A 144,179-nucleotide genomic window follows, 5' to 3' on the forward strand; every position below is an offset into this window, starting at 1 on the left:
TGATTTCTTGATTTATGACCTAGTATATGATTTATCCGAATAATTTTTCCATGTGTATTTGAAAAGAATGTGTGTTCTACAGTTGTTGGACTATATTTTATTGTACTATATTTTATGTAACAATGAGGTCAATTTTGTTAATTGCCTTATTCAAATATTAAATAAGCTTATTGATCCTTTTATGCTTGTTTTATCAATTATTTAAAAATTTTGTTTTTTCTGGAACCCTTCAAATATTAGCTTTGTATATTCTGAGGTTGTATTATTAGGCAAACAATTTCATTTTTATTTGATTTTTAAATTAAATTAAATCTTATTTCAAGAATATTTAACCTGAGATCTGTCCTCTTAACAAATGTTTAAGTGTGCAATATATTATTAATGACCATATGTCCAGCAGATCTCTAGGGCATATTCATCCTGCTTAGCTGAAATTTTATGCCCATTTATTAGTAACTCCCCATTTCCTCCTTCCTTCAGCCCCTGTCAACCATCACTTCACTCTTTGCTTCCATGAGTTTTTAGATACATCATCTAAGAGAGATCATGCAATATGTGTTTTTCTGTGGTTAGGTTATTTCATTTGCAAAATGTCCTCAAGATCCATCTATGTTGTTGCATATTGCAGAACTTTATTCTTTTTAAGGCTGAATTATATGTATATATACACTCTATGTATATACCATATTTTCTTTATTCATTCATCAGTTAATGGACATTTAGTTTATTTCCACATCTTGGCTATTGTGAATAGTGTTGTGTAGGACGGTAGTGTGCTAACATTTCTTCAAGGTCCTAATTTTAATTTTTGTGTATAATTTCCCAGCAGTGGGACTGTTGGATCATACTGTAATTCTGTTTTTAATTTTTTTGAGGAACTTCCATACTGTCTTCTGTAACAGCTGCAACATTTTGCATTCTTGCCAACAATGTACAGAGTTCTAAATTCTTCATATCCTTGCCAACACTTGTCTCTTGTTTTTCTGATAACAGCCATCCTGACAGGTATGAGGTATTATCTCATTTTGGTTTTGATTTTCGTTTCTTTGATGATTTGTAACATTCAGCACATTTTCATATGCCTGTTGATCATTTATATATATTTTTTGAGAAATGTCTATTCAAGTCCTTAGGCTACTTTATTAGTTATTAGTTTCTTTGCTATTGATTTGTAGGATATATTAGATATATGGTTTGCAAATATGTTCTCCCATCTCATTATGTTGCCTTCTCACTCTATTGATACCTTTGCAGTGATTCCTTTACTGCTGAAACTATTTGAAAATAATCTCAAAATAAGTTTCCTTTTTCTACCTGAATCTCTAAGTGATTATACCTTTGTAATAATCTCTCTTCATCTGTCTTTTACCTTTCTTTCTTCTTACCTCCTCTTCCCTAATCTGTTTCATATCTCTGGGGAAAGATTACACAGGAGATATTAGTGAACTATATTTGTGTCTTGATGGTCAACTATAGTTCAGAACCATGGAGAGCAGCCCATATGGTTCAAACTTCTAATAGTCACGATATGATCATAGGATTGTTGGTCGGGGCACCTGGGTGGCTCAGCGGTTGAGTGTCTGCCTTCATCTCAGGTCATGATCCTGGAGTCCTGGGATCAAGTCCTGCTTCAGGCTTTCTGTGGGGAGGCTGCTTCTCCCTCTGCCTATGTCTCTGCCTCTCTCTGTATCTCTCATGAATAAAGTCTTAAAAAAACAGAAGAAGAAAAAAGAAGAATTGTTAACCTTCTTCCAAACAAATTTGTGCAGGGCTAGGAACACTTCCATACCTCTTGATAAATGCCACTAAATTGCTTTTTTAGAAGTGAGACATTAATGTACAGAGCTGCCAAATAAAACTTCCATGATTTATCCTTCTTTCATTTATTTTACATGGGTGATGAAATGAGTGCCTACTTGTGTACTTGCTCTCACAAAACTAAAAATTTAGATGGGGAAACAAATAAGAAAACAAATGATTATATTACAATGAGATAGAGACTATATTAAAGTATGCTATGAGACATGTAGAAGTACTTATTTTGCTAGACTTGAAAGTTAGAATTCTATCTCACAAGAAGGTGTAATTTGAGCAGAATGTGTTTGAAGGGAAAGAGACTGGCTGGAGGACAAAGGTGAGGTCAAAATATATCCCAGTATGTCGTGCCAAGGATTTGGACTATGAGGAGTCACTGAAAATTTTTATGGAAGTGAAAAATGTTTATATATGCACTTTAGAGAGTTCACTCTAGAGAAAGTGGAATTGAAGCTAGGCAGGACTAGAGGCTGAAAGAGCAATTAATGGGCTATTGGAAAACTGAGGTGAGGTATAATGAAACAGGAAAGTGAGGCAGTAACTGAGAATGGAAAGAAGTGGGACTGATTTGAGAGATATGTAAGAAAAGATAGGAGGAAAGACTTATAACTACAACAAAAAGCAAGTATATTTCTCATAGAAAGGTTTTATAGAAATTGTATATGAAAAACATTTTTGCTTTTTAAAAAAGATTTATATATTTACTTTAGAGAGGGATTGGGAGGGGCAGAGGGAGAGGGAGTGAGAAAACCAAGTGGACTCCACACTCAGCATGGAGCCTGACTTGGGGCTTAATCCCACAATCCATGTAATAATGAATGACCTGAGCCAAAAGTCCAATGCTCAACTGACTGCACTACCCAGGTGCCCAAAACATATATGCTTGCTTGCTTGCTCGCTTTATTTATTTATTTATTTATTTATTTAATTTATTCATTCATTCATTCATTCATTCATTCATTCATGAGAGACACAGAAAGGAGAGGCAGAGACACAGGCAGAGGGAGAAGCAGGCTCCATGCAGGAGCCCGATGTGGGACTCCATCCCAGAACTCCAGGATCATGCCCAGAGCCGAAGGCAGACGCTCAACCACTGAGCCACCCAGACGTCCCAAATATATTTGCTTTTTATCTTAAAGATTTTTATTTATTTATTTGAGAGAGAGAGAGAGCGCACGCGAGAGAGCATGAACTGGGGGAGAGGCAGATGGAGAGGGAGAGGCATATTCCCCAGTGAACAGGAAGCCTGATGCAGGGCTCTATCCCAGGACTCTGGGATCATGACCTGAGCTGAAGGCAGACGCTTAACCCAGTGAGCCACCCAGGCGCCCCATATTTACTTTTTGTTATATTTATGATAAATCTTTCTTCCTGATTGTTATTTTCTGATTATTACATTTTTTTGTTAAATAGTAGTTTTAAATTGTGAAGTAGTAAAATTTACCGATATTCTTCTTTTGCGATTCCTTATATTCTTAAATTTAGAATTAATTTACAGATTTGGGAAGAACTGTCATCTTCACAGTGTTGAGTCCATAAAAAAGTCTATCTATTTACTTAAGTATTCTTTCAAATTATTTAGTTTTTCAAAACAATTAGTTTTTCAATAAAGTTTTATAGTTTTCTTCACAAAATACTTCCATGTTTTAAAAATTATATGTATGTCATACATATTCCAATAATTTATATTCCAATAAGTTCAAATAATTAATTACTGTTGAAAAAAATGTATCTTTTTATATGTCTATTTTCTAGGTATCTGTTACTAATATGTAAAAGCACAATTGATACTTTGATCTTTTGCCTAGCAAACTTGTATAACTTTTTCTGTTGTAAATAATTTTCATATAATAAAATAAAATAAATTTTCTTTCTAAATACTATCATCTGCCAAATGACTTATTTTATTTTTCTTTCTGACCCATAAGCCATAAATTTCTTTCTCCTTAACCATGCTAACTAGGACTCAGTATTATCCTGAATAGGGGGAATAATAGAGTGCATTCTTAACTAAAGAAGCCAATTTTTCAAGAGGACTTACAATATTAAATGTTAATTTACCAAATAGAGAGCTTCAAAATATATGAAGTAAAAATGGATAGAACTCAAATGAGGAAGAGACCAATCCACTATTAGTCAGGGATTTCTATAGTTTTCTCTCAATTAATACATGTATACCAAAAAATCCACTTTAAGTCTAAAGATACAGAAAGAAATATCCTTCTATGAGGATAGATGTAAGGATATAAGAATAGGTATAAGGATAGTGTTGTGGGTTCAAATGCATCCATGAAAGAGATGTGTTGAATTCTTAACCTCCATATTTATAAATGTGACTTTATTTGGAAATAGGATCTTTGCAGCTGTAATCAGGTTAGATGAGGTCATATTGGATTACAGTGGGCCCTAAATCCAATGACTGGTGGGTGTCTTTATGAGGAGAGAGAGGTTTGAAGACACAGAGACAAGGGAAGCAATCCAAGTGATAACAGAGTTAGAGACCGGAGTTGCCACAGGCCAAGGAATGCCAAGGATCATCAATATCCAACATAACCTAGAAAAGGAAGAGGAAGAGGATTCTTTTTTAGAGCCTTCCAAGGGATTATGGCCCTGCGGACACCTTGATTTTGGACTTCTAGACTCCAAAGCTATGAGAAAATAATTTTTTTTTTTGTTGTTTTAAGTCACTCAGTTTGTGATAATTTTTGTTACAGCAGCCCTAAGAATAAACATAACAGATAAATATAACAGATAGATATAGGAAGACAAGGCAAAGATATAGAAGACTTGAAGAACATGACCAATGTTACCTAATTAACATTTAGAGAACATCCTCCTAACAAGAATAGAATACATAATTTTTTCAAGTGTGCACAGAATATTTACCAAGACAGACCATATGCTGAGCATTAAACCAGCTCTCAGTAATTTAAAATTATTCAACCATACAAAGACATTAAATTATGAATCAAGAATAGAAACAGATCTGAAAAATTCCAAATATTTGAAAAATAACAAATTTTCATTGATTGAGATAACCTTGTAATTCAGGAGTATGGATTTGAATGTGATATCTTTTTTTTAAATCTTCTAATTAGGTTATTCTTATTCATTGCTATCGATTTTATGAATTTAGAAGTTAAATACTTCTATTAATTCTCATGTTTTTTTCCCCAGTGAATTTGTCTGGGTTTTCTGAATATATAACAACCTGTTTTTTTCCTTTCCAATATTTATACTACTTATTTGTATTTCCTTTGCCCCAAATTTTCAGAACAATATTAAATATTAATAATTAACAGTGCTTTGTTCCTGATTTATACCAGAAAGCCCCTGTCGTTTATCAACTTCTCAAAGAGATCTGTGATCCTAAAAGTTGAGAACCATTCTTTAGAACCACGAGTTATTAATATTCATACAATCTTTAATCTATAGGAGATGATTCTTGAGATCACAAGGTTAAGTGACTAGTGTTCTAAGATCCTACAACTAGATGGTGGAAGAAACATGAAGGGAATTTCTTTCCATTTACAGTTTTGTTGTTAACCATATTTTGCAACACAAATTGTAATGCTTTTCCTCACCTCTGATCTTTTTTAAATTGCAAATTATTGCAATTGCATTTTTTGAAGTAACAAGTTTATTCAGCTATAATTCACATAACATATAATTCATCCACTTAAATTATACAATGCAGTGGCTTTTTGGCACATTCACAGAGTTATCATCACCATTACTTTAGAATATTTTTACCACCCCTAAAAGAAGCCTGGTAGTCCTTAGCCATAACCTTCCAACTCTTCCACTCCTCCTCCCCACTTCCCTCAGCCCTAACCTATTTTCTATTTTTATAGATGTACCTATTCTGGATATTTTATATAAATGGAAAGATATGTGGTCTTTTAGGACTGGCTTCTTCCACTTAGCATGTTTTCAACACTCATCCGTGTTGTAACATGCATTGATAATATTAATAATATTCTGTTTTATAGTGTATACTTAATTGTTCATCTATCAGTTGATGAACATTTGGACTGTTTCCACTTTTTGGCTATTGAGAATAATACCATTATGAAGGTTCACATACAAGTTTTTTTATGATTTTATTTATTTATTCATGAGAGACACAAACAGAGACATAGACAGAGAGAGAATCAGTCTCCTTGCAGGGAGCCCGATGTGGGACTCAATCCCCAGATGAGGATCACACCCTGAACTGAATGCAGACGCTCAACCCCTGAGCCACCCAGGTATCCCTTTACATACAAGCTTTTGTGTGGACATACATTTTCATTTCTTCGAGGAGTAAAAGTGCTGCATCATATGGTAACTCTATGTTTAACAGTTGAGAAACTCTATGTTTAATGAACTGTTTTCCAGACCACTGCACCACTTTAACCTTCCCATCAGTAGGAGAGAAAGGCTTAAATTTCTCCATATCCTTGTCTCACTTGTTATTCTTTGTTTTCTGATAATAGCCATCCTAGTGGATGTGAACTGGTGTTTTATTATGGCTTTTTCATTTCCCTGATGGCTAATGATGCTGAACATCTTTTCATGTGCTTGTTGCCTATTTATTATCTTTCTTTGGAGAATCATATATTCATATCTTTTGCCCATTTTTTAAACTTTGAGATTATTTAAACGTTTATTGACAGCTCAAGCTTCCTTTTTGTTAAATGACTTTCTGTCACTTGTGTCTATTTTTCCATTGTATTGTTTCCTTTTTTTCTTATTAACCATAATTCTTTTGTGTAGATATGTATCTTTTCACATTTGTAGCTTGTATTTTTTCTATCTTTGTGGTCTTTTGATGAAAAGAATATCTTAAATTCAATTATCAGTCTTTTCTGTTAGGATATGCACTTTCAGACTCTTGTTTAAGAAATCTGTCCCTCTGGAACACCTGGGTGGCTCAGTGGTTGGATGTCTGCCTTTGGCTCAGGAGGTGATCTCGGAGACCCAGGATGAAATCCCACATCAGGCTCCCTGCATGGAGCCTGCTTCTTCCTCTGCCTGTGTCTCTGCCTCTCTCTGTGTCTCTCATGAATGAGTAACTAAAATCTTGAAAGAAAGAAAGAAAGAAAGAAAGAAAGAAAGAAAGAAAGAAGAAAGAAAGAAAGAAGGAAGGAAGGAAAGAAGGAAGGAAGAAAGAAAGAAAGAAAGAAAGAAAGAAAGAAAGAAAGAAAGAAAGAAGAAATCTGTCCCTCCTTGGAGCACTTGGGTGACTCAGTTGGTTAAGCATTCAACTCTTGATTTTGGCTGAGGTTGTGATCTCGGGGTCATGATCTTGAGGACATGAGATTGAACCTCACATGGGTCACCATGCTCCACATGGAGTCTGTTTGAGATTCTCTCTCTCTCTTTCTCCCTCTCCTTCTGCCCTTTCTCCTGCTCTCTAATAAAATCTTTAAAAAAAAAAGATGCATGAAAGGGAGGCAGTATAGTGTACTGGTGTATAGCGTATTAAGATGGACTCAAAAGGCAGATCATTTAAGTTAAATTCGCAGCTCTTCTACTTAGGGCTCTGAGACAATTTAATTAACCTCTTTTGCCTCAGTTTCCTCATTTATAAAATGAAGTGATATTAACAGTACCTACTACATAGGGTTGTTGGGGGAATAAAGAGTTGGCATATATAAAATGCTTAAAACCATAGCAGGCATGTAATAAGCATCAAATAAGTGTTTGCTGTCATTATTTGCATCTTTATTTTACCCGATCTGATTTTTTGAATGAGTTGGATTTTTGTTCCAAAGAGATAACCTATTCTTAAAGCACCATTTATTGAATAATTCATTCTTTCTGCATTGCTTTGTTCATGTTTCAAGTTGGTCTAACTTGCAGCTCTGTATTCTATTCCATTGGCCTACTCATCTTTGCCTATCTTTTAATAACTGTATTATAACCTTAGTATGTCTGGCTTGCTGGTAGAATAAATCCCTTGTTATTTCACTTCCAAATTATCTAACTGTTCTTTGATCTTTGCTCTTAAATGTGAATTTTAGGATTAGTTTGTCAAATTCCATAAAGTCTTTGTGGGTATTTGATTGAAATTGTATTGAACCTATAGATTAATTTTGGTAGAATTGACATCTTTATGGTACCTCTGTCACTACCAATGACAGCAGAAATTAAAATTCTCCAAAAACGTGTTTTCTTACATCATACACTTTCAGATAGGATTCTTGCAACTATATGTCTAGCTGACCAAAACCAAGTCAAATGATGATGCCTAAAAATATGAGTTCTGCCTTCTACTTGTAGGAGAACAAATGAAGAGATGAGCTGTCACATATATATGATGAAGGTACCTATATATTTAGTCCATTAAATCATTTCCAAATGAGTACAATATTTTTTTAAACAATCTTATTTATTTATTTGGGAGAGGGAGCGAGAGAGCAGGAACATGAATAAGGGGAGGGGCAGAAGGAGAGGGAGAAGCAGACTCCCCACTGAGCAGGGAGACCATTGTGGGGTTCCAACTCAGGACTCTGGGATTATGATCTGAGCTGAAGTGAGACACTTAACTGACTGAGCCTTCCAGGCACTCCTAAAATGAGTACAATTTTATTTCTTCCTTTTTTTTTTTTTAAAGATTCATTTATTTATTTGAGAGAGTAAAGGAGTGCAAGGAAGGGCAGAGGCAGAGGGAGACAGAAACTTTGGCAGACTCTTCACTGGGCTCCGAGCCCGATGTGGGGCTCCATCTCATGACCCTGAGATCATGACCTGAGCCAAACCAAGAGCTGGAAGCTTAACTGACTATACCACTCAGGGGCCCCTTGTTTCTTCCTTTTGAAATCCTATAAGTTTTACTTATTTTTTTCTTCTTTAGCTGCCTTTGTAGAAAGCTAGAGAAGTAGTGAATAGAAAAAGTGATAATGGACATCTTTGTTTTATCCTGATTTTAAAGTAAATGATTCTTATATTTCAGCATTGAGTAAAGTGTAGATTTTTGCTACATTTTTATCGAGTTTTTGGAAGTATTTATATATAATTTAAAAGCAAACAGTAAAAAAAAAAGCAAGCATTAATATTATCTCTTATTTTAGAAACATAAAGGAGAAATTGAGAGAAATATTTATAAAAGATTTTTATCTACAGATTTAATTACAGAAGACTTATATGGAGCTTGAATACCTATAATAAGTAGAAAATAGAATTATGGGCTTTGGAGTACAAAATTGCAGTTATGATTCATCCTTACAATAATTGGGAAATGGATGTCATGTTAGTTTTAGAATATTAATAAATTATCTTAAAACATCCAGTGCAGTAAACAAAAAATGTGCGCCAGTTATGTGGATTATATATATTTAAGCTTCCCCCCCCCACCAAGGTTTTAAAGTAACATAATGTAAAATCTTTGAGCTTAAAAAAACTTTTAATATATGAATTTGCTGGGCATCTGACCTCCAATACTCTGATATACAGCTAGGTATTGAGAACTATGTACTCAGTAATTAGAGTGGTTTTTACTGGGTTTTAAAGCCAATACTCAATAGCACCACCTACTGTTGACACAGTGAAATTTAATAATAGTGGAAATCTCAGAATCCTTGCATTGAGACAAATACAAGAAATCTTCTAATCCCAACTTTACAAGCTAACAAATAGAGAATGTGAGGCTCAGAAAAGGTGAGGGATCTGTCAAAAGCCACAGATTTCTTGCTAAAACCATGTATACTGTTGCAAACTAAAATTTCTGTAGGTGCTTTCAAAGGAAGGAAACGTAGAAAAGCAATTTATCTAATAATCAAATATCTAGGGTTAAATTGTGCTGGTTCTGTTCCTGGCTCCACTGCTGGCTCCACTGCTATCTTTGGGCAAATTAATTAGCTGGTCTATGCTTCAGTTTCAATATCTGAAAATTGGTGATGCGTGTACCTCTCAGGGTTTGTGTGAGAAGCAGAAGTAGTAGAGAATGTAAAGCATAGTGCTTGGCAGATAGTGACCAATAATGGTGATACTATTTCTATCCACAAGTGGTAGCACTACTTTTGAACCAAGGCCTCTCTGACATCAGTGTCTGTGTTCTTTAAACTTGACTTAGCAGCCATCAGAAGAGACTGGTGATTCAATCCATACAAAATAAAATAAACAGTGAATGTTAGATTAAACAGTGTATCAAAATACAAGCCCATTGGCTGAGCAGAAGTTTTAGGAAATTCTTTGATTTGGGGAGAGAAGGAAGCTGGTTCTCATATTTAATATTGGAAAAGAGGTCCTGAGTTGCTTGTGTTATTACTATTTTGTCCAGCAAGTAGCCTCTCTTTTGGTGATAGACTTTCTCCTCTTGACCTTGAGGGTATCTAGCTTGGACAATCAGCATCTCATTTTTCCTGGACACAGTGAATAATCCAGAGGACCTGTGATGAAAAAGGGCCAGTGTCCAGACAAATCAGATAAATGAGAAATGTGTGGTATCTCAGACCCCATACATATTGCAGGATACCTCATTCTTTTTTTTTTTTAATTTTTATTTACTTATGATAGTCACACAGAGAGAGAGAGAGAGAGAGAAGCAGAGACATAGACAGAGGGAGAAGCAGGCTCCATGCACCGGGAGCCCGATGTGGGATTCAATCCTGGGTCTCCAGGATCGCCCCCTGGGCCAAAGGCAGGCGCTAAACTGCTGCACCACCCAGGGATCCCAGGATACCTCATTCTTAATAAAGTGTGGTAGACACCCTAGACTTTTAATTTTTATTTTTTAAAAAGGTTTACTTATTTGAGAGAGAGAATAAGCATGAGCAGGAGGGGCAGAGGGAGAGATATTCTCAAGCAGACTCTGCACTGAGGGTGCAGCCCAAAGTGGGGCTCCATCTCACAAGCCTGAGATCACCACCTGAGCTAAAACAGAGTCAAATGCTTCACCAACTGTGTTACCCAGGTGCCCCACACTTTTGACTTTTTAAATAATATTCCATTTCCTCTTCTTCATTTAGCAACAGAAGCCTATGTTTTGCAGCCTCTGTTGGAGATAGGTGTGCTTGTGAGGCTCACTAAGGCCGGGGGATGTGAAATTATTGAATGCCATTAATACAATTTGATCCTAAACCATTAATCATGTGTTTTTCCATTCTCTTTTCCCCACTCTTGCAGCCTGGAAAGCAGATGTGGCAATGACTCAGCATTAACCTTTAGATGAGGATGACACCTTAGAAGATAAACACCTTAGAAGACCAAGAGAGACTAGGAAATAGATTTTTACAGTGAATTACTCACTGGAACACCATGTGTGGATATGGTGTTAGACTGTAAAGTCAATGCATAAGACAAAAATCCATTCAGGGTCAGCCGTAAAAAGGAATGAAGTACTGATACATGCTACAGTGTGGACCAACCTTCAAAACGTTACGCTAAGTGAAGGAAAAGTGACAAAAAAGTCACTTGTATGATTCCATTTTTATGTAATGTTCAGAATAGGTAAATCTATAGAGACAGAAAAAGTAGATTAGTGATTGGCAGGGGCTGGAAGAGGTAAAGGGGTAGAGAGTAACTGCAGATGTGTACCAAGCTTTTTTTTTTAGGGTGATGAAAATGTCCTGATATTAGAAGCAGTGGTTGTGCCACGCCACCAAAATGTAAAGGGTGAATTTTATAGACTGTGAATATTTCAAAAAATTCATTTAAGCTTAATTGCCCTTGAAAGTCCTTCTCAGAGGGGCTAATACAACTAGTTTTAGCTCTAGTGTAAAAATGTTGCCTTTTTAACTCTTATTTTGAGCTCTGTTCCCCCCAAAATATAACTTGAGTCATATTTGTATGGGATTCTCACCTAAAGGGATTGAGATCGAAGGTATTCAAAAGGGAACGTGGGGATCCCTGGGTGGCGCAGCGGTTTGGCGCCTGCCTTTGGCCCAGGGCGCGATCCTGGAGACCCGGGATCGAATCCCACGTCGGGCTCCCGGTGCATGGAGCCTGCTTCTGTCTCTGCCTCTCTTTCTCTCTGTGACTATCATAAATAAATAAAAATTAAAAAAAAACATTTAAAAAAACAAAAGGGAACGTGTATGTCTGCGGATACACGAGGGATTTCCAAGAGGTGCTCAGGCACCAATACTTTTAAGGGGGTGAATTCCCGGATCCTCAACTTGCACGTTATCTTTTCTAAACTGATTTGTGGCTAAGCTGTCACGATATCCTTTTATACTTTCCTTCCTCCCACCTCTCAATTTACAGGAGGAAGGCATACCTCTTGCCTGTCATAAATCCTTACCACAGTAAAAACCTCAAGGTGCCAAACAATCCGACAGATTCGAGATACTGGTGTTGGGGAAGCCTCCTGTATGAAGTCAAGGTAGCATAAAACCACGATGTGGCGTTGTATTTCTCCTTGCTATTTCTGGCAAATAATTCGGAAGGAATCCAAGCCAATTCCGTGACACGAGAATAGAATCCCTTTCATTCACTTCTACTTATGAGGAACAAGCTAGAAAAAGGAAGCTAAGAGAGGGAGCCAGTTTAGGACTCCCATTTGGTAAGGAATTACTGGCTCCCCACACCTCCATCGCTGCGAAGGAAACCTCGTAGCATCGTGAAAACACGGATGCGGCTGCAGGGGAGACTCCGGTATTTGCAAGCAAACTCAGCCTGCGACCAACAAAGACGCAGGAGCTCAAGAGTCCTCCCTCACACTCGTGTAAATTGCAGCACCCACGGGAGCACACTTCTGCTCGCTGGTTGATTGCACGATCGCAGTAGTCCGTTTCTGTTGTTTTTAAAATTTACTCATGAGAGAGACACAACAAGAGAGGCAGAGACCTGGGCGGAGGGAGAAGCAGGCTCCCCGCGGGAAGCCCGATGCGGGACTCGATCCCAGGACGCTGGGATCACGACCTGAGCCAAAGGCAGACGCCCGACCGCTGAGCCACGCAGGCGCCCCGTGGTAGTGCATTTCCAAAAGCGTATTTAAGCGACACCAGGACTGTTCAGGCCGGCGCCACGGGAACCTCTCTTCCCTGAGCAGGTACCCTTTGCTGCTCTACCCCGAGCGCCAACAACCACGTGACTTGCCGGTTTCTAGGGAGAGCCTGGGGGGCGGGGCAAACAGACCCCGCCCACTGTGACGTCGCGGATCCCGAACGCCGACCCGCCCGCGTGCCCCGGCACCTCTCTCGGCTTTGCCAATGGCGGGCGTGAGAACCAGGCCTCAAGTCGCGCGTCTCCCGCTTGGCCCCGCCCACCGCGCTTGTAGCCCCGCCCCACCCGGCAGAGGCCCACCCATCGCACCATTTCCGGCGCCGGCCTCCCGACCGGCCTCCGTCGCTCTCCACTTCCCTCTCCTCGGCGCCCCTCCCCCGCCCCCATCTCCTCCTTTAATACCGTCACGTGAGGGGCGAGCGCGGGGCCTGCCGGGACGGGCACTGCCGGTGGGTCAGGGTTCGGCCTCAACATGGCGGTTCCGGCCGGGCAGTGACCAAGGTTTTGCCGTCGGGAAGCCTAAGTGGCGTTTGTCGGCGGCTCCACCTATCCAGGTGGAATGCGAAGACGCCGGGGCGAGCCCTGAGGAGCGGCGGTGCCGGGGAGGGGTCGGTGGCGTGTGCCCGGGAGCCGAGGCAGCGGCGTCTGTTCCTTCCATTGGTCTCCAGGCTTCAGTGCGGAGCCCCGCCCGGCCGGGCTAGGCCGGCGGGCGGCGGCAGGAGCTGCTGCAGCGGCAGGATCGGCCTCAGACAGTGGGCCGGAGGGCGGGCGCCGCCGCAGCTCGGGCCGCGGCGATGGCCCAGTGTGTACAATCGGTGCAGGAGCTAATCCCGGACTCCTTCGTCCCCTGTGTCGCCGCTCTGTGCAGCGACGAAGCCGAGCGGCTCACTCGTCTCAATCACCTGAGCTTCGCGGAGTTGCTTAAGCCCTTCTCTCGCCTCACTTCGGAGGGTATGTGGTCTCCTCCCTTTTTCGCTGTGCTCCGTGAAAGCCGGGCCGGGAGAAGGAAGTTGGGAGCGGGCCGGGAAGAGGAGGGCGATGTTTACACCTTGGAGCCCGTCGAGTGGCGTCCGGGGCTGGGGCCGCGCGGTGTCCCCCGCGGCGGCTGGGGGAGGGGCCACGAGGGCGGTTGTCAAGACGGCGCGGTCCTAACCTCCAGTCTCCCTAGGCTCTTTCCTGCTGACCCGGACGAGCCGGGCTGCTGGGTAATTAGTGTCAAGAAAAACATGACCCCTGAGAAGCGCGTTGAGACGGTTTCAGCGGCCACAGGGAGGGAATTAGGAAGTTAAGTTGCTAGGGCAGGGAAGGGTAGGAAGATGCTGCCTCTTAGACCGATGAGGTCTTCCTGGAGAAGACCGACCACCTCTCTGGGTGTTAAAACTGGACTTCAAAGTTCTCTTGAATATTACATTCTTCTGGTAATGGGGCTTCTTCCTAATCTTCTGTTGTTTTGTTTTGTTTCTTTTTTCTTTGAAAATGTGAACATTTTCTTTCTTTTTTTTTTTTAAAGATTTATTTGTTCATGAGAAACACACAGAGGGGGGCGGGCAGAGGGAGAAGCAGGCTCCATGCACGTGAGCCCAACGTGGGACTCGATCCCTGGTCTCCAGGATCACACCCTGGGCTGAAGGCAGCGCCAAACCGCTGAGCCACCCAGGCTGCCCGAAAATGAGAACATTTTCATAAATATATAATGTGTAACCTCTCCCGAAAAAAAGTTAGAAAAATAATAATTTGTAATGGCCTTTTGCCCGAGGGACGAGGAAGTAAGGACAAGTTGTAATCAATCTAGATAGTTGGAGTTGAATAGATTTATAGGAATAGTAAAGCCTTGGAAATTTAGTTTTTCGGATAAAAGTTTAGCCAGCGGGAGAAATGAGTCCTTTATTTAAGAGCTACCTGTTTTCTCCACCTTTAGATTCTTTATTAGGGAAAAATAAGCATGAACTCCTGGGTATTTAACCAGTGTATCTGCCTTTGTAAACAGCATAGCAAAGTATAGGTCAGGTTCTTTTGTTAAGGTGTGTGTAAAGCGAAGGGTTCTGTAACCAGACTGCCTCAAGCCAACGGTTGTGATGTTTATTTGATTATGATGATTTCTCCACAAAAAGCGCTGTGGCATGAATTTATGTATTTACATGCCACGGGTGTGTATTCTTTGGGAGAATAGCTCCATAAGTTCACTTTATTATTTAAAGGAGGGTGGGAACTGTCCAAAAAAAACACAAAGTTTAGGAACTTTTGGATTTCTTCAGCTTGTACTCTTTGTGTTCTACTAAAGCAACAAGAACAAAGTACCCTATATTCTTAAATTCTTTAAAAAGTGTAGAATCTGTTTGACTTTGATGTGTATGCCCTTTCCTGCTTTGTTAATAAAGAATAATAATGCTAATATCCGATACCTGCTGTATTTAGCTTTTCTCTTAGTTCTCATTGAATCCTATGGGGTAGATAAAATTTGAGGACTTTTGAGCATAGAGATGTTAACTTGTCCACAGTATTTTTTTTTTTTTTTTGTCCACAGTATTTCGTGTGAGAAAGATTTAAAAACAGTGTGATTCAAGGTGTCCTTAACTCCTCTCCTGGCAATAGGATTGTTTATTCATACTAGAGAGCAGTGCTGTCCAGTAGAAATATGTGAGTCACATATATAATTTTAAATTATTTAGTAGTCACATTATAAAACAAAGTTAAAAAAACCCAGTGAAATTAGTTTTAATATTTCCAAAATGTTACATTTCAACATATCAACAATATAAAACATCTTAGTATTTTACATTCTTTTTCTATTGCCACGTCTTTGAACTTTGGTGTGCATCTAGACATTTAGACGATTTATGTTTTAGTTTGGACTAGACGTTTTAGTTGCCCAATAGCTACATCTGGCTGGTATTGAATAGTGCAGTGAATAGGAGCTCACTTCAATATTCTGATTTCATTCTGTAAAAGGCAAAAGGTTAAGGGAAGGAATATAATTCCAAGGTTAAGTAGAGAGTTGGTGGAGAGAAAGAGTGCCAGCATTTCCTGTTGACGAGTGGAGTGAGGTTAGAATGGCATGGGCAAAAGGTATAAGTTATGACTGAGTGGTTGGGGAACAGTGAGGAAATTATCCCTATCAGAGTACAGGATAATAAGGGAAGATGCCTAGATAAGGAAGGGTCTTGAATTCTAGGAAAGGAATTTTGGATTTCTTATCTAATGGTTAAGTATATGGCACTCATAGATTCTTGAACAAGGGTATCAAATTAGGGAGATTAGAATTATGTGGTCTATAAGTAGGAGTTGATAACCATTTCAAAGTTTAAGATGTTTAGGGTATAGACTTTGGCGGTGGCATTAGAAATTTGGTGAAAAGGACTTAATTTGCCTGTGTTCAATTTTTTTCTGGTCAGTAAATTTGGGGGTTCTTTGCCATGCAGAAAATGCTACTTTTTTTTTTGTTTCAAGTGTGAGGATTCCTCTTAGCTGCTTATCTTTAGGCAATGAGGCATGAGAATATAACTTCAAACGCATACTTTAAGAATACAACTAACCAAAACAGCTAAAATTTCCTTAGGAGGAGAAAGAAATGTTAAAAAAAATGATAGGACTCCATTTGTGGCCTATGAGTATTTGAGATCAAAACTGTTGAATATTTCCAGGGGACTTTTTTTTTTTTTTAAGGTTTCAGTAGGAAAACTGATGGTTTAAAGCTGTACTGAGGGAGGGTTGATAAAACAAATTTGAATACCATGCATATATAGGACTTTAAAAATAGAGTTTAAACTTACGTATTAGGCAGTAGAGAGCCATTCTAGATTCCTTGGATATATTTTTTAAAACTCAGCAAGTACTGCTTTTTATTAAGTAATGGTGATTATATATATTCTTCTGATCATTATGCTAGATATATGTTTGAAACTTAACATATATTTATCATTTCAACACAAAGTTTGTAATCTTAATACTGCTTGAGAAATTTCCACTGGCCATCTATTACGGAGAATAGTGGTCACATAATTACTTAACCAAACCTCACTGTTTTTGCTTTCATAGTGATAGTTCTTCAGTAATTCTAAACAGGGTTTCAGTGCATCATTTAGACATTTATAAGACTTAAATAATTTCACTTAAACACCAACTTTTGAAAGTACTTGGTTTTTACTTTCAAAAGGTATATATTATTATTTTTAAATGGATTAAATTTATTTAAGGGTTTAAAAAGAATAGAATAATTTTTATATAAATCTTGAATATTTTCTGAAGGACTTTTGAAGGGTACTAACTGCATCTAGTTTTCTTTCTTTCTTTCTTTCTTTCTTTCTTTCTTTCTTTCTTTCTTTCTTTTCTTTCTTTTCTTTTCTTTTCTTTCTTTTCTTTTCTTTTCTTTTCTTTCTTTCAGATTTTATTTACTCATGAGAGACAGAGCGCCCGAGAGCGCGTGCGGCAGAGACACAGGCAGAGGGAGAAGCAGACTCCATACAGGGAGCCCAATTAGGGACTCAATCCTGGAATTGCAGGATCACGCCCTGAGCTGAAGGCAGAGCTCAACCCCTGAGCCACTCCAAGGCGTCCCTGCGTCTAGTTTTCTTAAGTTTCTTTTAAGAGGTTGGAAGTACTTCATCAAAAAAAATTTCATTCTTAACTTTCAGTCTTAACTACTGTGGTAATGTAACCAGGTAATTAGCCTGCAAGTTTTTCAAGTACCAAACTTTGGATAAATTCAAGCCTTCAAAATTTAGATAACATGCTTGTGTCATTTTTGTACAAGTTACGACTTTTTTCCAGCAGTTGAGGTTTGATTTATACATTAAAGTTTCTCGTGCTGGGTAAAAACATAAAAGATATTATTTCATTTTTAAATATATATTCCAAAGAATACCTGATGTGTGATCAGATATGTTTGCTTCAAATAGATGTGTTAGTGAGAATTACAGTGTTGTTAGCACATTAAAGGCTCTGGGAAGACCTGTATAAAGAGACCTTTTAAAAACTTAATCTAGGGGCACCTGGGTGGCTCATCAGTTGAGCTTCTGTCTGCCTTTGGCTCAGGATGTGATCCCGGGGTCCAGGGGTTGAGTCTCACATCGGGCTTCCTGCATGGAGCCTGCTTCTCCCTCTGCCTGGGTCTCTGCCTCTCTCTCTCTCTCTCTCTCTCTCTCTCTGTGTCTCTCATGAATAAATAAATAAAATCTTAAAAAAAAAAACCTTAATCATATATTTCTCAAATTTATTTGAACCTGGAATTGATTTTTCTGAAACAACTCTTAACTAGCTTGAGAAAAGAGTATTCCATGGAACTGTACATAGTAGGATGTTACTTCATAATACAGTATTCAAGAAATTCTGTGGTAACCTATAAAGATAAGACAGTGACAGAGCTGAATTTCATTTTGAAATTGAGATGTTATGTGGTAAAGTTAAGTTTTTGTGGTGTACTCTTAATTCTTAATGAAGCCAAGCTTTTGAATTTTTTTGTGTGTGCTTTTTAAAGAGCATTTCTCTTAATCATTCTTAGCTTTTATCTTTCTCTTTATTAGGTTAATTTTGTGATATTCTCATGTTTTACTTATCTATTGTTGCATAACAAATTATTCAAAAATTTAGTACCTTGGGGGGAAAAAAGCATTTATTATATCTCAGTTTCTCAGGAATCTGGCTTAGCTGGGTGGTTCTAGCCCAGGATCTCTCTTGAGGTTGCAGTGGAGCTGTCAGGAAACTATAGTATAGTCATCAGGGGCTGGAGGATCTGCTTCCAAGCTCAGTTGTGATTGTTGGCAAGTCCCATTTCCACAGTAGATGTTGTCCTGAGATCTCTCTTCTGTGCCATGTAGGCCTCTCCACAGGCTCTCTGAGTATCCCCATGGTACAACAGTTAGATTGACTCAGAGGGAGTGATAAGAGAACCCAAGATAAGAGCTGTACTCATAATGTTTTTCAGTAGTAATATACCCTTGCCTTTGTTTTTTTTTTAAGATTTTATTTGACAGCGTGCATATGCACAAGTGAGGGAAACAGTAAGCAGAGAGAGAGGGTGAATCAGGCTCCCCACTGAACAAGGAGCCCAATGTGGGGCTCAGTCTCAGGACTCTGGGATCATGACCTGAGCCGAAAGCAGACGCTTAACAGACTGAGCCACCCAGGCACCCCTATACCCTTGCTTTTGCTGTGTTCTGTTGGTCACATATACCAATTCTAGGATGTGGGAAGGGACTACACAAGAGTATAACACAAAAAATGGGATCATTGGGGAACCATTTCAGAAGCTGGCTGCCACATCTGTTAATTCATTTCCAGATTTATTAGGATTACCTAATAAATGATAAATTCACTCTGAACATAGGGCAAAGCTAGAATGTCTTTTTTTTTTTTTTTTCAAGTAAACTTTACCCTCAACATGTGGCTTGAACTCACATTTCTCCCCCTACCCCAGACCAAAAGTCATGTGCTCTGTGGACTGAGCCAGCTAGGCACCCGTAAAATGTCTTTTGTGTGTGTGTGTGTTAACTCTTAGGGAATACCAAAAGATAATTAGCCTATTTAAAATTTTGAGAGACATTTAATACATACATGACTACTTCTGTTATTTGACAATTATGGACCAAGTTTAGGGAGAATATTTGTACAATATGTTCTTAAAATATCAGAAATGTAACATAGTATTTTCATTTTCTCTATTTCATAGCTAGAGGAGCTGAGAAGTTTAATTAGGGGAAGAGGCTTGTGTTTATTTAAATTAGAAAAACAATTCAGGGAAGACAATTTCTTAATATCCAGTTCCTCACTACACAGAACCAACTAATCTTCTTGTCTTATTTACATTGTATTTTTTCCTTTCCTTTAAAAAAAGAATCAGGGCACCTGGGTGGCTCAATGGTTGAGCGTTTGCCTTCGACTCAGGTCGTGATCCGGGAGTCCTGGGATTGAATCCTGCATCAGGATCCCTGTGGGGAGCCTACTTCTCCCTCTGCCTGTGTCTTTGCCTTTCTCTCTGTGTCTTTCATGAATATTAAAAAAAAAAAAAAAGAATCCAACATTAAACAATTGAAGTCCCCTTCCCCACATTTCTTCCATCTTTCATCTTGGACAATCACTGTAATGGAATTTGCATATATAGTTGCTATACGTGTATTCTTACAACACAAGTGCACATATTTATTTATACTATATGTACTATATATTTTTTTATATGTACTATTTTTAAAAGATTATTGTCTTATGTTTGTTAAAAATTTAGACGTCAACAGAGAAGACACCTAGGAAATTTAGGAAGTTGTTTGATGTAACTAATTAAAATATAAACAGGCCTGAACTTAAAAGCTTGATATAAAGATTCTCTCCTGAGAAAAAAGTGTCAATTTTTTATGGGTAGGTACCCAGAGCCAATTTTCCAAAGTTTCCTCATTTGTATGTGATACCTGCCACTGTCATGAGTTCTTGAGTGCCTAACTGTATAATTATGTATGTGGCAGGTGTGGTACTCAGTGCTTTTACACTTACTGTCTCATCTAACAATAGCTCATCTAAAGTCTTAAAAAAATAAATAGCCCTATTAAGGAGACATGACTTACATGCTAGAGATGAGGAAATTGAAGCATAGAAAAGTTAAAAAGTTGTTTAGAATGACCCAGGTACCATATGGTGGGTTATGATTTAAAGTAAAATTTAACTCTAAAAGTTGAGTCCTTAATATAACGGACTGCTTTTATACTGTTATGAAAACTAATATCTTGTCCGATTATATTTATGTGAAAATATGCTCACATTTCCTACTGTGCACTGTGGACACTGTCTTCTTGATATGGTGTCCTGCAGACCAATTCTTCAGGGAGAAGTTTTGAACCACTAGTTAAAAATCCTACATAGGCTGAGGCAAGGCTTATAGCAGGGTGGAGTCAGGAGGTATTGAGGTTGTAGAAGGGATCTGGGCTTTTTTATTTTTAAGTAGATTTTAGTTTTTTAGAGTAGTTTTAGGTTCATGGGGAAATTGAGCAGAGAATACAGTTTCCATGTTCCAGGGCATACACAACCTCCCCACTATCATCCTCCTGCACCAGGGTGGGCACTATTTTTTTGACGGTAGAGTAGGGCTAAGAATGCAGGCAGTACATTAAGAGAAGCAGAGGAGGCCCATGCACAGCACTTAATTGCCCTTTCTTCCCCTTTACTGTTCAGCGTTGATACCACAGATCTCACAGGTCACATTGCCCTGAACTGGCCTGAGGGGGAGGGGAGAATAGGGATTTGGTATGGATAGTTATTGGTCCCTGACAACTCCAAACATAGGGGAAAGGAAAGGACCTACAGATAGGAAAGTTGTGAGCAGTAGCATTGTGGGAGGTTAGACGGTCTAGCTAGCCGTTTTGGTATATAAGGAAATATTCTAAGTTGGTTGTATTTCTGGAAGACTTCCATTTGGAATTTCTGGTTTCTGATTGGAGCATTCTTTTTTGTGAAGTATTAACCCAATTGTTTATTGTTGTAATATTTGAGTGGTTATGCATTGTGTAGAATTTCAAGCCTTTTTCCTTTTTTTTTTTTTTTAAAGTTCATATGAGAGATCCTAATAATCAGCTTCATGTAATCAAAAATCTGAAGATAGCAGTAAGCAACATTATCACCCAACCACCTCAGCCTGGAGCCATTCGGAAGCTTTTGAATGATGTTGTTTCTGGCAGTCAGCCTGCAGAAGGATTAGTAGCTAATGTGATTACAGCAGGAGATTATGACCTCAACATCAGTGGTATGTAATAAGTTTTATTATTATTATTAAAGTCAAGCGTTCTTCTGTTAGAAAAAGCAGTTCTGTATCTTGGAAATCATTCAGCAAACACTTAAATGCCTACTGGGTGCTAGAGGTTGGGCATACAGTTTTGGAAAAGAATAGTCCTTTTACAGAGGTTACGGTCAAGTAGGCAGCCAACTATAAATTACATGATTTTATTTTATTTTATTTTTTTTTATAATAAGATGCTTATATAGTTTTAATTGTAAAGTTAATAGAAGGTTCCACGAGGGCAGGAACTTTTGCTCTTTCTTTTCTTTGTAGTACTTAATGTCTAAAACATAGGCATAATAAATATTTCTTGAATGAAAGACAAAAACAACGTATTCATTTGTGACATAAGTAAAATAAAAAGCATTAAGTTTTAGTTTTTATCCTGCTTAGTGTGAAGTTGAAGAAGTTTTTATGAGTAAATATTTCATCTTTTTAAAGTGCTTATTAATCTGATTTCAATGGTAAATGTTTTCTTAATTAGATTGGTAGGTGAAATATATCAGTATGTAAAATGAGTAGTGTTTGATGTGACTCTTCTAGTATGAAAAAGACTTACTAGAAACATGGAATAGACTTTTAGAGGGCAAAGATTAAAAGTACATCATCTAATCAGGATATTTCAGCAACCTAATAAAATAATCTTTTTAGGTTGGCATAATTTATAATCTAATTATTTTAACACCTAATTGCATTTTTAAAGATTTTCTTAAACATTCAGAGAGTTTAAGTGATATATCTTAGGTCACAAAGTTAGTTGATTGCACTTGTGTAGTTAGAAATGTTTGTAGAACTATTTTGTTTAGATATCTTCCTGTGTTATTCTATGTTATTTTAATTGCCACAGAAATTAATTGCATTATTTAAGTTTAGAATATGATGGTTATCTTTAATACATTAAAAGAATCTGAATTTCAGGTTACATATTTTGAGCAGTTTCTGGCATAATATGTTTTAACACACGATAAAATTGGGATATTTCTGGGAGTAAGTATTGGAATTTGAACTATTGTTTCCCTGTCATCAGTGGGAAATTCATGTTGACATGTGAAGGACAATATATGCCAGATTGTCCAAGTTTTTATAGTACCATAGTCATTAGTTAATTGGATAACTTGAATAAGTCACTTATTCAGACTTGGTTTCATTTTTTTGATAACAAGAGAATTTATTTAGATTCTTTGTTAAGACCTTTCCTAGAACTTTAATCCTGTAATTCTGTTTCATAGGGTCTTTAACACTTTTGTTGTTCATGCAACAAATATTTACTGATTTCCTACTATGTGCCTTGTATCACAATAAAAGAGATAAAGAAGACATATGAGTTTATAATCTGGTGGGGAGATAAACATGTAAGTCAGTAATCATGATATATTCTAATTTATAATACCTTATAATCACAATACATTCTAACAGGGATGTGGCATATCTGATAATGCCAGAGTGCTAAGGGGGCACAGAGTGTGGTTAACTATCATATTTAAAAACAAAAAATACCTTTTTTTATTCTTCCTAACCTCTAAAGCTTACAATACCTTTTACTTTTAAAAAGTTTATCCAAATGATATGTGTACATAGATAAAATACTGAAAAGACTTACAAGGAAAAAACAAAATGATGTGTTTCCTATGTGTCTCTGCCCTTCCAGTTATTTTCATGGGTTCCTCTGGTATTTAGTGTGTGTGTGTGTGTGTGTGTGTGTGTGTGTGTGTTTTTAAGATTATTTATTTTAGAGAGTGTGTGAGAGCAGAGGAAGGGGCAGAGGGGGAGGGAGAGAGAGAGAGAATCTTAAGCAGATTCCACACTCAGCAAGGAGACCAGTGTGGGGCTCAGTGCAGGGCTCGAATACAACCCTGAGATCATGACTTGAGCCCAAATCAAAACTTAGACACTTAACCAACTGAGCCACCCAAGTGTCCCTGTGTTTAGTGTTTTTAAGTCATATTTCTATATGGCTATCTATGGCTTAAACAATTTTAAATTTTACTTATTGATTTCTCATTATAATTGATGAAGATTTAGATTAATCATTCCTACTGCTCCTTTCCCCATCTTCCTAATGTAGTTTTCATATTTTGGTTGATATTCACTTGACAATATTAAGATTCTAAATTGAAGATTATTTTCTTCTTCACTGCAGAGGCATATATTGGGCTCAGTTTGTTTTCATACATATTTTTTTTTTTTTTTGGACTTGGTAATTGCCTTTTTTTTTTCTTCAAAGTAAGCTCTAGGTCCAACATGGGACTTGAACTTAAGTGCAAAAAAATTCATTTTATGAAATTCTATTCTATTAATAAAAATTCATTTAGTAAAATTCAGGAATCATGAGATTTAAGAGTGATTTTATCCATTTTTAAAGATAATAATTCTCTCTGTCTAGAAATACACTTCTAAGGTTTATCATTAATGTGAGTCAGCATAGTTTTTACCCATTCTGTTTTAAGAAATACATATTAGGTATTTACCTTATAAGTCTCACTTAACAGTGCCATGTTTCTTCATCACATTGGTCCATTAAAGCTAGTGTTCCTTGGTATGATAATTAGACACATTGGGGATGCTTGGGTGGCTCAGTGTCTGCCTGGCTCAGGGTATGATCCAGGTGTTCCTGAATGGAGTCCAGCATTGGGCTCATCACAGGGAGCCTGCTTCTACCTCTGCCTATGTCTCTGCCTCTCTCTCATGAATAAATAAATAAAATATTTTTTTTTAATAAAAAAAGGAAAGACACATTGATGGAATTGAAAGAATTCTCTTTATATACAGGTATTTACTGTAGTAGTCTCAGTTTTGCACATTGTTTTCACTCTACTCCTTACATACTATCTTTTTCTTCTCAGCTGTTGCTGTTTTATATTCATCCCAATGACATGTCTAATTTTTAAAAACTGAGGTGGTCTGGTATTGCTTGCTCAACTTTTGTTATCTATCCTATTATCTGTTGTGTTTACTCTTGATTTATAGCATTATCTGCTAAATCCAGGCATTATTTTCTTTGAATAGTATGATTTTGGGGTATCTTTTAGAAAATAAGGAAGAACATGCTTTGTCTCCCTTTTATTGTATAGTATGCTTTTTCTGATTTGTATTAATTGCTCTTACTCTAAAATATCGTGATAGAGTGTAGTCCTGTATATAAACAGTATTTTAGAGGCTTGTTTATCCTTCCTTCCTTCTTTCTTAAGATTTTATTTATTTTTTTGAGACAGTGCTTGCGCAGCCATGCACATGCACTCTCCTGAGAGCAGGAGCAGGGGGAGCTGCAGCCTGAGGCAGAGACAGGGGGAGAGGGAGAAGCAGGCTCCCTGGTGAGTAGGGAGTAGGGAGCGCAAAGCAGAGCTGTATCCCAAGGTCCTGTCAGGATCATGACCTGAACTGAAGGCTGATGCTTAACTTACTGAGTCACCTAGGTACCCCTGTTTATTCTTTAATATTTTCCTTTAAGTTTTCAGTTGTGAACAAAAAAGCATAAAGAACACTTTAAAAGGGTGACAATTAACTTAAAACATGGCTAGTACAAGGTAGGAACTTATAGTTCTGGTTTTTCTGCTATCTTGAATATTTTGCTATTTTTCATCATCTTAGTAATTATTTATCAATTATGCCAAGCTACAAGAAAGTAGAAGAATGGTGACATTGTGTAGAAGGATGTTGCAGTAGTGAAATAAGTCATTGTTATTTTATCCTACTTTAGGTTTTAATTTCCCATTGCCCAAAATATTGAATTTTCTTTTAAGAAGGTATAAAAAAAAGACAACACAGTATTTTGAGACAAGAACCTAGACCGTTCTCTTTTTTTTAAATTTATTTTTTATTTTTTAAAAAAGATTTTATTTATTCATGAGAGACACAGAGAGAGAGAGAGAGGCAAAGACATAGGCAGAAGGAGAAGCAGGCTTCTTGCAGGGAGCCTGATGTGGGACTCGATCCCGGGACTCCAGGATCACCACCTGAGCCAAAGGCAGAAGCTTAACCACTGAGCCACCCAGGCACCCCATCTTTTTTTTTTTTTTTAAGATTTTTATATATTTATTCATGAGAGAGACAGAGAGAAAGAGAGGCAGAGATGTAGGCAGAGGGAGAAACAGGCTCCATACAGGAAGCCCAATGTGGGACTCGATCCTCAGACTCCAGGATTGCACCCTGAGCCAAAGGCTTAACTGCTTAACTGCTGAGCCGCCACCCTGGGGTCCTAACTATTCTCTTTTGTTAAAGGACATGGGACAGTATTCTTTCATACTAAATGACGTTTGTATGACAAAATTTACTTGATACAGTTTGAACGTGGACAGATGTTAAAGGCAGGTAGGCAAGTAGATGTGTGTGTGTGTGAAGGGGAGTATAAGGGATTAGATGACGTAGAGGTGAAAAATTCATTGGGTTTATTGATCATTCTGTTTGTTATTTAAAAGTTTGAAAATGAAGGTGTTTTGTAGTGATGGAGCAAATGAAATGACCTTTTTCTCTTCAGCAAAATTATGAACCATCAAAGTTTCCGAGACTATGCAAGTACAAGAAGGAATAGAAGTAATGATAAAACTAGAACTTACAGATTTATTTGAATCTGGAATCAGTGTTTACATGATGGATGTGTTCCAGGTTAATGAATGACCATTGAACAGTTAGTTGTATTCAAAGGATATTGCCTAATTGAGGCATGTGTGTGTTTAAAATGAGGAAAACTGGGAAAACAAATTTGAATTTGCTATGTTTAAACTCTTACTAAAATTTCTAATAATGTTTTTTTATTGTACCTTTATAATTCTGTAAATAAAAAGACAATAAAATATCAAGGATCAATTAGATTCATATGGTAAATGACAATGAGTATTTTTTTCTTGATAGACTGAGGGTTAAAAGGAGTATAGTTTAAAAGAGGACAATTTACTTAAAAAAAAAATCTTCCACTGTGATGCCAGAGAAATATAAAATTAAAAATTGGGCATAAATAAACATCTGTTCAGAATATTTTGATTATTGCTGATTTTTCTCAAAAGACTTGAATGGAAATAGTCTCTTCAAAAATAGTTCTTAAGCATGTTGTTGAAATAGAAGTTAGTATTTCTTAATTATTTGTATTATTTTAAGTTTTTTAATGATTTGAAAAATGTTAATAAATTTTACATAATAGTTCCAGTTTTAGTTTGTTATAGCTTTCCTGTTCTAAGATCTTCTGAATTAAGCCATGTTTTCTGATAACCTTAGTGTTTGGTGTCAAATATTTTTGACCTTGAGTCTGTACTTTATTGAATTAAGTAATTATACAGCTTTTAATTATTTCATTTCTTTCTTTTGAAAGTTTTCATTCTGAAAATATGTTTTAGTATATCCTGGACAGTTTAAAGTTATATAGTCATAAATACCAATGTTATTTGGAATTTGTTAATATTGGTGCTTTTCGTTTAGTCTGAATAGGGATTTTGCTGGCAATTTCAGCTTCTATGAATGATTAGTAAGGGAAAAAATGTAACCTACAGACAACGTTTATATGTTTTTATTTAGGATAATCCAGTCTTTTTCTCTTACAGATACAGGGTTACTAAGTATTTCTGGTTTTAATATGACAAGGATCAGAGTTGCTTTAGGTCTCTAGTTTTATAACAAACGTTAGATGCGTATTGGGCACACTAATAAATAATTGTGTCTCAAATTACTGGCACTAAGAAGGGAAGAAAGAAGAGACAGAGAAAAAGCTGCATTTTGTGAGTGTGGATGGAGGATGGAACATTGTTTTTTAGCTCTTAGCTTCCTTCTTTACCCTTCCTTACCAAGACAAAGTACATTCTGCATAGAAAAACTTTACCTGGTAGGATAACATGGTTGCTATTTCAATTTCAAACTAAACATGTGGAGATGGAAAAGGAGTTTGAGCAAAATGGTGATTTCATTTCAAAATAAGTCAATGAAAAACGAAACTAACCAAAATAAGTCCAAGATAATTTTTTTAAGGGGAGAGAATTGTCACTGTTAAAGAAGTCTTTTGTTAACAAAAATTTCTATTATTTTCCCATTTTGGCAAAAGTATCATTTGAAAAAGCAAAAAAAGGAAAGATGCTATTGATTTATTGGCATGTAGAAAAACTGAAAGAGGACTTCTTAATTAGCCCCTCAAGGAAATATGTGGCTAAAGAGAAAACTTACCATATCAACCTCAATGTGACCTATCTGAAGGATAAAACCCACTTCTACTATATATATATTTGAAATTTTTTCCTTCAGTCTTTTATATCCTTAGTTAAGTACCTGGTATCTTCTTGCACCAGTTTTAGAAAGTATTATTTCAACCATTGTATATATATATATGTATACTTTGGTTTTTTTTCTTCTCCTCCTTCCCCTTCACCTCCCTTCCTTTCCCCTTCCGTTTCATCCCCTCCCCTTCTCTTTCTCCCTTTCCTTCCTCTCCTTTCCCCTTCCTTCCCTCCCCTCCCTTCCATTTAATCCTCTCCCTTTCCAATTTTTGCCACTTTTCTTACAGATTATAATATTTCTGGGAATGTTTTTTCTCATAGCAATAAACATGAAAAGGTTAGTGATAGCCCTCCTAAACAGTATATGGGTTATTCTCTTAAGATATTTGTTGGAATTGAAATTTTATATCTGTGTATATATATGTATGACACCAGATAAGATATTACTGTTTGGTAAGAGGAATGGCTTTTTTCCCCCCCCTTTTCCATTTGGTTAATGTAGTATTATAATGTGAACAAAGTGTTTTTGCTGTTTTCAGTGATTAAGATGAAAGGTTTCATAATCATCATAAATAACTAGGAATGGGGGCCACTTGGGTGGCTCAGTGTTGCCTTCAGCTCAGGTCGTGATCTCAGTGTTCTGGGATTGAGACCTGCATCGGGTTCCCTGTAGGGAGCCTGGTTCTTCCTATGCCTATGTGTCTGCCTCTCTCTGTCTCTCATGAATAAATAAATAAAATCTTAAAAAAATAAAAGAAGTGTCTTTTATTTATTTTTTTTTTTAAGATTTTTTAATTTATTCACTTGAGAGAGAGAGAGAGAGAGAGAGAGAACAAATAGGAAGAGTCAGAGGGAGAAGCAGACATGCTGAGCTGGGAGCCCAAAGTGAGGCTCGACCCCAGGATCCTGGGATTATGACCTGAGATGAAGGCAGACACACTCAACCATCTGAGCCACCCAGGAGCCTCGGATTGTCTTTTAGTAAAATTGATCTGGATAATTTTCTTAAACCTTGTGAAATGACCAGTCGAATGACTTAACCTTTAAAGTAAGTTGTTTTTTTTTAAATGAGTAGTTGTAAAATGCTTAGCATCAAGCAAGAGAGGTTTGACATTTTAAGTATTATATTATATACATTTATTAAAAAGTGAAGATAAACCTCTTTATATTTGATTATAAGGTAAGTATACTTTGAAATTTCATTTAAAAAGGTTTTGTTATTGTCATATTCAAGTAATCAAATTATAAAGTAGAGGTTGTCAACCTTACCACTATTGACATTCTCAACCAAATCATTTTATTTTGTGGAGAGCTTTCTTGTTCTTTTCATTTTAGGATGTTTTGCACTGTTCCTTATATATTTACCTAGAAGCCAGTAGCATCTGTTCCCAACCCTAGTTGTAACAACAGAGTATCTCCAGATGTTTCCTAGAGGTCAGAATCACTCTTGGTTGAGAAACCATTGCTTTGAAATGATATTTATGAAGAAGAGCCACTTGTGACAACATGATTAGTGGCAGAGGCACAAAACTTTAGTTCTAGAATGTTTTTACTCCTATAGGTAATGTTTAAAGGATTAATAAGTAGATTCTGAGATTATTGTATAGGTTTGGGAATAAGTCAGTTTTATTTTTACAAATACATATATATGGCGTATATAATAAATCTTGAAAAAGTGAAAAGTTCTTGTCTTATATCTTTAAGTACAAGTGAAAAATGCTTATTTGCTGCTGAGAGTTATTTTTCACACCTTTTAGGAGTATGGACTTGAAATATTGTCTGTTATAAATTGATTTTATTGAGGAATTTTAACAATTTTATATATTGTTCATTTTAGCTACTACTCCATGGTTTGAGTCTTATAGAGAGACCTTTCTTCAGTCGATGCCAGCATCAGATCATGAATTTCTGAACCACTATTTAGCATGTATCCTTTGACCTTTCTGTTTGCTTAAAATGATATGTCTTAGAAGCTGTTAATCTCAGAAATAGTTCTGTGAGGGCAAATTTTTTTTTTTTAAGATTTTATTTATTTATCCATGAGAGATACAGAGAGAGAGAGAGAGAGAGAGGCAGAGACACAGGCAGTGAGAAGCAGGCTCCATGCAGGAAGCCCGATGTGGGACTCGATCCTGGGACCCCAGGATCATGCCCATGGCCGAAGGCCGGCGTTAAACTGCTGGGCCACCCAGGGATCCCTGAGGGCAAAATTGTTGAGAGGACATGGAGAATGGAGAAATTATTTTTAATTGATGATGCTTCAAGTTTTTATTGTTTTTGTTAAATAGCATCCCAGATACAAGACTGGTTGTGATAAATTATTTTTTTTGTACAAAGTAAGAATACTGAGGTCTTGCGTATTTTTTTTTTCTCTCCAGCTCAAGTATTCCACATTTAGTAAGTTTCTAAGCCATTTTACAGAGTAAATTGTCAGTGTTAACTGCTTTTGCTGATTGCCTCAAAATTAATTGCATGTGCAAAAGCTCATATTTAAAATTAGTTTTCCATTTTTTTAGTAACCTGTTTTATAGCTGTTAACCTCTTCTGACCATTAAGGCTTTTTAGTTTGCTTTTTTTTTTTTTTTTAAGATTTTATTTATTTATTCATGTGAGACACACAGTGAGAGAGAGCGGGGCAGAGACACAGGCAGAGGGAGAAGCAGGCTCCATGCAGGGAGCCTGACGTGGGACTCGATCCTGGGTCTCCAGGACCATGCCCTGGACTGAAGGTAGCGCTAAACCGCTGAGCCACCGGGGCTGCCCAGCTTTTTAGTTTTCTTAATGAAGTTGCAGAGAGAAGTTAAGAGGTAGGATAGAATATGAAACTGCAGTGAGATGGAATGGAGAGAAGTAAGATTCATCAGAGTTGTTCAGTATGTTGATGTATAATTTTGATATTGTGTCTTTTTATGTTCATGGATTTCCTTATATATGTAAATGACCTAAAATGTTAACAAAAAAACCCTTAAGATTTAAAATCTTGAATTATTTGGAAATGTTGGAGGAATTATTTTGATTTTGCAGCAAAATATATGAAATCAGATTTTTTTTAGCTTGAAAAAAATCTCCTTAAAAGTCTATTTTAATAGGATAATATTTATCATTTAGTATTAAGTGATAATTACCTTAATATGGTTTACAAGGTATGTTGGTAGCATCATCTAGTGAAGCTGAACCTGTGGAACAATTTTCAAAGTTATCACAAGAACAGCATCGAATTCAGCACAACAGTGACTATTCTTATCCCAAGTGGTTTATACCAAATACACTTAAATATTACGTACTTTTACATGATGTAAGTGCAGGAGATGAACAGAGGTAAGCTTTATTTTTTTAATTTTAAGTTTTTCCCTGTTAAATGATAAAACATTAGTTTGGACATGGCTTGTTTAAATTTTAGATGTATTTTTTTATCTAAGAAAGTGGAAGTTTATTAATAAAACATTCAACAACTGTCATTTTATGTTAGATTTCACATGCTTATTCACACTTCTCTTTCAGTCTATATTTCCATTACTTCAATCTTTGTACAAAAGTGCCTGCCATTTTACACCTGTAGGTCTTAGCAGTCATTTCTTACTTTATTTTTATTTTTTTAATTTATTTATTCATGATAGAGAGAGAGAGACAGAGAGACAGAGACACACAGGCAGAGGGAGAAGCGGCTCCATGCAGGGAGCCCGACGTGGGACTCGATCCCGGGACTCCAGGATCGCGCCCTGGGCCAAAGGCAGGCGCTAAACCGCTGAGCCACCCAGGGATCCCCCATTTCTTACTTTAAATTATTTCTAATTTTTTTTCTCCTTCCCAGGTTTCCTCTTACTTTTCACTTCTTGACTGTTTTTTATTTTTTTATTTTTATTTTATTTTTTTTCAAAGATTTTATTTATTTATTCATGAGAGACAGAGAGAGAGGCAGAGACACAGGCAGAGGGAGAAGCAGGCTCCATGCAGGGAGCCCTTTGTGGGACTTGAAACCGGGTCTCCAGGCCCTGGGCTGAAGGCGGCGCCAAACCACCGAGCCACCCGGGCTGCCCTTTGACTGTGTTTTAAAGGCATTTCTCTCTTCACTCTTCACCCTCTTGTCACTTTATATTTTTAGCCTTGATATTGTCACAGTCTCAAAAACATCCATACATTTCTTTCTTATGTGCTCTTCAATAGTCATTATTAGTGAGTTGCCATAGTCCTTTTATCTTTGGAACAAATGATTAACTTATCTTTAACATAAAGTAAGTCTTGTAAAATAAGATAACAAGAAATGTTTTATTTTTATGGTTTTGGAATTTAGACTTTTGATTCAAGATGTGAGTCAAATTAACCTTTTGTTTCAAACTGTTTTTGTGATATCCCAACGTCATTTAGAATATACAAATAATCATTTCTTGCCCCTGTTCTGAGCGCATACCATTATCTTTTAAATAAATGTCCTTTCTTTTTATTTATTTATTTTTATTATTTTTTTTGAAGAATTTTAAAAAAAAGATTTTATTTATTTATTCATGAGAGACACAGAGCGGGGGGCAGGGGGAGAAAGACAGAGACACAGGCAGAGGGAGAAGCAGGCTCCATGCAGGGAGCCCAATGTGGGACTTGATCCCGAGACTCCAGGATCATGCCCTGGGCTGAAGGCAGGTGCTAAACCGCTGAGCCACCAGGGATCCCCTGAAGAATTTATTTTCTTAAATAAATCTCTACCCAGGGTGGGGCTTGAATTTACCACCCTGAGATCGATTCACTTGCTCTACCAACTGAACCAGGCAGTCATGCCATAAAGTTTCCTTTGTAACCAAAAAATTTTTCTGAGGAATAATTACTATTTAGGGTTTTTTTTTTTTTGAAATCATAAACAGTCTGTAGTGCATGGATAAAGTTTACTATGTAAGTAGAAATAATTTAAACTGGCTATTAAAATTAGTTTCTATCAGTTGAATATGGTATATGTCTTCTAGTTGAATAATTGTAACTGGGATATTTAAGTAATTTAGGTGTTAGATTAGTTATTTATATGTTTAGCAGTATCATTGTTAAAGTGAGTAGTTTATTGTATTTAAGTGTGTATACATAAATCATAAATACATATATGCTTGTAGCTGTTTGAACAAGTTTATAACTTCTGTTTATCTTGTCTTAATTTTATAGTATATAAATATGATTTAATAGTTTGTCATGTTTGTTACTTGTGTACTACTATATTTTACATTTGAATATAAGATTTTCTGGATTTTTCTGGTTTTTTTTGGCACTAGATGGCTAATTGACTAAAAAGATGCTGTTTAAATTAGGTTAGCTCTCTGTATTAAAATTTCATTTTCCATCAGAATGTACTGTTTGCTCTGAGGCTGTCTTATCACTTGAATGATCTTTTCACCCACCAACTAGCATAGTTAGAGCATGGAAATAAAAATGCTTTTTGTTGCATCTAAGATGTAACTCATGGATCCGGCTATTATAAATTTTGCAAGAAAAAAAGTGGATTTTATGTAATAAATATCTTGGCTACTCTTCTTTTTCTCCTTTTCTTCCTTTGTCTTAGAAGACAAGTAAGGGAAGGGTAAACCGTGGCAGTGAAAGATGTTTTGTTAAATACTTTTCTGTTTTCACACTCATGTTTTTTGATAAATGTGTGTTATCTAAGATGGAATTTCTTTTTTTAAAAAAATTTTATTTATTCATGAGAGACAGAGAGAGAGAGAGGCAGAGATACAGGTAGAGGGAGAAGCAGGCTCCATGCAGGGAGCCCGACGTGGGACTCGATCCAGCGACTGCAGGATCACGCCCCGGGCCGAAGGCAGGCGCTAAACCGCTGAGCCACTCAGGCGTCCCTAAGATGGAATTTCCAAAAGTTTATTTCCCAAAGCCTGGTTCTCATAGTTGAAAGAGTTTCTGATCTATAAGTTTGAAGCCATTCTTTGGAAGTTCACAGTGCACATTATTAGCAAACGGGAGTCTTAGACATGGTCTTCTGGCTTTGTTTACTGTGGTTCTCCAACTAGTTTGACCACCAGAACCCTTTCTTGGGATAATGGAGTGTCTTGCAAAGTTTTATTCTGTGAAGCACGTTTTAGAAACTCTTCTTTAAGGTGATATCCAAGCTAGCAAAATTACAGTTTGTTTTATTTTATTTTATTTTATTTTTTTTACTATTTTATCTCTGATTTTCTGTTCTGCCTTTTTGGGGGATTATTTTTGCATTTATTTTACTATCTATTATTGCTTAAGGTATGCCTCTCCATTTACTACAAACTTTGTTTCAATTTTTTTATTTTAGAGCTGAATCAATTTATGAAGAAATGAAACAGAAATATGGAACTCAGGGTTGCTTATTTACTTAAAATTAATTCTCGAACATCTAATCGAGCATCAGATGAACAGATACCAGATCCTTGGAGTCAGTATCTCCAGAAAAATAGTATTCAAAACCAGGTATATGTAAAAAACAACAATGAAGCAAACCACAAATGCTGTATTTCAGTTTTACGACATAATGGCATAACTGTAGTAGAATTTTTTATGTCTTCGTTTAACTGGTAGAATTGTTAATATTTGTGGAATCTGGCTAGTTCTGATCCATTGGCATGTGAGCTCTTAATTCAGTGGTTTTAAACACTGTTATAACTAACACATGATCCCTACGCATACTCCTTTCAGGTATATAATATCAGTGTTAATTTTAATTAATCTTTTCTGAAAAGAGGAAAAGTGACTTACATAAGAATTGAATTAGATTGGCTAGACATGTAGAGAATAGAATTTTTTACTTGTACATTTAATTCCTTATGAATGCTTACAGTCAATTCTTTATTATCCACATGCTCTGGGGTTGCCTTCCTTCATTTTCAACATGCTGTTCTTATGGCCACCTTTTGGAGCTCATACTTTTTAGGTGGGTGGGCTTTTTTCCCTAACTTTCCTTTAATTTCTTTTCCTTCTGAATTTTGAGGAAGTGTTACTTCTTCCTAATTTGCTCCTTTCTTAATCTAGAATTCTAGACTAATGTTAATTGTTGTCTGTTGGTTGAAGTGGGTAGGTAGGTATAAGGGTTCATGGTCTGTCAAACTTTTTAGGTAGAATTGTATGCCACTTGATGGTAGTCAGATGCCACTTTCCCATGCTTCGTTCAGATAATCAAGAGTTGACTGCTTTCTGTGTAGAAGGGGGAGTTGTAAGTAAATGGAAAATGTATCTATTTTGTACCTTTAAACTACATTGTGTACTATGTGATAATTTAAAAAAAATATCAGTTTATAAAGTTTATGTAATTTTTGGTATCCTAATGTCAGTATTGTTTAATAATCTGTGATTTGCCTTATTTTTCTCTCATATGGAATTTTTGATCCAGATATAGGGCTATACTGATATTTACTCACTTTAAGAGAATGCTGGAGAAAACAGAAAGAAAAAAAAAGAACGAATTGGATATGACGGAATTTTATTTTAAAAAATGGTCTTTCAGGGTCACACTCAGAATAGGAACAATATTGGAAAGAGGAATTTAGAGTCTAGACATCTTAAGGAAGGGAAGCATAAGTCAGATTGTCCAACTTGAGAACTTTTTTTCTTTTTTTTAGATTTTTAAAAAAATATTTATTTATTTACTCATGAGAGAGAGAGGCAGAGACAGAGGCAGAGAGAGAAGCAGGCTCCACTCAGGAGGTCTGAAGTGGGACTCAATCCCAGGATCACACCCTGAGCCAAAAGCAGATGCCCAGCCACTGAGCCACTCAGGCGTCCCCAATTTGAGAACTTTTAAACAGAAGACAGAGGTATCAGAAATTCTATAGCTAGAAGCCCAGGATTGGAAGATAGTTTTTAAAGCTTAGCAAATCTAACCCTCTGATGTAATCCTTTAATTTTCTTTACCAGTGAACAACCTCATCTGGTAGTCACTCTCTTCTCAAGTGAACTGTACCATGTCTGAGCAACTGGAGAATCAACCAAAAATTTTCTCCCTTTGCTTGTACTCGTTTGTCCTTTGGGACTAATCAGTTTTTCATTAAGTCAACTTTCAAAATATAGAAGGATAGTTCTCATGTCCCCTTTTTATTTTTTCCAGGCTAAATATACCTAGTTTTTTCAACTCTTTCTTGCATGGTGGTTTCAGACTGTTTCTTGTCCTAATCACTTTTATCTTAGTAAGTTCTCGTTTATATACTTTCCTGAAAGACACTCAGAATAATACCTCAAATTTACTACTGACAGAGTCTGGATATTTTTAAGTTTTTTTGTTGACTGAGAAACCAGTGCCGTTGTACAAATAAACATCACATTGGATATTTCTCCAATACACTATGATGTACGCGAATTTACTCCAACCTATTAATATTGTATCCATGACCTAGGAGATTCCATACCATCCATCTTCTTTTCTCCTTCCTGGCTAGTAATCCTCTCTCTTGGCATTTATTTCTCTCTTTGATATCTCTACAGGTATTCTCATTTGGTCATATACTTAACACATGTAAAAGGAAAACTGAGATAGAGATCATTTGAATTCGGAAGAATTAGGGTAGTAGATTGAATGTGAAAGTAGAATGTGAAGGTAGAAATATAGTAGGTGGGGTTTGGAATTACAAGATACATGGAAAAAGTTAACAATTTAGAGGACTGGACAGAGTCTCGCTAAAGCAAATAAATGAGGCTTACAGTTAACAGAAAAACCACAGTTGTTGATGGATTTGGTGGTATCTTAAACATGATTAATTAATATAATTGCTAATGCTTTTTTATTTTATTTTGATAGGAGTCATATGAAGATGGCCCTTGTACTATAACTTCAAATAAGAATTCTGATAGTAACTTGCTTTCATTGGATGGATTAGATAACGAAGTCAAAGGTCTTGATATACTTTCTCTAAGTTCTCTTTTGATTGAAAATATGTACTGTTCTCAAAGCATGCTAATCCTTACAGATAAAAGATGGGAGAAATTTTCATAATAAAAAAAAGAAAAGGACAAAATAGCTGTTCCTTTGAAGAATTTTTTTAAATCATTTGAATTTGATGTTTTTTGACATTTGAAAACTTGTTTTATAAGAGTAATATATTTCTTTTGAAAAATTTGTAGAAAGCAAGGGGGAAGATACTGTGTGCAGCATTTGTTCTTCCCAAAGGTGATATGATTTTGAGAGCTTTATTTCTGTATTTTAAATTACAGTTTTGATAGTGATAGCTCTAAAATTTTTTTTGTTAAAAATTTTCTTATTAGCTGTGTTACTTAAAATGATTCTTTATGTTAACAATGTATTTTTCTTTTATTATATGAATTTTTAAATTTCTATTATGTGTAACAAGTATTAACCCAAGTCCTGTAATTTTAGGAGGGAAAATGTTAATGTTATTGTATCTTAGAGTTATATACAGAAATATAAAGGGTTCCAAGATGTTCTTTTTTTTTTCTTTAGCAGTATGGTAGTAATATCACAATTTTCTGTTGCATTCTGAGAGTAAAAGAAAGATCTGTTTTTCAGTAGATGGCTTACCAAATAACTTTAGAGCTCACCCACTTCAGTTGGATTCATCCAGTGACCCTTCTAACAGCATTGATGACCCAGATCATGTAAAATCTGCCTCATCATTACATGAAACAAAGAAAGCAAATACTGGAATTATTCATGGTGCATGTTTAACGCTTACTGATCATGATAGAATTCGACAGTTTATACAAGAGTTCACATTTCGGGGCCTTTTGCCACATATAGAGAAAACAATTCGGCAATTAAATGATCAGGTAAGATGTAATTGTTCGGGTTAGTATTTTTAAACTTTCAGCGAAGAGTAAACTTGGGATTATAGTAGTGTAAATTAAAGTATTTGGATTTTTTTTTTTAAGATAGACTAATATTAGGATTTATTGGTGTCACTGTTGGTGATGAAATTGTTAAATCCTAAAAGATACTTATTTACACTAGGGATATTGCCAGCATATGAACAATTTTCTTTAAATCAATGTTGTTAAAATGAATATTTGCTCACTACTAAAGCTTTTTAATTTTTATTTAGAATTTTTTCTTTTGTATGTAAAAGTAAAATATTAAATTCTCATTTTTGTAACAATCTTTTTTGGTAGCTAATATCAAGAAAAGGTTTAAGTCGATCTCTATTTTCTGCAACTAAAAAATGGTTTAGTGGCAGTAAAGTTCCAGAAAAAAGCATTAACGAGCTGAAAAATACATCTGGATTGCTGTGAGTAAAACATTACTGTTTTTGTTTTTCCTGTGTTTAACTCTGACTGTTCGACTTTGTGGTTTCCAGCAAAAAATGATAATCTTTTTAGTTTTTTAGTTTCATATTGGTTAAAACTTAGGTGGATAAGAACAGTGACTATAAGTTAATTTAAAAAAAAGTTTTTTAGACCATAAAGTAATTGGATATCTAAAAATAAATAAGAATTGGGAACGTTCCTTGCTTTGGATCTCTTTCCCTGTTTGCAAAAAGATGAAATTAGATTAAGTATTCATTACTAACTCATCTGAATTAAAATATTGTGATCTAGCAATTATGAATCCCGGCATACATTTAGATAGTTTTGTTTAATATAGTCTTGTTGTAAGGGAAAATAAAATTCATTTTGGGTTTTTATGTTTTTTGTGGTTATATATAAAATGAGTCACCTAGAATTAATCATTTGCTTCTTAATTTGACCACAGAGAAAATGCTTGCCTGCTGTTGAGATGTTCTTAGTATAAAGCTGTAAACTATATAACCTAATTGTTTTCAAATATTTCTGAGAAATAACAGCCTCTTGTTAGAAATAGAATTCTTGTAAGACCAGATTAATTTTCCTAATGTTTTAGATAGTTTAGCAGCTTGTTAGACATATTATAATATTTAGTGGTTTAGAGGTCTAACTTACAAATTACTTTTTTAACTTATTTTATATTTACAGGTATCCACCGGAAGCACCAGAACTTCAAATCCGAAAAATGGCTGACTTGTGCTTTTTGGTGCAGCATTATGATTTGGCTTATAGTTGCTATCATACTGCAAAGAAAGATTTTCTTAATGATCAAGCAATGCTTTATGCAGCAGGTGCCTTGGTTAGTGTTCTATAATATTATAGTTTCATACTTCTGTTATCATAAATGATTTAGAGATTTCTCTTTATGAAATGGCAAGTAAAATACTTAGGGATAAAGTTGTACTTAAAGAGGATATAATGCTTTATACGTTTTGAATTAGTTTATACAGAATTGATGGATTTTCCTCAACCTAGTATATGTAAGCATGTCATATATGAGAGTTGATGTTTTAGCTTTGGCTAGCACCTTTTAATTTTTGTATATGTCTTCAAAATTTAATTTGAATTTCAGTTATTACATTGAGTGTAACATTTTTTTAGCAGATGCTTTTGGACCTATTGAAAAATCTTTTAAAATTGCTTAAATGTTTTTTTTCTGATATATGACTATATATCAGTTAAGAATGTGTACATTGGTGTGAGACAGACTCATCTGAGGCAAGTATTGAACATCTCTAAGCCTCAGTTTTTTTGCCTGTTAAATGTAAATCCTAATGGCATAGGGTTAGATAAAGTATAAGGCATGTGATGTGTATAGCACACTGCTTTGTATATAAAGAGCTGTAAGCATCAGCTATGTTAGTTTTTAGAATTGATTGGTAAACCTTGGTATCTCAAAGAATCTTCTTTTTTTTAGAGAGCTCAAAAGCGAGTAGGGGGGAAGGGCACAGGGAGAGAAGCCCGACATGGGGCTACATGTCATGATCCTGAGATTGTGACCTGAGCTGATATCAGGAGTTGGATGCTAAAACTGACAGAACTACCCAGTCGCCCCCAGAAAGAATTTTCTTCACTTGTTTGCCTTATAACATTTTAAGTTTTTTAAGAGTTGTCATGCATATATGCATAATCTTTCTGTGTGTAGAAAAGAGTAAACACTGTTCCTTTCAACATCTTCACTTTAAAAATATATAAGCTTGTAAACAAAAGTGTGAACAAAAATGCTTAAGAATAAATATTTCATTGGAAATTACCACATTTGTTAAATAATTGCCATTTATTTTGCATTTGTTTTAGTATTATGTATAAAACTAAAATAGGTAACTTAAAAATGTAAAGCTAAAATGGCAAAATTACATTTTTCTTTTTATTTCTGCAATATTTTTAATGAAAAATGTCTTCCAACTTTTGAAAACCTTGTTTAGGAGCTAAAATCATTATGAGTTGAAGTGCTTGAAAACTTACATGAATTGTCCTTGGCTAGACATTCTGTAATCTTTTATTGTAGTCTTTCAGAATGATGATTGTGTGAATATGAAATCATAAATACTTAATGTTATTTAATAAATACTTTACAACATAGATGTGAATTTATAAAATTATACATTATGTACGTAATTGAATGTTTGTATATAGGTAGAATCTTACAGAGGTATGGCAAAAGATTTCTGTAGGTTTATGGTATGTAAGCTTTTTCATTTTTATCTACAATCTGATAAATACCATATTTAAACCAATTAGGTGGAGGTGTTAGTAGCAACTATATGAGAGAAAATAGTTTCACACTGGAGAATAAAGTCATATTACTATAACATAATATACAAATACTTGAAAATCCTTGTCTGTAAAAGCTGCTTTAAAAATACCAGGCCTTGGAGAAAAATAAGGTTGGGACAGTTCTTAAATTAGGGTTGGGACGTGTATCTTTGAAACTAGACTACAAATAAAAAATATGTTTGTACCATGAGAGGTGATCTGTGTAATCTAGTGAGGCCACACCAGCATGGCTAGAAGCTACCTCAAGGAATAAAAAACATACAGAAAACCAGTATGTAAATAATAGCTGGGAATAGAAGGTGGGGGAAAGTAGCTCCTAACCAGTGGAGGTGCCATGAGGTAGAACATGGAGGGAAGTACAGCTGCCTTGAGCCAAGAGCTGTTCAAAGTGTACTTCTCTGGAGAGAGGGTCCATGTGCACCAAAGTGTAGGTGGTCATTTTCTATTTTCTTAAAATGCAGATGAAAAAAGCTCCTGCCTATGCAACAGGTGAGCTTAGGGCATGTTTCTTTCCTGCTGAAGGTTATAATCTTGTATTTGCTATTTTTGATCCCCTTGCCTAAGAAAAATTATAAATGAATACAAATTCTTTTTGTACTGATAACCACTTTCCTATTTACCATTCACAGATCAGCTAATTTAATAAGGTCAGAACAGACCATACTGCCTTTTTAGTGGAAAATTGAAGACATTTATAGTAACTTAAAAGTTAAAATATATATCATAGCAAAACCAGTAACAGCCTTTTTTTTTTTTTTTTTAAGAGGAAGAGAGTGCATGTGAATGGGGGGAGAGGCAGAGAGAAAGAGAGGGAGTGAGAATCTTAAGCAGGCTCCTCGCTGAGTGCAGAGCTCGATGTCACAATCCTGAGATCATGACCTGAACTGAAATCAGGAGTTTGGACACTTAAACAACTGAGCCGTATAGGCGCCCCAATAATAGGAATTCTTAAAGAAATACTGTTTTTTTTTTGTTTGTTTATTTGTTTTTTGTAGTTTAATCTGTCTTAACTACTTTAACTAACTGAAGGGTAAGGAGATCACTCCGGTTCTTGATGAAAATCATGTAAAAAGAATTAGTCCATATCAAAGACTATAACACATGATTTAATGGTTGATTTTTGAACATCATATGGTAACTTGGGGTGATCATTTTGAATGTTCTCACCATATCTGTAGAAATTATGTCAGTTTTGTTTGAATGTATATTGATTTAATATTTCTTGCAGAATTAAATTAGAAAGTAACTTAGAATTTGGGGTCATATTTTTCTTACAGGATTTTTTCTTAGGTATCCTTTTATTAATGTATTGATATGTAATATATATAGTTTGTATAAGGATGTGTTTTTACAATACACTATGCTATACTATACAATCTATATATTCATTAGATAATTGCTTATATGTATAGTATAGAAATGTGCATTTATTATATTTTTAAAAATTAAAGTAGTTAAAACTTGCTTCAGAGCTGTAGTATATTTTGTCTCATGGATATAAAGTATTTTCATTCAGTTTATTCATTAAATTTTGAGCAAATACTGCTGGACACCAAGGATAGAAATGCATTCTGAGACAGATGGAGTTTATATTGTCATGGAACCTATAATCTGTCAGGTTAAAGGTTTTAGTCGTTCTCCCAATTTTTAGATAATTATTTGTATTCTTTTCTATTTTAAAAAGTGTTGCAGAGAAATACTTTTCATCCTAAAAGTGGATTGGCATTAACAGTTTATCCCCCAATTTATGAAAATTTCTTTCATTTCTAGTTAAATTTTTATTGAAACTTGGTCCATAAGAGGACATAGTAGTGTATTTTACTAAGAAAGTCAGAACCCCGTATTTGAGTCTTCGTTTCTCATTTCATTAGCACTATTGTATGTTATTTGCATTATTAACTAAAAACATAGGTACTCACAATAGAATAGCTTTTTAAAAAAAATAATTTTTAAATTTTTACTTTAAGATTTCATTTATTTATTTAAATGATTATATTTATTTATTAGAGAGCATGTAAGCAGGGAGGGCAGAGGAATAGGGAGAAAGAATCTGAAGCTGTCTCTTCACTGATCAAGGACCCCAACATGGGACTCTATCCCATGACCAGGAGATCATGACCTGAGCTGAAACCAAGAGTCAGATGCTTAACCACTGAGCCACTCAGGCGCCTCCAGAATGGCTTTTATTTTTTATTTTTTTTAAAGATTTTATTTATTTATTCATAGACACAGAGAGAGAGAGAGAGAGGCAGAGACACAGGCAGAGGGAGAAGCAGGCTCCATGCAGGGAGCCCGATGTGGGACTCGATCCCGGGTCTCCAGGATCACACCCCAGGCTGCAGGTGACGCCAAACCACTGTGCCACCGGGGCTGCCCTAGAATGGCTTTTAAATGTGAAATAAAAAGACCTAGAAAAGTAACAGAAATATAGCTCTAAGAAATGGTCTTTTGTATGGTATAGGATATAAACTAGAGTGTGTAAATAGTTGAAAATATATATAGCGTCAGTTGTTGTGAGTTCTGTTGTAATGTTCTGATGCCAGTAATTTTTTTTTTTTGATGCCAGTAATTAGAAAGAGATGTACTTTACCTTTTTTTTCTCTATATGGTCCTGTTTACTCATGAGAAATAGGGAAGAACAGGGAGGAGGTAGTAGAATCTTAAGCTAGGTGTACTTGGTAGTTAGTTGTATATACCATAATTCAAAGTGTTTAACAGGTCTTTTTGAAAATCTTATTTAAATACTGAATGACAGACTTTTTGACTAGAGAATTTAAAAACTAAAAGCATATGAATAAGTTTTTCAAGTCTGCATTAATCCATGAAATTCATAGGTGTGCATACTGAATGACAGAGTATTTGACTAGAGAATTTAAAAACCAAAGGCATATAAATAAATTTTTTAAGTCTGCATTAATCCATGAAATTCATAGGTGTGCATATATAAAAAGCTCCAGCAAACTTCAGTCCAATTTTTAGGCTTCCAAATCTAAACTATAAGAATATTTCTCCTTTTGAAGTATAGTATAAATAATGTCTTTTTCTTTAGGAAATGGCAGCAGTGTCAGCTTTTCTTCAGCCAGGAGCACCCAGGCCATACCCTGCGCATTACATGGATACAGCAATCCAGACATACAGGGATATCTGCAAGTAGGTGACTACAATGTTTATGTTCTATCCATTTAGAGGTAAATTTAGTGCTTATATTGTTAATTAGGTATAAATGGTTCTTTGTTTTTCATGCTTTAAATTTAAATTAGCTCCCAAATTAAGTTAATATACTCAGACACAAGATGAGGTGATTTTTTTTTTTTTTAAACTAGTGTTTTATTATGTCCTTTCTTTTCCTATTTTGTTTGGATGTGTGGTTAGGAATTTGTTATATGTAATGTTGAGGTTTATGTTATAGAAAGGGTGATTTCATGGTGCAGACATTTCTAACCTAAACTACTGTTACGCCAAGGGTTAGCCACTTTGAACTTTTCTTGTTAAATAGGCAGAATGCAGAGTGTTATATAAAAGCCCAGATAAGTCTGGCAATCCAATTTTGTCCTCCTGTCTGCAACAGACTGTCAGCTTTTTCTAAGTCTACACTTACTGTGTGCAAAAAAATTTACCTTGGAGTCTTTGTACTAAGTTACCATAATTGATAAGATTTATCATCAATTTAATATATCTTTTTGGATAAATGAGAAATACTACATTAATTATACATATGCATTTTAAGAAGCTTCCTGGTCTCAGAAATCCTAAAATGTAAAAGAATTTTCTTAAAATATAGGAAATGCAATATTAGTTTTACAATGCCCTCGTAGAATGCCATGTTCCACTTTTTTTTTAAAAAAAATATTTATTTTAGAGAGCGTGCATGCATGCTGGAGTGAGTGGGGGAGGTGTAGTGGGAGAGAGGGAAGAAAAATCCTAAAGCAGACTCCCCACTGAGTGTGGAACCCAATGTGGGGCTTGATCCCAGAACCTTGAGATCGTGACCTGGGCTGAAATCACGAGTGGGCTGCTTAACTGACTGAGCCAGGCACCCTCCACTCACTTTTTTCTTTTTAAAGATTTAGCTATGCTCCACTTTTTAACTGGCCAGATCCTATTTATCCTTAAAAGATTTTCTTAAATTTCTTTTATGATGTCATCCCTTTCCTTTCTCTACCCAAATTATGGTGAATATCAATTGTTCCCTGTTTGTTACCTGTTTGATATCAGTTTTTTGTTTTTAGTAAGGATTGTATCATGGGAATACTTGAATTTATAGCACTCCCAGTGCCTGACATAAATGGATTTTAAAAAATTTTATTTTTAAAAAGGTAAGATTTTTTTTGGATACCTGGGTGGCTCAGTGGTTGAGCATCTGCTTTTGGCTCAGGTTGTGGGCAGGGAGCCTGCTTCTCCCTCTGCCTTTGTCTCTGCCTCTCTCTCTTTGTCTCTCATGAATAAATAAAATCTTTTAAAAAAATATATGGATATTTTTGTTAAAAATTCAAAATATGTTTTTTGTACTAAATAGTAATGAAATATTTTTATTATTTAAATTCCAGTGTAATTAGCAGGGCATGTTATATTAATTTGATATAGTGATTCAGCAGATCCATTTATTACTCAATACTCAAGATAAGTGTACTCTTAATTCCCTTCACCTATTTCACCTCTACCCACCAAGTCCCATCTGGTAACTGTTCTCTGTAAAGAGTCTGTTTTTTCGTTTGTCTCTCTTTTTTTCTTTTGTAAGTTTGTTTTGTTTCTTAAATTCCACATATGAGTAAAATCATATGTGGAATGATTTTCCCGACTGGCTTATTTCTCCACATATGAGTAAAATCATATGTGGAATGATTTTCCCGACTGGCTTATTTCATTAGCATTATACTCTAGATCCATTAATATTGCTGCAAATGGCAAGATTTTACTCTTTTTTATGACTGAATGATATTGTGCGTGTGTGTGTATCTTCTTGGAAAGAAGTTTCTATGGAAACTTGGGCTGCTTCCATAATTTGGCTATTGTAACTAATGCTGCAATAAACAGGGGTGCATATATCTCTTCATATTAGTGTTTTTGTAATCTTTGGATAAATAAATATCCAGTAGTGTGTACTGGATCATAGGGTAGTTCTATTTTTAATTTTTTGAGGAACCTCCATACTGTTTTCTACAGCGGCTACATTCTCAACAGTGTATGAGGGTTTCTTTTTCTCCACATCCTAGTCAACACTTGTTTCTTGTGTTTTTGATTTTAGCTATTCTGACAGGTGTGAGGTGATAACTGCATTGTGGTTTTGATTTGTATTTCCTCGATGATGAGTGATGTTGACCATGTTTTCATGGGTCTCTTTGCCATCTGTCTGCAGAGAAATAAATGTCTGTTCATGTCTTCTGCCCATTTATTAATTGAATTTTTTTTGTTTGTTTTCTTTGGATTTTTTTTGTGTTGAGTTGTAGATGTTCTTTATATATTTTGGATACAAATCCTTTATAAGATATGTCATTTGCGAATATCTTCTCCCATTCAGTAGGTTTTCTTTTAGTTTTGTTGGTTATTTCTTTTGCTGTGTAGAAGCTTTTATTTTGATGTAGTCTTAATAGTTTATTTTTGCTTTTGTTTCCCTTGTCTCAGGAGACCTCTAGAAAAGATGTTGGCACAGCCAATGTCAGAGAAATTATTGCCTATGCTCTCTTCCATGATTTTTATGGTTTCAAGTCTCACATTTAGGTCCTTAATCCATTTTGAACTTATTCTCGTGTGTGATATAAAAAAAAAAAATGTCCCATTCTTTTGCATGTAGCTGTCAAATTGTCCCAGTACTATTTGTTGAAGAGACTTTTTGCCCCATTGCATAGTCTTGCCTCCTTTGTCAAGTTTATTTCTGGGCCTTCTGTTCCATTGATCCTTGTGTCTGTGTTTGTGGCAGTACCATACTATTTTGATTACTACAGCGTTGTAATATAACTTGAACTCTGGAATAATGATGCTTCCAATTTTCTTTTTCAAGATTTGCTTTGGTAATTTAGGATCTTTTGTGGTTCTATATAAATTTTAGGATTATTTGTTCTAGTTCTGTAAAAAATGCTATGGGTGTTTTGATAGGGATTGCATTAAATCTGTAGATTGTTTTGGGCAGTGTAGACATTTTAACAGCATTTGTTCTTTTAATCCACAGACATGTGTTTTATAGTTTTTAGAATACAGATCTTTCACCTCTTTGGTTAAGTTTATTCCTAAACATTTTATTATTTTTAGTGCAATTGTAAATGGGATTGTTTTCTTATTTTTCTTTCTGCTATTTCATTATTAGTGTATAGAAATACAATGGATTTCTGTACATTGATTTTCTATCCGGCAAATTTAGTGAATTTATCTATCAGTTCAGGTATCTGTAGATAGAGAAATAGAAAACTTAAAAGACTAAAAAACCTAAAAAACTTGTGAATAGTGAAAGTTTTACTTTTTCTTTGCCTGTTTGGGTGCCTTTCATTTCTTTTGTTGTTTGATTTCTGTGGCTAATGGCTAAGACTTCCAGTGCTGTGTTGACTAAAAGTGGTGAGAGTGGGGCGAGGCCTCCTTGTGGTCGTCCTGATCTTAGGAGAAAAACTCTCAGTTTTTGAGTATGATGTTTGCTTGGGTTTTTCATATACAGCCTTTCTTATATTGAGATATGTTCCCCCTAAACCTACTTTGTTGAGGGCTTTTATTATGAATGGATGTTGTATTCTGTCACATGCTTTTTCTGCATCTATTGAAATGATTACATGGTTTTTATCCTTTCTTTTGTTGATGTGATGTGTCACATTGATCAATGTGTGAATATTGAACCCAAATGGTTTTTTAAAATGTTACTTGAATAAACTAATAAAATCTTGGACTTGGTAGCACTTTAACTTAATAACTGACCACATGGAAAATTGGTGAGGAGAAATCAAACAGAAATAAGTAAATCAATAGTGTTAAGATTCAAGGGTATTTATAAAATTTACTTAAGAAAACTCTTTAAGAAGTGAGCATATTTGTGCATATATATTAGTAGGTGTTACTAATTAGGAGGTAGTCTTTTGTGTTCATTAAAAATAATCTTTGACATTCATAAATAACCTAAGAGAGAACATAATTTGTTAGTATTTGTTCACTACAGTAATTTTTTAAAGTAATGCGTTGTCTTTTTAAAACTCACTGTTTGGAATGACCTTCACATTAGTTATCTTTGTGGGGCACCTGGGTGGCTCAGTGATTGAGCGTCTGCCTTTGGCTCAGGTCGTGATCCCGGAGTCCAGGGATTGAGTCCTGTATCAGGCTGCCCACAGGGAGGCTGCTTCTCCATCTGCCTGTGTGTCTGCCACTCTCTGTGTGTCTCATGAATAAGTAAATAAAATCTTAAAAAAATAAGTTAGGAATCTTTGTCAATTTAAAGCCAAGTGTAATTTTGAAACAAGGATTAGAAAAAGAAAAAATAAATCTTGGCTATTTCCCAGCAATAAGATTCCATCTTGTAATTTCATAGTAAAAATATTTTTATTTATTTTTATTATTTTAATAATGAATAACCCAATTTTAGATTATTGATGGTAGTAATCCATTAAGAAAAATCAATTGTGCATTTTTACAAAATACACAGGAATTTTGTGTATTTGCTCAGGAATCCATCAGGCATTCCTCATGCTATCTCCAGTTGAAATATCACGATGGTACTACTAGATGAAAAGCCCCTGAATATTCCTAGAAGTAGCCAGCAAATTGAAACACATCTGACTACAGTTTGCAGTGAGGAAAGAGAAAGAAATATGAAATGTTTATATTCTTTTCTATTCATAGTAAATTTTACTGTTAACCAGTGGCCGGTTCAGATGTACCAGTTAGGTACTAGCATTTTGTGTATAGAAAATGTGACTTTGCATTGTATTTTTACCATGAAATTATATGATGGTAAAAAGTTTTGAATGGTTAGGAGAATTCTTTGAAGTTTTCTCTTTAACCTTTTTTTGGTAAGTGGGAAACAAGAGCATGGATTTCTTTTTTACTCAAAAACTAGATTGGGATTTTTGTTGAACACATAGTAATACATTAAGTATTATTACTGTGATGTATTAAGATATTGTAGTGCTAATTATATTTTTTCTTGTCTTTCTTTCTTCAGGAATATGGTATTGGCTGAGAGATGTGTATTGCTAAGTGCTGAAATCTTAAAAAGCCAAAGCAAATATTCAGAGGCTGCAGCTCTGCTAATACGGTTGACTAGTGAGGTACTGAAAATGTATAGTAATTACTTTAGTAATAGTTCATAAATTTAAAAAGGTGTTTCTTTTTTTCTTGACGAGGGTGTGCAAGACATAAAAGTAGAGAGGATTTTCTTTTTGGGAATTTATAATATTGCTGCTTTATTTCTTGAATTAATTTTAAATGTATTTTAGAGATACATTTTTATTTATAGATTTTTAAGTCTACGTTATTACTAACCACAAATATGTATTGTACATCTTTAATGAATTAGATTCTGACTTATGCATAACAGTATATATTTAGATTCTTTTTTTTTTTTTTTAATTTTTTACCTTGAGTTTAGTGATATCCAATGTTACATTAGTGTTAGGTGTTCAACATAGTGATTCAGCTTCTCTATACATTAGGCTCTTCTCACCACAGGTGTAATTAACCATATGTCACATACAACACTATTACAGTGTTGTTGACTGTGTTCCTTATGCTGTCTTTTATTCCTGTGAAGTACTTATTCCACAACCAGAGACGTGTATCTCCCACTCTCCCTCACTCATTTTGCCCATTTCCCTGTTCTCTTCCCTGTGGCAACCTTCAGTTTGTTCTCTGTATTTATAGGTCTGATTCTGCCTTTTGTTTATTCGTTTTAAGTTTCCACATATGAATGAAGTCATATGGTATTTGTCTTTTTCAGTCTGACTTGTTTCACTTAGCATAATACCCTCTAGGACCATCTAGAAGTTATTACAAATGGCAAGAGTTCATTCTTTTTTATGGCTGTATAATGTTCTATTGTATGTATATAAACCACATCTTCCTTATCCATTTGTCTATCCTGGGACTTCTGTTGCTTTCATATGTTGGCTATTGTAAATAATGCTGCAGTAAACACAAGGGTCTGTATAGTTTTTTGAACCCGTGATTTCATTTTTGGGGGATAAATACAGAGTAGTGGAGTTACTGGATCATATGACATTCCACAGTGGCCATAACAATTTGCATTCCTAGGAGTGCATGAGAATTCCTTTTCCTCCACATCCTCACCAATATATGTTATTTCTTTACTTTTGATTTTAGCCATTTTAACAGTTCAAAGTGGTATCTCATTGTGGTTTTGATTTGCATTTTCCTGATAATGAGCAGTGTTGATCATCTTTTCATCAGTTTGTTGGCCATCTGTGTGTCTTCCTTGGAGAAATGTTTATTTAGGTCATCTACCCACTTTTTAACAGTATTATTTATGTTGTAGTGTTGAGTTGTTTAAGTTCTTTATATATTTTGGATATTAATCTCTTATTGGATATATCATTTGCAGATATCTTCTCCCAAACAGTATGTTGCCTTTTTGTTCTGTTGATGGTTTCTTTCACTGTGCAAAAGCTTTTTAAAGATATTTTTATTTATTTGAGAGAGAGAAAAAGAGCATGAATGGAGAGGAGAAGGGAGTGGGAAAAGCAGACTCCCACCTTGAGCAGGGAGCCTGTCACAGGGCTCAATCCCAGGACCCTGAAATCATGACCTGACTCGAAGGCAGATGCTTAACCAACTGAGCCACCCAGGTGCCCCTGTGCAAAAACTTTTTATTTTGATGTAGTCCTAATAGTTTAGTTTTGTTTTTGTTTCCCTTGCCTTTGGAGATGCATCTAGAAAAACATTGCTACAGTCAATGTCAGAGAAATTATTATATTCCCTTGTAGGATTTTTATGATTTCAGGTCTCAAATTTAGATCTTTAGCTTATTTTGAATTTATTTTTGTGTATGCTTTAAGAAAGTGATCCATTCTCATTATTTTGCAATTAATTGTCCAGTTTTCCCAGTACCATTTATTGAAGAGACTTTTCCCTGTTGTATATTCTTGCCTCCTTTGTCAGAGATCCATTGATCATATAAGGATCAACTTATTTTGGGGCTGTCTACTCTGCTCCATTTGTCTAAGTGTCTCATTCATGTGCCAGTGCCACACTGTTTTGAATTTTATAGCTTTGTAGTATATATCTTGTAATCTATATTTATGATATCTCTAGCTTTGTTCTTTTTTTCCTCAAGATTGCTTTGAGATCTTTTGTGGTTCCATACAAATTTTCATATTATTCTGTTTCTGTGAAAAATACAGTTGGTATTTTGGGGAAGAATTGTTTTTCTTTTCTTTCTTTCTTTTTTTTTTTAGAATTGTTTTTAATCTGTAGATTGCTGTGGGAAGTATGGTAATTTTAATAATAGTAATTCTTCCAGTTCACGATCATGAAATACCGTTACATTTATATGTGTCATCTTCAGTTTCTTTCATCATCGTCTTATAGTTTTCAGAGTACAGGTCTGTCACTTCCTTGATTAAGTTAATTCCTAGGTGTTTTATTCTCGGTGCAATTGTAAATGGAATTTTTTTTTATTTTTTTATTCATAATAATACTTAAACCAACATGCATGTGCATCTTTCTAATAGAAAATTGGTAACACAATGAGTAATCACTGAGGAATTTTTAATGTTTCACTAGTATGAATGTGTAAAAACAATCACTGTAAGCATTGAAAATAATCTATATTATGAATATTCCAGAAGATGAAAAGCAATCCATTTATAGTTGCTATTGAAAGTTTATAGTAAATACTATTTTGCATCACTAATAAGTATGTAATATATTATCTTTCCCATCTCCAAACTGGCCAACATTATTTGCATATTTGCCTTAATCTCAAAGAATAAATGTCTTTGTGTCACTACCAGGCATCTGCTGCAGGTGGTATAGGGTTAGATGTTTCTGACCATGTAAGCTCAAAGGTCTGTAGTTAAGGAGAAGGGATTGGTGGCTAGGGCTCAATTTCAAAGCTACTTTTATAGCCTGTAACTTAACTGTCTTCCTACTTTGTATCTGATTGGTAATAAATGCATCTAATAGGTAAAATTTGATAGATAATATGTTAATATTAAACAAAAATAAAAGTATGTATTTATATTTTTTTATTTGTTTAAAGATTTATTTATTTTAGAGAGAGAGGGAGAGAGAGTATCTCAAGCAGATTCCTCATGTTGCAGAGCCCACCATGGGGCCTGATCTCACAGCCCTAAAATCATAACCTGAATTGAAATAAAAAGTTGGACCCTTAATTTACTGAGCTACCCAGATGCCCCAAAGAGTGTTCATAGATGGAACGTTCCAGAAGATTCTCCTTCTCCTTCTTTTTGGTAAATTTAAATTCAAATTAGTTAACATACAGCGTGATATTGGTTTCAGCAATAGAATGTAGTGGTTCATCACTAACACAACACCCAGTGCTTATCCCAACAAATACCCTTCTTACTGCCCATCACCCATTTAGCCTGTCTCCCTGCCCACATTCCCCTCCAGCAACCTTTAGTTCTCTATAGTTAAGAATCTCTTATGGTTTGCTTCCCTCTCTATTTTTATCTTATTTTTCCTTCCCTTTCTTGAAGTTCATATTTTATTTCTTATGTTCCACATGAGTGAAATCATATGATATTTGTCTTTCTCTGATTTATTTTATTTGGCATAATACACTGTAGTGTTCTATTCATGCTGTTGCAAATGGCAAGATTTCCATTCTTGATTGCTGAGTAATATTTCATTATTTATATATACCACAGCAGATATTATTAATTTGAATTGACTCCAGTCTTGTAAAGAGTGGTAGTGATTTTTTTTATATGTATGGCTAAAGACAGATTTTTTTAAATGAATGCTCAAGAACAAAATAAAATCAAACACTTCCTTTGCCTTTTAAATGTTGATATACCCTGTGGTTTTAATCCTCGGACCATTGTACTTTTGCTCTATACATTTTTTTGGTGATGGTTCTTAGTGATGATTTTCACTCTTAAGTCTTTCTTCAACACTGACCTCTTTTTGAGCTTTAGATTTGTAATGCCAGCTGCCTTTTAGACTTATCTACTTAGTATGTTTCCAAAGCACCTTGTGTCAGTATATCTGTATACCAAACTCATAAACTTGGTTATCTTGTTGATCATGATTTAAAATTATGTTATAACTACATAGTTCCTTATCTGCTCAAGGCAGAAACTGAGAGATGTGCCTGTATTCTCCTATCAGTAATCCAGTTTTTAAAAAAATTTCTTAAATACGTTTTCTTTCTGTATCTCCAGATCATTTACTTCTTTCCCTCCACCCCACCCCTCTTTAAATTCCTCTTTCTACTGCCCTGGTTCACGTCTATAATGTCCTTCTGGACTGTGGCCCTTTTCCTCTTTGTTCCCTTGTCTCCTCATCCTTATATCAGTCCTGTGCTTCAGATAGTCTTCTACAATACCCCAGGTTGTCATAAATGTCTTTGTACTCCCCTCTCATATAGTGCTGTAAGACCTGACTTGTTATATTATATTGGAAATTATATTTAAGTTCTTGAGGGTAGAGAACTGTGTTGTCTTCTACATATTTATCCTTAGTGCCTGATACTGGCCTTGGCACATGGTATATCATTTACAGATGTTTGTTGAACTGAACCATTAATTATTCTAAAAAGGTTTTGGTAAGATATAACTAATTAGGTTAAAGGATGATATTAACAAGGTCGAATAATTGATATTGCATGGACACTGACTAGTATGAACAGTTGCTAGACATAAACTATTTGGTAGAGCTGAATATAGATTCTGGAGTGTGTTGATGTTTTGTATTGTAATATCTTAATTTGGGTTTGAATATGTTGCTGTTTTTCAATGTAGGGATTATTAGTGAATGTAAAGGGAATTTATGGTTTAGGAGCTTGAATAAAAAACTGTTTGGAGCAAATTCTTGTCTGGATCGCAACCTTGTTATTTTCTGTCATTGTTCTTTTTCTCTTCCAAGTTTGTTTTCACCTTTTCAAACCTGGATGACTTGTTTTGTCATGAAATTTGAAGATCTTTATCATTGTCATTGTTTTAGGGTGAGGCGTGGGGTGAGTGGTGGTACATTTCCCCAGAAATTGTCATTCACAAGTGGGTTTTTTGGTGCTATACCTTTCAGATAATTGAGATAACTTGGAAGTAAAGACTGCTAGGCATAGTGTGTATAAAGTCATACTAAATTTTAACTGCTAATTATATTTATTATATGCATTTTATCAATTAAAATGGCGTATAATATGTGAAAAGTGCACTTGTCTTGAGGATAGGGAACAGTTAAATACTCTTGAAATTAATGAATTAGGTTTCCCAGATTTTTGCTAGCACTGTTTTGGAAAACACAACTGTGAGGCCTGGGGAGAAAGAGTTGTACTTTGGCTTTATTTTTTGGAATGCAAATTTAATGGGCAAGTGGATCTTATTCTTATTATGCCCTGGGATTCTCAGGATGACAGAGCAAAACCAGGTAACAATAAAACATGCCAGTTACCACCACATAGGATGGTATGTCTGAATTTGGTGCTAAAGATGTGATGCTTTCCCCCTACTGTGTCTCTGTTTCTGTACTGAACATTTACTCTGGTCTTAATAACCTCTTTGTCTGTTACTGCATTTAAATACAGTAAATCAGTTTTTTACTATCAGGGATAGTAATAGCAGTTTTTACAAGTTTCTCTACCTTTGGAGGAACTGTTCCTGTAGTAAACTGATCAGCTCATGGCACCTTTCCTACTATAGCTACACGAGGAAAAAATCTGAAAGTTATCCTTGAGATTTGATTCATTTAAGTCTGTGTAACCAGTGCTACATTAGTTGTGTTTTTTATGGAAATGTTTATTGAAGCCTCTGCCTCAGTTAGACGATTTTCCTCCCACTATTTATCTTCATATTTTAATTCATTTGCAGTTTTTAAAAAAAACTATCTCTTGGACTATGGGCACAGTTCATAGGCTGGAATTCCTATTGAAATAGTATCACAGATTTTTTTTTTCTTAGTTTCTTACAGAGCATATGTAATACATTTGTCATATAGGTATGAAGTACTAAAAATTTTATTCAGCTCCTTCAAAGCATCTGCTTTCTAGATAAAACTGTCGCTTTGTGAAATTCTTTCATTTTTCTTTCATCAACACTGAAGGCAGTTGTCATTCTTTTCAGGCTATTTTTTTTCTTTTAAAGATTTTATTTATTTATTCATGAAAGACACAGAGGAGAGAGAGGCAGAGACGCAGGCAGAGGAAGAAGCAGGCTCCATGCAGGGAGCCTGATGTGGGACTTGATTCCAGGATTCCAGGATCACACCTTGGGCCAAAGGCAGGCACTAAACCGCTGAGCCACCCAGGGATTCCCTTAGGCTATTTTTTGGTATAAAGCAATATCTTTTCTACTTTAGGTGTCATTGTAAGAGACACAGAAGAACAAAGTTGCTGTGAGTCATGGGAATAGGGCATTCAGCTCAGCAGATTGATTCTTTCTCAGACAACTGCCATACTGGATGCAAGAGTCAGATTTTGCTTCCACTAAATTAATATATGCCGTGGACTTCCTGGTCTCTTCTAAATTGGTCAGCCCTTGAGAATTAAATTTGACAATGCTGAGGGTTTACTGTGCTGGTCTCAATTGGATTATACATTAGAATCATTTACACACCACCAAAAATATCTAGGGCATTTTCTTTATCTTAATCAGAATATCCAGGATTGCTGCCCTTCCAAGTTTTCCAGTTTAATGAAGCCTCATAGACAATTAAAAAAATAAGTATGTATTTATGCTGTATGTCTGTATGTGACTGCATGGGTTTGTGTGCACATACTGGGAATAAACTTACAGCACTTAAAGAAAAAAGACTGAAATACTATTGAGAAGCCTAAATAAAATTTGAAAACAGAAGAAGTAATTAGAGGGACTTGCCTGTTCCAGATATTAAAATGTGTTATAAGGCTACAGAAATTGTAACTGTTTATAGTGGTAAGAATAGACAGAGTAATGGAATAGAATGATAATTTAAATACGACATGTGATTAGGTGTCATTTAAAATTAGTGAGGAATGTTAGGTTATTCACTTAAATGGTATTATGACATCTAGCTTTTTGGGGTTTGGATTCTTACCTTACTTGCTACATAGCTTGATTAAGTTTATGATATGAAAAAATGAAACCGACTCCTAACAGAATATATAAGAAAGTATTTTTTTCTTTTAAATCTAAGAATGATAGCTTTTTTTCTTGTTTGTTGCTGTATCTTGAAGTCATAGAGGCAAAAGATAGTATGCTTGACTACTGAAGAAAAACTCATGTCAAAACTGGGAAATACTATTTACAAATGTATGATGACAAGGCCTAATATTGAATAAGTGTGCAAAGGGCTCTTACAAACCACATAATCATAAAAACCCATTCACAAAAGAGTATAAATGAGCAATTCACAGAAAAAATACAAAGACCCTTAAACATATGAAAAGATTACCAGCCTTACCATTAAAATGTATGTTGGGGAGCAGTGTCATTGTTTTTTTTTTTTTTATTAAAGAGATAAAAACCTTTAAAAATAATATTTGGCTGGGTGAGTGGAAAACATACATTCTCATTCTGTTGATGAGATTATATATTGGTACTACTTTTTTGGTAGCAGTTTGGCTCTATCGATTAGAATTTGAATGATATACATACATAGCTTTCATTAACTCAGCGGTTCTACTTTCAGAAATGTGTCTTAAGAATACATATAATTACTCAATGGTTTTATAAAGATGTTCATCAAAGCACTTTTGTAGAAATAAAAGTAATAAACAATATTAAATCAGTCAATTGGAGACTATTAATAAATTATGGTATATTTATATAATAGGATACAATGTAGCTTTTTTTAAAGATTTTTTATTTAAAAAAATAAATAGTTTATAGACACAGAGAGAGAGAGAAGGAGAGGCAGAGACACAGACAGAGGGAGAAGCAGGCTCCATGCCGGGAGCCCGACGCGGGACTCAATCCTGGGACTCCAGGATTGCGCCCTGGGTCAAAGGCAGGCTCCAAACCGCAGAGCCACCAGGGATCCCCAAAATGTAGCTTTAAAAGAAATAAGAGATGTAGATGTAAAAACCTTTTAAAAGAAATAAGAGATGTAGATATCTTGGAAGGATGTCCATGATACTATATTAAGTCCAAAAAATGAGATGAAGAATTCTCTGTATAATACCATTTATGTATGAAGAAGTATGTGTATTTTTAGAAAACTGTATGTATTTAACATAAAAACACAAATATAACACAAAAATGACAATACCAACACCTGGTAATTGTGGTTAACTCTGGCAAGTCAGATGAGGCATGGGATGGCGAAGAAAGATTCTCACTTTTTTTCCCCCAAATATTTATTCTTGAAGGAAAAAAAAGTATTTTCTAAAGAAGAAAGCTTTTTCCTGAAAATTAAGAATGCACTTCCTAGTTCCCCTAAGTAATTCTGATGTAAACCCTTGGATGAGAACTGTGTGTCAATTGTACATTCCTGACGTTCCCACTTAATAGCTTTTGGATCTTACTTGGACAAAAACATGTATCATTTAGTTTCTGTTATAAGGGGGTTAAGATAGGTAATATCTGCAATTTACTGAATGCTTTCTAGATTGTTTCCTCAGATCTGTTTCCACTCTAATTTTGTAATTGCTGCGGACATAGTTATAATAGTCAATGATCTATCTGTGAGCACTTTTTTGATGTAACTATAATTTGTTGACATTACTGCATTTAAAGTAAATGTTTTCTGTTTTCAACTTTCCCTGGGGAAAATAATGGCAGCAGAACACATGGAAGGGCATGGTAAGTTCAGCTTAAGAATAGCTGAAAACCTAGAGAAAGTTTTGGTGAAAATGTTGTTGATACTTGATCAGCAACCTTCACTACTTTCTCTGTTATTTGTAAAGTGATGATGGCTCTTTGATTTGAAAGGTTGTCCTTATGGGTGAGGATGTAAAATGTGGTATCTGGTTTTTGTAGACAGTTGTAAGAGTCCATTGAAGTGGAAACTAATTTGAGTTGTACCATTTACTAATAACACCAGTAGCCGCTGATGATCTTTGAAGGGGAAACCTTCTAAACTTTTTAATGAAAAGCAGTCATTGTGGCATTCTTGAAATAAGCAAAATTAGGAATTACTCTTGTATAGAGTAAATTTAATAGAGGATAGTAGTAGATTAGATTATTTCATAATCTACACACATTCTCCTTTGTCTTTCTTTTTTTCTTGGATGGATGGAAATATGCTTTCAGATATCACAGATCAATTTCCTGAAGATTAGATTAGTGTGAATTTTGTTTTCTGTGCTCTCTTTTCTAGTTTATCTTTAATCACTATACCTGTATTCTCAGTTGATATACTTTTTTTGCCATTTGAAAAGGGATTGCATTTCTTCAGAGATCTATTACATACTGCATATCATTACCAGACATTTGGCTTTATGAAAAGTAAAAGAAAATATTTCATATAGGGGATTTTTTGAAGGATTTTAAGAAAAATTTGTGCTTATTGGAAGAAAGAATCATCAAGATTGGATTGCCCCTTGATCTCTGCCCTCAGATACACTTAAGTTAAATAGTGAATATGCTATATATTATTTTTAGAAAGTAAATGCTTTTTTACCAGTTATCTTTTTACTTTTAATTTTGTGAAGATAACCTTATTTTCCTTTAAACATTCAATAGGATTCTGATCTTCGAAGTGCACTTCTTTTGGAACAGGCAGCACATTGCTTTATAAATATGAAGAGTCCCATGGTTAGAAAATATGCATTTCATATGATATTGGCAGGCCATCGATTTAGTAAAGCTGGGCAGGTGAGTACATTTTCTTAAAAAAAAAAATGATAAGAACAAATAATTTATTTTAGTTTTTGTTATAATTTGTTATTTATTTTATAAATGTATATTATTTGTCAATTTTTTATTATTCGAAATTAATCCTAAAAATGGGAGTAAATTTTGTTCTGAGATAATGTGTTATATTGGTAAGGGCATGAGATGGGGATTTAGATAAATGCTTACAACTTAGATTAAGTTACTTCTCTGAGCCACACTTTTTGTATTTATTTTGGAATTTTGCCCAAATTTTTGTGAGGTTAAACCAAAATCATATACATAAGGGTGGGATGTACAGAATGCATTCAAGCAATTTTAATTATCCTTCTGGTGGTTGGACTCGCTCTACTTCAGCTCTGGTCTTCTGTTATCTCTCAAAGTGCCTTATAATGATATTTACTAAATATTTAATGAGTAGAAATCATCTCTTTCTTGTTCCTGCTGCCAGGGAAAGATCTTTATCTTTTTATTGCAATTTCTCCAGCCCCATTTGCCACCTTAAGCATTAGTTGGAAGGAGTTTTGCTGGAGACAGAGTGGTAGCAGCTTAAGTGGTGATTTACTATAAATATAGATAAGTGTGGATTGAAGAATCATCTCTGTATTACTGGGACTATACTAGGAGCCTAGCATGTACCCATAAAACCATGATCTTATCTCTTAAGGAGCTTTTTATATGGTAGAGGACTATGAGGATTTAAAAAAATTTGGTTAATATGAATTTTTAGGAACATACTTATATTTTTAAAGTCTGTGCTAACCAAACACGTCAGTGTTTTAAATCATCTGTTATGGGATGCCTGAGTGGCTCAGTGGTTGAGCATCTGCCTTTGACTCAAAGTGTGATTTTGGGTTCCTGGGATTGAGTCCCATATTGGGCCCCTGGCAGGGAGCCTGCTTCTCCCTCTGCCTATGTCTCTGCTTTTCTGTTGGTGTCTCTCATCAATAAATAAAATCTTTTAAAAAAAATTAATAAGTCATCTGTTATTGCAAAGGCATAAAGAAACAAGTGTTCAAAAGTTATTCTCAATTTTGTGTAAAAATGCCATGATTTTAAAGAAACAAATATTTCAAGTTTGGGTTCATTCCTCTTTTTTTGGAAACTGACAAATTATAGAAAATAGGTGAACTTGCTTTATATTAGATGCAAAACTAAAAATATTTATAAAAATAAACATTTTTTTATAATAACTGATACACTCCATCAACGAGAATTTCTCAGGTTCTAAAGTGGAACAAAATTTAAAACTATCATTTTTTTTTTAAAGATTTTATTTGTTTGTGAGAGCCAGAGAGAGGCAGAGACTTAGGCAGAGGGAGAAGCAGGCTCTCTGCAGGAAGCTTAAAGCAGAACTTGATCCCAGGACACTGGGATCATGACCTGAGCCAATGGCAGACTCTCAACTACTGAGCCACCCAGGCGCCTCTAAAACTATCATTTTCCACAGCCATTCTTCCAAAGTAAATGTAAATGCATTTGTAAATGCATCTGAAACATGTTATCCCATTGTTTATCTTTATTTAAAAGTATTTTATTCAAAAATTTACAAAATGTAATAAGCATGTGGTTCTCTTTGCTTGGGAAGCAAATTAAATACCCCATTAGGAATGATCCATTGCCTCTAATTAAAAATAAGTCCTCCTTTTTCCGTATCTTTGTCTACTTTTGTGAATGGTTTCATTTATGAACATGATGATGTTATTGGAACTGGAAACAGTTGCTTATATTTCATCTTCTGAAATTATAGGGCATATTGCTTCTAGGAAATGGGCACAAATTAAAAATTCTACATTTGTAGTAGGTTGACATATATTTACTTTTTGGCTTATTAATTATCTTTAACTAGTTATCTAATGGAGTTTATGATTCTGAGGTACCCAGTTTTGTGTTTTGTGACTACTCTGTATATACCCTGCATCCAGGAACTCTCTTTCTCAGATACTGTAGAAACTGAAAACATACCTAGAAGTGTCTTTCTATTGACAAAACAAATATATATCCTCCTGTAGTTGGTGAAGAACAGTATCTTTCTTTGAAGGTGGGACGCAGAACACAATTGTGACTGAGGCAAAGTTGTTTTTGAGAAGTACCACCTTTTCATGACATTTCCATTAAAATATGTGTTGGCAGGGACGAGAGGACAGTAGAGATCATGTGTGTGTATATAGGAATGCTATTTCTCAGTCCTCTCTGAGCGTTCATGCTGGATTGCTTATCTTGGGCCCAGCATTTTTTTATAGTTCCTTTTTTTAATCATTGGTTTTCCATTAACAATTATCAGCAAGTAAAAGGCATTAAAAAAAAAAAAGAACTGGTATTAACAAAGATTAAAATTAGTAAAAAAATTTAAGAAAGTGCTAGGGAGGGTATATGTGTTTGTGTCCAGTATACCCCTGGACAGTGTTTCAATTTTCACTTTAAAAGGCAGACTTTAAATCTTGTTACCTTTTAAATCTCTTTAGGTGCTTTTCCAAGAAATCCTAACAAATGCACTTGAACTTTACATTTTGACACATTGTTTCTCTGTATCTCTCTGTATCTCTTAGTTTTTAAGACTCAGTGTTTGTGTTCCTTTTTACTAAATGTAGTATGGAGATTAGGGGTGTTTTTTCAAGAAACATTAATTATTTTGAAACACTGTCAAGCTTCCAAAAAAGTTACAGATACAGTTCAGAAACTTCACCTAAGCAATTTGATAGTTCTCCACCTGGTGCCTCATTACCCCTAAATACTTCAGGACATATTTGCTATTTCCTAGAAATGACTTTTTCTCCTGTATAACCATAATGCAACAATCAAATTAAGAATTTAGTGCTAATACAGTACCACTAGCTAATTTTCAGACCCTATGTAGGTTTTAACAATTGTACCATAAATATCCTTTGTATTATAAAGATCCTGTTCAGAAGGATCCTTTGACTTTATGACCTTGATACTTTTGAAGATTACAGGCCAATTACTTTATAGAGTGTCCCGCAATTCAGGTTTGATGTTTCCTTATGATGAGATTCAAATTGGGTATCTTCTTTGTAGGAATATCACAGAAGAGAGACTGAGTTCTAAAATTGCATGATATTAAGTGGCAGGTGATTTTGCTTTACTTGAATTATTTACCAAGAAAACATTTCTTTTAAAAAACAAGCAGTCCTGGATATACATAGTACAAAGTATGTAATCCACCCTGGAGAGGGAGTAATAGATACAAGCGTATACTCTGAAGCAAAAGGTTTAGTGGAGTGAATCCTCTTCCCTGGTACCAAATACCAGTTTTAAGATAGAGGTTTAGTTCAGAGGGTAGCAGTGATAGGTAAGTAACACCAGTATCTGTTTATGGGTATGGCAGTATGCAGCAGTGGGCAATAGAAAAGAATATACCATGCTCTTACTACCAAACAAAGCAGTGGTTTAAAAATGTGTATATGTATGTAAATATGTATACATACATACAGGATATTTTCATTCAACCCAATGCAGTGGTATAGAAATGACTGTACAAAATTAGTAAGATAGCTCTCAGTTATAAAACAACAACCTAATTCATGGCTCTGTATGTTACTGCTCTGAAAACTCCAGGTGATTTTTCATAAAATCATGATTATTTCTGACTTCTTAGACTTCCTGCCCTTGGACAAAGCAGTTACTTGCCTGCTTTAGGACCTCTTGGTTTTTAGTAATAATTGCAAGGGGGTCTTCATAAATGTTAGTTTCATTTTCTCATCATTCCAGTCTCGGTTAGAAGAAGCACCAATTACCAGGTATGTGTTTATGTGTTTATTTTTTCTAGTCCAAGAGAAATTTGGATATTAATACTTTATTTTCTTACAGAAAAAGCATGCTTTACGCTGTTATTGTCAAGCCATGCAAGTTTACAAGGGAAAAGGCTGGTCTCTTGCAGAGGATCACATTAACTTCACCATTGGGCGCCAGTCGTATACCCTTAGACAACTGGACAATGCGGTGTCTGCTTTTAGGCATATTTTAATCAATGAAAGTAAACAATCTGCTGCTCAGCAAGGGGCCTTCCTCAGAGAGTATCTTTATGTTTACAAGGTGAATACTTATTTTCAGTAGTAGATACTAAAATTATATTTAAGTCATTAGTAAGAAGCATAATCAATATTGTCTAGCAAGAATTTAATAAATGGTTTGCTTAGAATTTATGTCATTGTCTAGCATAATAAAGTGTGGTAGGCTATGCTCTTTGGTCATAGATCTGAGTTGCATTGCCCTTCTATATTTCTTTAAAAGAAAATTTTAATATTCCAGTAAACATTTAATTTGTGGCTATTCTTGGAACTTAAAAAAAATGTCATAAGCTTTCTGGACTGCTTCTTCATTATTACTAATTTTTAATCATAACTGATTTTATAATATATTGGCTATTCATACCACACTTTGAAAAATATACATTCTTTTCCTTTCTGGGTCTGTGGTAAGTAGACATATTATTATGGTCTAATCCAGAAAAATTAATAGGAAGGAGAAATACTTCACTGAGACAAGAGGATAGAAAATATAAAACATTGTTTTACAGGAAAATTTATTTTTAAATTTTTTAAAATTTAAAATCTTTTCGGATTTTAAAATTTTTTCCTCAAGAGCTATGAATAATGAATATTTTATCTATCCTGCAGAAAATACCCATTTATGCTTTATTAATTTGAGATTATATGGGTTAGAAGTTTGGCAGCTGGGATGCTATAATGGGTCACAGGAAGTGAAGTGCATACCAAAATAATATTTGGAAGTTTTAACATCCAAAGAGAGCTAAACTAGCTGAGTAATTTTAGGAAGATTCTCTTTGCCAGAATAAATTTTATCTAAATTTTATGACTGATACATTAAGTAAGACTAGTAATTCCTTATCTTAATATTCTTGTTTAAAATGTTTTTAATATCTTATATATTAAAAAAATGAGGCAAATATGAAGAAAGTGGAATTTTCTCAAAAAATCTTTTTTCTCTTGTGTTTCTCCTAGAATGTAAGTCAGCTATCACCAGATGGTCCTTTACCACAGCTACCTTTACCATATATTAACAGTTCAGCAACACGGGTTTTCTTTGGCCACGACAGACGACCAGCAGATGGTATGTAAAATTTTGTTTGGCCTTGTTATCTAGTGACTATTTTTTAAGTTTTTTTTTTTTTTTAAATCTTATTTAAGAAATGATGTTGTAATTGTTAAATAATATTTGAAAGTAAATAACCCTGTATTATATTACTTATCATCCTGCTACCTGAAGATAACCACTACTTAAGTGATTTTCCTCCAGCTCTAAAAGCTAAAAATAACAGCAAAATAGCTATAATTATAATGGGTTTTCTTATATAGTATAAAGAATGTTCATATTATTACATAATCTTATTAAACATTTTTAATGGCTGTGAGATACTCTATTCAGTATATAAAGTAAACTAACATTTACTTATTAAATAATTGGACTATTTCCTTCTTTTCCTTACATGAAATTATGTTGTGACGGACATTTTTGTGGACAAAACTTGTTTTCTTATTTTTTTATTATGGACATTTCAAATATACTTAGAAGCAGAGAACAGTTGCCAATACTCTGCTGTTCTTATTGTAAGACATTTTAAGATATAGGCTTATTTTCTTAGGATTGAACCTTAGAATGGTAGTACTGGGCCAAAAAGTATAAATACGTTAAAGTAAACTTTGTAATTCTAAGCATTCTTATATTTGAGCTAAATATGTTTCTCCTTGAGATTTAATTTAGTATTTTTTTAAAAAATATTTACCAATGAGTGCTTACGTGGTGCTGTTGGTTAAGTGTCTGAGTCTTGGTTTTGGTTTGGGTTGTGGTCTCAGCGTCATGGGATCAGGCCCTGCTTTGAGCTCTACACTCAGTGTGGAGTTGGCTTGAGACTCTGCCCTTCCTCACCCCTTTCCTCTCTAAAACAAATAAATATTTTAAAAAAAATATATTTATCAAGATGTTTATGGCAACATTGGTTTTAATAGCAAAAAAAGTGAAATGAACAGCCCTGGTGGCGCAGCGGTTTAGCGCCTCCTGCAGCCCAGGGTGTGATCCTGAAGGCTCGGGATCGAGTCCCACGTTGGGCTCCTTGCATGGAGCCTGCTTCTCCCTCTGCCTGTGTCTCTGCCTATCTCTCTCTGTGTGTTTCTCATGAATAAATAAATAAATACATCTTTTTTTTTAAAAAAAAATAAAGTGAAATGATAGATGTGTTGATAAATTTTGGCATATTTATACAATGGGCTCATACTGTAGGAAATAAATGAAATTGTTCTACATGTTTCAATATGGATAATACACCATCATGGTGAGTAAAAAAGTTACAGAATGATCAAACATAATTCCATTTATATAAATTTCAAGCATACAAATCAATTCTGTGCATTGTTTTTGTATACTCATGTGGTAAGGTAAAAAACAAATATAGTTGAGAACACTGTATTTCAGCTTTGGAATAGCTCTGGAAAGAAGTGCTAGTGGAGGTGGAGAGTCCTAGGATTTGAGAGGGTTACTCAGAGGACAGTAACTCTATTTGTAACATTTATTGTATAAAAAATATTTGGGATCTTATAACAAATGGTGATATTTGTTAAATTTCAATATATAAATATTTGTTATTTTCCTGTGTTTCTGTGTGTTTGAAGTATTTCATTTAAATTGTGGAATATTAGGAAAAATACATTCTTTTAGAGTCTAGAAGAAAAGAACATCAGTATTATAGGTCAAATTCCAGGTAGGCTAGGGTTAATGAGAGGATATTTTTCTTCAGATAAATAGGCAAGAGTATGTATATATATTTATTTGGATACCTTAGGTTTTTATTTGAAATATGTTATCATTTGAAATGTGATATGAAGGTTTATTCGAAATGTGTTAATAAACGTATGTTTGTGACTTTTATTTTTTTAGGTGAAAAGCAAGCAGCTACTCATGTAAGTCTTGATCAGGAATATGATTCTGAATCCTCTCAGCAGTGGCGAGAACTTGAAGAACAGGTTGTAGCTGTTGTTAACAGAGGAGTAATTCCATCCAATTTCTACCCCACACAATACTGTTTGAACAGTTATTCAGATAACTCAAGATTTCCACTGGCAGTTGTAGAAGGTGATATACTTGAATTTTTATTCATGGATTTTTGTTTGTCTTATTTATAGCAGATAAAAGATAATTTTCTATGTGCCAAAAATCACTGGAAGCTAAGCATGAAAAAATAGGAAGCATAACTTCGCTGCATTTATAAAATCAGGCACAATGGGCTCTAATACTGGTATATACATACATTGTGCTATTGGAAGTTAGAATGACATTCGTTAGTACAGAGAAGTTGGGGGGAAATCTAGACGATTTCATTTTAAAACTGAATCCTGAATAAGTGGACACATTTACAAGGTGGTAGAGGATAGTCTAGGCAGAGATGCAGAGCTATGAAAGTAAGGTGTATTCAGAGAATTGAAGCATGGGGTGATAGGTGGGATTTATTAAAGTTATTAATTTAGGCCTTTCTTTTGTAGAACCAATAACAGTGGAAGTGGCTTTTAGAAATCCTTTGAAGGTTCCACTTTTGCTGACTGATTTGTCATTGCTGTGGAAGTTTCAATCTAAAGATAGTAGTGGAAAGGATAATGAAGAAGTTAAAGAACTAGTAAGTTATTAAAAGGTATTTGTAATAAGCATGTTTTAGTAATCGCCTAACAGATGCATAACATTTCAATTTTTTGTTTAATGAGCTACACTTATCTTTTATGTTTATTTTTCCCAGTTATAAAAAGTATGACATATGCTTATTGTTGAAAATTAAGAATACAGAGAACATAGGGAATAAAGATAAAACTGTCTTCTTAGTATTTAGAAATAGTGACTTTAACACTTTTCTGTATGTCTTTTCAATCATTTTCACTTGCATGCTTTCTCTCATGTATGGGATTCTTTCATATTATGTATGTTGGGTTTTTTTTTTCATTCTGTGTTGATTCATATGCATATTTTAATATTAAAATGTCTCAGTGTTTCATTTCTGTATAATGTTCCCTCATGGATGACCTATAAGCTCTCCTAATATCTCTCCCCTGATAGTTGTTTTAGAAGTTCGCATTTGTTTACTATTATATTAATACAGTGGTGAAAATTTAGATGTATAGTTTTTTTATCCTTATCATTTTTGTAGTAGAGATTCCTGGGCATGAAGTTAAAGCATTTTCAGGGAATATGTTATTTTAGTACTCTCTTGGTTTCCAAAAAAGGTTATACCAGTAAGCTTTTACCAATAATATATGGGATTGCATATCTTATTTTTGCAGCATTAAGTATTCTTATTTATAAAAAAAAATCTTTAGGTTTGATTGGTAAGAAAAATGCAATTTTACTTTATTTTTTTCTATCTCATTCTTTAATTTCTGGTAAAGTTGAAGTTTTTCTATTTTTTATGGATTGTCTTTATATATACAGTATTTCTTTTCTTTATTTATGTCTGTGATAAGCTCTTTAAGATAGTTATTTTTGAAGCAGGAATGACTTGAACAAATAATTTTCATTACCAAGCTGATTGTAACAGAAATAACTAGGACAGTACATTTTTTACTCATTTATTAGGTTATTCACTATAGTATATAACTTTAACCTCTTTATACTACCTTGTTATATGCTTTAATAACGTGGTAAATATTATTTTGGAACTGGCAAATATCCCAACATTTTGGCACTGATTAGTGGAGAGAGAACTTAAAAGAAGATATATGTCAACTTTATTATAAGTTATTTCTCTTGAAGTGTTTTGATTTCTAAAGATTGTCTTATTTAAAGTCTTAAGTCCATTAAAGACATTTTGTGATTATTTACACTCATTGTGAATAGTTTGAAAGATTGAGATTTTGTAGTAGGCTCTATTCTGACTGGAATTTTAGCAACCTCATGAATTTTTCTAATGTTTTTGGGTGCCTGGAGTACAAATTAGAAGTACACACACTGCTTTCTCTTGGAAAAATTTTTTTAAAGATCCATTAGCTTTTTAACTGTATTAGTCTGTTTAATATATTAGATTTTAAAGGAGGTTTATTAAAGTTAACTGAAAATTTTCATTGTGTATAATTTACACTTTTTCCTGTAAATTTCATACTCTTGGGACTTCTTCATATGCTTCTGCTGATGGACTAAGATGCTGAACTGGAATTCAGGGAAATGTAATTTTTATTGTGTGAAATAACTAACTTCATTGTAAAAGTAAAACAGTGTTTATGAGGACCAGCTTTACTCTCAAGTGTGAGTCAGTTAATTCTACTTTGTTATATGACCAGAGATTAAATAGTCTCTTATAGAAGTCCTTGATTTGGAGGACATAGGCCTTCTTTTGGTCTTTCCTACTGCCCTTACTGTCCGCCAGTCTTTTATGCATCATACTTAAGTGCCATTACTTTGTGTAACTGGCTGATTTGGAAAAAGAGGCTAGTCAGAGTAGAAGATGGAGAAATTTTGCTCTTATTGCAAGATTAAACTAAATGGCCGTTTTGGCCGGTGTTGACAATTAGTAGCTGAACTTTATCTCTTGACTATCTTGATGGCTGCAACTTTTGAGTAGATCACTTATCCTCCTCTCTTGAATTGGACTGAATTAAATGAAAAAATGTATGTATCATGCATTCTGCTGCTGCATGGCTTTACTCCATGTGTGAAAGTAAAACACTTTGCATTTTGTTTAGCACATAGTAAGAACCTTATATGCTAACTATAATTATTGCTATTATTCTAAGTGTTGACATATAGGAATGTTAATATTCTGATACTTTATTCATTAGAATGTTTATTTTACAAAATCATTTATTTTTCAGGTAACAGGTGAACCTGAGATGATTGGAACTGAAGTTATTTCAGAATTTTTAATTAATGGTGAAGAATCTAAAGTGGTAACTATTACTTTTTTTGTCTTAAGCCTTTCAAAATGTAAGATGCAAACAAATTTTAAAATCAAGTTTATTCAGTTTGTTTTATATTCTAGCTTTCTTAAAAGCTAAAATTTGGAAGACTAGGAAATAGGAATTGCACAAGAGGAAGTTGCTGGAAAGAGTAGATTTGCAGCAGTCTTTGGTTTGTTAATTTCCAGAGAAGCCTGGTGAAAAGTTTTTGTTTTTTTGAAGGGAGTCAGTGTGGTAATTTCATATGACCTTTGCTTGTCCAGAATATTTTGTTTTTTGTTGACTTTGAAGTGTTAATGAAGATCCAGGCCTGTAAACATGTAGAATTTACAAATTTTCTTTTGAAGAAAATGCTTTCCAATGTAAGAAATTAATTATTCAAAAGTTTAGGTCATGAGTTTATATTTTTGCAATATTAGAAATTTAGGTATTGCACTATTTAAGATTATAATGAAAACAGATAATAAGAGTGACTTAAATATCTCCACAGGCAAGACTAAAGCTCTTTCCCCATCACATGGGGGAGCTGCATATTCTGGGAGTTGTTTATAATCTTGGCACTATTCAGGGCTACATGACAGTAGATGGCATTGGTGCTCTTCCTGGATGTCACACAGGTAAAATTATAACATTGCTCAACAGATACAGAACTAGTAATTAAAAGTCTGTAGAATAAAATGAATGAAAATGAGATGTTTTTAAAATAGGTTTAATGTACCTTAACAAAGGTATTTGGATAATTTTAAACTCTTCCATTGCTTCAAAAATCAACTTTATTCCCCTCTAATGTATTTTGTATCTCAAAATAAGTAAATCCTAACAAGAAATTAAGCATCATACAATAGGTGTGGTTAAACATAAAAATAAAATATACTTAATTCTTTGATTAACCATGCTGCTCAGTAATTGTCTAGAAATTTTCTAGAAATAATCTGAAAGTTACAGTACTTAGGTTAAATTGATATCATTTAACATACCAAATTATTTTAGGGCATTGATTGTTTTTTGTTTCAGGAAAACATTCCTTGAGTATGTCAGTCCGAGGGAGACAGGATTTAGAAATTCAAGGTCCTCGGCTTAACAATACAAAAGAAGAGAAAACATCTATTAAATATGGTCCTGATCGACGTTTAGATCCCATTATCACAGCGGAAATGCCACTATTGGAGGTATTTCACTTTTTAAAACTTCATGGATTAATGAATTGTCTATAAGGTCAGATTACATTTTCAATAAATGAATTTTACTTTGAAGTTAGTGATATTACATTGAACCATACTTTTTAATTATTCAACTAGAGTTAAATATATCTAATTCACAAAGATAAATCATAGCCAGGTTATAAAATATAAACCTCAAAATATTAATGGAAATTGAGAAAATATATTTAAAGAACACTTTGTTTATTAAAATCAGTGGCTCTTTTTTGATAAGGTACAAAAATAATATGGGAATTAATGCTTATAAAAAGTTTAAGCAAAATACATAAATATATGAATAAAAACCAATATTCCCTTCAGTTCTCTGTTTCCTACCCTACCCAACTTTCATGCCATCTAAGTTAAAGCTTTTTTAGGTTACAGAAGATAGAAACTGATGGCTAGGTAGCATAAGTCAAAAGAAAAAATGTTTATTATTTAGTTGAAGGATATTGGAACATCTTTAGAAACTAAAGTATTATTGAACAATAAGTCTCAAAGTAGAATAAGGACTTGGCACGTCCAAGAAATTTAGCAGCAAATGTTTGTAAGCCTTTAGAAAGCATTGCTTTCGATATGACCTTAATCTAACAACTTTTCCAATCTTTGTGCCACTTTATTACAAGTTTCAAGTTTGTGGGAGAGAAATTTGGCCTACCTTGGACCAGTGGCAGCGTCATGTAGTGTCACAAACACTGGCAGAAGGTCTTTTCCTCCTGCTTTCTCAAGTTTTCCTACTTAAAAGAGTTAGAAGCTTAGCCATTTACCTTCTAAAAGTGCTAGTGATACTAAATCGGTGTTTCTCTTTTCAGACCTTTCATTGTACACTCATATGTAGTTTTAGTAATTATAAATGGAATCATACTGTACGTTTTACTCTTACTTGCTTAGTCTTTGTTTTCATTCAGTTAAAATTCCTTTTTTTACAGCTGTATATGGCATTCCTTATGTATATATATCATAATGTATTTTAATCATTTATCTATTGATGAATGTAGTTCTGGTTTTTCATCATTACTGACAGTTCCTCAGTAAATCACATTATGTATATATGTTATCCATATTCTAGTTTATATGAAAGTGGAATTGGGGCCAAAGGGCATATAAATAAAACAATTTCGCAATATTCTACAAAATTACCTTCAGCAAGTCTGTAGCAATTTGCACTTTTCCTTGAGAATGCTTCACATCCATTGCTTTCACATCTATGTCATACTGGATATTACCACTTTTTTTTTTTTTTTTAACTTTTGTGAATCAGATTGGTGAAAAATGACATTCTTTTATTTACATTTCTCTGATGTCTGATAAGATTGATCAGTCTTCATATGTTTTTTTGATCATATGATTTCTCCTTCCATATGTCCATATGATACCTGTTGATATCCTTTGAATTGGCTATCGTTTCCCTTTTCTCACTGGATGATTTTTATGGTCCGTCATCTTATGCTTGTAGTGGGGAAGGAGTAGGTATATTCATGAAAAGATGGTGTGTGTGTGTGTGTTGAGGGGAAGGTACTGCTGAGCTACATGTATTTTGCCCAGGTTTTACACTTGCTTCATTGTTTCATTTAAAGAGTTGTGTAGGGCAAATAGACTTACAGATTAACTTCAGTGCTAGTCTCTGATTGATAAATATTTTACACATATTTTAACTTTGATTTGGTGTCTCTCACCATGTTAAGGTTTTTAACATACATGAAGTCCTATCTGATTGTCCTTTGTTGTTTCTGAGTTTTATAATTACTTACAGAGACTTCTGTAGTCAGAACTTTTACAGTTTTATTTTTTAATGTTTATATTCTTTTTTAAATCCAAAGGAATAATACTCTATTGAATGTCAAGGGGTAGGGAATGAAACTTTGTTTCTAGTCCTAATTATTTTAAATTGAATATTAGAAACTTATTATATCATCTTTCTAATATACTAATATCCCAAAAAGTATGCATACCTGTTTTTTTTTGTCTTTTGGATGTTTTATTTTGTTTTGTTTGGATGATACTTATTCTGCTTGATAATAATTCCTCATGTTTCTGGGTCAATACTAGATTCTAGCTTTATTATTTTTCTTAATCTGGCAAACTGAATATTTCTCATAGTCTTTAATTTTTTTCTTTTTTCTTACACTTGTGTCACTTTTATCCAAGATTGTCAAGTTCCCATAGTAATGTATTGGGTTTTTATTAGGATTTGCTTTGCTACACCTAGTCATTCTAAGGCTAAAGATTGAAATGCGTTGAAATCCAAATTTTATTTTTAGGTCTATTCATCATTTTAGATTAGAAGTCACTAATTAATATACAGTTTGCTTGGAATTCTATATGTAAGAGTTTGCTAGAGCTTTACTTTCAAAAGGGAAGATTCTGACTACTATGGTTAAATTGAGATCAGTCTCTAGGGGATACTAAAATACTCTATTTTTAATGATTTTACTAGCTTATAATTTTCATTGTATCATATTATTAAGATGGTCTTCATTATTAAGATTGGTAAAAGTACAAGTGGCTTTTAAGTGCACAATTTCTCAGATGACAAATTATGTATAGAACCTTACTTTTAGACTTCTTTCTAAGCCCTATTTCTAATTACCTTGGGAAGTTTCTTCTCTTATGAAATGAGGAAAGTTGAACCAGATGGTGTTTGACTTTAAATCTGTTTAACCCAATAGTCTTCAAATTTATATTTTATTTTGTTTTTGATATTGCTAGTTCTGTACTTTTCTTCTTGTATACTGTAGTGGGTTTTTAAAAAACTTTGTTACAGATGTAGTTCTCCTTGAAGAGAGTATTTTAACAGAGGACCTCTTATTCTACATAATGACAATTGGTGTTTGGCTGATTAAACAAAAAAGGTTGTAAAGTAAATAACAAAAAAATAAAATAGACCCATACTCTAAATATTTTATCTTAAGAAAACATACAAATGTACATTTATTCGCTATTTTGGGGTTGGGGAAGTGGATTTAGGTCAGAGGCCTTTTCTATGAGTTCCTCGTTATTGGTACAGGTTTCCTAATAGGAATTTTGTTTGTCTTTCATGCATTCAGCCACATCTATAAGTTACCATTTTACATTTCCAATTTCAGTTTCATTAGAGTGAGAATTTAAAGACAGTTAAGTGGTTTAAGCACAGTATATGTCTAGATTAGAGTTTATTTAAAGTTGAAAACAATACTTTCGGGCAAAGTTGGAAGCAGTTTACATAATGACTTAAACAAGTTTGAGAATAGTGACTCTTCAGGAGAGGGAAAGAAGGTACTGTAGAAAGCCTCAAAGTCACTTAATGTTCACTACCTTAAACATTACTCAGTATTTTCTACTAAGATATTAGAGAAATTGGTTAATCCAACAAACCACAGGATGAAGTCAAATAAAAAGACTTTTTATTATATGTGGATCAATAGTGGTAGACATTAATATTGGGAAGAGATTTCATGGAATATTCCTATTTCTACTATCTTATGTCAGAAGTACTTTGTATATTTTGAATTAAGGGAGTAGTGAAAGAAGTTACCAGTCTAGTATCTGATGAAATAATCCCTTGTAATATGTATTAACCAAAACAAGAGTGAGGATGAAAATTAAGCCCATTGAAAAGAGATAAGAATTAAAATGTCATGTGTATACTACCACACTGAAAGTAGACTATGAGCTGTGAACTATAGCCACTTACTAGAAATTGGGGATCAGAAATATTTTGTTCTCAAGTTGTATTCAAGAAAGTGGTGTTACTCCAAAACTTCCATCATTTATTTTTTACTTTGTGTTAGGAAAAATTTTAATACAGAAAAGTAGAGAGAAGAGCAGGCCTCTTTGAGTCTCCACTGTGTAGGCATTATGTTGTGTAGATGTACCATAGTTTATTCAACAAGACTTGCGTGATAGACATTTGATTTGTGTCTAATCATTTTATGTTACAGATAAAACCACAGTGAATAGCCTTATGCATACTACTTTCTACTCACATGTATATCTTTAGGAGAAATTAGTGGAAGGGAGAGTCCTGGGTCTTGGTCTTATTGGCCATTTAAATTTAAAGCTGTCACAAAAAGGACTTTAAGCAATTGTGTACTTGAAGTAAAGGTTAGATATATTGATTATTTTTAAAGAGCAAATATTTAGTAAAATTTTTATTCTGAAGATATGTTACGTAGTATCAGTGCATCACTATTCTGCTAATTCCAGCACCCTTCCCATTTTACCAGTGCCTGAGCTGTCTTGGTGGTAATCAGGTGTCCATGTATTTTAGTGTGTCTTTCCAGTACTCTTTCAACTGTTTTTGACATATCTCAAAATTTACATTCCTTCACAAGTTTTAACTTACTTGACTAAGTTTATTTGACACTGGCTAATCAGTACATAGTCGGTGTCTTTAATACAATACTATGCCCAGTTTTGTCTTGTTTTCTCCCCCTATCTTAACCTGTGTTTTGGATTTCTACGTTAATTCTTTATTTTTTCATACCCATTGTTAAAGCTTCTGATGTCCACAAAATTTATCTGCTTCCTTAAGACTATGGCCATAGTGAAGTTCCATTCAAACTTAGATTATTAAGAAACGTAGGTATTTCCACTGGATTTTAATCACTCCTATGGTACTGCCAAGCCATAACTTTATTAGAATATTTTTTTCTCATGCTTTTACCTTCATATCCCTCCTTTCTTAGATGCTATTAGTGTACTGACATTTATACTTAACCATCTTTTCAATGCAAATAACTTACTAGACGATTTTGTTACCCCATATTTCTGCCTCTCTAGTATACCTTCACATTCCCTTATCGGGAATCCTAAGGCCAGATGTGTGTTGAAAATCACTTTTATATCCTTAATTTTTAGAAATTGTGTGTGTATGTATGCATGTGTTTATATCTGAAGTGTTATATAACCCCATTGGGTTTGTGGTAACATCTGGAAATCAAGCACATTTAATATTGTGTGAGTGAACCACATGAATATCACGCTGAATAGGAAAGGGTTTAAAAAGCCTCTGTTAGATTGGGTTTTGCTCTCATGTGAGTTACTAAAAGTTTGAGGTTGTTCAGGGCTTTTTGGGTTTTAAAATTATAGATAGGGAATCATGGATCTGTATATCCTTCCCTTTTAAGACCTATGGTGTAGGGATCCCTGGGTGGCGCAGCGGTTTGGCAGCCTGCCTTTGGCCCGGGGCGCGATCCTGGACACCCGGGATCGAATCCCACGTCGGGCTCCCGGTGCATGGAGCCTGCTTCTCCCTCTGCCTTTGTCTCTGCCTATCTCTCTCTCTCTCTGTGACTATCATAAATAAATTAAAAAAAAAAAATTAAAAAAAAAAAAGACCTATGGTGTATCTTTGCATCTTAATGTATATAAAAATTGTTGCATAATTTGACATTATAGGGCTTCTCAACTGATAATGATTTAATTCACATAGTCATGTTAAATTACTTGTAATTTGTCCATAGTCTACATAGTTGTCAAAGTTTTGCTGATAGCTTACTTGTGTCTGATATTTTATCTTTAATTTGTAACTCTGCAATCTGCTACTGAATAGCATTGGTCTCTGTCTCATCTTTTCTTTTTTTTTTTTTTTTTAAAGATTTTATTTATTTATTCATGAGAGACACAGAGAGAGAGAGAGGCACGGACACAGGCAGAAGCAGGCTCCATGCAGGGATCCTGATGTGGGCCTCAATCCCAGGTGTCCAAGATCAAACCCCGGGCTGAAGGCGGTGCTAAACCACTGAGCCACCTGGGCTGCCCTGTCTCATCTTTTCTTAAATGGAGTTGTTAATTGCCACATATTCAGGGAGATATCAAAGAGAATTAATAAAATAATTGTAAACCTTTAGTAAAGAAATAGTATCTTAAATTGTTATTCATTAGAGGTTTGGAATTTTTAACAAGCAATATAATAATATTTTTTCCCTCCAATGCAGGTGTTCTTTATACATTTTCCTACAGGGCTCCTCTGTGGAGAAATCCGAAAAGCATATGTAGAATTTGTCAATGTCAGCAAATGTCCTCTTACTGGATTGAAGGTTGTTTCTAAACGTCCAGAGTTCTTTACTTTTGGTGGTAACACAGCTGTTCTAACACCACTAAGTCCCTCAGCTTCTGAGAACTGTAGTGCTTACAAGACTGTTGTGACAGATTCTACCTCTGTGTGTACAGCACTCATATCATCAGCTTCCTCTGTGGACTTTGGCACTGGCATAGGAAGTCAGCCAGAGGTGATTCCTGTTCCCCTTCCTGACACTGTTCTTCTACCTGGGGCTTCAGTTCAGCTACCAATGTGGTTACGTGGGCCTGATGAAGAAGGTGTCCATGAAATTAACTTTTTGTTTTACTATGAAAGTGTTAAAAAGCAACCTAAAATACGGTGAGTATTATAAAATTTTCTTGATTAACCTGCTTAATGTATGTGCACAAATTCAAATAAACATTTTGGTATTTGTTAACATATGTCATTGTTTCTTAAGAAATTACCCTCTTCCAAATTGTGCATGATGTTTATATTTGAGCTTGTCCCTAATATAAGTCCTAATAGCTTAAAGTAGAAAAAAATGAAGCTATTTTAATCTTTTTAGTGGCTTCTATCTATAAACTTCATGATTCTCTGATAAAACTAAGTATTCTAACCAAAGTTATCACATAATAATGAAACTTACAAATACCATTTGTATATGAAGATAACCATATAATCATCCTGTTGCAAGAAAATTATTTTACCTTTCCTTTTCCTTTGTACCATCTCCTGACCCCTGAGAATATATGGGGGAAAAGTATGTACTTGCAGAACAGATGATTAGGGTGGTGTTATAATGAGGGTCACTGAAGAAATCAAACATTGTTGTTCACAAAGGTATGTGGCCCATATATTATTAAACAACAGATTATTTTATTTGTGATAATGCCATTGCCACTTTTATAAAATTAATTAGAAGTAATTGTGTTACTCCATTTATTAATGGAATATTTAAAATATCTTGCAAGACTTACTGTGAGGACAAAATGATAAATTATTTATAAGTATGGGGACATTTGAAATACTCAATAAATATTAATTCTCATTTGGAAGACAGTAGAGCATCCTCTGGCCAAGGCAGTAAGGGAAGGCTTTGTGGAATATAGTAGTGATGAAATGAGCTTCCAGAGAATGTAAAGATTTCAGAATTTGGATATCCAGGGGGATAGGCAAGAGAGTAGTGAGTATTCCAGGGAGTGACTATAAATATAAATGAAGATTTGTAAATTAGGAAATATTAACTGAGTATAGTTAATTTGGTCACAGTGTCTAAATATGTGTAAAAGAAGTAAAGGGGAAAATACTAGAACTAATAAATTTTTTTTATTACTGAATTCAGTAAAGTTGTAGGTTACAAAACATATAGAGATCAATTGCATTTCTATATATTTATAATGAACTATCAGAAAGAGAAATTAAGAAAACAGTCCTATTTATAGTCGCTTACAAAGGAATACCTAGGAATAAATTTAATCAAGGAAGTAAAAGACCTATGCTCTGAAAACTATAAGACATTGATGAAAGAAATTGAGATGACACAAATCAATGGAAAGATACACTGTGTTCATGGATTGGAAGAATTAATATTGTTAAAATGTTCATACTACCCAAAGCACTCTACAGATTCATTAAAATTCCTATCAGAATACCAATGGCGCGTTTTACAGAACCAGAACAAAGAATCTTGAAATTTGTACGGAACCACAAAAGACCCCAAATAGCCAAAGCCGTCGAAAAAGGACAATAAAGCTGGAGCTATCATGCTTCCTGATTTCAAGCCATACTACAAAGCTGTAGTTAGTAATCAGTGCCGTATGATACTGGCACAAAAACAGACACAGAGAGTAACAGAACAGAATAGAGAGCCCCAAAATAAATGCATGTATATGTGGTCAGTTAATCTATGACAAAGGAGGCAAGAATATACAATGGAGAAAATAGTTTCTTCAATAAATGATGCTAGGAAAACAGGATAGCTACATGCAAAAGAATGAACCTGGACCATTGTCTTATACCACACACAAAGATAATTCAAAATGGATTAAAGACTTAAATGTAAGACTTGAATCCATAAAACTAGAAGAAAACATAGGCAGTGAGCTCTTTGACATTGATTTTAGCAATATTTTTTTGGGGGGGGGTTCTTCTCAGGCAAAGGCGGCAAGCTAAAACCAATGGGATCGCAGCTTTTGCCAGTGAAGGAAACCGTCAGCAAAACAAAAAGGCATCCTGCCAAATGGGAGAAGGTATTTGCAAATCATGCATCCAATAAGGGATTAATATCTAAAATATACAAAGAACTTACACAGCCTAATAAACCCAAAATATATAAAGAACTTACACAGTCTAATATTAAAAGAATTTAAAAATGGGCAGGGGATCTGAGTAGACATCTTTCAAAAGAAGACTTAAGATAGGCCAACAGGCAAAGGAAAGAATACTCAGCATCACTTATCAGAGAAATGCAAATCAAAACCGCAATGAGATGTTATCTCATACTTATCAGATTGACTGTTCCAAAAGACATAAAATAGTAAGTGTTGTTGAGGATGTGGAGAAAAAGGAACCTACATACACTGTTGGTGGAAATGTGACTTGGTACAGCCACTTACAGAAAACAGTATAAAAGTTCCTCAAAAAAATAAAATATAGAACCACCACACCATCAAACAGTTCCGATTTGGGGTATTTACCAGAAGAAAACAAACTATTTCAAAGAGATATATATACCCCTGTGTTCATTGCAGTATTATTTACAATAGCCGAGGTATGGAGGCAACCTAGGTGTCCATCTCTAAGCATAAAGGTGTATGTGCATGCACACACACCACACACACATGAATGTAACCCAGCCGTAAAAAAAAAAAAATGAAATCTTGCCATTTGTGATAACATGGGTGGACCGAGAGGGTATTATGCTAAGTAAAATAAGACAGAAAGACCATATTATTTTACTTATATATAGAATTCAAAAAACAAAATAGAAACAGACTCCTAGACACCAGAAAGAAGCTGCTGGTTATCAGAATGGGGAGGGGGTATTGGGGTAGGTGAAATAGGTGAAAAGGATTAAGAGGTACAAATGTTCAATTCTTAAGTAAGTCATGGGGACATAATGTAAAAGGAATATAGTTAGTGATATTAAAATAGTTTTGTATGATGACAGATGGCAACTAGATTTATCAAAGGGATCATTTCATAGTGCTTCCAAATACTGAATCACTATAATTTATCCCTGAAACTCCTAGGATATTGTATTTCAATTGTACTTAAAAAAAATTTAAGAGGTAATATTTTTTAAAAAAAGGAGTAAAGGGGAATTAACATTGAAATGTAAAGAGCTCTGTTGTGGAGGGCTTTGAATGCCAGATGAAAGTTTGGGGTTTACTTGATAGGGGATCACTTGCTTCAGAACTGTTGTCAGGGAAGAGGCATAATCCGTATATTGCTACATGAAAATTATTTTCATGTGCTGTACTGATGAGTTTGGTGAGCAGACATGCCCAGAGTTGGGGGACTATTAGTTTCCTTCCAAACTGAGAAGAAAAAATTGAACTGAAGTTATCCTAACTGGATAATTTTACTGTATTATGCTCTTTGTTTTTGAGTATGATTGGTCCTGAGAGCAATAGGTTTTTAAAGAACTAGAGAATCAAAATACATGGAGAGGTTCTTCTATTAAATCTACAATTTTTTATTTCTTCAGCCACAGAATATTAAGACACACTGCAGTCATTTGTACCAGTCGGTCTTTGAATGTACGAGCCACTGTCTGCAGAAGTAATTCTCTTGAAGATGAGGAGGGCAGAGGCGGCAATATGCTAGTCTTTGTGGATGTGGAAAATACCAATACTGTAAGTTGGTTTAAAACTAAATTTTAATTTTAATTACATTTGAAATGTTTCCTTTGTTTTTAGTAAAGGATTTTTTTTTTCCCCACAAGATGTCATAAGCTAGGGATTTGGGAATGTTCATATAGAACAGTGTGAAAACATCTTAATTTTCTATTAGCTTTGTAATTTTAAGTCTCTCTTCAAATAAAAGGACCTGGTGGCATTAATGTGATACATATTCATAAGATATATAGCCCCATATGTGAGTAATTCAGCACCAAATAAATCTGATAAAGTGCATTCTAGTCTTACCATTTTTTTAAAAAGGTTTTATTTATTTGAGACCGAGAGCATGAGCAGGGAGAGGGGTAGAGAGAGAGAGAGAGGGAGAAGCAGATTCCCCTCTAAGCACGGAGCCCTATGCAGGACTCAATCCCAGAACCTGGGATCATGACCTGACCCTAAGGCAGATGCTTAACTGACTGAGCCACCCAGGCGCCCCTAGTCTCACCATTAAGAATCTATTGATGTAACTAAATTTGCAAAGTTCTGTTAGGATTTCACATTCCATATTAACTTGATAACCTTCACTTACACATTTTTGAGAGTATCATTTTCTTCATATAAAGCATTTCAAACATTTTACCATTCCTATTTATATATTCTAAATATAAAAATGAATATTATAGAAGGGAATGAAATCTCATGAATAAAATATCATCTTAGCTTCAGGTTGATTAAGTTCAGATAACTTCTTTGAAGTGTTACTTATTCTGTAATGTCCTTTGCTTATGGCTTTATAAATTTGTAAGATTGTCTCTTTTTAAGATAAATTGGGGTTTATATGCTAATACTTTGGTGTTCGTCAAAGAAAATAGCATTTGTTCACACAATTTAAAATTTTAATAATTTCAAATTAGCTCTTATTCAGGAGAATAAAAAACTATGTATAATTTAACTTTATGTGCATTGGCTGTGTATTGGGATTCTGATTTGTTATTTTTCTTGTTTGTTTTGTCTTGATGAGAATGAGCGATCTCAGAAAGATTAGAAGAAATAAAAAGAAAATGCTACAGTTTTGATTAAAAATTGACAAGGGGCACCTGGATGGTGCAGTTGATTAAGCCTCTGACTCTTGGCTTTAGACTCAGGTCATGATTTCAGGGTGGTAAGGTCGAGTCTGCTGTACCCCACCCCCAATTGTCCCCCCTACGTCCACCCTTGGGCTTTGTGCTCAGTGTAGGCAGTGTAGGGTCTACTTAAGTTTCTCTCTCTCTCTCTCTGCCCTGCTCTCCCATGCTTACACAGGCGTGCTCTCTCCTCTCTAAAATAAATAAATCTTTTTAAAAAACCGACCACAAATTTGATCTATTAAATACTAACAGTAACTCATTATTACAGCTTCTAATAACTGAATAACTTGTAGTATTTTAAAATTTGCCACTGGGTGTACATTATAGTTAAAAATAGTTCTTAGATAAAATGTTGACTTCTCTGTTTTCTTTAAATATTTTATTTATTTGACAAGAGCACAAACAGGGGAGTGGCAGGCAGAGGGAAAGGGACAAGCAGATTCCCAATGGAGCAGGGTGCCTGATACACAGTTCAATGTGGGGCTCAGTCCCAGGACTCTGGGATCATGACCTGAGTCGAAGGCAGATACTTAACCTACTGAGCCACCCAGGTGTCTCTTGACTTCTCTGTTTAAGGAGGGGGCACTTGGGTACCTCAGTCAGTTAAATGTCCCAACTCTTGATCTCAACTCACAGGTCTTGATCTCAGGGTCGTGAGTTCAAGCATGCATTGAGTTTCATTCTGGGTTTGGAGCCTACTTAAAAAACAAAAAACAAAACAAAACAAAAAAAAACACACACAAAAACAATGTTTAAGAAGAGTTTAAGTAACTTAAGCTTTCCAAAACCTATATTGTTTATTTCAAAGTAAAAATTTCATTTTATGTTAATCAGTACTTTGGTAGCAGTGTCAGAATATTGTATTCATTAAAATATTTTAAGTTCATGCTCCTAAGTTCTAAATGACCCTCTTTATTTCTTTTTGATAGAGTGAAGCAGGTGTTAAGGAATTCCATATAGTACAAGTATCAAGCAGTAGCAAACACTGGAGGTTACAGAAATCTGTAAATCTCTCTGAAAACAAAGGTTTGTGCCTTTTTCCCTCTTCATAGTAAATTCTCACATCTTCATTGCTTGCTTTTTTTTTTTTAGTGTAGTATTATAATATAGATTGTTGGTACCTTTTTTATAATGAACTTTTTTAAGCATTAAGTTGTGTGTTCTTTAGTTTGTGAGTGCAAACCAAATTACCTTTCTTAATCCGTTCTTCCTCATCTTTTTATTCTCTTCCACATCTTTCTGTTTGCATTTTCTTTATTCAGTTGGAAAACTGGTGCTTGAGTACATGATCACTTTTAAAATTTCAAATCATACAGAAACATGTAGACTAGAATATGGAAGTTTCTTTTTGTTTCCTTTGCCATCGTAGGCTGTTTTTTCTGTGTATAACAATACCTCTATAGTGATTGATTTTTCTGTGTATTTCCATATATATACACACACACACACACACACACGCTCAAACAGAAGAATATACATACTTGTGATATATATTGACAAATTGTTTTCCAGAATATTTCTGTCATTTTATTGTCCTGGCATTAATATGAGTATGCCAGTGCTTATAAGAGTGGAGTGAAGCTGACAAAAGGATATTTGCTCTTTCTGGAGAAGAATTATATAGTACATTTCAAAAGATATAAAAATATTTAAACTCATATTTAGCCTTCTAGTAAACCTTACTTTGGTTTTATACAAAGGAATTAATTCAAAACCCATACATTGAAAGCAGAGTAGTTTATTGCAAGGTTATAGTTAGTACAGAAAAATTCACTGTGGCTTTAATTTAAATTTAATTACAGCTCAAGTCTATTTTTAGTCATTAAAATATATTAACATTTTAAAAGTGTTTGGAATAGTGAGAAAATGCATCATACACAATGTGTACATATAACAATCTGGATATCATGCATGTGAATAAATACTGAAAGGAAACGAAATGATAGATTGATGCAATTGTGGACTTCCTGGTTCCCAGGTTTTGATCTTTTTAAACTTTTTTATCTGTACTGTCTCTCACACACATGCACACATGAATATATATTTCAAGAAAATTGAATTTCATCCTTTAAAAGAGCTGAGTGAAATTTACTTTATGGAGATGAAAACAAAGATGTTTTTCATTAAACATTATTTATAATTATGAATTATTTCCCAGTTTGACTAAGGAAGTTTGAATAATGAATTAGGTTTTACCATGTCATAAGCTGAGAAAGATCTTTGAAATTTTTTCTTTGCTTTCTAGATGCCAAACTTGCCAGTAGGGAGAAGGGAAAATTTTGCTTCAAGGCAATACGGTGTAAAGAAAAAGAAGGTAAATTCATTTTATTTTCATACTTTCTTAATAGCCATTTTATATTTCATGCCAATGATATGATTAGTTTGTTTTCCCGTTTTTCAGTTGCCACACAGCCCTCAGAAAAATATACCTTTGCAGATATCATCTTTGGAAATGAACAGGTATGCAAATAAGCAAATGGCATTTGATTTTTAAAAGTCAAAGTTCTAGAATATCTATTTTGGCAAAACTTTTGCTTTAGTAACCCCCCAAATCTTTTCAACTTTGTTGGGTTTTGCAACTTACTACCTTCATGTTCCAAAACAGACCAGAAATGCTATATGGATTTTATCATTTTAATAGTTAAAACTTCCTTTTGAGAATATCACAGGAAAAAAGTATGATCCTTGGGATTAAAAAACGAAATTGGATTATACAAGGGAACTTACTTAATTAGGGAAAGTGATCACACTGGGACATAAAGGTGTTATTGTCTAGATTTTGGTATATCACATGGTTCTGACATCCAAATAATAAACTTTTCTGTGATTTTAAATATATTGTTTAGGACAGTGATAGTCCAACTTAATTATTCGTAAGATCACCTAAAGCAGTGGTTTACAGACTTACAGAGAATGTGCATATGAGTAATCTGAGGCTCTTGTTAAAATGCGGATTTTAGTTCAGTAGGCCTAGGGGTGGGACCTGAGATTCTAAATTATTATAAGTTGGGTCACCTGGCTGGTGCACTCAATAGAACATGTGACTCTTGATCTTGGGGTTGTGTGTTTAAGCCCACGTTGGATTTAGAGTTTACTTATTATAAAATATGCATACTAAATTATTATAAGCTCCTAGGTGATGTTGAGGTTACCAGTCTACAGACCCTATTTTTGATACAGGAAATTTTGTAAAGATGAAGCTTTGCCTCCCCACCTCTAGAACTGTGGCTCATTACGTCTTGGGTGGAGTTTGGGAATAAGAATTTTCAACCAGCTCTGTAGATAATCTGAATAGGTGATCTGGTGATCTGCTTTGAGAAATACTGGACCAAGAGTGTAAAATTCCATGTAGCTATGCCCTGTTACTGTTATTATTGCTACTATTTCTGTTACTGTTTGTTTTCCTTTGATAATCCTAAACATTCTTATACTTTTGTATTTCTCTTGCTGTTTGCCTTCATCTGACAGACTCTTTATGGCTATCTTTTGACTATTTGAAGAAATAATTTTTTAGAAGTATCTCAATGTACCAAAAGTCCAGTAATTCCAAAACAAGTATGACTTTTGGCGACACTGTGCCGCCTGAATGATTTGAGTTTAGGTTTCATGATTTCAAGTTATTTGTTCTGTTTATTTCTTTTTGAAACTTAAAATCCTTAGAGACATAATCAAGATCCTTAAATTGTATTAAGATTGTAATTTTTATTGTATTTGTTGCCAGATAATTTTGTATAGGAGTACTGAAGAAGGCAGAAACAAAGACATTTTCCCTTTTGATGAATCTGGTTGAGTAAATAGAACTCACCAAGCACTACAGATTAATGAGAAACCTATGGGGACAATTATTTACCAGAAAATAGTTCACTCTTAAAGGGGGAAACATATATTTATTAATATTTAATAATTAACTTGAAACTTAGTATCTATAAAATATAGCCTAGAATGCAGGGAATCATAAGTGTAGGGATTTTACTGTGAAACACAATATTCCATTAAAGGAAATCTTGCAGTTTTGATTCCATTTAATTTTTTTTTTTTTTAAGATTTTATTTATTTATTCATGAGAAACACAGAGAGAGAGAGAGAGGCAGAGACACAGGCAGAGGGAGAAGCAGGTTCCATGCAGGGAGCCTGACATGGGACTCGATCCTGGGTCTCCAGGATCACACCCTAGGCTGAAGGCAGCACTAAACCGCTGAGCCATCCAGGGATTCCTCCATTTAAAATTTTTTTAAAAATTCTTTTCTTCTCATGTTTTTTTTCCTTCAAGTATAAAAGCCACATTAAGACCAGTAGTTCCATTTGCATTCTGTTTTAATTGGATGTTGTCTGGTGTTCTAACTATCTGAATGAGAAATATTTCTGTTATTTTAATAGTACAAAGAATATTACTTTTCAGTAATTTATTTTTTATTCGTTTTCTTAGAACTACCCATCATCCTCTCTGGATGGTCAAACTTAAAATCCAGTGTAGATTAATTATTTCTAGGTAACAGCTTTAAGATTCAGGGTAATTTGTATCAAATATTTTAGGTGTTTAAATGTCTTATTGTGTTTTATAGCCTTCTTGTATTGACAAATTGACAAGAAATTATTGAATAATAAGCCTTTTGGTATATAGAGAAATATAAATTGTAGCAGGGTATATTTAGTTGAAAACATTTATGTAGATAAGTGATTTTCTTTTAACAGATAATAAGTTCAGCAAGTCCATGTGCAGACTTCTTTTATCGAAGTTTATCTTCTGAATTAAAGAAAGCCCAGCTATCTGTGCATGCAGAAAAACAGTCAATAGAGGATGCTGTGAGATTAATTCAGAAGTGCAGTGAGGTGGATTTGAATATTGTTGTATTATGGAAGGTATGTGTTACTGAATTATTTCAGCAAACCTTGCTTATAGTTACTTGAGCCTTAAGCTGAAGAACAAATGTAAGCTGTTACTTTTATTTTTTCTGCTTAAAATTTTCATTTTCAATATTAAAGTTATTTTATAACTTTTTTTAACAGTTCATAATGACTTCTTAAATACTTTTTTTTTTTTAGGATTTTGTTTGAGAGAAAGAGCGCATGAGTGGGAAGGAGGGGCAGAGGGAGGGGGATAAGCAGACTCCCCGATGTGGGGCTTGATCCCAGGATGCTTAACCAACTGAGCTACCCAGGCATTCCCCATAATGAGAAAGAATTCATTAAAATTATATATAGCTTTCTTCTCTGTTATTGTTACTTCTTAGTGGTACTGAGAATATTGTAGATATGATAAGCTCCATGAAAGCGGTATTATTATTAAATCTTTATTGTGGGCATTTTCAAACACTGAAAAAGAAAATATAGTACCATGAATCTTCAGATACGTATTACTCAGGCTCCATATTCACTAATTTGTTGCTGTTCATCTTTCATCTATTCCATTAGCCCCTCTCCTTTGTTTTCTTTTATTTTTGCCTTCCTTTGTTTTTTGCTGTAGTATTTTTTTAATGACATATTTTTTTATCAAATACAAATGCTTCTGTATTTACTTCTTGCAGATGAGGACTTTCTTATTTAACCTAATCCCAGAGTATTTTATCTCACTGAGTCAAATTAACAATAATTCTTAATTATTACCTATTTGTTGGTCTGTTTTCAGTTTTTCCAGATTATTTGAAAATATTTCAGTTTTTTTAAAAATCGGATCCAGATAAGATCCACACATGGCAGACCAGAATGAGATTGTTTAAACCTTAGTCTTAAGATTACCTGAGCTATAATACAAAGGAGGCTTGTTTTTTTAACAATGCACCCATTTGTATCTTATGCATATGTTATAAGAACTTATACATGTTACATATAATATATAATAAGATTATATTATAAAATATAATACTTTTATACTTTTTAAAAAACAATTGGCCTAAGGATATTCTCCGGAACACTATGGAAAGGTTTGATTTTGTGTTGTCTGTAATAAGGGCTCACATAGAGAGATATGCCCAGAGTAGATGATCAGTACATGTATTTTTAAATTGGTTCAGATACCCTATTCTTTTTTACTACATCATACATTTTCTACTAAACTTTTTTGAAACCAAGCGAGCATGAAGTTTTCTTTTTTTTGCATAAGTTTTAATTAAAGCTATTTAAACAAATTGGTACTTTCATTGATTATAAGTGTTTAATATTAAAAAGATCAGTTACACATTTTTAGTGTGAAATGTTGTTGAAGCTTAGAATCAGGATTCTATTTTCAGGCTCAGCGGTATTGTCCCTTAATATAAACCAACCACTCATTAAACGTATACTAACCCTTGGGGTATGTGGCTGCATTCCACAGATTTCTGCCACATAACAGTTTGTAATGTTTCGAGACAAAGTTTTGAGTAAATATATCTGTACTTTGTATTTATTGTTAAGTCCACAGTTAACTTTGGGGAGAAAAGTGTTTATCTTTTAAAAAACAGCCCTCAATAAAAGGCCACTTCTAGTATTGCTGATCACACGAAGAAGAAAACTAAGGTTATGATACTCCTTGGCTAGGAATTGGAAGTTTGAATAGAATAAAGAATAGGATACTAAGTTGGTAGTGTCTTGTATCTGAGATAAGTTTATCGCACACTCATTTGAGAAGTGACTGGTAGATTTTCTTTAGTGAGATCTCTAGATAATGCAAAAATGACACACTGAGGGAAAGGAAACTTGAGAAGTCATTTAAGTTGTGGAGTAGGAAATACAGGTAGCATAGGAGTCTTTCAATAAAATGTACGGGAGGAGAAAAATGAAGAGTTCAGACAACATTTTTCTGAAATATAATTGGAAAAGGGGCATAAAGTAATTCATAACCAATCTTAACCAAACAAAAAGGTTTGTTTTAAAAAGTTAAAGCCTTTGTGCAAAGAGGAGAATACATTATAGAATTCATCATGGCTATGGGTTATTTTTATTCAATCCCATGAGACTATTGGAAAAAACATGACATTTCTCAGAACCTTACCCTGTCCGCATTCATCCACTCAGGTCTACCGCATCAGGTGTATTGGATTGCGTATTGATGGACACGGAGTAGGTCCTGGGCTGTCCTGTTTCTTAGTGCAGCACTACTCCAAGTGTGATCTGCAGATGGCAGACTAGCCATGATAAAATAGAGAAATTGAAAATATGAAATGAAAACATTTAGAAATTTTTATAGCATTTTGGCTCAGAAATTTTGTGTCTGTTGAATATAACAGTAAAAAAAGTTAGACTTGTCAAACATTTTTTAAGCTTTTGTATTTGCATAATGTGATGCTAACAGTATACCAGACCCATTTACATATAACATTTTCTCTGGGACAGAAGTAATTTAAGAGGGTGATGAGTTATATGCTGGAACCAGTTGTGATATAGATGAAATCAGCCTTTTTTTTTTTTTTTAAAGCATATGTACTTATTTAAGATATCCAAGGGTGTGACATTTCCACTTATAAGATTTATGATTAAAAAAAAGATTTATGATTGTACTCACTGATTTTGTTCTACTAGATAAACCATAGGGCATTTCAGAAGCAAGACTATGAGAAAAAATGTTTTGCCTGTATATTGACAGTCCAGTAACAAAAAGGCTTGTGTTATTATAGCACTGTTCTTTTGGACAAGTTTTTTTTTTCTTTTTTCTTTTTTTTTAAAGATTTTATTTATTTATTCATGAGACAGAGGGAGAGAGAGGCAGAGAGTTTTAATTAAAACTATTTAAAAAATAAATAAATAAAACTATTTAACAGGCAGAGGGAGAAGCAGGCTCCATGCAGGGAGCCCGATGTGGGACTCGATCCTGGTACTTCAGGATCATGCCCTGGGCCGAAGGCAGGCGCTAAACCTCTGAGCCACCCAGGACCCCTGGACAAGTTTCTTGAGAGCTGTAGAGAAAATTGAAAAAGATTTTAAGATGTGTCCCTTAAATGTCCAGGCCAACTGTGTTAAATTGAGATAAAACACATTTTGACAGATTCTTTATTGATTGAATAAATAAAAGTGGAAATGCTGACATTCCATAGTGTTGATAATTGTTAAGTAGCCATATTACTAATTCCATCAAATATTGCATTCATTACTTTTGAGGTTACTGCCAAGAAAGGTAACATTTTTGTGCTTTGTCTTAGGCTTATGTAGTAGAAGATAGTAAGCAGCTTATTTTGGAAGGTCAGCATCATGTTCTTCTTCGTACCATAGGAAAAGAAGCCTTTTCATGTCCTCAGAAACAGGTAATAACAGTTTTCTTTGGGTCTTCTTGTGAACTGTGGAGTTTTTGATTGATAGGTTTTTTGGGTTTTGGAAGGGATCTGGTTTGTGCAGCCTTTTATATTGAGATTTGAGTGGGGAGTTGGTGGCAAATAATTAAAATGAGAAATGAACATAAATTAAAATTTATTAGCATCTTGTAAAAGTATTAAGATGCACTTGTGATCTTGAGGTTTCTAATAAATATTCTATATTAAATCTAGAATTCATAGTTATAAAAAGAATTGATTTGCTTGAGAGGAAGGGAAACATGCCCAGACCTCCAGGAAGGCAGAGCATAAAATGTAAAGGATGGCCAGTGGAGAGGTGCAGCAGCTGGTAATAGTGTTTAATGTCTTTTCTCATAAAACACTATTTTATTTTAGTAAAAAGTTCCCATAGGATGTATAAACAAAGTTTAAGCACATCCAGTAATTTAAGCAGTGGCCTTGTATTGTTTATAAATAATGGATCTTACTTTTAAGCTTTTCTCATTATTTTTGAAAGCTTTCATTTTGCAATTTTCAAACTTGCAGAAAAGCTGCAAGATTAGCATAAAAGACTCTCATAGTTTTCACCAGTGGTTAGCATTTTACCTTTGCTTTATGATTTTTTCTCTATTTATGTACACATTGATTTTTTTTTTCTTAATCATTCCCAAGTAATTATTCCCAAGTAAATTGCAGATGTCCTTCTCCTCTGTCCTCATTTTCCTAAGAATAAGGACAGTCTCTTACATAATCACTAAATTCAGGAACTTTAACACTGATACAGTACTCATTTATAGTCCATATTCAAATGTCATCAGAGGTCTCCGTTATATTCTTGTAACAATTATTTTTTCCTAACCAGTATCCAGTTCAGGATCATGCATTACATTTACTTGTCAGGTCTCTGTAGTCTCTTTTAATCTGGAACAGTTTCTGAGCCTTGATCTGTCAATATGTCACTGACATCTTTGAAGAGCATGGGGCATTTATTTTAATGTAGAATAATACCTCTTTGGGCTTTCCTTGTGTTTCCTCATGATTAGATTAAGATCATGCATTTTTGGCAGAAATACTACAGAATTAATGTTATGTCCTTGCCAGTATATTATATCAAAAAGCACTTGATGTTAATTTGTTTCATTACCAGTGCTGGATCATTTGATTAAGGTGGTATGCACCATATTTGTCTACAGTAAAGTTCTGTTTTTCCTTTCCTTTTCTAATAAGTAATTTGTGGGAGATAATTTGGACCTATGTAATAAATGTCTGATTTCTTATCAGACCTAGGTCCACTAGTTTTAGCATCCATTGGCAATTCTACATCTTGAATCAGTTTTTACTTCAGTAGTTACAAATGGTAATATTCCATTAGGTTTAATGAATATATCAAATTTAACCCCATATCTTTTTCTTTTTTAAAAACTTGGTTGTTTTTGCCTTTGATTAATACAGAAGTCCCAAGTTCTAGTTGTATAGTTACAAGTTTTTGATAATTTGGAACCTCTCAAACATTGGCAGAAATAGTATTTAGAAAATGAAAAAGTGATTGCTATATAAAATTTATTCTTGTTGTATTTTCATTTTACATACCATGAATGGCATATCCATTTTACATATTACATATGTATTTACAATATGTAATTACATTATTTACATAAATATTATAAATTATAGTTACAAAATTACAATATTTACATAAATATTTCCTTTGAAATATTTTTGCACCTTTGAAATATTTTTTATTCTCTTTATATGATTAACTGATCTTGGGATATAAGGCAGTTTCATAATACTGTGAATGATAGATTTGGAGCCCAAAGACTTTCAGATTGTTGACCAAATTACTTGTACAACTTGATGAACTTTAGCTTACTACTCACTTAGAAGACAAAGGTAATATAGTTCATTAGTCCTTGCCTCTCTTGTGGTAGAACTATCATAAGGTATGAATCAGAAGCTTATTGTCAAATCACTGGACAAATATTTAGCACTGGTTATGAAAATACTTTTCGCTACTCTTAAGCTGGGAGAAGGGAAACTCTTAAATATTCTCTCAATAAATTAGCTCAGGCTTTTGGTATCCTTTTAAGGCCCTTGTTCGTGTGTTTTCCTCCTAATAAGTGGCATATGGAAATTTATTTATAATTTAGAAGTCTCAACAGCTTCTTTTTTTTACATTTAGAATATATTAAACAATAATACATTCTTTGAACTTTTCTTAAAGTGTAAGATAAATACAGAATAGTTGAATAGCTTATTGAATTTCATGAATTGAAGAACACTCCAGTATAACCAGGACCCGGATCATGAAATAGAACAGAACTAGCACCCTAGAAGTTCTGCTTCTGTTCCTCTTCTTTCCTTCAAAGTAAACCTCTAGTTACTTTTCTCTGACTTAGAAATCAAAAACAAATTTAGTTCTTGCTTTTATAGCTGTATAGATCAGGGATCAGCAAACTTTTTCTGAGAATAATCAGATGGTAATATGTTAGGCTGTGCTGGTTACTCATCTCTGTTGTTGGAGTCCAAAAGCAGCCATAGATAGTATGTAAACAAATGGATATGGCTATTTCAATAAAACTTTCTTTACAAAAACAGATAACAGGCTGGATTTGGCCCCTGGGACTATAGTTTGCCAATCCCTAGTGCAGAGCAAAATCCCAACTAGGCTAGCATGGAATTAAAAATAAAAAATCAGAACTTTCCTGGATGGTAAAAAAAAAAAATGGAGTAAAAATGATTTAAAAAGATAATAGTAGAAGGGGATGATATTCTCTGTTTTCCTTTAGGTGATAATGATACCTACTGAAATCTTTACCGTGTGCCTGACACTGGCTATCTTGAGACTTCTAGATGCATGTTAACCTTCAGTTAGTACAGATGAAACGCTGTCATCTCTAAAACACAGCAGTCTATTGACAAAGTGAAATTTTAAGGCAATTTTAGTTCTTCAACTATTAAAGCAGGTGCTATATAATTAATTCAGTGTCTGTGACTTAAGTACTAAGTAATAAGGAATTTTACCAAATGAGAACCACAGCAGATTTTGAATACCTTATCCAAGATCATAGAGTTAGTATGTGAAGTTCCTAGAATTCAAATCTAACTCCAGCACATAAGGAATGAATAAATGATTCTGATCCTAGATTCTTTATCCTAAATTGTATCACTGATGAATCTGTTAGTTTAACAGCAGAAAAAGTATTGTATTGTTTGTGCTTTCCTTTGTCTCAACTGGTTTTAACTTATTTTGTTTGTATATGCCATATTTTAACAAGATGTTTTTATTGTCATATATTTTTTTTCTTTTCTCAGGAGCCACCAGAAATGGAACTATTAAAATTTTTCAGGCCAGAAAACACTACAGTTCCTTTAAGACCATCAGTAGAGCAGCTTTCTAATCTCATTAAAACGAGTCTTCACTATCCAGAATCATTCAATCATCCATTTCATCAAAAAAGGTCTGAGGCTTATTTTTGTTAAGATTTTTCTACAATGCATGTGTGCGCACACTTGCACATACTCTTATTTATTTAACAATGGAATTAACCCAAATAATAGAAGAAATTTAGAATAATATTGAGTGTATGGAAATTGCTCTTAAGTAATTTACCCTTTACTACAATTACTGTGTATTGGAGCTCTGGTTAGAGATGGATATTGCATTCGACACCTCAGTTGCCGATAGTTTCCTTTTGGTGAGCAGGTTTATCATTAAGTCAGAAACAAGGAAAAAATATTGTATCATTTTGTTTTTGTTTTAGACACATACTAAATGTAAGAAATGACTATAGACTCATCAAACAGTCCAAATTTAGACAGCACTATTAAGATTTACTAAGTGCTAAAATTCTTGGGGAATAATGTTCAGTAAACCCTTGAACATGCAGTTCAAACTATATGGGTCTGTTTCTACATGATCTTTTTTGATAAATACAATATTATAAATGTATTTTCTCTTAAGGATTTTTTATTTTTTATTATTATTTTTACTAGAAGACTTCAATCCCACTTTTAATAATGGAATATCCAGATAAAAATTAATAAACAGCTGACATAAAGAACATTATAGACCAAATATACCTATCAGACATGTTCAGGAGATTGAATCCAACAACAGAAGAAAATGCATTCTTCTCAAGTGTACACAGAACATTCTTAAGAATTTTCTTAATAACATTTTCTTTTCTCCAGCTTACCTTATTTTAAGAATATAGTATATAATTCATATAACATACCAAATATGTGTTATTTGACAGTTTATGTTATTGGTAAGGCTTTGAGTCAACTGTAAGCTGTAAGTAGTTAAGTTTCTGGGTAGTCAAAAGGAATACACAGATTTTTCGCTATGTAGGGGTTGGCACCCCTAACTCCTGTGTTGTTCAAGGGGCATCTATCTATATTTGTAATTTTGGTAAGTAGCTTGATTACATAAACTTAAGATTCTAAAAATAAAAAAGTCCTAAGTCAGATGACACTTCAAAAAATTGCTGGTTTGCAGCAATAAGAAAAGATGGAAAGAAGTCTCTTAGCACCACTCTGTAAGTGATAATTGAAGGTATGAATTTTGGTGAAAAGTCTACCCTACATAAGGGTGGGGTAGGGTGGGATAGAACAAGAAGAGAACAGTGACCTGCAGAACAATGACATCTGAGAAAAGAGTTAAAGGAAAAGGAATACACAAAGAATACTAGTTGAGAGGTAATTAGAAGACCAATGAGGAGAAAGCGTTATCTCAAAAGTTGAGAGAGAACAGTTCAAAGAGAGAAAAATAATATAAATGTTTAAGATGCTGCAGAAATGTCAAGCAGTAAATGGACCAAAACATTATTTATTGGATCTGACAATAAAAGACCATTGATGGTTTCTTAGAAGAATGTTACTATGCAATGGGAGTGGAATCAGAATATAATAGGGTTAGGAGAGATTGGGAGGTAAGTAAATAAAGTGTAATCTACAAGTATAGACCACTCTTTCAGGAAGCTGGGCTATTAACAGAGATCCCAGAATATCTATTCAGTATTGTTTTCTTACTAGGTAGGATATGGATGTGTTTATGGTCCTGAAGGAGATGATGGGATACAGGGAGAATAACAGAATCCTTAATAGGTGGAAAGATACACCAAAGAATGACAGGTTTAGCTTTGTACTTGCTATTGAAACAGGGACAGAAGAAGGTAGGGAGAAATTTTAACATGTTCACACATTATGGAGTGCCTCCATTTTGGGTATGTTTCTAGGAGCAAGGTTAACTACACAAAGTAATATAGGAGGTAAGAGAATAAAGGATAGAACATTTTTGAGAAGTGAGATTTAAGGCTAACTTCTGAGAGGAATGAGAAGAAACTGGCTAAGAACACATTGCTAGGCAAAATTAAGACCTTGACAGAGAGTTAACATCAGACTTACTTACTTACTTACTTAATTTATTTTTAAGATTTTATTTATTCATGAGCAACACAGAGAGGCAGAGAGAGAGGCAGAGACACAGGCAGAGGGAGAAGCAGGCTCCATGAAGGGAGCCCGACAGGGACTCAATCCCTGGTCCCCAGGATCACACCCTGGGCTGCAGGCGGCGCTAAACCGCTGCGCCACCGGGACTGCCCCATCAGACATATTTAAAAAGTAACTTAAATGGTACTCACCACATTTAAACCTTTTCATTGTTAAATATAACACACAGAAAAGTGCTCAAAAACAAAAATATTTGACCATGGTGATTTTTTTCTCCACAAAGTTAACACCCAAATAACCACATCTATTTAGGAAATAGAATATTGCAAGCATCAAGAAGCCCCCTGTGTATTCCTTCCCAGTCACTACCCCATGAACCCGCAATATTGATAGTTGCTGCTTTGCTTAATTTTTCTAAATACATATATCTATAGTTTGATTTTTGTGGGGCATTTTTTGAACTTCTTATAAGTGGAATTATAGAGTATATTCTTTTTATGTCCAGCATCTTTCACTCAATATTATGTTAGTAATTGCCAACTATTACATAAAACAGGATTTTCATTGCCACGTGAATGTTTCAACATACCAGAACAGTTTATCTGTTTATCTACTTTACTACTGATCGACTTCTGGATTGTTTTCATACTTGATTTCTTTTGAATTCTGTGAATAATCTTGTGTATAATCTCCGGGTGTATGTGTGCTTGCCTCTTTTTTTTTTTTTTAATTTTTATTTATTTATGATAGTCACAGAGAGAGAGAGAGAGAGGCACAGACACAGGCAGAGGGAGAAGCAGGCTCCATGCACTGGGAGCCTGATGTGGGATTCCATCCCGGGTCTCCAGGATCGAGCCCAAGAGCTAGGTACAGCTAGGTACATGCACCGGGAGCCTGATGTGGGATTCAATCCCGGGCCTCCAAAGGCAGGCGCCAAACCGCTGCGCCACCCAGGGATCCCTTTTTTTTTTTTTTTTTTTTTTTGGTATTTAGGAATTTCTCAAAGTAGTCTAACCAACTTGGACATCCCACTAGCAGTATATGGGAATTCCCTTTGTTCCATGTCAGATTTTAAAAATTTTAACCATTTAAGTTATTTATAAAATCCTTTTTGTCCAGGTCTTAATGTTCTAATATGCAGCCATAGGTGAGGGAAAAAATTTTTGTTTTATCCCTGTTGAACCTGTCTTGACATCTTGTACTTTTCATGGGTAGTTTTAATTCCCTGATGTTTCATTTTAAACCTATTGTTTTACTTTGTCTCTCTTTATTGGACCTGTTCTTTATGTACTTCCTGAATATCTTCGATTCCACAGTGCTTCTTTTTAACCTTAGTAGTTAAAGCTTTGGCTATGCCTTAGAGACAAGGATTAAATATCCTTGGAATTTTCCACATGATTCTATTGGAGTTAAAAAGCATCATAGAATCTAGGCAGTGCAGGGTAGTATGTGAAGCAGGGCAGGTTTGATCAAGCTAAAGTAGAGTAGTGGGTTAAAAATAAAACCACAATTAAATAAAACTGTGCATGGAAGTATGTGAAAACAAGACAGGTTAGATAAGGATCAATAAAATGTGGCAGTTTTTTTCCAACCCTCCTGGCTGCACATTAGAATTACCTGGAGAATTTTTGAAAATCCCAGTGCTCAATGCCAGTTAAAGCAGAATCTCTGGGAATAGGACCCAGGCATCTGTATTTTTTAAATGTCCTCATCTGATACCAGCATGCATCCATATCAGTCATTATTGCCACAGTAATGTTTTAAAACAAACCACTCCAGAATTCAGTAGCCTACAAGGTATTCTTGCACTCATGGACGTGCAGGTCAACTACCATTTAGCTTGAAGCTCATCTCCAAGCTTTGGGTTGGTTGGGTTGCTGTCTGCACCACATATATATTGGGCTCAGTCCAAATGAGCAGCAGCTACTTGGATATGTTCTTCTCATGGCATATCTCTCTCGAGTACAAATGTGAACCATATTGTAATAGCACACTTATGGCTTCTGTTGACATCAAAGACATTAATATTCCATCGGCTAATTAGCCTCACCTTCACAGTCAACAAGGATGATTCACAGTCCCCCAATAGGAAGGGTGAGGGGAGTGCTAAACAGTAATTTTAGTTACACTACAGTTACCATGAGTGAGAAACACTGAAATTGAGGGCCAAAGTGATTGGTCATCCTAGTGAAACTAAGATTAGAAGTATAATTGAGTGAGAGAGCTGGCAAGATGGAAGATAGTTGTTAAGAGAGTGGAGTGGCAGAGTATTATTGCAGAGGTAGCTGTTTTAGGTGACTAAAAATTATCCCTATATGGTCATGGAAAGTAGGCAGTTGAGTTGTGTATAGTACTGAATTTGGGAAGGTGTTGAATGAGTTAAGACAGTAAAGTTGTCCACATGATGACAAGTCTCTTAGGATTAAAAAGAAGAAAGCAAATTCATGCTGAAGCTTTTAATAATTTAAGCCAATAGCTGATATGGAAGAGAAGCCTAGAGCAGTGTCTCTCATCTAGGTGGTATGCCGCTGCTTCACAGATTTATAAGATGAATGGGTGTTGGGAGGTGAAACAGACTCTTCCCTCATCTTTACCTAGGATATTTCAAAATACTCCTCCTTTCCCGTTTCCCCAGAGAATCTGCTGTACTGAGTTACTGTTGGTGGTTTAGTATGTCAGTATGAGGACATAAAAAAAAGATAAAAACTGTGGAGTAGTTTATGACAAAAAATGGATGTTTTGACAGAAGAGATAGGAAGAAGAAATCATCAAGAAGTGGCATTGAGAACTACATTAATGATACACTCTGACCGAAGCTGTGGAAGACTTTGGAAGAAAAACAGTACCTATTGTTGAGAGGGCTATGGAGAAAGCTGTGTACTCAGCCAAATTTCAGTTAAAGTAAGACTAGAAACATAAAGAGAAGAGATTGAGGACCTTTAGGGGAGTGTTCCTTCATGTAAACAGAAAGGCAGGAGGGAATGGGACAGTAAAAGGTTTGACTACAGCAGTAGCACCCAGGCCTTACAGGAATTAGAATATGAGAAATAGGGGCACCTGGGCAGCTCAGTGGTTGAGCGTTGGCCTTTAGCTCAGGTTGTGATCCCGGGGCCCTGGGGTCGAGTCCTGCATCAGTCTCCTCACAGGGAACCTGCTTCTCTCTCTGCCTATGTCTGCTTCTCTCTGTGTCTCTCTCATGAGTAAGTAAATCTTTAAAAAAAAAAAAAAGAGAGAAAGAATATATGGCCAGTGATAACAAAATGTGAAACATAATGAGTTTAGCTGTCATAGCTTTCAAAATAAGAAGTCATATTAGACATTGTTTATGGAGCTTTTGGACCTGTGCTAGGCAGTATTCTCAGCACTTTAGCATATTTGATCTTACCTAATCATCATAACGAGCCCAAGAGCTAGGTACAGCTATTGTTCCTGTTTTACAGTTGAGAAAACCAAGGTACAGAATTGTTGAGCTCATTTTTGAACTATAACTGTAGAACCCAGGCCTTTAATAATGCTAAACTTGGTGGCAGGGGGATAGTTGTCAGCAGTTTGGTCTCTAGGTACTCTGTGTGGCTGATCAGATCAGCATTTTTGAAAGACTGTTGTATAAAGTGGTTTTTAAAATGTGGTCTCCGACCAGTAGCCTTAGCATTGTCTGGGAACTTGTTAAAGTGCAAATCCTTGAGCCATACCCCCAACCTCCTGAACCAGAACTGGGAGTGGGGCCCAGCAGTCTTTTTTTAACCTACCCACCAGGTGATACTGATGCTTGTTCAAGTGTGAGAAGCACAGTATGAGCAACACCCCATGTAAAGAATGGATTGCAGCCGGGCACTAATCGAGAGGCTGTTGTAGTATACCAAGAGACAAGATACCTTAAACTAGTAAGGAAAATGAAGATCAAGTGAATTAATCAGGTTCCAGAGATGTGTGGGAGAAAGAATTGACAGAAATTTGTGAAGAATAATAGAAAACTAGGAATGGGGACTTGGCGAGGCAGTAACTCCGTTCCCAAGTAGGAAGCAGCACTTAGTATAGTGCCCAAGGTTTACTGGGGCGGATGCGGGGGTGGGGGTGGGGTGCTGACCACTGACACAGGGTCAGCACCGCCTGAGGAGGAGAAGGAATGAACTTAATGAGTTTGGTTTGGGGCTAGGAAACAGCCAGATGTTCACATTTCTAGAGGCATTTAGATAAGGCGTGGAGAATTTGGCATTTGAGGATCAAAAAATTCCTGAGGTTTTGCTTTGTGTTACAAATTATGCAACTGGAATTAACCAAAAAGGTGCTTCAGACTGAAAACCTACTCAATAGTCTTGATTGCTTTCCTTTCCTTGTGAGAAGTTTGATTTGTGGGGGAGGTAAGGGCATAGCACCAGCACAAGTGAAGGACATGTTTTTGATTTATCTGAGCTTTTTGGTTAGGAGAAATCTGTTATTTGCAGTCTTGTTTGGAAAACATTTGTCAGTAAGAGGATATACCATTTCTGAAAGCATAAAATACATTGAGCATATTTTTAGTCATTTTGTGTGCACTTATAAGGTTACCATATTTTATTTTTTACTATCTCTTTATTCTTTGTATTTATACAATAAAATATTAACATGTAACCAGGCTTCTTTTGTGCCTAGGTTATGTTTATTTTTTATGTTCTTGATTTAAAATCTGTACCAGTCTTTTCATACGTCTTCCTCTGTCATCGCCTGTCCATTCTTTGCTTAATAATGCTTTAGTAATCTATTAATTACAAAGCGATATCAGAAACTGAATTACCTGAGCAAATGTGTCCACTTAAAAAGGTTTTCCTCATAATTTGTTGTATAGGATTAGTTTTAGTTTCTAAAATAGTTTCTAGAAGTAAAATCTTTGGTAGAAAAGCAAATGTCAATCAAGGTCAAATTCTCAAAGTAATTTTCAAGAAACATAAAGAGAACAGGATTAGTTGTTGGCATTTTCAGAATTTATTTTTACTTCATTGATCTTTCCTGGTTGCAGTTATTTATGTTATAAACTTTTGTTTTTCATTTTGAGAAATAATTACCAAGAAACACTTTGGTTGTTTTTTAAGAGTAGCTCTAATAAATGGAAACAAAATGACTTTGTGGATTTGTGTGTTCTGGTATTTAACATTCAGGCATTGTTGGAACATGTTTTTCTTCTTAATTACACAAATACTGTGTCTTGAATAATTTTGGAACTCAGTTTTTTCCTTTCTTGAATCTGATTGTTTTTAAGGATCTTGTTTAGGTATTTGTGAGTGTTATTTTCAAGAAAGTTGATTTAAAAAATAAAATGACAGCTTAACCTCTCTATTTTCCTTCCACAGTCTTTGTTTGGTACCAGTCACCCTTTTACTATCCAATTGTTCTAAGGCTGATGTTGATGTAATAGTTGATCTTCGGCATAAAACAACAAGGTAAAGATTCACTTAGTGCAAGATTATTTTTTAGTTTAGGATTTATTTAAGAACAGTTTAATATTTTGAGTTATGCCTATAAGGACTTAACACAGAGGAAGTTTACTCAGATGTGCCCTGGATTTGTGTTTGACGTAACAGAAGTGTTACAGAAGAATTACTGCAGATTGTCTCAGCATTACAGCAGTGACGGAGTGACAAGCAATTTCCAAAAGCAACAGATTGTTTTGATCAGAGACAAATTTTTTGTAAAGTTTGTTGGTGATGGAAAATCAAGTTTGCAACAGAAGTTTTTTTAAAGGGTTTTTTTAAAATTATTAAATAATTAAAAAAATATAAGTCCATACTCCCATATCTGATATCTCAAGAGCTAGATGCTTTTTGGAATGCAGAAATTTTTGGATTTTTAGAAAATTCATGTGAAGTATACACAGATTATTATTGTATAACACCCCAGATAGGAACTGGGTCAGCTCTCTGGAGTCTAGACATGTTCTATGTATGATTATGTGTGTCATAAATTCACTAATGCCTTACTGGTAGATAATAGGTTGCTCTCCATTTTTCAGCATTATAAACAGTTTTAGTATTATAAACATTCCTGTATACAAGTTTATTTTTAGGTACGGATAACCAGTTGGTTAAAAGCTGAGGTTTGAAATCAGGTTCCATCATTTACTAGCTGCTATTGTGAGCATTAATTGAGATAACACTTATGGCTAGAACATAGTAACTGTTAACAAATGTTAGCTATTTTAGCACTAGTAATACTAGCTATTGCCATTATTGTTGTTATTAATAAATAGTTGGCTTTATGAACTAGTTTCTAGAAGTAAAATCGCTAGATGAATGTGTTACTGGGACTTCAGGAAAAAATTTATAAAGAAAAAAACCCCTCCAACTTACTGTTTTCTTTCTCCCACATAGTCCAGAAGCATTGGAAATCCATGGGTCATTTACATGGCTTGGACAAACACAATATAAACTTCAGCTTAAAAGCCAGGAGATTCACAGTTTGCAGCTGAAAGCATGCTTTGTTCATACAGGTGTTTATAACCTTGGAACGCCTAGAGTATTTGCCAAGTTATCGGACCAAGTTACAGTGTTTGAAACAAGTCAGCAGAACTCCATGCCTGCCCTGATCATCATCAATAATGTGTGACAACTTGCACATTTGTACTGATATCCACAAGAATCAGTTTTATTTTACTGAATGAGTTTTAACAGCAGTATTTGAAATACCTAACTTGTTATGGAGGTTGGTGTTGGATTGCTGCAAAATACTTTCGACTTGTCAGTGTGTTGATGATGCAAAGCACGTGGGACTGAGAATACTTATTCTTTTTTTGTATTTCTTTAAACCCTGGTAATAATTTACATGCTCATAATACAGAATTTCAACATATCCATGCACCTTATTAAGCCCTGTCTTAAAAACCAATGTCTAAGTCTGCTGTTACAACTTATTGATGGTATATGAATATAACAGATGATTCTGAGGAGAGAAAGGCCTTGTTGGCAATACTCCTGTTAAGCCATTAGTCTATAAATTCCAGCTTTACTGTGAAGTTCTATAGAGTGTTAAATACAAATTTTCCTGTCTTGCTTCACACAATTCTCTAAAATCAGTTTTGAACTTTGGTTATAGAGTCTTCATACTTCAGTATCTGGTGGTTCCTATGGCTTATACATAACTTTGTAAAAAGAAAATTTTTTCTGATGCTTTGAATATAGTTTTGAAAGGAGTTTGACTTTTTTTCCCCTCATTCATCTCAGCATAGGGTGCACTATTTCACAATATGAAATTTTTTGTCATTTAAATTATCATATTCTTTATTATGTAACTTTAACAATTGAGTTGATCTGTTTAAAATATAAATCTACTCAAGTTAATTAAAAATAAGCTTTTCAAAAATGTATTATATTTATAACAAATGTAAATAGAATAAAGACATGCTATTCACTGTATAGACTTATGAGATGCTTTTTTTTTAAATTCAGAGGACTTAATATATTCTTTATCTAAAACAAATACCAACAATATTAATTATAGCAGGCCAAACCAATTTCCTGAGATAGCTTTGTTTGCAAACATGAAGTGCAGCCTTTGTTCCTGCATTCCTTGGTGGCCTTGTTTTACATGAGCAAATGAATTTTGTCTTTAAACATGTCCTGTCTGATGCCCAGTTACAAATCTGGATAATTGTTTTATATTCTAGGAGAAAGGAAGATCATGCTTACTGAACTGTTGAAAAAAACCACATTGCAGGGGTGCCCGGGTGGCTCGGTTGGTTAAGGGTCTGCTGTCGGCTCAGGTCATGATCTCAGGGTTGGTTCTGGGATTGAGTTCTGCATTGGGCTCACTGCTTGGTGAGGGGTCTGCTTCTCCCGCTACCCCTCCCTACTGCTCATGCTCTCTTTCTCTCAAATAAGTAAATAAAATCTTAAAGCAAAACATTACAGACTGAAGCTGGGTATGGTAGCCTAGGTGCTTTAGTCTTCTTGCTAAAGAGTCTAAAGAGTAAATAGAGAAGAAAACATCTTATTAAGACAAAGTGTTAACAATATAGTCCCTTATTAGTAGACCAGAATCTAGAAGAAGAAAGTCTAGAGAGAAGAGACCATCATTTGGGGCTACATGGCCTTGGGAGTGTTTATCTACTTAGGAAGAAGCAGCTGAGAGGCAGAGCCTTCAACACATCTGACATACTTGGAAACAAGAAATACAGGTCAGGAAAAAAATAAACTGAAGCAAGGAGACAAAAGTTTGGAAAATGGACACAAGAAAGTAAGGGACAGGGCAGCCCCGGTGGCTCAGCAGTTTAGTGCCACCTTCAGCCCAGGGCGTGATCCTGGAGACCCTGGATCGATCCCATGTCAGGCTCCCTGCATGGAGCCTGCTTCTCCCTCTGCCTGTGTCTCTGCCCTCTCTCTCTCTCTCTCTCTCTCTCTCTCTCTCTCTCTGTCTCTCATGAATAAATAAATAAAATCTTAAAAAAAAAAAGTAAGGGACATACCTGGTTCAGCGAGAAAGTTTTATGTTTATTTGGAGTCCCAGAAGGAGGGGAGAGAGAGGGTAGGGTAGAGATGGTATTTGAAAGGAATCTGAGAATTTTCCAAGATGGACATCAAGTTACAGATTCAAGTGGTTTAGTAAATCCCAAACAACATAAACTATATCTGGATGCCACAAAGTGAAACTACTGGGAATTTTAAAAAGGTGGTGGTGGTGGTGGGGGCGAATACAATCTTGAGTTCCAAAGACAAGCAGTAGCATAGCTGATCACATGTTCCTCAACCAAAATGATGAAAACCGGAAAATGGGCCTGTGGGTTGGGGGAATATCTTCAAAGAGCTGAAAGAAAAATGAACTGCCAAGCCAGGATTCTAAACTCAGCAATAATACCTTTTAGGAATGGAAATAAAACAAAGGTATCTTCAGACAAATAAAACCAGAGTGTTTATTTCCAGGTGGCCCTAGGATAATGGTGTCTACCTAAATCTTAATCTTTCCCTTCATTCTGCAGTTAAATATACATATCAATAAGAGCAAGTGAAGTCACGCCTAACTCATACTTCTGGCATAACTAGACATAGAACACTACTAACTTCAGATTGTCTGAATGGAGAATTTAGCACTGAATTCCGAGCTATCTCAAGCATCTACTACCAGCCTTTGTAGGGAGTGGAGGGGAAGATGGGAATCCAGAAGGAACTGTGGAGAGGAAACCAGAGAACACGGCTTAAGGGTCAGCTGAAGTCACTCGGAAACAAAGCAAGTCTCCCCTAACTGTAAAAGTACTCCCATCTGGCAGAGAGAGCGCTGATGACAGGCTTTGTGGTGAGGCCTTGTAGGAGCAACAAGGGACCGGGGTCATTCATCAGGCAGCAAAGGAAATGCCTCCTAAGGGGAGTAAATTGGCTCCTTAGAAGAGCACTGAGTATTTTGAAGCCTGTGCTGCTCAAAGAATTTTCAATCTCAACTGAATTTTTTTTCATTAAGATTCATACCCCTAGGCTTGATTTCCAGAAGACTCCATTAAAGTGCAAATACTTGTAGGTACCCTAAGAGCCTACCATAATTGATGAGATTTGCCCAGCAGCTTGTGAGAGCAAAGCTTTGCTTGGAATGGGACTCCAGAACAGTGCTTAGAAGGGAGGTGAGGAGTGCTGGTGGGAGGAGCAGGAATGGGGAGAGGTCCTGAAGGAGCCAAAAAAAAAAAAAAAAAATAATAATAATAATAATAACCCACTTAGCCCATTTCATATTTTTGCTTAGAGTCAACCACGTTTGATAATATTCTATTGCCTGTTCCCAGGATTGATGGGCTGGAGAAGAGTTTGCATGTCATGTGTTCCTCCTCTGCCCCCATGTTTCTGTTTTGATTTTTAAGCTGTAAAAGAAGTCCGCTTTCCTAACTTTAACAGTTCTCCCCTTCTTTAGTTATTGAATTAATTATATGGTGGCAGACAGGGACACATCTGAGAATTCGATGTTTTTATGAAAGGCCAAAAATGAGTGCTTTTTTTTTTTTTTTTTTTTTTGTATTTGAGTAGTATGTCTTAGTTCAGTAAACGTTCTACGAGGATTATCCTTTGAAGACTATTACTATCTGTTACTTAGAAAGTCTGGTTTCAAAATAACTTTTTAATCAGAGAAGGGGCATTTGGCTGGCAGAGGCAAAACTAACTTTACTACAAAACCTTGGTAGATGCAGATAAAGGAAGAAGAGGTGTTTCCAAGGGAGGCCTGTGTAATTGAAGGAGGGGACAGGCTCAGCCCCTGTGCCTTCCGGGGCTGCTATGGTTTATTCTAGCATGTATCCCAGCAACCCTCTAGGGAGAACTGCACAAAAGTGAAGAGAGCTCATAAGACCTTATTTTCCAGATTCAAAAACATTGAAGATTCAAAACCTGGGCACAGAACAGCTCTTGTTAAGAGCAGGGTTGTACACTTCTCTGCAACTGCTGCTGACACTTCTGGGTCTCACGCTACTGTTCCCAGCTCTGCATTCAATGATGTCTTGCTCTGGCAAAGCTTGAAATGGTCCAAAGTGGAATATTTACCCCACAGGCATCAAATGCTACACATCAGGGCTTGATGTATTGATTTTTGCTGTTTTCTCTAGATCTCCAAAAGAAATGGAGAAAATGTTAGCAATGCAGATTAAAGTTTAAAAGTATTACATGAAGGTAGCTGTTCCATTATGGATAGCACAAATATTTGAGGAAATATTCCTCCAGTACCTGGAAACTGTTATCCAGATCAGCAAAGAAGTTGCTCATGGTAACTGATAAACAACATCAGGTGAGGATTAGCATATCTTCTCGCTTTCCTCTTCCTCAATAAAAATATCAATCACCATTCGTACTGGAATTGTTCTCATTTGATAATTGCAACATAGGTTGGTTGTGCAAGAGCTTGGCAAAACTCAACAAAGGCCCTCTGTGAAATCACTGGGCTACATGGAATTTGCAATATAGAATATTGCATATTTTATTATTCCACTGAATAGGATGTTAATAGATATTAAGTGGAAAAAAAAGAGTTCCCTGACTAAACAAAATAGAGGTTTCTTTACTGCTCACGTGCATTCATGGAGGCTTCCCAACATATTTGACTAGGAGGGATCAGTCTTCCCTCACCAAGCATTTTTCAGATCTAATGATAAACTAAAGATTGGCAAACTTTTTTTCTGTAAAGTATCAGTAAGTCTTTCAGGTCTATGGGGATACAAACACTCTGGCTGCAAACAGTATGTAAATGAATGGGTGTGGCTGTATTTGTAAATAAACACCTGTTTCTGTACTAACAGAATAATAACATTTAATTATTATTATCTTTTAAAAGATTATATTTATTTACTCATGAGAGACACAGAGAGAGAGGCATAGGCAGAAGGAGAAGAAGGCTCCCTGTGGGGGGCCCAATGCGGGACTGGATCCCAGGACCGCAGGATCACGACCTGAGCCAGGTACCCAAGTTACTCATTTTAACACTGAGTGACATAGTGAGTACATCTTGGGAACCTGGACAAGACCGGAGAATAACGGAGGAGAAAGGAGAGAGGACAGAGCATAGGGAGAAGGAATGTCTCATCCTCTAGGCAGATTTGGCAAGTGATGCTCAAAACCATTATATCCACTAGAGGGCACCTAAAGTGCAATTTTATATGGGTGCCATCCTTCCCATTTTCCTTTCAAATGTTAAAATTAGCATGTTACGAGGAAGCACTTAGTGGAATTTGGCTTAGCATTATTCTTCTACACAGAATTAGAATCAGGCAAGTTAATGATAATTTACCAAACTAACATATTAACGATATTAACCCAGGAAATGTTTCATACTTAAAATGATTATGGACTTTTTAGTAGCTTTTACATCATCTGGTGAATCAAGATGGACGGATTTTCTTGAAACTTTTAATATCTTTTTTAATTGGTGGGAGGAGGGGCAAACGGAGAGGGAGAGAAAGATTCTTAAACAGGCTTGACATGGGGCTTGATCTCATGACCCTGAGATCATGACCTGAGCCAAAATCAAGAGTCCCATGCTTAACCAACTGAGCCACCCAGACACCTGAAGTTTTAATATCTTAAGATGCTATAAGGTGTTACTCATCACAAAGTCATTTTAATATGTCATAGTACAATCTAAAATGGAGGCTAAAATGGGAAATTGTTAATTCAACAAAGCCTCTAATAAAAGATGAGGGTAAGAATTCCTCAGTCTGGGGGCACCTGGCTGGCTCAGTCAGTGGAGCATGAGACTCTTGATATCCCAGTTATGAGTTCAAGCCCCACATTGGATGTAGAGATTACTTAAATATAAAATATTAAAAAAAATTCTTCCAGGGCACCTGGGTGGCTCAGCTGGTTAAGCATCTGCCTTCGACTCAGGTTATGATCTCGGGGTCCTAGGATCAAGCCCCACATCTGGCTCTTCACTCAGCAGGGAGTCAGCTTCTCCCCCTCACTCTCCCTCTGTTCTTTCTCAAATAAGTAGAATCTTAAAAAAAAAAAAAAAAAAAAATTCTTCCATCCCCACTTGATGGCTGTGGGCAAATCTTTTAACCCCTTTATTTCTTTATAGCAGGATTCTCTTATGGTATATATTTGAGAAAACGGATTTTAAAATGTTTGGAACATGGCTGGTGTCCAACACATATTGGCTAAATCATATGTGGGTAAGCTGCATGTGGGGGTTTCAAAGTACCTGCGGAATTCCTCCTAGTGGGACCTGACATCGCAGTGCAGGATGAAGGAAGCCAGAAGGGACCTCAGCTGCTGGGGAGAATAGGAAAACTTACCAGCTTGATTCAGTCATTAGGGCAGCTTTCTGAAGTATCTCACAGTTACCTAAAAGTCAAAATCTGGCAACCTTTAGAGGTTGACAGAAATAATCTTTAAAATTTTAAAACAGAAGTTACATATTAAAACTAAAATCTTGATTTCAAGATGAATGCCAAGATTGAGGTACAAGTGTAATACCTGACCACACGCTGAGTACTAGAAGTACTAACTATACTACTATAAGTAGTAAAGTAAGGGTCTATGATTTGGGGCTTCTCAGTTTGCTTGTGGGTAATAGTCTTATGCAAAAAGACTGCTTCGGAAGATCTAGTGTGAACGGCTCCCATAGCAGACCACCTGGGTTTGAACTCCCATGTTTAGTCCTTACCAAATAGAAGACCTTGGAAAACTAAAGTGACTTAACTAGCCATGTTAGTTTCCTAATCCGTAGAGTGTGTCAACAACAGTTTTCATTTCACTGGGTCATTGTGAAGATCAAATAATTTAAGTCCGTAAGTTGTTAGTTCAGTGACTTGTCACATAGTAAATACTCAATAAATGTATTGTTTTTAAACATGGTTTACTTAGATTCCCCTTGAGAATGTCCTTCATAAGCCCCCCTAACAGATGCAATTTGAAATGGCTATAGAAACCATAAACCCATAATCTATTCTATCTATAGCAACCATTACACTATTTTAAGTTTCCAATTTCGTTCAAGATTATAGGCTTTATTTTGATTGCTGGCTTGGGCCTCATGCACATTAACCATGAGATTTGCTTCCTTCATATCATCCCTTAATACCTAGAGCAGTGCAGGATGCACACTAGAAATGCTTTTGAATTGAAGAATTGATTAAATTACCTCTTGTCTATTATACAACTGGAATGAATTTTGTGATTAGCAGTGCCAATAGACAACAACTCTTCAATGGCTTTAATGTAATATATACAGAATGCCTTATAAATGACAAATATTCATAACCCTGGCATTTAGCTTACTAAAAATGAACTTTCAAAACTGGAATTTCATAATTGCATGCACAGGAATTCATTTTCTTGTTAAAAGAATGGAGAAAAGAGTAAAAATCAAGCCTTTTACCTGTGACAGGAAGTTTAAAGAATTTAAGGAAAGTGGAAACATTAGATTTGATTCTGTATTGTGCTTTTTTGCCAACATTGTCAATAAAAGTGATTTCAAGTACAGAAGTCATAATGTGTCATTTATCCAGCAAATATTAATAGGGTCTTGTTCTGGCACTATTCTAAGTGCGAGAAACACTAGCCTGGGCGCTTGCTGCAAGGATGTCTTATGTTAATTAAAGAGATTAATTTTTAGCTTAACAGAGATAGCAATCAGACAACAATTATATGAACACTGCATTTGTAAAGAACCAGAATTTCATTTTGAAAGATACAGGAAAACATTTTGCTGTATCCATTTACTAGACCAAGCAATGAAATATTTTATTCACAATCTTTCTAGTTATCGCATTTAAATGTTTTTGTTCACTTTATTTACATACTGTAAAATTAATTGCTTTTTGTATATACATCTCTAGTCCTGTGACTGCCGTCAATCCGGGCGCAGGGCAGTTCCAACACCTCCCAACATTCCTCATGCTGGCCCTCCACTTCTGTTTGGGAGGGCTGCCATAACAAAGGACCACACGCTGGCTGGATCACACGACAGAAACGCACTGTCACGGTTTTGGAGGCTGGAAGTTCAAGATCAAGATGTTGGCAGGGCTGGTTCCCTCTATGAGAATCTGTTCCCTGCTTCTCTCCTGGCTTCTGATGATTTGTTGGCAATCTTTGGTTGTTCCCTGGCATATAGAAGCATCCCTCAGTCTCTGCCCTCATCTTCACATGATGGTCTCTCTGTGTGCATGTCTGTGCCTCAGTTTCCCCTTTTTATAAGGACACCAGTCGTTTGGGATTGGGGGCCTGCCCTACTCCAGCCTGGTGTCATTTTAACGAATGACACCTGCAATGACTCTATTTATAAATAAGGTCACATTGTGAGGTGTGGAGAGGTCAGAACGTCAACGTAGGAATTTTGGGGGGAACACAATTCAACCCGTAAGTGTAGTCAACCACTCCCCTCACTCTCAGCCTCTGCTGCCACTGACCTGTTCTGTTTCCTAAGTGTTCCTTCTCCAGAATGTCATATAAATAGAATTACAGAATATATACCTTTGTCTGTGGCTTCTTTCATTTAGCATACTGCATTTGAGATCCATACACACTGTTCTATCTGTGTATCTACTGACACATGCCTTTCTATCGCTGAGGAGTATTCCGGGAGGCACCAAGGGTGCTTATCTGTTCACCAGTTGAAGGACATTTGAGTTATTACCAGTTTTTGGAGATCGTAAATACACTTGTTGTAAACATTCACATGCATGTTTTCATGTGAAAGTAGTTTTGATTGCTTTTTGGTGAATTCCTAGGAGTGAGGTTAATGGGTCACGAATGCACAGGGAGTATATGCTTAACTTACTAAGGCTCGAAACTGTTTCCTAAAGCGGCTGTACCAGTTTGCATTTTCACCAGCAACAAATGAGAGTCCTTGTTGCTCTGCATCCTCACTAGCAATTGGTATTGTCAATTTTTTTATTAATGTCTAAAAATTCCAGTATAGTTAGCATACTGTATTATATTAGTTTTGGGGTATGATATAGTGATTCAACAGTTCTATACATTATTCTGTGCTCATCATGGTAAGTGTACTCTTTTAGGTTTTTATTTAATTTCCAATATAGTTAACATGGAGTGTAATATTACAATATAGGGATTCAATACATCCACACATCACCGGATGCTCATCACAAGTGTCCTCCTTCATCCTCATCACCTATTTGACCCATCCTCCCACCCACCTCCCCTCTGGTAACTAGCTGTTTGTTCTCTATAATTTCTTGGTTTGCCTCTCTCTTTTTTTCCCTTTTTCTCATTTCTTAAATATGAGTGAAATCATATGGTATTTGTCTCTAACTGCCATATTTCACTTAGTATAATACTCTCAACCATGTTGTTGCAAATGGCAAGACTTCATTCTTTTTTATGGCTGAGTAATATTCATATATATATATATATATATCTCACATCTTTTTTTAATCTATTCATCAGTTGATGGACACTTGAGCTGTTTTAAGTATCCTCTTAATCCCCATCACCTATTTCACTCATCCCCACACCTACCTCTCCTCTGGTAATCTTCAGTTTATTCTCTATAGTTAAGAGTTGGCTTTCTTGGTTTGTCTCTCTCTTTCCTTTTTTCCTTTGCTGGTTTGTTTTGCTTCTTAAATTCCACATATAGTGAAATCATATGGTATTTGTCTTTCTCTGACTGGCTTATTTCACTTAACATTATACTCTCCAGTTTTATCCACGTTGTTGCAAATGGCAGGATTTCATTTTTTTTTTTTAAAGATTTTATTCATTCATGTGATACACAGGAGGAGCAGCAGAGAGAGAGGGAGAAGCAGACTCCCCACTGAGCAGGGAGCCCGATGTGGGGCTCAATCCCAGGACCCCAGCTGAAGGCAGAAACTTAACCAATTGAGCCACCAAAGCACCTCCATTCCATTCTTTTTTATGGCGAGGTAATATTCCATTATATGTATATACCACACTTTCTTTATTCATCAGTTTTTAAAAATTTTAGCCATTCTGATAGATGTGTGGTGGTTATTCTTTATAGTATTAATCAACATTTTTTCTAACAGTAATCACATCAAAACATTGGTTTGTTAATGTGATGGGTACCCACCATTTGTACTATAATTGTTATTATGTGTTTGAATCCAGTCATCTCTTGAGATTTGAGAGCTTTCTATATGTCTTTGCTTATAAAGAAAATAATTGTGTTTTCATTAGAAGCTTCAGCATTGTAATATGTGTCAGGGGGCATGTGACATAATTCTGCCTTTACTCATAGCCTTAGTTTAAGTAAAACTCAGTTTGAGCTTATTGTTTCTTGGTTCCTTATACTGAAATGTAGTATTTTATCTTAAAACAATCTAACAATCTCATTTTTAAAAAATATTTAAATTCAATTTGCAACATATAGTATAACACCCAGTGCTCATCCTTTATTTTGTAAAAAAAATAAAATAAAATGTTCCCCAAAGCATTGCAAATATTAAATTAGGTTATGATATGCTGTCTAAAATTTGAATGGATTATAACCTCCAAGTTGACATGAATTGATTGTGGCTGTTATTTAACTAGATCTTTGGAAAAATGCATGCTTTTTAGGTTACATTTCTGGAAGGTTAGAGGAGAGCCTGGTAATGGTGGTTGCCTCTGGACTGAAAAGGGGAATCCTTGTGGGACAGGAGAAGAGAGGAGACTTCCTTTTACTCTGTATTCTTTGTCGCCATTTATATATGAATCCATGCAAATACAAGCTCATTTCCATCCCCTATGCCAGATATTTTAATTCAGCAGATCTGAGTAGGGAATCATGAATTTACATATTTAACAACATGCACAAATGTTCATTTCTAAGGTTTCCTCGGGAATGTGACATTTTTATTAACGTAATGATAGAATTTAGAATTGTCACCTGAATGAAAGCATAGTATCAATATTTACCATTTGTCCCTGAAAATTACCACAGTCTTCACATTAACCGGATCAGCAATCTAGTTTTTGCCTCTAAATGGCATTTTTGGATCCATTCCCCTTGATAACAGGGAACTGGAGTATTCTCACAGAGATTCTCGGGAATTAATTAATTAACTAATTAAGGATTAATTAGCTAACTAATTAAAGTAATTGAAGTATAATTGGCATGCAACATTGTATTAGTTTCAGGTGTACAGCATATTGATTCAATATTTGTATACATTGGGGAGTGGGAGGTCCAGGCTTCCAGTTAGGGAATGAATAAGTCACAAGGATGAAAGGTCCCGCATGGGGACTGTAATCAATGGTATTGTAATAGAGTGGTATGGTGACAGATGGTGGTTTTACTTGTGGTGAGCACAGAATAATGTAGAGACTTGTCTGTCAAATTGCTATGTTGTACACCAGAAACTGATGTAACATTGTGTGTCAATTATATTTCAATAACAAAACTTGTATACATTGCAAAATGATCACGGTAAGTCTAGTTACCATCTGTCACCACACAAAGTCACATAAAATTTTTTCTTGCAATGAGAAATTTTAAGATGTACTTTCAAATATGCAATACAATGTGACTGACCATAGTCACCATGCTGTATGTTACAACCCCATGACTTATATATTCCATAACTGAAAGTTTGTATCACTCATTTCAACTACCCTGACTCTCGCTTCCCTCCAGGCAACCACCAAGCTATTTTCTGTATCTATGAGTTTTATTTCTCAGGAATTGTTTTATGTCACCCATCTAGAACTTATGGACGTACTGCGTCCCATTTCCTCATGCAATGCCCAGTTGTTTCACTTTCTGAAGTGCCAGTGACCCAAACTGTTTCACGGAGGTTGGAAGATGTGTGGCAATGGAGGGTTGCTGTATTGGAGCACAACACAACGGCAGCTGAACACCACCAGACATCAGGCAGCAGTCCGTTGACGACCTTTACTCCAGGCATCATTTTCCACTGACCTACTTTCCCAGTTTCCATCTCATCATCTGGCTACCAAACCTCGCTCTCTCCCTTTCCATCTGCCTCCTGAAATGCAGTGTTCATGTCTTATGGACTTAACAGGCTCCAAAGGATGTCGCAGAAAACAATTCTGTTTCTTTTCTTTACCCTCCCGATATACACACTGAAACTCACCTAGGCGGATTGAATGAAATTCGGGCACCATAATACTTTCATCCAATGCCCTCCAGTCACCTTAAATCTCAAGAACAGCCTCAATTTCAATAATTAAAATTTCCAGGGTGCCTGGCTGGCTCAGTCTGGAGAGCATCTGGCTCTGGATCTCAGGCTCTTGATCTCAGGGTAATGAGTTCAAGCCCCACTTCCAGCATAGAGGCGACTTAAAATAAAAAAAACAAAACACTGTCTTGACCACAGCTTTGTAGTACAACCTGAAATCTGGCATTGTGATGCCCCCAGATATGGTTTTCTTTTTTAAAATTCCCCTGACTATTCGGGGTCTTTTCTGATTCCACACAAATCTTAAAATAATTTGTTCTAACTCTCTGAAGAAAGTCCATGGTATTTTGATAGGGATTGCATTAAACGTGTAAATTGCCCTGGGTAACATTGACATTTTCACAATATTAATTCTGCCAATCCATGAGCATGGAATATTTTTCCATCTCTTTGTGTCTTCCTCAATTTCTTTCAGAAGTGTTCTATAGTTTTGAGGGTATAGATCCTTTACATCTTTGGTTAGGTTTATTCCTAGGTATCTTATGCTTTTGGGTACAATTGTAAATGGGATTGACTCCTTAATTTCTCTTTCTTCAGTCTCATTGTTAGTGTATAGAAATGCCACTGACTTCTGGGCATTGATTTTGTATCCTGCCACGCTACCGAATTGCTGTATGAGTTCTAGCAATCTTGGGGTGGAGACTTTTGGGTTTTCTATGTAGAGTATCATGTCATCGGCGAAGAGGGAGAGTTTGACTTCTTCTTTGCCAATTTGAATGCCTTTAATGTCTTTTGTTGTCTGATTGCTGAGGCTAGGACTTCCAGTACTATGTTGAACAGCAGTGGTGAGAGTGGACATCCCTGTCTTGTTCCTGATCTTAGGGGAAAGGCTCCCAGTGCTTCCCCATTGAGAATTATATTTGCTGTGGGCTTTTCGTAGATGGCTTTTAAGATGTCGAGGAATGTTCCCTCTATCCCTACACTCTGAAGAGTTTTGATCAGGAATGGATGCTGTATTTTGTCAAATGCTTCCTCTGCATCTAATGAGAGGATCATATGGTTCTTGGTTTTTCTCTTGCTGATATGATGAATCACATTGATTGTTTTACAGGTGTTGAACCAGCCTTGTGTCCCGGGGATAAATCCTACTTGGTCATGGTGAATAATTTTCTTAATGTACTGTTGGATCCTATTGGCCAGTATCTTGTTGAGAATTTTTGCATCCATGTTCATCAGGGATATTGGTCTGTAATTCTCCTTTTTGGCGGGGTCTTTGTCTGGTTTTGGAATTAAGGTGATGCTGGCCTCATAGAACGAATTTGGAAGTACTCCATCTCTTTCTATCTTTCCAAACAGCTTTAGGAGAATAGGTATGGTTTCTTCTTTAAACGTTTGATAAAATTCCCCTGGGAAGCCATCTGGCCCTGGACTCTTGTGTCTTGGGAGGTTTTTGATGACTGCTTCAATTTCCTCCCTGGTTATTGGCCTGTTCAGGTTTTCTATTTCTTCCTGTTCCAGTTTTGGTAGTTTGTGGCTTTCCAGGAATGCGTCCATTTCTTCTAGATTGCCTAATTTATTGGCGTATAGCTGTTCATAATATGTTTTTAAAATCGTTTGTATTTCCTTGGTGTTGGTAGTGATCTCTCCTTTCTCATTCATGATTTTATTAATTTGAGTCTTTTCTCTCTTCTTTTTAATAAGGCTGGCTAATGGTTTATCTATCTTATTAATTCTTTCAAAGAACCAACGCCTGGTTCTGTTGATCTGTTCCACAGTTCTTCTGGTCTCGATTTCGTTGAGTTCTGCTCGAATCTTTATTAACTCCCTTTTTCTCCTGGGTGTAGGATCTATTTGCTGTTTTTTCTCTAGCTCCTTTATGTGTAAGGTTAGCTTTTGTATTTGAGTTCTTTCCAGTTTTTGAATGGATGCTTGTATTGCGATGTATTTCCCCCTTAGGACTGCTTTTGTTGCATCCCAAAGATTTTGAATGGTTGTATCTTCATTCTCATTAGTTTCCATGAATCATCAAGGCAGTGTGGTACTGGCACAAAAACAGACACATAGATCAGTGGAACAGAATAGAGAACCCAGAAGTGGACCCTGAACTTTATGGTCAACTAATATTCGATAAAGGAGGAAAGACTATCCACTGGAAGAAAGACAGTCTCTTCAATAAATGGTGCTGGGAAAATTGGACATCCACATGCAGAAGAATGAAACTAGACCACTCTCTTGCACCACACAAAGATAAACTCAAAATGGATGAAAGATCTAAATGTGAGACAAGATTCCATCAAAATCCTAGAGAAGAACACAGGCAACACCCTTTTTGAACTCAGCCACAGTAACTTCTTTCAAGATACATCCACGAAGGCAAAAGAAACAAAAGCAAAAATGAACTATTGGGACTTCGTCAAGATAAGAAGCTTTTGCACAGCAAAGGATACAGTCAACAAAACTAAAAGACAACCTACAGAATGGGAGAAGATATTTGCAAATGACATATCAGATAAAGGGCTAGTTTCCAAGATCTATAAAGAACTTGTTAAACTCAACACCAAAGAAACAAACAATCCAATCATGAAATGGGCAAAAGACATGAACAGAAATCTCACAGAGGAAGACATAGACATGGCCAACATGCATATGAGAAAATGCTCTGCATCACTTGCCATCAGGGAAATACAAATCAAAACCACAATGAGATACCACCTCACACCAGTGAGAATGGGGCAAATTAACAAGGCAGGAAACAACAAATGTTGGAGAGGATGTGGTGAAAAGGAAACCCTCTTACACTGTTGGTGGGAATGTGAACTGGTGCAGCCACTCTGGAAAACTGTGTGGAGGTTCCTCAAAGAGTTAAAAATAGACCTGCCCTACGACCCAGCAATTGCATTGTTGGGGATTTACCCCAAAGATACAAATGCAATGAAACGCCGGGACACCTGCACCCCGATGTTTATAGCAGCAATGGCCACGATAGTCAAACTGTGGAAGGAGCCTCGGTGTCCATCGAAAGACGAATGGATAAAGAAGATGTGGTTTATGTATACAATGGAATATTACTCAGCTATTAGAAATGACAAATACCCACCATTTGCTTCAACGTGGATGGAACTGGAGGGTATTATGCTGAGTGAAGTAAGTCAGTCGGAGAAGGACAAACATTATATGTTCTCATTCATTTGGGGAATATAAATAATACTGAAAGAGAATATAAGGGAAGGGAGAAGAAATGTGTGGGAAATATCAGAAAGGGAGACAGAACGTAAAGACTGCTAACTCTGGGAAACGAACTAGGGGTGGTAGAAGGGGAGGAGGGCGGGGGGTGGGAGTGAATGGGTGATGGGCACTGGGGGTTATTCCGTATGTTAGTAAATTGAACACCAATAAAAAATAAATTAAAAAAAAAAACAAAAAAACAAACACAACTGTCTTGGTAAATCTAGCCCTAAAAAAATTATTGAAGTTTTCAAGCACCCTATTTATTGATTTATTTTAATTAAGTTTTTAATTTAATTCCAGTAGAGTTAACACATAGTGTTACGTTAGTTTCAGTGTGCAATATGGTGATTCAGCACTTCTAAGCATTTTGACAACCAGTATTCTGAATTTCATAAAGTTAAAGCTTTGTTTCTCTACTAAGAAGCCTTCAATTAGGGGGAGCATGGCCAACTTGTCCCATTTTTTCTATCGTGTCTCCTCCCCTTCTGTCTTGTATACCAGGTTGCCTCCAAATCTTCCAGAATTTGGTAAGAGAACTAAATAGGAGATTCAAGGGTTTACTTGAGTGAGAAAGGCCTCACCTCACTGGTCCTGTGGTAATCTGGCATTGTCGTTTTCTGGGCTCACTGGTCTTGGTAGTTGCTTAACGTTGACTCTGTTGGGGAATGTTTTGTGTTTTGGGGAGAACTGCCATTACTAGAGATTTCTCACCTAAAATTTCTAAATGTGGGTGTTCTTCCTTGGGTGGCTGTTGATGGCTTTCACTTCCCTCTAGGTGAACCCTTTTTAAATCCAGCTGCCAAATGTCGTTCTCTTGTACGTGGCCCACATCTGGAACTTGGTGCCAACAAACTGCAAATGCTGACTGTTCTCAATGCAGCCACCTCTCTTGCTCTTCTACTGGAGGAACTAGCTACAGTTTCTTGCCTTTAGGCTTTTTGGTCCGTGGGCCTGACCCTCACCTCTCTTCCATACAGTCTCCATAAGATCCAGGTCAAACTATCTGAGAAGTTCCACCAAAGCCCTCTAGACTTATTCTTTTTGTATATCCTTGAAGTGGATGTTGAGTCAACTGGATGTTGATTATATCCTCTGTGCATCCTGCACAGACTGTTTAGCTCCTTACTTTGGAAGATGGGAGTATTTTCCATCTTCTGTGTTATTCTTGAAATTTGGGTTATCAGTGAAAATGAAAAAAAGAAAAAGTCCCAATTTAACAACCCATTTCACTCATTATACAGAACAATTTAGGTTTCTTTGTGTCATTATTATTGTATATTGGCCATTTCCTAAAGGTAATACAACCAAAATGACCCAGCAGAATTTTTGAAGCTGTTATTCTCTTCATAAGGAATTTTACTCTGCTCATTTCCATTTCATTTCTCTTGATTTTTGTCAATTCTGTTCTCAATATCTTTGTATTTTCATCAGTGTCTCATTTTGTGCTGCTTCCAACATAGGCTGCACTTGCATATTTTTATTTCCCACTTTTTAAAAATGTCATTCTCATCTTGTCCTTGTGGTCTTATATGTGTTGGCCTCATGCTCTTGTTATGTAGAGGGGATTGCTTCATTAAGTGTTTTCTAATTTGACAGCTATGTCTTTGGTCACACATTTTGGCTGCTCCATGGCAACATTATTCAGATACTTTTTCTTGTTTTTCTCTTTTTCCTTCTAGTATTTTTAAATATATATTCTAGTCTGGTTTCTAAAGCCATCCTCAAAAGAAATGAGTTCCTTGACCAACTTGACTGGGTCACAGAGAAAGAGGGTTGTGTATGTTTGTTAATGCTGCATTGCAGTAATTTTGTGTGTGTTCCAATAATTTTCCTAATAATCGAGGGTTATATACATGAATAAGTTTAACTTTTATAGCCAAGATTAATAGCTGTAGAAAATCCTCATGAATATTTTGCCTCCACTTTGCCTCATTGAGAGATATTTTTTCTTACCAAAAAAGGCTTGTCAGTGTAATTTCTTCTCCAGCCCTGTCTTCTCTTGTTTTTCTCAGATTCAAACTCAAACAAGAGACTCTCATCTTGACTTTTATGGCAGACCACCCTTCTGGTTTTCCTTTAATATGTTCAATGTTCCTTTTGAGACTTCTTTTTAAGCTCCTTTTTCTTTATTCAACCATCAACAGTTTGGTCTAATTGTTAAAGAGTGGACTGGTTTTGGCACAGCGTGAGATTTCAATTAAAGGGAGTGGCTTGCTTCTACTCCTATTTTTAATTTCCATGCTTCCATGGAATCTTGGGTTTGTAATCATAGACAATCACAGGGAAAGTGACTTTTTTCCTGAATTTTTAGGATGCATAATTAAGTGCTTAAAAATTAACAGTGCTCAAGGCTAGATGAATTAATAAAAAGACAACACAGAAATAGCTTTATAATAAAAGAATTCCAGAGTAACAATATAAAATAAATCTTAAAAATATTCTTGTATAATAAATGGGAGATAGACCTGATGTTATTCTTTAGAAAGCTATTCCTCTATTATGAAAAATACAATTGTTGACTCAAGGAAAGTTAATTAAAATCTAGAAAATGTCTGTTAGCCTAAAATGATTTGTAGTTGAGGGCTTTAAAAATTCGTTAAGTTTAATATTTTAAAAATTGGGATTGTCTGCCTAGGAAATTTTTTATGCTGCATATTTCAAATCAGAAAATGGATAATTGCAAGTCAGATATCATATGTAAAATAAATTATTGCTAATGTAATATTAATATAACTAGTGTAATGTAAATAATTTTTGTGTTCTTATATATAGGAACTTGGAAATGACTACTTTAAACAAACACTCATCTACCTATTATAATTATTTTAAAATGTGAATTTAGGTATTCCCTATAGGAATTTGGAAAAGGATATTTTTCAAAAATTCACATTTGTCAGTTATAAATATTTTTATTTTATTTATTTATTTTAGAGAGAGAGAGAATGAGAGCGAGCATGAGCAGGGGGAAGGGCAGAGGGAGAGAAAGAGAGAATCTCCAGCAGATTTCCACTTGAGCACAGAGCCTGACTCGGGGTTTGATCCCACAGCCCTGAGATCATAATCTGTGCCAAAAATCAAGAGTTTGACACTTAACCAACTAACCACTCAGGTGTCCCAGTTACAATTATTTTTCTATATGAGCTTAGATCCACCATTTTGAACATGATGATCCATTACAAATTTGTCTCCAACCAAAATTTCTCTCTGAGCTTCAGCCCTACACATTCAAACTCAGCATGTTCTGAGCTATACCCTCCCCTACCCTGATGTTCCTACCAACTTCCTTATCTCCTATGTGGTCCTGTGCTTCGGCCACACACCAAAGCCTAGATGCAGAGACTTGTCCCTAACTTCTTCCTATCCCTCGTTCTCCTCAGCCAATAAACTGTCATGTCTTGTTAATATTATCTCCAATCACATGAATCATGTCTACTTTTCTCCTTTTCCATTGCTACTTCCAGACTCCAGCGTTCTGTGATGACTAGGCTGGTTTACTACAAAAGTTACCTCATGGGTCTAATCCTCATGTTACCCCACCTCCAATCTAGTTTCCAAATTACAGCCAGAGTTTTCTTCTAAAATGCATATCTGATCAAGTAATTGAGAATGTTCTGTGCAACATCTGGGAAGCATCCTTAATGCCTTCCTTCTCTCATTATTCCTGTGGAAGGCTGGGATGCACGGACTGGGATGGCTGGGGCTGTGGCAGCCATCTTCAGCCATGAAGTGGAAGTCATGCTTTGAGAATGGATCAACTAGTTAGTAGAAGCCAGTAGTCCTAATGATTGCAGCATCTACATAGTAGCCTGGGATTCCTTTCATGGACTTTTGTGAAAAAGAAACAAACTTTATTTTTATTTAAGCCATTGATATTTTTACTGAATATAACCCTAATAAAACTGTTTACCAGTAAGTCTGGTTTGGTATGCCATGATACATTGTTTATGTCCAATTTCTAATACAGCAGTTAATTTGGTTGGGTTTAGCTTTGCTCTTGTAGACTAGTGATTTTCTCCATCTCTCATACTCAATTGTTTAAAGTCCAATCTTTGACCAGATGCCCTCGGCTATCTACAAGGATGCTTTTCTACTCTAAGGCCATCCTGGCTGTGCTTGTCTGGACAGCCGCTGCTCTCACTTCAGGGAACACCTCTAGCCATTTGGGCAGGTAACACACTCCTCTTTGGCTGCAGTTTCCCTCATGCTGCTTGGCCTAAGTGTGGGTCAACCCAGGTCCTTCCTTAAGGTTCCAGAGCACAGCTGATACTAAGCTAAAGCATTGGAACAAGAATTAACTGAAGACTTTCAATTAACAAGAATGCAAAGTAGGGTCGCCTCGGTGGCTCAGGTGGTTGAGCACCTGCCTTCAGCTCAGGTCATGATCCTGGGGTCCTGGGATTGAGCCCTGCATCTGGCTCCTTGCTCAGTGGGGAAGCCTGCTTCTCTTTCTCCTTCTGCCTGCTGCTCTGCCTGCTTGTGTTCTCTTTCTGTCAAATAAATAAAATCTTTAAAAAAAAGACTACAGAAGCTAGAATCTATTTTCTTTCTTCTTTTATTTTTTTTAATAAAGATTTTATTTATTTGAGAGAGAGAGAGAGAGAGACAGTGATAGATAGCACGAGCAGGGAGGAGAGGGAGAAATAGGCTCCCCATGAGCAGCGAGCGCAATATGGGGCTCAATCCCAAGACCATGAGATCATGACCTGAGCTGAAGGCAGATGCTTAACCAATTGAGCCACCCAGGCACTCCTAGAATCTGTATTCTAAACAGAGTAAAACTGCCCAAATGTCCAATTTTCCTAATTTAAACAAAGGCATAAAGACTGAACGTTGTCTCGATGGGCTTTTACTGGTTGATGGTGGGGTAGCATAGACTCAAACTGCTGTTTGTAAAATATTTATATCTTTTGTAATGGGCTGCAAGCACACTTGCGTGACCTTCACTGCGCACGAGGATATTAGCTTTGTTAACTTGGATGCTGGCTTCCAAGTTCCACTGTACAACTGTTCTGGAGAAGGTGGTCTGAAACACAAGGCCACGTAATACTCATGGGACGTGCAGGAAGATGCGACCCATGGAGAACTGTCTGTCAACAGAAGGTCATTATGTCCCTTAGGGGTACCCACAAACATTTAAGAAGCTTTCATGAGAACTATTAAGAGTAGCAAAACACTTTCAAAATGTACTCCACCTGGAAAATTATCTATAGCATATAATCTTAAAGAAAATATCAAGAAATTGTTAGGATTGCTAGCCAAGAACCTGGGAATATGGATAGCCTTAAAAACCATATTTGTTACCTCTTATGTTACATCATAAAATCTGTCCTAGACATTTATTTCTTGGCATCACAACTCGATTGGTGATAATCAAAAGTTCTTTGCAGATGAAGGCAATTGTTCTGTAGTCTGTATGTTCTCAAATGACAGGTAATGCAATTCCAGGCTTTCCAAAGTTCACACAAACCTTTCCATTTGGGGAGCCTGACACCTGGTCTACAGCTTATTTCCTTTTTCTTAGTTTCTATTTTGGCTTTGTATGCATTCAAAATGTGCTATATTTAGTGTGACTCTTCCCCCGTGTGAGATGGTGTGATATTATAGAGAATTTTTAATTCTTGCCAGCTGAAGTAGCTTTACCTATAGTCCCTTATTTATGATGGAAATAACACAATTCTCATAATTTGTAGTATTTTTAGTTTTTTCATTTTATTCTGGAATGGAATATAATATGATTTTTTAAAAGAAATAAAGAGACAAACCACCCTAATTGAATGAACTGAATTCTGCATTTTATGTCAACTTTTAAGTGATTGTGGCTTTGGGAATTAAAATCCTATGTCCTTTAATTTGTGAATTAAAAAATGTGTGTGTGTGTGTGTGTGTGTGATACACACTTCTTAGTTTGTAACATTAAAATACACATATAGGTACACTTATTTAGTGGTTCATAGAAATAGCTATTTCGAAAAGTAAAATGTTTGCAATGATCAAAACGACATCCCTATGTGGTTAGAACCAATGATTATGTTTTACACAAAGGAAGCTAATTTGTTTATTTAAATCAGTCTCAAATTTTCACCTGTTAAATTTTTTTTAAGATTTTATTTATTTGTTCATGACAAATATTTGTCTCATGACACAGAGAGAGAGGCAGAGACACAGGCAGAGACACAGGCAGAGGGAGAAGCAGGCACCCTGTGGGGAGCCTGATGCGGGACTAGATCCCAGGACCCCAGGATCGCTACCTGAGCCAAAGGCAGATGCTCAACCACTGAGCCCCCCAGGTGTCCCTGTCCCCTGTTAAATTCTCTTAAAACACCCAATCTTTACTGTTGCCATTTTGAACGTTAAGATAGAAGTTCAGGTGTTGCTGGAGGGTGTCTGCTGCCAGGGCGGACTGGCTGCTACTCCCAAGGGTCTTCACAAAGTGCTATTTGCCTCAACCAATTCACTGCTTTCAAGGGACTGTTCCAAAGCCCGGAATTCTCAGAAATTGGGCTTTGGTAGAAAGCTAAGAAGAGGTGTGTTATGTGGCTAGACAGGGATGTTTGTGGGCACGTGGGCTCACACACACGCACACACACACATGCTGAGGTGAGTGTATACTGTATACCTACCACTAATTTATGGAAAGCAGCAGCACTGACAGTGGGTCAGAAAGCTCATGCTGTCAGACTGTCCTTTGGCTTCTTGCTACAACAGAAACCAAATTATAATCCAAATGTTGAAGAATACAGAGTCAGACCACAAAGAGTCATTTTTTGATTTTTTAACTTAAATCTTTAATGGCACTGACCTATTTCAATCTCCATGAAGGAGTCATATCTTGGATGGAAAATTTGGGAGTAAGCACTAAGTACATTCTATGTGTGAAAAGTTTACAAACACGTGGTCCTCCAGGCTTGATTACTCTGGAACCCAGGACTGGAGAGTGATTGTAATTTAGTAATGGGAAAAACAGATTACATGAAGCCTTGTTTGGAGAAAGGCTGCGTGAACACAAGGGCATCAGCCAATGTGCAATCTGTAACACTTGCTCCTAAAGAACCAGAGGTTGGCAACACCCAACCAAGCGCAATCAGGAGAGGGTGCCCCCGGGGTCTCCAGACCCTGTGCATTCAGGACTGCCTTCATCCCTACGGTCATTGACCTTGATGTGACATTCAGATCCTTCTGATGTCTCCTTGTTAAAAAATGCAAAATCCTCACACCAGTGCTATGAGCTGAATGTTTGCATTTCCGTAAAATCCACATGTTGAATCTTTCAGGCCCAGTGTGATGGCGTCAGAAGGTGGACCCTTCGAGAAGTGATTGGGTCATGAGGGTGGAGCCCTCATGAATGGGATTTGTGGTCTCATAGAAGAGATCACAAAGAGGTCCCCAACCTCTGCCACATAGGAGGCCACAGTGAAAAGGTATCATCTGTGAACACGGACAAGGATTCTCACCAGATTCAGAGCCCACTGGCACCTCGATCCTGGACTTCCCAGCCTCTGAAACAGTGAGAAGTAACCGTTTGTTGTTTATGAGCCACCCTGACTATGGCATTATACTCCAGTAGCTCCAGGGGGCACATGTTTTTAGAAAAAAAAGTAAATGACTGGAAGATTTAGCTATGCCATTAAAAATAATTATGACCAAGACTGCATAGCATGTTTAAATACATTTAATCAAGGGTGTTGTAAATGTTGAAATTTTTTAAAATGGTAATTTTTAAAAAAGATTTTATTTATTCATGAGAGACACAGAGAGAGAGGCAGAGACATATGCAGAGAGAGAAGCAGGCTCCAGGCAGGGAGCCCGATGTGGGACTCGATCCCAGGACTCCGGGATCACACATTGGGCCAAAGGCAGATGCTCAACCGCTGAGCCACCCAGGTGTCCTTAAAATGGTAATTATAAAAAGTTTATTACAAGGAAGGATAAAAAGGGCTCAGGCTCCAGTAATATTAGGAGAGTAAGTCAACTGGAATCATCTTCAGCAGCCTCTGTGCTGGCCCTCAAAAGAACATGTTCCTCTAAAAACACTTTTTTTCTTTCTCTCTGTCTCTTTTTTAAGATTGTATCTATTTATTCATTAGAGACACAGAGAGAGAAGCAGAGACATAGGCAGAGGGAGAAACAGGCTCCCAGTAGAGAGCCTAATGTGGGACTCCATCCTGGGACCCCAGGATCACGCCCTGAGCCAAAGACAGAAGCTCAAACACTGAGCCACCCAGGCACCCCTTTTTTCTTTCTCTTTTTAAAGAAATAACACCAGTGAGTGAATTAGGTCTTTTCGGGGTGTGTCAAGTGATGGAGATTTTTTTGGTAGGAAACACAGGAAAGTAAAGAAGCAGAAGAAACCATCCCAGTTACGAAGCATCCAGCCCCCAGGAGCCTAGAACATCGTTGCTTTCAGAGTGTGACCACAGCTGCTCCGCGGTCCCCCCGGAGCCTTGCCCCTTGCTCCTGCTCTGATGATGCTTCCATGTTGTGCTTGGTTTCTGCATTAGTGTGGCTCTTGCTGCGTCTACCCTTGCTTGAACCTCTCTCCACCCTACTCTTCTTTACTTACAAGTCTACAGCTGTCTTAGTCTCTCAGGCTTTGCTGTTGAGAACTCTCTGTGTGTCACTTCAAAAGCCTCATAGGGTTGGGTCTGTTGTTTTTGTTTTTTTTTTTTAAAGATTCTATCTATCTATCATCTATTTTATCATCTATTATCTATTTATTTATTTATGAGACAGAGAGTGCACATGCGTGAGAGGAGGGGGAGGAGCAGAAAGGGAGGGAGAGACGGAGAGAATCCCAAGCAGACTGGGGGCTGACTGAGTATGGACCCCATGCTGGTCCACCCGCCAACTCCTGAGATCACAACTTCATCAGAAACCAAGAATCCGATGCCCAACTGACGGAGCCACCCAGGAACCCCAGGTCTGTTTCTTAAATCCCTGGTGGGAAGAAGCCTCAGTCTAGGCCCCTCATAGGTTTGTTCCCTCATCTTCGTATTATGGGTCAGTGGTTCCCAAATGTGGTTAATCATGGCAGTCACCTGGTGGGTGTATTTAGAATGGAGAATCCATCCCTTCTCAAGGAATTAGATTCAGTGGGTATAGCTAGTTTCTCACAAAGCTTGTTTATACGAAATTCTCTAGATGATTCTGAAGCACTACTTTAGATGGCTACCTCTATGTTAGGCATCCATTTCTGATCTAATCAGGTGTGCTCAGGATTGTAGGGTCCACTTACATAAAGAATGAGAGAACCTCATTTAGCTTCTGTTCCAAGAAGAGGAGAGCATAACTGGCAGGCCCTTTGAACCTTTAACCTGCTGAATGCCATGTCAGAAATAGTTGGTACATTAGCAGCATAGTGAGGGCCCATTGGAAGAGTTGAATTTCTGAGTGGACTCATGGAGCATGAAATTTTGCTTTAATTGTGCTCTGACGCCTTGATTAATGAGCGCTGGAACTCATCTCCTGTTCTTGAGTCTTCTGTCTGGTAGCCTGGCTGTCTGCAAATTATAAGTCCAGAGCAAAAGTCCATGGGATGCTCACAGAAATAGAGCCTATAAGCATGTTTTAGGAAATTCAGGCTAGGAGGTTAACAAAATTAAACACGTTATTTAAAAAATCTTGAATATAGTATATTCACCACCAACTCCCTGAGATTTCCTTAAAAGACAAAATGATTTCGTTCATTCTCAGGGTGGCATTTTCTTTGTTGTATGATCTGCTTATACCAGGGAGTGAAAAAATGGAAACATCTCTCACCTCAACACAGAAGATCTTGATTTTGCAAGTAAAGAGTGTAAACTGACAATATGTATTAGCTACCCTGGGCCTGTTGCAAAGAAAATGGCCATATGTCAGTGAGATGTTATAATCTGCTTTATATTGATCAGCTAATGGAGACTTGAAGGAAAACATGATTTGGGTGGTATTTATTGAAACTGTGTTTAGGTGCCGGTGTGAGGAGTGTATTCATTTGTACTAGTTTGGTTGCAAGCAAGAAAACAGAATCAAGCCTAAGCAGGGGTAACCAGCAACAGCTCCAAACTCCTCACATTTTATAGTTTCAACCCTAAGAGGGAGACAGACTTGATTCTCTGTTGGTTCCAAGATCCCGAGTCCCAGGAGTGAGCCTCACCGAACTCACCTGACTCAAGTCTACACCCCTGGCCAGTGGACTGCGGCTGAGGGCAGGAGCTGGAAATGGACCAGGGCTCAGAGGAAGGAAGGTGGAGGTGGGGGCAGGTTGTGGAGGGAAATAAAGAAGAAATGAATAAAGAAGGAGAGGAGAGAGGTGGTGACGTGGAGGGGAAGATTGCTGAGGTTCTGAAGTCAACAGCCACGGTGCGTTAGTGTTGTTAGGTCCCAAGAAGAGCGGGGAGGCCCCCAGAGGTTGGCTTTTGGTCTACAGGCTCCGGCAGAGGTGCTACGTTGTTGGTGGTTGGAGACAGACAACAGTTCGTCCAGCTTACTGTGCTGGGTGTTCAGCCATGACTTCATGGAGGAACAGAGAATTTAAAGAATTGCTTAACTTACAGTAGAGTCCCCTCAAGGAGAGAGCACGGCAAAGGAACATTCGGGAAAGGAAATGTGGGCAACGAGGGGCGCCTGGGTGGCTCCATCGGTTAAGCACCCAGCATCCAACTCTTCATTTTGGCTCAGGTCATGATCTCAAGGTCATGAGACTGAGCCCCTCATTGGGCTCCACACTCAATGGGGAGGCTGCTTGGGATTCTCTCTCACCTTCTCTCTCTGCCCTCCCTCTCCCCCACCTTGCACACACAGACACTCTCTCTCTCAAAAAAAAAAAAAATAAACAAGATTAAATTAGAATACAAAAATAAAGAAGATGAGGGCAACCAAAGGGAGCAAGTGGGAGAAAGATGAGAGAGCAGGCCGGTCGGCCTGGGACTGTGGCTGCCTCCACTCCCCGGCCTTCATCTCCTTCCCCCAAAGTCCAGCTGGAGATAGAAGATGGCAGGCCCCCACCCTGATCCTCTATTTTTCTCTAGTATCCTTAGATTAGGAATTTACTGTTTCTCTTTCAAATCATGTCCATCCCCCAGGCCTAATGGGGTGACGTGCACTTCACATGGAAAGATTTTCCGGATTGCAGTGCCTTTTCTGAGAAGATGCCTTGAGCGGGACTGAGAAAAGAAAATACTGGCAACAGGATCTGGGGTTTTAAACTGGTAAATAGGCCTCTAGTTTTTGTTAATATTAACCAGTCTGCTCCCCTAGCATAAGGTCAACGGTCCTCGTGTTCTTGCTTAGAGACAAGAGAACAATTGGTATCACCTAAACCATGATCAGTATAAAACAATTAGGATCAGAGAAATAGGAAGTGAAAATATTCAAAGAGGTTGATAGAAATTGGGCACATTTTCTGACATGCTGGCATGAAGGTGGGAGGTAAGGGAGGGGAGGTCCAGATGAGCAAGGTTAGGATGTGCTTTTAGACACGCATTCTGAGTTCTAATCCTATGTAGTTTTTAAAAAATTTCAATTCCATTTTCCATGTAGATTTCCCAGCAAAAAGAGATTATTTCTAGTTGCAAATGTTGAAGTTGGTTTTCTGTATCAAATTAATCCTTTTTGAGCCTGAATGTTGGGACTCAGTTTCTTCTGGGCCTCACATCACCCCAGGATGAAGAGAACATTGGGAGTCTGTTGCTGCAGAGTGGAGGTCCAAAGTTTGAAGTATTTCTGAGTAATTGTAAGGACTTTTTTGACCTCCTAGTCTCCAAAATTTCAAGATATAGACACTGTGAAAAAAAATTCTTTTTGCAAAATGGTCATGATAATAAAATGTAATTTGGTGCTACAGACTCATCTTGATTTATGGAATGTTTCCATTTAAATGAGATAATATTTGTTAATTCATTGTACAAAAATTTTCAAAGATGATTAGTTTTTATTTCTGATTGGGCTGCAGTTGGCAGCCTCCTACATTTGTCTGCCTCAGTTTCTTTTTCAAGTAATTAGGAAACCATAACATCCATGCTCACAGGTACCCACACCCTGGGGTTGGGGCAGAGGATGGGATTTCATGTAGAGGATTATAAATCCATACCAGAAAAAGGCCCAACATCACTTACAGGAACTTTCTATTATTAATCAAACTATAAACTTAGCATTATGGACCCAATTTTTTATTCATTTTATTTTATTTTATTATTTTTAAAAGATTTTATTTATTTATTTATTCATGAGAAACACAGAGAGAGGCAGAGACACAGGCAGAGGGAGAAGCAGTCTCCATGCAGGAAGCCCGACGTGGGACTCGATCCCAGGACTCCAGGATCATGGCCCTGGGCCAAAGGCAGGTGCTAAACCGCTGAGCCACCCAGGGATCCTGTACTCAATTTTTTAATTTGACTTTTTTAGTTTTAGCTTTTATTTATTTATTTATTAGAGACACACAGAGAGAGGCAGAGACATTGGCAGAGGGAGAAGCAGGCTTCCCACAGAGACCCTGATGTAGGACTCGATCCCAGGATCCCATGATCACACCCTGAGCAGAGGACAGATGCTCAACCACTGAGCCATCCAGGTACTCCTAATTTGACTATTTTTAAAGAAACTGTAGTTAGAGTGCGATAAGAAGTGACATTTTAAAATCCAGCTCAAATTGTTTTTTTAAGGCACTCCATGGAATCACCACAATCCAGAGCCAATTCTCAGCTTTATAGACATATCAGCAATTTGCTTATGAATATCCCAGAAATATTTAGTCTCTAGTGGAAATGACTCATGTTATTTAAATTCACAAAGATGGATATATTAACTAAAATACTAATTTATTACTTTTTAACGAGGGATATCATTTTCTAGTGTTAATAATATTCAAGACCACTATGTAGTAACAAATTAACCAAATTTTGTTACAATAAAAAGTTATTATTTTGTTTTTTGTGGGTCAGAACTTCAGATAAAGCAGAGGGTATGACTTGTCTCAGCTTCATGATGGCTGGTACCTCAACCGAACAATTGATGGCTGGGGACGAGACTCACTGAAGACTCATTCTCTCACATTTCTATCTGGTGGTTGATCTTGGGTATTGTTTGAGATCTAAACTGGGCTGTTGACTGCAGCATCTATATGTAACCTCTTTATGTGGCTTGGGCTTCCTCACAACAGGGTGGTTGAAGAACTGAAAAACCAGCACACAGGGAAACTGAATCAGAATAATACTTCATTTTTATGACTTTAATGAATGAAGTACATTTTTATAACTTTTTTTAATTAAAAAAGATTTTATTTATTTATTCATGAGAGACACACAGAGAGAGGCAGAAATACAGGTAGAGGGAGAAGCAGGCCCCATGCAGGGAGCCAGATGTGGGACTCGATCCCAGGACACTGGGATTACAACCTGAGACAGAGGCAGACGCTCAACTGCTAAGCCACCCAGGTGCCCTCATTTTTATAACTTTTAGAGATAGAGTAGGTCATCATTTGCCACCTGGAAGATAAATCCATGTATGGCACTACACCATCTGTGCTCATGGTGAATGTTGTGCTACATCCAGAATCCTTCACAATGGCGTGTCTCAGGTAGCCATGACCAGTAATCAGGGTAAAGCATACACATTGGACCCTGTCTGCCATCCTTGTGAAGGATTAGTTTTCCATGGGTTTTGACCTAAGTCAAATAAATTCTCCTGCTTCAGGAGAAAGCAACTTCATGATCCCAGGTCCAATTTCTGCTGAAGACATTTGCCCACCCATTCTGGGGCCATCTATACCATCTTCTTTATGTTTCTGTATAAGGTATATATACACATGTATTACAATATTTAACTGATTCTATCACTACTCTAAGTCACTTAAACCTTTTTCATAAACCTAGCTGGATTAATTTCTTTTAGCTAATTAGACTGCAGCATACTTATGTTAAATTTCTAAATATATCAGTAAAATTATATTTTCCAGAAGGTGTATTTTGATCCTTTGGAGAGATATGTAATTTGTCATATGTCCTCAACCACTCACTTTTCAAAAACTTTCTACAGACTAATCATTTTTCCGGCAGGCTGAACTCGCTCATTATAATGGATTTGAGTAGTTGGATTTTCAAACGTTAACCTTATTTCCCAGTTCCAGGAAACTCTGACAAGGTTAATTTGCTGACAAAATGAAAAAAAAAAAAAAAAACAACTTCAATTTTAGAGACAATGTTTAGCCATTGTTTCACTCAGTGTTCAAACTGCCTTTTTTTATAGTGAAATAAACCTGAACTATATTTTATGACAGACTGAACCCTACTCCAACTCACAAGACGCTCGTCTCTTATTGTACTTACTGGAATTTATGTGTATTAATAAATAAGCCATGGACTTATGTCAGGAAATCTTTGCTATTCTTAAATTTCTCAGTAATGATATTAACCAAGTTTTATATTCTATTGCCTAAAATGAAATACCTGAATATTTTAGATTATTCCAAGTATTTTTATAGATCAGCTAGAGCTAATGGTATTCATCTGTTTCAGCCAAAAAATGCAATGAGAATGAAAATTGATGTAGTAGATGATAGCTATTTGATATATTAATTCATACACGTTTGACCTTTGAATGGCATTTATGAAGCACTCACAGCCCTACTTCATTGGGGTTGTTAGAATTATGTAATTTGATTTCATATTTTATTATTTTACATCTATATGTTAAAATAAAAATATATAAGGCATTTGAGATAGGCCCTGATACATATGAAGCTTTTATTATACAGTAGCTATTGTTTATTATTATATTATTATTATGAAATGACTCCTAGAGCTAAATGTCCAGGTCACACAAGTTGTCTATGGCCCATCCAAGTTTGGAATTCAGATCTCCTGATTCCAGTCTTTGTGTTTTCCACCTTAATATGATGACTCTCTGTCTGTTCCTGGGACAAGCCCCAGCAACACCTAATGGGGAAAGTGACCGTCATGGGATATGAGGACCAACCCAGCCTAGGTGGGGCTGATGGCTCTGTGCACATACTGCTACAGGGACAGAGCAAAATGGCAAATGGACAAGACCATGAGGAGTCCAGAATTTGAAGGCAAAGAGTGCTTGCATTATAAGGGATGAAGGGAGAGAACACTGCCATCAGGATTTTGCTCTGTATTCCCTGTAAGGATCCAGGCAGAGCATGGTGAGAAACTGCGCCAAGCTGGAAGGAATGTAAGGGGAAGGATCCAGAAGCAAGCAGGAAAGAGAAATGACAAGCTGAGGCTTGACAGGAAAGGCAGATCTGGTGAGACAAGCATTGATTCTGGGTCAACGATCCAAGAGGGGAAGAAGGTTCCTTGACTTGGAACCTGAAGATGGATTTTTTCCATCAGTTCTGGGACTTTAGTGGTGGCCGCACTGGTGACGGCAATAGATGAGCCGCTAATGAAATTCTCTGTGAACCGTAAAGCAGAAGCCAAATACGAGATCTCAAGAGTGTTAAAGATTAATTGGGGCTTCTTAAACATTTTCAGAGTTTATTTGAGCAAGATCGATTGGAGTTAGGTGGAGCTGGACGGGGAGGGTTAGGAGCGCTCCCCTGACTGGAGCCAAGGGAGAGGAAGCAGAGGAAGGACATTATTTGATTGCTCTTGCTTAAAGCCTGCATTGTGATTGGCTGTCCCTGGTGTTTTGATTTGTAACCTTGAGGCATTTACAAGGTTCCATCTTCGTGTGCAGATGGGCTGCTCATCACCAGAGCCACTTCAGTCCAGTGGCCTCCTTGGTTAACTTAGCAAGTCACACGCTGCAGAGTACAGGGGCCAGTCCAACCTGGGAATTTCCTCTGTGATCTTTGTTTTTCCAGCCTGCCTCTCTGACATGCTGTAAGCCACAGCTTCCAGAAAGTACTTTCTGATGATTGAGGCTCTCAGAGTCCATGTTTCTTCTTCCTGCCTGAGCCCTGACGCATCCCTTCTCGTCATCAATCCCCACGTCTTCCCTTCCACACAGACAACATCCTCTGCTCACCTGCTCTGCCACAAGTACATCCACAGCAGTGATAAAGCTAATTTCCTTTTGCCTCCAGCCCATCATTACTTGCCTTCTACTGTCTTTCCATTTTTGGCCTGGGAGAAAGCCCAACCTCTCATGTAACTCTTGAACGGAATGAATCATGTCTGTTATGTCGCAATTCTCTAGTCTAACACTCAGGAGTTAACATGTAACTCCTTCTTAAAATATATTGGGGGATATTTCACAGTTATCTCCATATATATATATGGCATTGTCAGAAGTGGGACTATCAAGGAAGGTGAGTTTTTGGACTTTGGGGCCTGTTGACTATTGTGTTCACCATTCTGAGCCATGGCAGTATGGGGCAGGGGGCAGGGGTTGGGGTGGGAGGCTTTCCCTCCGAAAAGAATACATGTTTCTACTGTTAGTTATCCTGAGGTAGGATGGGATGGGAGTTGGGGGACATCTTCTGGGGTGCTGGGTCTGGACTCAACCCCAGCCCAGAAATGCCTGGGGTTCCCAGTGGGAAGTGGAGTCTGTTCCCCTGTATGGAGGTATGTGGCAGTCTGCTCAAGACTTCTTGAGGTTAGGGACGCCTGAGTGACTCAGTGGTTGAGTGTCTGCCTTTGGCTCAGGTCTTGATCCTGGGGTCCTGGGATCAGGTTCTGCACAGGGCTCCCCACGGGGAGCCTGCTTCTCCTTATATGTCTCTGCCTCTCTCTGTCTTTCATGAATAAATAAAATCTTTAAAAAAAAAAGACTTCTTGAAGTTGGGTTAATAGTAGCTACACAGTAGTCTTTGCATCATTCTCTGATACCTACTTCACTAAAAATTAATAAGAACTACTGTCTGGTCTCAGCTGTCCTCTGGGAAATTCGTGGCAACAGACACCCCAACGGAGGACAGAGCGGGAGCCTCAGAGTGGTCATCATGGGGACAGCTGACCCCACCAGGGGCTAGTTCAGCAGAACTAAGAAGAAACAGAGGGACCTGTTTCTCAGTCCTCGGGACACCTGCAAAGAGGCAGGAAGGCGCCCTGAAGGGAGTAGCCAGTGGGAGTAGAGTCATAGTAGGTACAGAGGGAGGAAGGCCGTTCTGAGGTCACAGGCACATGCCCTGGCAACATGAAGCACAGCGGTGTCTTTCAACACTCCCCACTTCCCTTTCTTCTAAAACCACACTCACCGAGTGACCTTCAAGTGGTGATGGAGCCTCCCAAGCATTTGCCGACGGTCGTGGCCTGGTATTCCCGCTGTCCAGCAGGCTTTATTTTGCTTCATTCGTCAATACAACTCTTAGGTCCACGAGGCGACCTTCCCTGAGTTTGGCACATGCCAGTCAGGGCTCAAATGATTGCCTGGGGTGGGCGAGAACTGAACCAGGCATCTGGGCCCGGGAGCTGACGGTGGGACCCCGGGCCACGGCCTCCCTGCTCCTTCGCCAGTACCACAGGCTGAGTGGAGTCGACGACAGAAATGCATTTTCTCAGATTTCTCAGATTTTTAGCTGCTACTATGTGCCAGACATCAATTCTAGACTTGGGGAGTATATAACACAATGAATCCAATCACACAGAACCTATGTCCTAGCAAAAGGAGATGAACAATTAGGAAACGTATGTCAGGTTACAGTATGAACTGTAAAGAAAGATAATGCAGAGGACAGTGTTAAGGACTTAAGGAGTGTACAGTATTTTACAGAAAGGGGTCAGAGACAGCTCTGAGAAGGTGACATTTGGTGGAGACCTGAGGAAAGGAAGGAAACAGAGGCCTGGCTTTATCAGCACGAATGTTTATGAAGCTGCTGGCTTAGGATATGACACATCAACCAGCCCCATGATTTTTCCCCTAATCATCTTACTATTAAAAAAAAAAAAAAAAAACCTTAAGCATTTAGAAAAGTTGAAAGAATTTAAAAGAATTAAAATGAATTTAAAATTTAAAACCACCACCTAGACTCTGTTGCAAGCATTTTACTTTAACCCACCTCTCTTTACCCATCCTCTACTTGTTCATCAAGTCATCAAGTCATCTTATTTTTTTTGATGCATTTCAGAATAGATTGAAGACATTAGAATAGCTTCCCCTAGAGGTGCCTGGATGCCTCAGTTGTTCAGTCGTTTGATAGTCTGACGCTTGGTTTCAGGTCAGGTCATGATCTCGGGGTCCTGAGATCAAGCCCTGCATCAGGCTCAGCGCTCAGTGGGGAGCCTGCTGGGAATTCTTTCTTCCTCTGCCCTGCCCCTGCCTTTCTCTCAAATAAATAAATAAATCTTAAAAAAAGAGTATTTTCCCCTAAATACTTTCGTATACATAAGTTCTTTTTTTTTTAGTTTTATTTTTCCTTAGATAAAAGGAAATGCACAAATGTTAAGTGTACATTTGGTGATTTTTGACAAATGTATGTATCTCTATAACCCCAAATTTGATCAAGATATAGAATATTACCATCACCCCCCATGTTTCATCTCATCAACCCCTGTACCCACTCCCCTACAGGCGACCAGTGTTTCCCTCCCCCCACCCCAACAATAGATTACTTTTGTCTGTTCTAGAATGTCATATAAATGGAACCATGCAGTATGTGCCCTTTCATTCAAAGGCTTTTTTTACTCATAATATTTTCAAGATATGTCTATGTTGTTGCATGTATTGGTGACTTGACTACAAAGAAGACTGGAGCGCAGTGGGTCTTTATCAAGGGTAATTTTGCATCCAGGGGACATTTGACAATGTCTGGTGACATTTTTAGTTGTCACAACTGAAGGGGGTTTTGCAGGCATGTAGTGGTTAGAGGCCAGGTAGGCTACGAAACATTTTATTGTGCAGAGAACAGCATCCTCCCCACTCCTTCCTACAAAGAATCATCCAACTCCAACTGTCAATCATAGTGAGTTTGAGAAACCCTGCTTTGGCCAGATATAAAATGTTATTCATCTTTCCATCCAATCAATATCTTCTGTCAGCTGTCATTGATCAACAAAACCATTCAATACGGATCTTTGTTTAGTGTTAGTCTTCTTGGGTATGTTTTTTGTTTTGTTTCATTTTACATTTTAAAAACAACATTGTTTTAGCCTAAATAGTTTTACTTTAATAGTAGAAAATTCGTTCATCCATAGCAGACCCAGGTAGGAGGAAATTGACATATGATTCTGTCCTGGGATTCATCACATTTTATCCCATTCAGATTTCTTCAAAAGCTCAGGCTGTGCCAAAACCACACTAGCTGCTAAGGAATGACCAAAGAAAATGCAAGATGAGAAAACTTCACTTTATTTCATTTTTTAATATCCTTAGGAATGTGGGGAGTGACTAAATGGCCACTTGACTTAGAGAAGGGGTTTTATTTATTCCCCTTTGGAGCCATAATTCAAGAACAGATAGAAGCTGGGGGGTGGGTGGAAATGGCAGGTACTCTGAAATGTTCTGTAGTACTTTTCAAACAAAAGTCGTTGACTGATACAAAGAAAATGAGATTCGAGAAGTGTACTGGAGAGAAGTTACATTAAGTGTCTCATAAATTTAATGGCTATTGTTTTGAACTACCTGACAGATTTCCTTGCGTTGAGACTGCCATGAGGCTGAATTTCTTGTTTCAAAGAGAGCCATGATTAGCATTCAGATAGCTCCCAGCCACCGCTGAGGGTGGAATAAACATAGAGTAGAACATGTTTCTTAAAAGCCAGCTGCCATGAAGCTCTCCATTTATGATGTTATGATGTTCACTGTTCTCATCGTTGAGTTTTTTTATTTTAATAATTTTATCTGTTTTAGCTAATGATTTTAGATATTTAAGAGCAAAATTAATGGGTATAAAAGTTTTTTGTGAATTTAAATTTTTATTTTTATTTCTTTGACTTTTATTTTTTTTAATTTTTTTTAATTTTTATTTATTTATGATAGTCACACAGAGAGAGAAAGAGAGAGAGAGAGGCAGAGACTTAGGCAGAGAGAGAAGCAGGCTCCATGCACCGGGAGCCCGACGTGGGATTCGATCCCGGGTCTCCAGGATCACGCCCTGGGCCAAAGGCAGGCGCCAAACCACTGCGCCACCCAGGGATCCCGACTTTTAAATGTTATAAATACAATGCAACTTAACTTGATAATCAATAGTTTTTAATTAGTTTAAATTTAGATTTATTTGATTTTTTTTTACATCAATGCACATCAAACTACTTACAAACCAGTAACATAATGTCATATGAAATACAGAGGAGAACAAATCACATTAAAACTTAACTAGTATAAGGGTGTCTGGCTGGCTCAGTTGGTAGAGCATGAAACTCTTCATCTCAGGGTCACAAGTTTGAGTCCCACATTGAGTGGAGAGATTACTAAAAAAGATTGACTTAACAAATAAACACTTAAAAAATACTTAGCTAGTATTATCTAATATTCACACTCACATTGTTAAAAATAAATTTCTGAAAAATATGTTCCTTCCTGGGGTGCCTGGGCAGTTCAGTTGGTTAAGTGTCTGACTCTTGATTTCGGTTCAGGTCAGAGTCCTGAGATCCAGCCCTACAGTGGGCCCCATGGTTGGCTGTCAGTCTGCTTCAGATTCTCTCTCTCTTTCTCTTTGCCCCTCCACACCGTCCCTTCCCCTAGCTTGCACACACTCTCTCTCTTTCTCTAAAATAAATAAATAAATCTTCAAAAACAAAATATGTTTCTTCCTAAGTCAGAGTTTTATCAGCTGGTGTGCCCTTTCATCTCTATTTTCCAGTGCCTATTTCTGTGCCAACCCCTTGAGAAACTACTAACAGAACCAGAGAATCAGTTTTTGTTCCCTGACATACTTTTTTTTTTTTTTTTTTTTACAACTTAGTTAAGGTGTTGTTTATCTCCATAAGCCAAATACATTCTTTTTGTCACAATTAGCTTCCTACCCTGAGTGGTCCAAGTGATATTTTCCTCACAGATTTTCTCGAAAATGTCATTACTGGTCATAAGTTCCAGATGAGAATGTTGTTTCTCTACTACACAATAATATCGTATTCATTTGCTAGGGCTGCTGTAATAAAGGATCACAAATAGTGTGCCTCCAAACAAAAATTTGTTGTCTCACAGTTCTGGAGGCTAGTAATATGAAATGAAGATGTTCGCAGGATTAATTCTTTCTGTGGGCTGTAAGGGAAGAATATGTTCTTGGCCTTTCTCCTTGGTTTATACATGGCCATCTTCATGTCACATGGCCTTCTCCTTTGCGTGTACCTGACTTCAAATATCTCCTTTTTTTTTTAAGATTTTATTTAAACTCAAGTTAGTTAACATAGAGTATATTATTAGTTTTAGAGGTAGAGTTTAGTGATTCATCAGTTGTCTATAACACCCAGTGCTCATTACATCATATGCCCTCCTTAATGCCCATCACACAGTTATTCTGTCCCCCTTTCACCTCCCCTCCATCAACCCTCAGCTTGTTTCCTAGAGTTGAGAGTCTCTTGTGGTTTGCCTCCCTGTTTTTATCTTATTTTATTTTCCTTCCCTCACCCTATATTCATCTGTTTTGTTTCTTAAATTACACATATGAATGGAAACATATAGTATTTGTTTTTCTCTGACTGATTTTGCTTAGCACTCCAGTTCCATCCACTTTGTTGCAAATTCCATCCATGTCATTGTGAGTGGCAAGATTCTGTTCTTTTTGATGGCTGAGTAATATAGTCCATTGTGTGTGTGTGTGTATATATATATATACCACTCATTCTTTTATCCATCCATCAATTGATGGACATCTGAGCTCTTTCCATATGTTGGCTATTGTGGACATTGCTGCTATAAACATTGTGGTACATGTGTCCCTTTGAATCACTATTTTTGTATCCTTTGGATAAATACCTAATAGTACAATTGCTGGGTCTTAGCATAGTTTCATTTTTAACTTTTTGAGGAATACCCATACTGTTTTCCAGAGTGGCTACTTATAAAGACACTGGTCATACTGGATTAAGACCCAATTTAATGACTTTATTTTAACTTGATTACCTCTGTAAAGACCCTGTCTACAAAGCTGACATTCTTAGGTACCGAAGTTAGGGCTTGAACATATATGAGAGCACAATTCAATAGATACAAATATTATTTTCTAAACTTGCTGAGAACTTTTAGAGTCCAATATCTGTTCATAACACATAATATATATATGTATATATATATAAAGTTTATGTTTAAAGTGTATAATTTGATAAGCTTTGACTGTGACATATGTCTATACCCATGAAACAATCATCATAATCAAGATAATGAACATCTTTTACTCCTTCCACCAAGATTTCCCCAGGCCCTACTGTCAATTCTCCTACTTGTTCCTACTCAACCCATCTAACCCCAAGGCAACCACTGATCTGCTTTCTGCCATTGCAATTAGTTTTCATTTCCTATAATTTTATACAAATGGAATCATAAGTATGTACTCTTTTTTATCTGGCTTATTTCACTCAGAATTGTACTGAGATTCATTCATGTTGTAGTCTGTATCAATAGTTCATTTCTTCTTACTGCTGAATAGTATTCCAGTTTTTGGATATACTACAGTTTATCCATTTACCTGTAGATGGACATTTAGGTCATTTCCAGATTTTGGCTATCATACTGTAAATATCTAATAGCTATGAACTTTCTATGGACATATGCTTTCATCTCTCTTGATAAAATGCCTAAGAAGAGTGGCTGCATCATATAGTAGGTATAAATTTAACTACTGAAGAAATTGCCAAAGGGCTTTCTGAAGTGTCTGTGCCATTTCATATTGCTGTGGATGAGAGGTCTGGTTCCTCTACATCTTCACCAACACTTTGTGTGGAGAGTTTTTAAATGTAGCCATTCTGATCAATGGGGAGTAGTAACTCATCATGGGTTTAAATTGTATTTCCTTCATGCATAAGGACATTGAACATCTTTTCACATGTCTTTTGGTCATTCATTTAGAAAAGCTGATTATGAAACAAAATTTCTTTTTTTTTATTATGAAACAAAATTTCTTAAACTCAATCTTGGGTTTATGTCAAAATTCATACATTTTCTAGGGACAAGGGAACCAGTAAAGTTCAAAAGAGAAAGGTCGAGAGAGAGGGGGAAGGAGAGTGGAAATGGAGACATTAAATAGATGGGAGAGAGAATGATTACATAAGTAACTAATGTTTTTCAAAGTAAAAAAAAAGTTTGCAGTTTCATTTCACATCATGACACTGTCAGTAGCTACAAAAAAAGGTCTATGACAATATGGTGCCAGTGCCAGATACACTGTCTGCCAGATAAGAAAGAAAAACCATCTCCAAGCAAATGATGAAGATACATCTGTGGTGCTAATCACTGGAATAACAAAATTTCATCCCCTGATGAAGGTGCTGATTAGTCCAATCAACCTGAAAAGGTGAAATGAGGTCATCCAGAGAGCAGAAGCAGAGCACTGGGGCGTGTAGCTGAATGTTAAACAGACTGTTGCCTGTAACGATTTTTTTTTTCAGGATCCAAACAAAGGCAGAAGACACAGTTCTTCCATTTCCTGGCTTGGGGACTATTTCTTTCCCCCTTGATGCCATCAAAGAACATGGGAGAATTTAATTGTTTTAAATAATAATAAAATGAGGGGTGTTGGGTTGCTGTGGATTGTCTGAGGAAGGATGCCTCTTCTGCAAAGAGAATGATATAAGAAGAATGAAGCAGGTGAACAATGTGACAAGGTGGTGAAAAGATTTTTAAGAATATGTTGTGTCTAATTTTTAGGATTTGTCAATACCTCTGTAGACCCCAAGTGCCAGTAAACTTTGTTATACACATGAATGCCTTGTTCGAGTATCTATGTGTGTGTGTGTGTGTGTGTGTGTGTGTAAACCAAGGGCAAGAAGCTGAATTTGACATGTAGGCTGGCACATAGAAAGTATCTTTGGGATTCATGAGTCCTGCCAGGGCAGCAACCATGAGCAGAATTGCCATGAGAAGATAGGCCCTGGAGAATTTGCAGGAATGCTTGGAAACTGTTAGACCTCCCACAAATGTGGGTAAGTAGATTTCAGTGAATTTTGTCTAGATCTTTAAAAACAGAGTGATATTTGGGTTTTGTGATTACTGTGCCTTGATAGTTTTATGTAGGTGTCAATTCTTAGTGTAGTAAGTTTCTTTCTTTGTGTGTGTGTGTGTGTGTGTGTGTGTGTGTTTTAATGTAAGCTCTATGTGGGGCTTGAACTCATGATCCTGAGATCAAGTATCACATGATCTATCAACTGAGCTAGCCAGGTGCTCCTATTTTAAAGAACATTAGAAGAATATTGTTGAAGATACAACTCTTTCTAACATGTAAATCCTTGTGCAACAGTAATAATCATTAGCCCTTGATTTACTTAAACTCCTGAGTTAGGAAGGGTAGCCCAAGCTTTGGATCATTTTTCTTCCCTCTCCCTCCTAGAGCATCAAAGGCCCTGGGCTGCTGTCTGTCTACTGTGGCTCTCAATGGTCTATTTGGCTGACAGGCTGGCTGCCATTGGGTTTCACCTTCCCCCTTGCCCCATTTTTCTACATTCCTTTCTCCTCAATTTGAGGGCTGCACATGATTGATTACCTGACCAGCTTCCCTTCCCTCTCTTACCATCCATTGCTTCTAGGAGAATTAAGGAATAGGTATAAATTGAAGTGCCCTGACTGATCTGCTTGCTAGATCTGCTTGCATCAAAAGACAAGGTCACTATGTGACATATATTAGTCTGAAAAATATTTTATAATGATATTTTAAAGAAATGAGAAAGCTGCAATAGTGCTCTCTGTTATTTGTACTGCATATGTACAGTCTTTCAAATGCAGAACCGCTTAAAGCTTTCATATGTTATTAACACTTTGATGATTGTTTATGCTGATTTTATAAGGAAAACTATTCTAAGTTGAAAGCACTTGATAAGCCTTTGAGTCATTGACTCTGAAGTTTGGCAAATAAGCGAAACCTTTCTCAAAACCAAGATCAACCATAACAAAAAAAGTGATGTTTAAAAGAAAGAAAGAGGACTTCTGCTTGTAGCCATGCCTGAATAAAGCTGGTGCACATTCACCCTCTTGCCATAACAAGTGACAAAATTGTATGAAGCAACAGTTCTAGGTACTGGGTAACAGGTAGTGTAAGACTGTGATCCCCAAGATAAGGAAAAGTCAAGAGGTGAGCCCTCCATGCAACTGAGGTCTCTGTTCAGGGACAGTTTCAAGTCTGTGACCTAGGACAATGGAGACTTAACAGACCATAGTGGTCTTGCTGAGTTAAGGAGGCAGAAATGAGAGTGGGGGCCACTGAAGCAGCTGGAATTGGCAGGGCAGGGATCTGAAGAGGACAAAGCTGTGCAAAAGTGGGGCCAGAAATATGTTTGTGGGATCCCTGTGAGTCTGTCTGAAGACAGGGCTGTGCATGCATTGGCTGAGAATTTGGGAGATTTGCCAGGGAGTTGCTGGTACACAGTTGAATTTGGAACAAGGGTGTAAGAAATCAAACATTGGAATTCAGTTCCAGTCAGAGCAGAATGACCTCATTAACATTCCGGACACTCATCAAGACCATGCCTTAGGAGTCATGTCCTAGAGCAAGGCCTATTCTAGATCACTCTTAAAATAGCCCTTGCGTGGAGGGGTTGTGGGGCTGGGGCTTCTCTTCACTTTTACCCTCCTCCCCTAATGCTCTATCCCTGGGCCTGTTTGTTAAAAAAGAATAATAAAAGGACTTTTAAAAACCCCATAAAACTAAGTCTTGTCAGGGGAGTCTGTCTGGCTGAGTAGTAGAGTCTTGGGGTTGTAAGTTTGAGCGCCATATTGGGTGTAGAAATTACTTTAAAAAATCTTTAAAAAACAAAACAAAACAAAACATAAAGCAAGCCTTGTCAAAATCTACTGGGTGGACAGAGTTTGGTATTTGAATCTTGTGTGAGCATGGTAAATATCTTGAAGCTTTCCACAGATCTGCCCTAAGAAAGCTTCAAGATGGCTAATGATAGTTAACAGCCTAATAGAACATATCTTTACATTATTTGGAGAGTGAGATAACAGAATCCAGAATGTATTAAATATTTTGCCAACAATATCCCCTAGACAATAAAAAAGTTACCAGACATGCAAAGAAACAGCAAAACGTGAACAATAGTTAAGAAAAAACAGGTAATAAAAAAAAAAAAAAAGAAAAAAGAAAAAACAGGTAATAGAAATGGACCCTGAGATAGCCCAAACATTAGATTTAGTAAACCCTTTAGAAGCAATTATACATATATATATAAATACATACAAAGACTTAAAGTCTTAATAAATGAACAGAGAAATGGGAATTGTGATAAAAAATCCAAATTATAGAATGGACGAGAACGATAACTGAAATGAAGAATTCACTCAATAGTCTTCAAGATTTTTTAAAAAGATTTATTTATTTTAGAGAGACAGAGGGAGAGAGTGCAGGAGTACACTAGCTGGGGAAGGGGCAGAGGGAGAGGGAGGAGAGGGAATCTCAAGACGACTCCCTGCTGAGCTCAGAGACCAAAACGGGGCTCAATCTTAGGACCCTGAGATCATGACCTGCGCTAAAATCAGGCTTAACTGGCTGAGCCACCCAGGCATCCCCACTCAGTCATCCTAATAGCAGATTAGGATTGGTAGAAAAAAGGGTCAGTACATGTATTTGTTTTCTCTGCTGCACAGAAATGCTGTGCAACACATAATCACAAACTTAATGGTGTAGAACACAGTGGTGTAGATCTCAGTTTATTATCTCAGTTTCTGGGGGTCAGAAGCCCAGGCATGGCCTAGCTGGGTTTTCTGCTCATCATTTCTCCAAGCTGTTGTCAAGGTGAAGGCCATGCTGTGATTCTCAACTGATGCTCAGGAGCCACTTTCAAGCTCATGCAGGTTGTTGGCATAGGACAGAGGCCCCAGCTCTCCTGGCCTGGGACTGTTCTTAGCTCCTAGAGGCTCACCTGTACTTCCTGGCCAGGAAACACAGCCCATAGTGACGCTGCTTGTTTTCTTCCTGGCAAGCAGGAGCACCTCTCTCTGATTTCAAATAGCTCCCTTCCTCTATTTCTGACCTGTAGACCCATACTTAAAGGGCTCATACAAGTAGGTCAGCCCCACTTAGATAATGTCCTATGTTAAAGTCACTGGTAGATCCTAGTGACAACTGCAAAATCCCTTCACTACAGGGCCTAGATTAGGGTTTGACTGAATAACTGGGAGAAGGTGTGTATACACCAGGGGCATTATCCCCATCTTCCTACCTTGATAGAAGCACGAACTCTTCTCACTGTAGCATTCTGGCTGTTCTCTCTTTAAATCTCAAGCCGAATTCGTAGGTTTTCAGGATGATTTGAAAGTTATCTAGGTAATTTGGTGGGGACGGTGACTTGGGGACCCTACTCTTCCGCCATCTTGCCCTGCCTCTCCAGGGGCATTACCATTGGACATTGAAGGAAGAGTTTGTAGCTCTTTTGGCATAATAGCGCCATGCTGAGAATCTTCACTAATGATGCTTGATGATCCCCTACAATTTGAAATTTCTTATTTTCTTTTGTCTTCATTTGGCTTATCCCAGAAAGTGCTGACTTTCCTATCTTTTTTTTTTTTATTAGGAATTACAAATATCCTCGTAATGTCCCACCACTGTTGCTTCTGTTAATATGATGACAGCAAGCATTGCCAGCAATAATCTGGAAAGATTTCTGTCCATTCTGGGGAACTATATCTTGAAATAAATAGGTGGATCTTCCCACTCCAGATGGCTATCTACAATAATATCTGAAGACATTTTATCTTTTATGAAGACAAAAAGAGGATTTCTGAGATTGAAGAACCATCATTCCCTCACCATATGTTAATATATAACAATCATTATCCAAATATGCTGCGTTCCTCACTTGTATCCAAGAGCTGGTGGCCTTCCCCTTCAGTGGTCACTGTCCGCTTGTACCCTCGGTGTGGTTGGAGGAGCAGCTGCTGGCATCACCTGGGAGCTTATTAGAAATTCAGACTAAGGCCCCATCCAGGCCTACTACATCTCAGCCCACATTTTCACAACATTTCCAGGTAATTCATATGCACATTACAGTTTGCAAAGCACTACTACAGAATACTGGGAAAGAGGAAAATTGATTCATGCATAATCTTTTTTAAAAAAAGATTTTTTAAAAGATTTTATTTTTATTTATTCATGAGAGACACAGAGACACAGGCAGAGGGAGAAGCAGGCTCCCTGCAGGGAGGCTGATGTGGGACTGATCCCAGGGCCCCAGGATCATGACCTAAGCCAAAGGCAGATGCTCAATCACTGAGCCATCCAGGTGTCCCTTTAAAAAAGATTTTATTTATTTATTTATTTATTTATTTATTTATTTATTTATTTATTTGAGTGAGAGATTGAGGAGGAGGAAGAGGTGAAGCAGAGGGAGAGGGACAAGCTGACTCTGCACTGAGCACAGAGACTGATGAGGTCCTTGATCCCATGACCCTGAGATCCTGACCTGAGCCAAAATCAAGAGTTGGACACTTAACTGACTGAGCCACCCAGGTGCCCCTGGTTCATTCATACTCATAAGTATCATCTGCTTGCTATCTCTTCTA

General features: G+C 36.1%; 1 protein-coding gene across 1 annotated transcript; it reads left to right on the plus strand.

Annotated features, from left to right (window-relative positions):
- Positions 1-13,538: 13,538 nt before the first annotated feature.
- TRAPPC8 (trafficking protein particle complex subunit 8) lies at positions 13,539-101,274 on the plus strand. Its single transcript, XM_025429230.3, is given in 30 exon segments — positions 13,539-13,698; positions 21,275-21,469; positions 29,534-29,623; positions 30,840-31,014; positions 33,968-34,019; positions 34,021-34,122; positions 36,440-36,533; positions 37,169-37,425; positions 37,765-37,880; positions 38,584-38,734; positions 43,262-43,362; positions 48,347-48,452; positions 57,987-58,118; positions 61,965-62,189; positions 63,119-63,227; positions 65,049-65,243; positions 65,651-65,781; positions 67,961-68,035; positions 68,535-68,661; positions 69,059-69,213; positions 75,162-75,604; positions 78,957-79,104; positions 81,146-81,242; positions 82,462-82,530; positions 82,618-82,676; positions 84,909-85,076; positions 88,328-88,429; positions 91,751-91,896; positions 99,217-99,306; positions 100,234-101,274. Coding segments are annotated over 30 exon segments (4,302 nt in total). The 5' UTR covers positions 13,539-13,541; the 3' UTR covers positions 100,469-101,274.
- The last annotated feature ends 42,905 nt before the right edge of the window (positions 101,275-144,179 follow it).

Source organism: Canis lupus, chromosome 7 (genome assembly GCF_003254725.2).
Source record: "Canis lupus dingo isolate Sandy chromosome 7, ASM325472v2, whole genome shotgun sequence".
NCBI lineage: Eukaryota > Metazoa > Chordata > Mammalia > Carnivora > Canidae > Canis > Canis lupus.